Genomic DNA, 144,179 nt, shown 5'->3' on the forward strand with positions numbered 1-144,179 from the left:
AAAAGCAGATGAAGGGATTTTCTTGGGTTATTCGCATAATTCAGTCGCATATCGTGTGTTGAATAAAAGAACACGAAAAGTTGAAGAAACTTTTAATATTACATTTGATGATTACTACGTTAAACAAACAAAATCACAGTTTGAAAATCATCCAATTCTGAAAAACATACAAGATGAATCAGAACCCTCACAAACCTTAGATAATGATTATGATTTAATTTTTGGAATTTCAGATCATGCTGTTGATGCTGAAATAAATACAAGTGATAATCATATCTCTGAATTAACAAAACTTAATGATGCATCAACATCAAATTCTCCAGAGAAAGGCAAAAGTATGCAAAACAATCCAGTGGAGGGGGAGCACTTGGATTCGAATACATTAGATGACAACATGCATTCTTTCGAGGGGGAGAAAGAAAGAATAAATGATGATGTTGAGGGGGAGCATAATGTTGAGGGGGAGCATAATGTTGAGGGGGGGCATTCAGAAAATATTGAAGATAATAATGATTTTGATGATGCTTGTTCAATTGTAGGCTCAGAAAACGATGATATATACGAAGATGCACATTTGGAATTTGATCCAGCATATCCGCCAATGGAAAAGTGGAAAAAATATCATCCGAAGGATCAAGTAATTGGGAATCCACAAGAGGGAGTTTTAACAAGAGCTCAAATTCGTGCAAAGAATGAGGTATTGAATATTCATCAAGAATTTTGCATGTTCAATGTTTTCATCTCTAAAATTGAACCAAAAACAGTTAAGATAGCAATGGAACACTCAGATTGGGTTGTTGCAATGCAATCTGAATTGTCTGAATTTGAACGAAACAAGGTTTGGAGATTAATTCCTAAACCTGAAAATGTTTCGATTGTCGGGTTATAATGGATTTTCAAAAATAAAACCGACAAAGATGGAAATATTATTCGAAACAAAGCCAGACTTGTTGTTAAAGGATATTCACAACAAGAAGGAATCGACTATGAAGAAACTTTTGCCCCTGTCGCAAGACTCGAGGCGGTTCGTATATTTCTGGCTTATGCAGCTCACAAAGATTTTGATGTTTATCAAATGGACGTGAAGTGTACATTTCTAAATGGAGAGCTTGAAGAAACAGTTTATGTGGAACAACCCCCAGGTTTTATTAACGAAGAATTTCCAAATCATGTTTATATTTTAGATAAGGCAGTTTATGGTTTGAAACAAGCACCACGAGCATGGTATGCAACTCTTACCTCATTTTCGAAACAATCGAAATTTAAACAAGGATCAGTTGATCCCACATTATTTCGAAAGAAAGTGGGGAATCATCTAATGCTTGTTCAAATTTATGTTGATGATATTATTTTTGGCTCGACTGACCCTGCTTTGTCTAGAGAATTCGAAGATTTGATGAAAAGTAAGTTCGAAATGAGCATGATGGGAAAAATCAATAATTTTCTTGGTTTGAATATTCGTCAAAACAGAGAAGGAATTTTTATTAATCAAGAAAAATATACGAAGAATCTGTTGGAAAAGTTTGGATTGACGAATAGCACAAAGTTACGAGTTCCAATGGCAACGGGCATAAAACTAACACCATCGTTAGATAAACCTGCTGTTGACATAACTTTATATAGGAGCATGATTGGTTCATTAATTTATCTCACAGCTAGTAGACCTGATATCATGTTTTCTGTGTGTAATTGTGCTAGGTATCAATCTAATCCACGAGAACCACATCTCACTGCTGTAAAGAATATCTTTCATTATCTTAAAGGAACAATTTCGTTAGGATTGTGGTATCCTTCGAAAACTGGGTTCTTTGTACAAGCGTATTCGGATGCAGACTTGGGTGGTTGTAATATTGATCGAAAAAGCACAAGTGGAGGATGTCAATTTCTTGATGGCAAATTGGTGAGCTGGCAGTCCAAAAAACAAACATGCGTATCAATTTCAACAGTTGAAGCAGAATATGTGGCTGCTGCAGCTTGCACTTCACAAATAATATGGATCCAAAGTCAATTGCGTGATTATGCAATTAATATGAAAAAGATTCCATTATATTGTGATTTTCAAAGTGCGATAAGAATTTGTCATAATCCTGTGCAGCATTCGAAGACTAAACATATAGCTCTTCGTTATCATTTCATCAAAGATCACGTGGAAGATGGAAATATTGAAGTACATTTCGTGAAAACAACTGCTCAGTTAGCTGACATTTTCACGAAAGCTTTGGATGAAAAATCCCTTGTGAAGATTATAGAAGGACTTGGAATGATCGATGGAAATTCTGTTCCATGCGAAAAAGAAGAATGATGCATGATAAGGAATGATTCAGAGGCGCTGACTAAAAGATAATGCAAACTCATTCAGCATTCAGAGGTTAGTGTTCATAGTCAACGCTTCGACCCCTTCGAATTCGCATATTTGTTACTTATTTTAAGGGTTGATTCAGAGGTTACTGTTCATAGTCAACGCTTCGACCCCTTCGAATTCGTACATTTGTATCAAGTTTTATTTCAATTTTCGAAAATTCAAAATTCCAAAAAGATTTTCGTTTGTTTTGTTCTTCGAAAATTCAAAAATCCAAAAAGATTTTCGTTTGTTGTGTCATTTAATTTTCGAAAATTCAAAAATTCAAAAATCCAAAAAGATTTTCGTTTGTTTTGTCATTTAATTTTCGAAAATTCAAAAATTCAAAAAGATTATTGTTTGTTCTGCCTTTATTTTCGAAAAATCAAAACAACAAAAATATTTTGTTTCTTATTTATTTTTAGTATTTTGTTGCAGATTCTCATGAAGATACAGAGAAGATTATGCTTGCTGTACTAGGGTCAGGTACATTTTTCGTATAAATCGATAAATTTGTCATCATTCGAACTCGTTAGGTTGTCCCTAGAAGCATGCTGTTGTATGTTGACCAAAGCCTCCATGAATCAATGTGTGTGTACGAAAGCCTTAATGAAATTATTCATTCGAAGATTTCTTCCCAATCAGGCTTATATTCACATTAGTCTCGGAGCTACCTTACTCTTCTCAAAATGAGTTAAGAGTTTACTGTTTGGTCCAAACATAACAGAGGTACTTTTCGTGTCTTAAATCAATCTTTTTCATCCATAAAATTCTTACACGATCACACAAGAAGACATATGTCCGAGAGGTCTCTGATCAAACCCATCGAGACTTAGATATATCAAAACTCTGTGTTTATGATCTGACATCATGAGACCGTGATGAAAGTGAAACCCAATGTTCACTACCTTTTAAGTAATTGACGGGGAACTAAGTTCCAGATTTTCACGAAACTTTTGTTTCGGTACCTAAATTCGAAACTCCAAATCATATTCATTTCGAATGAGTGGTCTTGATCAAACATTCGAAACCCACGATGTTTGTTACCCAACAAGATCCAGCACACAATTTTTTTTCTTGAATATGATTTCCGTGTGAGTTTCATTCGAATGTCCTAGTCATTTCAAAAAATTTCAAAGCCAACTTGTCACTGACTACACTGGTCAAACAAGTAATTTCTGTTACAATTTCTCACCTTATGTTTAGGATGACATGTAACAAAATTTTGAACTGTCCACGAAGCATTATAAAAGAAGCCCTTTGATACTTATCAACAAGTATTCGATTGTAATTCACGGGAACCCACACAAGCTATTGATCATTTCTCTTAATGATTAATGAAGTAATCTTTGCCCGGGATTTCATCTGCTTTTGTGTCAATGGTTTGACATCACAATATCACATATTTTTCTTATATTTGTTTCTCGTCTCTATTCTTTGGAACACAGCACTCACGAAATCCTTGAGGTTCTGAGTAATACCAACTCAGGCTGATGATTTCGAACTTCTGGCGTATGACTTCGCTTTTGATCCCAAAAGTGAAAGAGCCTTGCTTCCATTCGAAGGGTTCTGACGGTTACAATTTTCTGGGAGATTATACGACAGGCTGTTTATAAATGACGTATGGTATTCTGTCTGTTTTTCAAGGCGATGTGACATCTACTTTTTGACGCATGGCTACTTTTACGCAGTAATGGTCCGATTTTCAAGGTGCCACGTCGGATATCATTAAATACATATCCCGCTTCAAATTCAAATTTAAGGGTTACATATAAAAGGGAATTCCAGGGGTTCATTGTCATTTTACGCGATCAAAAAGCAAATTTCCCAAAATTCTCTGTTCATCATCATCTTCAAACCCTAACAATGGCGACTTCTGCTCATGTTGATTCTCATACCACTGAAGATGCCTCTTCATTACCAATAATGAAGATTCAAGCAACAAACTACTACTTGGAGGGTGAAGTTTCTCAGTACCCGGAAGAATTAAAGATGCTCATAGTTGCTTTGAAGAACTCGGTTTTGGCCAAAGCGATGTTCAACTCTTTCTCTGTTCCATTGTCCTGGCTTTCTCAAGCAGGATCAACTGCGACATACAACAAAGCAACTGATACGATTACTTTTCATCTGGTGAACGACAAAAAGGTCAGGCTAACCAAGAAACTATTTTGCCAAATTCTTGTTATTCCGAATTCGCCTCCATATGTTTCATTTACTTTTCCACAAATCGTTCACATGTTTAATGAGATGGGATATCAGCCACCATTGTCCAAGATTAGTGATTTTAAGAAATCTGGTCTTCCACGAATCTGGAATTTCGTATTTGGTATTTTTCTACGATGTTTGACTGGGAGATCAGCTGGCCTTGATAAAGGAAGAATGGAGGTTTATGCCATGGTTGCTGGAATCTACTATGATCTTCAAGTAGATTATTCTACACAGTTGTGGAAGGAATTCCAAAAGGGTGTAGAACACACGAATGCTATTCATGGTATTTCGTGTCCAAGATACTGGAGTTTGATTTTGCAACACTTTTACAATAAAGAAGGGGTTTTGGTACCCACTGATGAAGACAAAGCAGTTTTTCAATCATACCACTATCCGAAGGAGGTTACAGAAAATGCTGATGTTTTTCCTACAGTTGCTCGTATTCCAGATGCGATGCTTAAAAGAGTTGATTCTTTGAACCCTGTATTGGTAGCCTATTTGACGACAATTGATTCTTCAATTAAAACTGGTGTTTTACTGGGAGGAGATGATAAGAAAACCAAGAAGTCGAGAAAGCATGAAACTGAGTCCAGATCTTCGAAATCTCCAAAGAAGAAGCCTGAAACAGTTGAAGTGACTGTTGCTGAGACTCCAGTAATTGAGCCAATTATTGAAGAAACACAAGAACATGTAGTCCTTCCTTCGAAGACTGGCATGTTTCGAAGATTTAAAATGAAGTCCACTCACAAAAGCAAGTCTCCAATGCACAAAGTGGTTCGAAAACCTCAAATAACTCATCAAGGGATTCTAATTAGAGAAGTGTCCGCACCTGTTTCTCCGGTGTCCAAGAAAAGAAGAGCTGAGGATATGGCAAAACATTTATCAAAGAAGAAGAAGAAGAATACAAGAAAGATGGTCATTTCTACTGAGTCAACTGAAGATGATGAAGAACGAATTCCTGAAACTCCTGAGAAGACAGTTGTCATACCACCCGAAGATTCGATTGCCAAATCAGTTCCTGAGGAGGTTCGAACTTCAGGCATCCCTGCACACGTATCTGATACGGATGCAAATGTCAATATGGGTGAAGGAGGTTCGAAAAATGAAGCTACAGGTCCATCTACTTCTACTCCTTTTGCAAGTATTGTTTCTTTACCATTATCTTCTACTCCTCTTACTTCAACAACAGATTCCCCAACATTCGAACACATTCTTGATCAACCCTTTACTTCTATTTTTTCTTCTCAATCTACTGAGCCACCCAAACCCACTTCACCTATTCAAGAAACTGTTTTTGTGGAGACAGAGACTGATAATGAGGGGTTTGGTGGTATGTTTGATGAATTGGAATTTCATGAAGACGAAGAACAGTTTCCTGATCATATGCTGCTGACCATGAAACAATTTAAAATCCTAAATCAGAAGTTGAATTCGATACTTCAATCCCAAGCTGATCTGGGGGGTGGTTCATCTGTTTCAAGTCTGGAGATTGATTCGATGTTGAAGATGTTCGAAGCCAGAGTTGTGAGCAAAGTCTCTGGAATGCTTACAGACTCTGAATCACGAATTTTGGAGAAAGTTGATCTCAATGATCAAAACAATGAAATTCGAATCAATTCTCAAAATTCGAAATTTGCTGGTGATCTGAGAGAGTTGAAGAATGTTGCAAAGGAAAGACATGTTCTTTTTATTCAAGATGTGAAGAAAGTTCGAGAGGATGTAAACTTGCAAATTCACGAACTTCGTGAAGATATGAAAAGAGAAATAGCAACTGTTCAACACGACTATGCATCATTGCATCAAAAGGTTAATATCATTTGTGACGCAGTCACTCGATTTGTTAAGTTGTATGAAAATTTGAGTCCTCAAATTACTCAACTTTCAACATCCGAAAGTGCAAGCTTTGAAGAAGTGCTTAAGTTGCTCAAGGAGTTAAAAGAGATTTCTGATAGGCCGGTTTCTTCTCCATTGATTACTCCTGAATTTTTATCTCAGAAGTTTATCCAATTCGAAGCCATTCTCAACAAGCAACTTGCTCCTCTCTTTCGCATATCAAGTCTTCTTCCAACTACAAATGCCCTACCTGTTTTCACAGGGGTGCAAGGGGGAGAAAGAAAAACTAGTGAGTCGAAGACTAGTGGAGAAGATGCGAAAGTTGTGGGAAAAGTCTTTTCTTCCAAAATCCCTACAACAAAACCAATAAATGTTTCTGCTGAACAGGTGACTTCAACAGTCGTAACAACAATGCCAATTGCAAGACCAATTTCGAAAGGAATTGTGATTGGTAAATCTTCGGAGACTGGTGGGAGTGGTTCAAAACCAAAAGAGACAACTGATAATCAAGCATTGAAAGATAAAGGGAAATCGATTGTTGTGGAAAAATCAAAAGAAGAAAAGAAGGCTGAAGCTGATGCTGAAATCGAAAAGCTCAGAATAGTTCAAAGCATTATGGCTCAGCGAGCAAATGATCCGAAGGGAATGGATAAAGGGGATCCAACTAAACACTATAACTACGAAACAATAGAGGCCAAGGTTGCATTCAATCACATGTATTCATTTGAGAAGAAACCAAAGCAGAGTTATTTGGTCACAAATACTGATGCAAGCCAGCTGGATTTTCCCATAAACGAAATGATGTTTATCATGCCTCAGTTCAAAGCAGAAGGGAATTTTAAAAAAAAAGATGAAGGTACACACATGAAAATTCGTTTTCATGCTGTTCTTGGTAAAGCCCCTGAGGAAGTTTGGTCTTTAATAAAAATCAATAAGGTCATAAGTATGAAAAATGATGTGGTTTTCGAAAACACAGTCCAAAATGTTAAGTATGTGGTTGCCAGGGCAAATGGAAATATTTGCGAATTCACTGTTGCAGATTTTCCATTAATCAACTTGTATGATCTTATACAAGTTGCATTACTTTTGAAAGACAAATCATTTTCATACCTTCAAAACACAGAACCAGATGAATTCAAGATTAGAGTAGCTCACATCAATATTTTTATCGAAAACTATTATGAGTGCTTGGCACTAACAGATGTTGAATTAGCTACTGCCAAAGGAATGGAAATTAAAGCTCCGATGGCTCCTACGAAGACTCGGGCGGATTTGAAGAAGTATGCTGATGGTGAAATTTGCCTGAAGCCTTTTGGAATTGTCTTCGCAGGAAAAGACAATGCTGGAAAGTCTAAACGGTTCTTATTCCAAGCAAGTGAAGTCGAGAGATATTCAACATCTCAATATACGAACTTGATTGTTCATATGAATCATTGCAAGAAGAACAATGAAGGTGACAAGAAAGAGCTGAAGAAGATTATCTCCTGGTACGCGGAGATTCGAAGAGTATTACTGTATTCCATCACACTTCTTACAAATTGAAGACTTCGACTATGATTACAAAGGGGGAGATTGTAAGGGTCGAATTGTTGTAATTAGTCGAAGTATGTTTTGGACTCTTCAAATGTTTTGTAATGTATTTTATTAGGGCGCTTTTATTCGAAGCTTTAGAGTCAATGCCTTAGTATATTTTTTGTATGCTTTCAGTTCCCTATAAATAGAGTTATTTACTAGAGTTAGAAAAGAACTTTTACAGACTTGTCTATTGCACTCTGTAAAGAATTCGAAAGCATAATAGAGCATAACAAGATCATATTTACATCGTGTGTTCAAATCTCATATTCTTACTTGAATTCATACTCTGATTAATTCATTACTCAATTCATTGTTTCATCATCTTTTCGTGCACTTTCAACTGTCGAGACGCATATGCTATCACCTTTTCTCTTTGGGTCAAAACACAACCCAACCCAACACCTGACGCATCGCTATATACAGCGAAGTCTTCGACTCCGTCGGGTAGAGAAAGAATCGGTGCTTCACATAGCTTCTTCTTTAGCAACTCGAATGATTCCTTATGCTTATCACTCCAAGCATAAGTAGCTCCTTTATGGGTCAAAGCTGTTAATGGACTAGCGATCGAAGAAAAGGCTTGGATAAACCTTCGGTAATATCCGGCTAATCCTAAAAAGCTTCGGATCTCCGTGGGACTTTTTGGTTGTTCCCACTTCATTACAGCCTCAATCTTTGTTGGATCAACCATTATCCCTTCTTGGTTGACCACGTGACCCAGGAATTGGACTTCTCGAATCCAAAAATCACATTTGGAGAACTTAGCATACAACTTCTCCTTCTTCAAGACTTCTAACACTTCTCGCAAGTGTCTGCCATGCTCCTCTTGGCTTTTCGAGTAAATCAGAATGTCATCTATGAACACTATCACAGATTTATCAAGGAATGGATTACAGACCCTGTTCATTAAATCCATGAACGTTGCTGGTGCATTGGTTATTCCAAACGACATAACCAAGAACTCGTAGTGTCCATATCTCATTCTGAAAGCAGTCTTCTCTATATCCTGCTCTCTTACTTTCAGCTGATGATATCCTGACCTTAGGTCGATCTTTGAAAAATAACTTGAACCTTGTAGTTGATCGAACAGGTCATCAATCCTCGGCAACGGATATCTATTCTTTATTGTTGCCTTGTTCAGCTCTCTGTAATCGATGCACATTCTCATACTTCCATCTTTCTTCTTCACGAATAACACCTGAGCTCCCCAGGGTGATGAACTAGGTCTAATGAAACCTTTGTCCAATAACTCCTAAAGTTGCATCATTAGCTCCTTCATCTCCGTCGGTGCTAGTCGGTACGGTGCTTTTGCTATTAGCATGGTTCCTGGTAACAAGTCTATTCTGAACTCCACTTGTCTATCAGGTGGTAATCTAGGAAGATCTTTGGGAAATACTTCCGGATAATCACATACCACTGGAATACTCTGCACCTCCTTCTTTTCCTTCTTAGCATCAATCACGAATGCTAGATACGATGTACATCCCTTGGCCAAACACTTTCTGGCTTTCATTAGCGAAATGATTCCAGAATTTACTCTGCGTTTGTCCCCATACACCATAAATGACTCTTTCCCTGGTGGGTTTACTTTTACTATCTTCTTCTTGCATAAAATCTCGACATCGTTGGCGCTAAGCCAATCCATTCCCAACACGATGTCGAAACCGTTAAGTTCGATAGGCAGTAATTCCTCGTGAAACTTAATCCTATTCAAGTCAATTAAGATGTTTTTCATACGATGGATAACAGGTACAAACTTGCCACTAGCAACTTCGACTAATAAAGCATTATCTAGTCTATCGACAGGCAAAGCTAGTTTTCTACCAAATTCATGCGATATAAAGGAGTAGTTGGCTCCAGAATCAAATAAAATTTGAGCAGGTAATTCGTTTACGAGAAAGGTACCTGAAGCGACATCAGCTTCATCCTTCGCAGCTTCCAGTGTCATCTGAAAGGCTCTCGCCTTCGGCTTTGGTGGAATGTTGGGCCTAGCTGCCTCCTTCTTCTTCGGACAGTCTTTCAAAATGTGCCCCTCTTCATTACAACCAAAACACATCCTTTTGTTGGACGGACACTCATTGGCAAGATGCCCAGTTTTTCCACACTTGTAGCAAGTTACATCCTCACTACATTTCCCAAAGTGATTTTTCTTACACTTATCACACCATTTCGCTTCGCCACCTTTTCCTCCAAACTTCTTCGAAGTAGACTTCGAAAATTTACTTTTCTTATTGGAACCTGAAGTTCCTTCAAACTTTCTCTTCTCGCCAACTTCAACCTTGCTGGCGGTTCTTCCCTTGATCATATCCTCAACAGACTTGGAACCCCAAATAGCTGCCTCTAGAGTAGGTGCCTGACGAACTGGCACTGCGTACTCCCATGGGAGTCCCTTTGCGTACCGGTCAACTTTAGTCAGCTCGTCTGGGACGATGCGCAAAGCAAACTCCATCTTGTCTGTGAAGTTATTAGTGTATTCATCAACTGACATGCTGCCTTCCGTCAATGTCAGAAACTTGTTTTCCAACTCCAATAGATTTTGAGCCGAGCAGAACTTGCGCTTGAACTGCACCAAAAATTCTGCCCAAGTCAATTGCAGTGGCTCGTTAGGGCTTAGGGTTTTCCCCAGAGTGTTCCACCAACGAACAACTCCACCTCTGAACTGACGTACAACGAACGTAGTCTGCAACTTGCCTCTGCAACCACATGTCATGAAGGCTAGCTCCATTTCCGATATCCAATCCATGACTCCGATCGGATCCTCCTTTCCAGTGAAGGTCGATGGTTTGCAAGTCAGAAAATCCTTATACTTGCATCCCATTCCATCATTCCTTCCATATTGGTTGTTCTGCCTAACTATCGGTGGGTTGGCTTGACCAACAGATCCACTGAAGTTTCCTCCTTCCGAGTGCCCTTCATTTAATTCGGGCTCTTCCACTTGAATTGATAGTTCTTCACGATTTTGTTGAAGCGACCGCCTAGTCTCCTCCATCTGACGATCCAACATTGTTTGAATCATCATTTGTACACCAGCCATCGTTATTGGCTCAGGTGCAGCAGCTACAACAGGTATTTGTTCAATCACTGGTGGTTGATTCCTGTTTTCATTTGCGTTTCCAACTCCGCTTCTAGTCCTTGCCATTCTTGATTTATACACCGAATAAGGTGAAATTTAGATCTTCATTCATGATAGATATTACAATCCTCCATATCACTCCGAAACATTTACATGCTAGTTCTAATATCGTAGACGTACGCTTAGAATCCTAAACACATAAGGTTGCCAGATCCGTTCGGCAACAGACCATAGATCCGAACAAATAATATCATATATGGCAAACATATAACATTTAGCACATCAAAGCATTTTAGGTAATTTTCCTAAAATAAACAAGTGCCCGTGTCCAAAATATAACAGACACACATCTCACAATTTCACTTAGCATTCTAAGTTTAAGTCTAGAAATCCTACAATTTCCTAGTTCGCTTAAACTAATGCTCTGATACCAACTGTGACATCCCCAAAATCACGGCCAGAAAAGACCGGTTTAATTTATGCTTTTAAAACAATTTCAGAGTAATCCTTTGATTTAAAAGAGTTGCGGAATTTGTTCCCAAAACGAAATATGATAAAATAAGATTTACCAAAGCATTTCATAAAGAAATGTATTTTCATTGTATAACAAAACTCGGGATGTCATGTTCCGATAAACAGACCAAAAGCATAAACATTACAATACAGACCTTACAACAGTTATATATATAACAGCAGGTCGATAATCCAAAAATAACTTGACAAGTCATCCAACTTATGCTCTGGTGTCACTACCTGTAATACAAAGAAAACTGAGTGGGTCAGGCTTGGGAGCCTGGTGAGCATATAGGGTTTTCAACCCACAATAAATAATTATATTTAATTCCACCAACCAACAATAACCAAATTACCCATTCCCGTTATTCTCACTTTACGTCCCTAAGACAACTAACATAAGGGACCTAGTCTAAGAATATTTCATCGGGGCGACAACACATGCATTCGGGGGTTTCCCAGCAATATATGTCAAATAAGGCAACCATGAGGGGGATGGAGTACAGCGAATGAACACCCAAGTTCATTAACACCTACAGGTGGCGAGCCTGCTAGCGTTCCACAGGACTGTCTAGAAAAGTCCGTGGTCGTCATCTAAACTCCGCTAGATGACTAAATCAAAAACATCGAGGCCTATCATCTTTTTATCACAAGACAACTATCTACCCATGTTCTACCCAACATTTTAGTAGATAAAATATACATTTTTATACATAATTTAAAACCTGCATAGTATGTTCATTCAAAACACGTTCCAGATAAAAGATGAGACACATAAACATAACACGTATTTCATAGAGAATAAATCATATCTGTGAGATTAGAAGATAACATCGATACACTCACATAACACATATACTTAGTACGTTAAATTGATACTTGTATAAAATCGTGCATTTGAAAGAGATTATGTACCCCCTTCAAATCAACACCAATATATAAACACATAACACGTATTTCATAGTAAATACTTCGTATTTATGTATTAGAAGAAAGTGACTACACACTCACTTGATCAGAAGATGATTGGACAACACTACGGCTTGTAGAAGTAGTATTCTTCGGTGAAACCGGGATCACTTCACACACCGGGCTTCTCGCGGGCAGAGCTTCGGCTCGGAAACTCTTTTCTTCTCGGGATCTTCGGGCTTCGGGACTTGCTTTGGGTCTCGAGATGAACACCGGGGCTTCGGGGGGTTAAAATAGGGCTTAGAGAGAGTATCGGGAGTGGGAGAGAAGAGATGGAGCAACCATAATCGGCTGACCCTTGATTTCTATTTATAGGCTGAGATTTCAGGGTTCACATCGTGAGTTTTAAGGGCTCACGTCGTGGGGCTTGATCGTCACTGCATGCGTCATCACAAGTGGGGTCTGACAAAGTCCAGGTGACGTTTTTCTGAGTTCACGTCGTGAACACAATGTTCACGTCGTGAGTTCTGACACAGGATCGGATTTCGTGCCCCGAACTTCAGAAATTCATATCTTTCGCATACGAACTCCGTTTTCGACGTTCTTTATATGCACGCGTAGGTGAGATTATGCTCTACAACTCTTGTTTAGACTCCGTCGGCTAATTTTGACTTTATTTTTATTATATTTTTATTATATTATTTTTAGTAGGCCGGGACAGGAAAACTCCGTTAGAAATTCATAATTTCTTCATCTGACGTCCTTTTTCGTCTGTCTTTTTACCGTTAGACTACTATCGATGAGATCTTTGATTCTCGTTTAGATTGTTTCGGCTATAAACCGCTCGATCTAAAATCGAGTATTCGGGCTGCATACCGCTAAGTCGAAACTTCGGAAAATCATAACTTCCTCATACGAAGTCAGATTTGGGCGTTCTTTTTATGCACGCTCTCGGTTTAACGAACTCTACAACTTCCGTTTAGATCACTAAGGCTAGATATCGCTCTATCTTAAATTCATATTTTACGTCATTCAGCGTCGTGTCGGTTCTGTCGCGAAACTTCGACAGGTCATAACTTCTTCGTTATAACTCGGATTTCGGCGTTCTTTATATCTCCGGAATCCTTGTTTCAACCACTACAACTTTATCTAAAGATATCAGGTTTATCTCACACTTTAATTTTGACGCTTATTTTATTCTTAATTCAATTAAGCCATACAATTAAGCATAAAACACATAATACTCAAATATTTCATCATTAATACTTCAAAAGAGTTACAAAGGTTAACTTAGACTTATTACATCAACAATAATGCCTACCCTGAAAACGCGGGCGTTACACATAACATAAATGCAAACTATAATAGGTATAGTTTGGGATTCAACACACGATTTTATCAAGTCCAGAGCTTATACATTAACAAACATATAAACTATGTTAGATATAGTTTATGACATACATTACTACTTTCTGGGAACAAGAGTACAATACTAAATAATTATTTAAGTATAATTATTTTACTCTACAAGTATACATACAGTTTCAAGTACAAGAGAACAATAAAATACTACACGTAAACTAGTTAATACAGGGTTGTGAGGCACTACTTCAATTGTACCCTCCGGGGTACGGAACTAAATCCTAACACAGTATAACCAGAGTCTCCTGGAGGGACAGCATGAGATTTGTGAATAGATCTATTCGGGACTGACAATCCCACACCTGAACTGCTAGCTACAGTTAGGCAGGCATGCCTGGGGTGACAAATGTCATAAAAATCCGACGCCTGAAGAACGTCGTAGAGGTCACTAGGTCATATCAAGCATGGTTATACCAAACTCACAACAGTATAAACTAACCATTTGTTTACGGGATTTCAATTCTTTAAATAGTTTTATTTTCATTAATAGAACTATCGTACACTACAACTGGAGGATTCCAAGGGATACAAATACATGGTTTTATTTTAAGTAATAAAACTACTATACGTACTGGTGGCAGCCAGGGTTTTCATACAAAGGTTTTCATACAGAACATACTATACATACTGGTAGTAGACAGGGTTTTCATACAAAACATACTATACATACTGGTGGTAGCCATGGTTTTCAGCCACAACATACTATACATACTCGTGGTAGCCAGGGTTTTTATACAGAACATACTAAATATACTGATGATAGCCAGGGTTTTCATACAAAGATTTTCGTACATAACACAACATACAATACAACTGGTGGTAACCAGGCATGCAGACTAACATTTTCATATACAACTACAGAATACAGTAACGAACATACATTTTGGTCTTAGGGATTAAGACTACTTTTCATTACTAAAGAAAATATTGGATTTTCTTGAGAACATGCAAACATTTTACAGATTTTCAGACAGGTTTTCGCTACAAAAACATACTTATGAACTCACCAGCTTTAATGTTGATACTCTTTCAAAACCGCTTGTATTCTCAGGGAACTGGTAGACAGGTACACCCGCAGACTTTTGAGAAGACGGAGCTTATAGTGTCTCGTCTTTTATACTTTTGGTTATACATTTTGCTGTATACAAATTATCGTAGCATGAGGAATCAATATCCATAACCACGTTTTGGCCATTCTTCACGTTGAGCATGATTACAGAGGCCGATTGATCAGCAAAAGAGACATGCTTAGATGAACCTGCCATAGTTGTGGTGAAGAAGATGATGAACAGTAGAGAGAATTCAGGGGTTTTTGCTGTAAGGGATTTGAGAATAATGTTTGCGGTGAGAGAAAACCGTTTAAATACCCCTTTTTATATGGTAAGTGATAAGTGGTGAGAGAAAAGCGTTGTTTGACGTTCCCATACCCCGTAAAAGTAGCGTTGAAAATTGTGACAACTCATCAATGGTGTCAGACGCCGTTGTAACCGAAATGTGTGATGTTAGGGAATTCAAAAATCGCGCCTGATTTGAAATCTTATCTCCAATAAACCGTCGTTTCGGATTTGACGATTTCGGAATCAGAAACCAATTCACCAACTTTAAGATCAAGACATGTTCTCAGAATGAAAGTAACCATTCGAAATTTAGAACTAGACTTGGAAAAATCACAAGGATTTTTGTGCAAGAGTGTGCCAAAGATAAAGAAATAAAGCAAATTAATTTTAGAGATTCTGTGATGTCAAATAAAATTGACATAAAAATCAGATGGATCCCAGGCAACGATCTCTTCCTTTTGAGTCAAGAGAGACTCTGAAGTGCTTGTGTGGTATCCCGTTGAATTACGATCACTAGTCTATTAAGAAAATGTGAAAGGCTTCTTTTAATAGGCTTCATGGGTGGCTAAGCTTCAACCATATTCCAAAACTTGACATAAGTCCGAAGATCTGAAAGAAGTACTTGTTCGACCAGTGTAGCCATAAGAACAAGTAAGCTTTGGATACTATTTAAGTGACTGGATATTATGGAAATCTCAAAAAAAACTAGATCTAGTTGGACAGAATTGTCTAGGGTCGAGAACATTTCATTAAGATCACTCAAAAAGAAAAATGAGATTTCATTCAAAAAGAGATCAATAGAACCGAACACACAACCTAAAATACTATAGGAGTATTTTATCTAGGGCCAAAAACATTGTACACATTTCATTCCAAGTGTTTGTATTGATTCTCTAGCGATTGTTTAATTGCATTAAGTAGACTTCCTCTGTAAATCGCTTGATAGAACACTATAACTGTTAGGATAAGATATACACTGTTCAATATCACCTGAATTCTGACAACTATAGAGGACTTACCTTCATTTTTCTCATAAATTATTTTAGAAAGATGTCTCCGAAGAAGAAGCCCAGCTGAAAGAACAACAATCCTCCTCCGCCGCCACCTTCTCAGTTCGACCCTGTTGTGTTTCGAGCAGCAGTTACGGCCGTTGTGGCTGCCGCAATGTCGCAGATCAATTCTAGCGGCACTAGAGGATCGAGTAGTGGTACCCATCCCCTCAACCTCGATGGTGGCCAGGGACACCCGAAGGAGTGTTGCTACAAAGACTTCATGAACGGGAAGCCCAAATCCTTTTACGGCAATGGTGGTGTCATTGCCCTAACTCGTTGGTTCGAGAAAATCGAATCATTCTTCAAAATTTGTGCATGTCGCGAGGCAAGAAAGGTGAAGTTTGCCGCCTGCACCTTCACTGATAGAGCACTGACCTGGTGGAAAAGCCGAGTCAAATCCCTAACTCTGCTGGTGGCCAATGCCATGAGTTGGAAGGATCTAAAAGAACTGATGCTTGCGGAGTACTGCCCGTGGGGCGAGATGCAAAAGCTGGAGCAAGAGCTCTGGAACCTGAAGATGAAGGGTTTTGACATTGTTGCGTACACTGCTAGGTTCAGCGACCTGTCCCTTCTGTGTACCGGGATGGTCACCCCGGAAAGCAAGAAAATTGAGAGGTTCATATGGAGATTGACACCCCCAACTCAGGGGAACGTTTTGGCTGCTAAACCTCTCACATTTGACAGCGCCAAGTGTCTGGCGCAGATCTTAATAGATCACGGGGATAGCCATGAACCCGTAGCAGCCGTTCCCAGACCACCTAAGGAGAGTGGTGGAAAGAAAAATTTCTGGAACAAGTGCAAGGGTCAATCTTCACAAGAGCCCTCTAAAGAAGCAACAAACAATGGCAGTCCACGCTGCTACCATTCCTGCTGCTGTTCCAACTGCTCAAGCACCTGCTAGTAGATATGCTGGTACCCTCCCAAGGTGCGATAAATGCAACTTTCATCATCACGGACCCTGCCATGATATGCAATGCAACAACTACGGAAAAAAAGCGCACACAACTCGTTTTTGCAAGACTCCAACACAACTCCAACCAACCAATCAGGCTCCTGGAGCGGGAGTAGGTCAAGCCTGCTATGGTTATGGAGAAACCGGGCACTTCAAGAGGAATTGCCCCAAAGCAACGACTGCTGGCAACACAGGGAAAGTGCTAGCAATGGGCCAGGAGGAGGCAGTCGTTGATCCCACCGTCGTTACGGGTACGTTCCTCCTCGACAACTCTTATACATGTATTCTCTTTGATAGCGGTGCGGAGAGAAGCTTTGTCAGTCATGCATTTAAAAACTTACTCAAACACAAATCCCAACCTTTAACCGAAACATTCACCGTCGAGATGGCTAACGGAAAGAAAGAGAGTACAAACGACGTTTTCGTAGGATGCACCCTCACCCTAAACGATTATTCCTTTCCAATTGACCTTATGCCGATTTCCATAAAAAGATTCGATGTCATCATAGGCATGGACTGGTTGAGCCCCAATCGTGCTGATATTCTCTGTTACGAAAAATCCATTCACCTCAACCTGTCATCTGGCGAAGCCCTCGTTATTTATAGAGACAAACTAAGTGCGAACCTTCGTATCATTTCGTGCATCAAAGCCCAAAAATACCTTCAAAAAGAGTGTCATGCATTCTTAGCCCATTTCGTAAACAAGAAGCAAGAAGTTAAAGACCTTGAGAGCATCCCCGAAGTCTGTAACTTTCCTGATATCTTTCCCAAGGATCTTCCCGGAGTTCCATCTGAGCGTCAAGTCGAGTTCTGAATCGACTTAATTCCTGGAGCTACCCCCGTAGCCAAATCCCCTTACCGTCTAGCTCCAGCGGAAATGCAAGAATTATCCAGCCAACTTAACGAACTGCTCAGCAAGGGATTCATTAGACCAAGCTTCTCACCCTAGGGAGTACCGGTCTTGTTCGTTAAGAAAAAGGATGGATCTTTCCGGATGTGCATAGATTATCGTGAGCTCAACAAACTTACTATCAAGAACCGCTATCCTCTTCCCAGAATCGACGACCTCTTCGATCAACTTCAACGAGCTAGCTACTTTTCAAAGATAGACCTGAGATCAGGGTACCATCAGCTACGAGTCTAGGAGAGTGATGTTCCGAAAACAGCTTTCCGAAGTCGATATGGTCACTACGAGTTTGTAGTGATGCCCTTCGGTCTAACCAACGCACCCGCCGTATTCATGGACCTGATGAATAGGGTGTGCCGTCCATTCCTAGACAAGTTTGTGATGGTATTCATAGACGACATACTTATCTATTCACGAAGCGAAGAAGAACACAGCCAGCACTTAAGACAAGTTCTAGAAACACTGAGAGCAGAAAAGATCTACGCGAAATTCTCTGAGTGTGAGTTTTGGATTAGAAAGGTAACTTTCTTGGGTCACGTGGTTAGCGAAGAAGGAATACATGTGGACCCTTCCAAAATTAAGGCAATAGAGAATTGGTCAGCACCAAAGACGCCCACAAAAATCCGTCAATTCTTGGGTCTTGTTGGCTACTATCGCAGATTCATCCAAAACTTCTCTAGGATTGCTAAGCCTCTTACTGCCCTGACTCAGAAAGGTGTAACCTTTAGTTGGGGAAAGCAACAAGACACTGTGTTCCAGACTCTGAAGCAAGCCCTGTGCAGTGCACCTATCTTGTTTCTTCCTGAAGGGACAGAAGACTTCGTAGTTTACTGCGATGCATCCAATCAAGGGCTAGGCTGTGTATTTATGCAGCGAGGAAAGGCTATTGCCTATGTATCGAGACAGCTAAAGACACACGAAGTCAATTATACTACTCACGATCTTGAGTTGGGAGCAATGGTCTTCGCGCTGAAAATCTAGATACATTACCTTTACGGTACCAAGTGCACCATCTTCACCGACCACAAAATCCTACAACATATCTTTGATCAGAAGGAGATCAACATGAGACAACGGCGATGGGTAGAGCTACTTAATGATTACGAGTGTGAAATTCGCTATCATCCGGGCAAAGCCAATGTAGTAGCAGACGCCCTTAGCCGGAAGGAATAATCAGGTCGTAAGGTGGAGGCACTAACCATGACAATCCATTCGTATCTGGCCACACAGATCAAAGAGGCTCAGCTAGAAGCCTTCAAGCCAGATAATGTGGCAAATGAATCCTTAACAGGAATGGAGAAGAAATTTGAAATCAAGGGTGAATGGGTTCGTTATTTCATGGACCGGATCTGGACACCAAGGTTCGGTGGCTATAGAGAGGTGGTCATGAATGAAGCCCATAAAACTCGATACTCCATTCAACCAGGTTCAGATAAGATGTATCTGGATCTCAAGAAACTATATTGGTGGCCAAACATGAAAGCAAAGATTTCTACCTACGTGGGAAAGTGCCTAACTTGCGCCAAAGTCAAGGTAGAATACCAAAAGCCCTCAGGTTTACTTCAACATCAATAGATACCTGAGTGGAAGTGGGAGCGGATCACAATGGATTTCATTACCAAGTTACCCAAGACTCCGGGTGGTCCTGACACCATTTGGGTAATCGTCGATAGATTAACCAAGTCCGCCTACTTCCTGCCAATCAAGGAAACATACAAAATGGAGAGACTGACCAGAACCTACATCCAAGAGATAGTACGACTACACGAGGTGCCTGTATCCATTATCTCGGACAGAGATAGCAGATTCACCTCGCGGTTTTGGCAGTCACTGCAGAAGGCTCTTGGAACGAAGTTGGACATGAGTACAACTTACCATCCTCAAACATACGCGCAGAGTGAGAGAACCATTCAAACCCTGGAAGACATGCTGAGAGCATGTGTTATCGACTTTGGAAATTCATGGGACACCCATTTGCTCCTGGTCGAGTTTTCCTACAACAACAGCTATCACACTAGTATAAAGGTTGCTTCATTCGAAGCCCTCTATGGCCATAAGTGCAGATCCCCTCTGTGCCGGGCTGAGGTGGGTGACACACAGCTAGCTAGAGGTCAAGTCCCTGATAGAACTCTCACTGGCCCAGAAGTCATCCGATAAACCACAGAAAATATCGTACAAATTCGAGAACGACTAAAAGCCTCGAGAGATAGACAAAAGAGCTACGCCGACAAAAGACGAAAACGCTTGGAATTCCAGGTTGGTGACCGTGTCATGTTGAAGGTCTCACACTGGAAGGGCATGATACGCTTCGGAAAGCGTGGAAAGCTGAATCCAATATACATTGGACCATTCAAGATCCTCGCAAGGATCGGTCCTGTAGCTTACAAACTTCGTTTACCACAAGAACTTAGAAACATTCATCCCGCCTTCCACGTGTCAAATCTAAAAAAGTGTCTATCCGACAAGACCCTTGTGATTCCGATAAATGAGAGTCTTAACTCGTGGAAGATCCAGTCGAAATCATGGATAGGGAAGTCAAACGAACGAAACAAAGTCGCATCCCGATAGTGAAGGTTCGCTGGAATGCCAAGCGGGGACCTGGATTTACTTGGGAGCGAGAAGACCAGATGCAACAGAAGTATCCGCATCTCTTTCCCTAGTCCATTATTGTATTCATTTTAGAAAGAATTTCGGGACGAAATTCCCTCTAACGGGGGGATGATGTGACGACCCGATACTTTCCAGTCACCAAAAGTCAATTCTGTTAAATAAAATTTCGAATTTTATTTATCCTGTTAAGCTCGTGAAGGTTAGAAAATAATTTAATATAGATAAATAAAATTTATATAATCCTTTGGAGCCAAAAACACTCGAAAAATCAAGTTTCCTTCGAAAAATCAGCAAAACTCGTTCCAGCCAAGTGTTTACGGCTGTAAACCCGTTTACAGCCGTAAACTCTTGGACCGCAAACCGTTTACCGCCGGGGACCCACCTCCGAATGTAAACCCAACCGATATATATATTTTTCCCGGAGAGATTCCTCATTTTTCATCTTTTTCACCCAAAAACTCTCTCAAATCTCTCCCAAGAACCTCCCAAGAACATTCATATCATCAAGATCGAATCTTCAAATCTTCAAGTTTTTCACCAAGAACAGCCTTCAAATCTTCAAAGGCTGCAAACCGTTCACGGTTGCAACCCGTTCACGACCGCAAACAGTTCATGGCTGCAAACAGCATTGAACCGTGAACCTTGGTTGAAAACCCTCTTATCCCACTTTAAACAAGTCTCGGTAACATTCCTAATCCAAAAACAAGTGTTTTCTAACACTATAATTAATGGTGTCGCTAATTTAAATGCAATTATGTGTTTAATTATCATTAGGATACCGTTAACTCCGCGTACTCCAACTCGAGGGTCATATTTCCGGTTTTGTTGACGAACACGTACACGTAACCAACGGTGAGTTCATACCCCTACACTTTTACTGTTTTTAAACGTTTTCAGGGGGGAATACAAGAAAAACACAAAGAAATTTTGTGTTCTTATATAAAGGATTTCAACAGAATCAAAACTTATGCAATTTGATACAACCAAGAGTTTACTACATTTTTATAAAATATTTAGATATTTTATCCCTTTTGTAACATGCTAAGCATGAGGGAAGTTTTTCAACATACAACCATAGTTGCAAAGTTTTCAGTACAATACATGAACCGAATACATAACATACATGCAAACTATAATAGGTATAGTTTGGGATTCAACACAAGATTTTATCAAGTCCAGAGCTTATACATTAACAAACATATAAACTATGTTAGATATAGTTTATGACATACATTACTACTTTATGAGAACAAGAGTATAATACTAAATAATTATTTAAGTATAATTATTTTACTCTACAAGTATACATACAGTTTCAAGTACAAGATAACAATACAATACTACATGTAAATTAGTTAATACAGGGTTGTGAGGCACTACTTCAATTGTACCCTCCGGGGTACGGAACTAAATCCTAACACAGTATAACCAGAGTCTCATGGAGGGAGAGCGTGAGATTTGTGAATAGATCTATTCGGGACTGACAATCCCACACCTGAACCGCTAGCTACAGTTAGGCAGGCATGCCTGGGGTGACAAATGTCAACACACGACGCGTGAAGAACGTCGTAGAGGTCACTAGGTCATATCAAGCATGGTTATACCAAACTCACTACAGTATAAAATAACCATTTGTTTACGGGATTTCAATTCTTCAAATAGTTTTATTTTCATTAATAGAACTATCGTACACTACAACTGGAGGATTCCAGGGGATACAAATACATGGTTTTATTTTAAGTAATAAAACTGCTATACGTACTAGTGGCAGCCAGGGTTTTCATACAAAGGTGTTCATACAGAACATACCATACATACTGGTAGTAGCCAGGGTTTTCATACAGAACATACTATACATATTGGTGGTAGCCAGGGTTTTCAAACAGAACATACTATACATACTGGTGGCAGCCAGGGTTTTCATACAGAACAAACTAAACATACTGGTGATAGCCAGGGTTTTCATACAAAGATTTTCATACAGAACACAACATACAATACAACTGGTTGTAACCAGGCATGCAGACTAACATTTTCATATACAACTACAGAATACAGTATCGAACATATATTTTGGTCTTAGGGTTTAAGACTACTTTTCATTACTAAAGAAAATATTGGATTTTCTGGAGAACATGCAAACACTTTACAGATTTTCAGACAGGTTTTCACTACAAAAACATACTTATGAACTCACCAGCTTTAATGATGATACTCTTTCAAAACCGCTTGTATTCTCAGGGAACTGGTAGACAGGTACACCCGCAGACATTTGAGAAGACGAAGCTTATAGTGTCTCGTCTTTTATACTTTTGGTTATACATTTTGCTGTATACAAACTATGTATCAAACAGATGTAAATATTCTATATTTTCAATGTAATGGTTGTGTTTACTTTGATTACTATGATGCAATTGTTGTGATACTGTACATGACGTCCTCCACCCCCGAACGTTTCCGTCGTTCCAGTTTGGGGTGTGACAGAGACTGTGCTTTGGATGAGTTGAGACCACATTATAGCACCATAATCCATATTGATTCCATGGTACAGGCCATAAATCAAAGTATAGAACAACCTACTTGCGTTTTCTGATCTTGCAACTCTTTCAGAAAAGCTTTTGAACAAGAGAGTGAACAACCCATTCCACATAGAAGGAAGAAAAGCGCTTCATGAACTTTGACAGTAAAGCTATGTCGCCAATATATCCCATCTGATAGAACATCTCGATGTGTGCAATTTTGGAAATCGATTCTGGATCCACAAGGGCTTCAGATGAAGTAAACCCTAAAAGTATGCAGAAGCGGGACTTAGTGATTGAGGTTTTGTGAGATGCAACCTTGAAGTGGATTATTTCGTCTGCCTCGGTGTACATGGCTGATGAGTAAGCCTTCGAAATATGAACAAGTGGAACGGATTCTGCCATTGTTAATGCCTGAGCCAGTGGCGAGAACTTGAGGCATTCGATTATGGGCCTGAGAACTTTATCGTAGTGCGAGGAATCAATATCAATAATCACGTTTTGTCCATTCTTCACGTTGAGCATGATTACAGAGGCCGATTGATCAGCAAAAGAGATATGCTTAGATGAACCTGCCATTGTTGTGGTGAAGAAGACGATGAAAAGTAGAGAGAATTCAGGGGTTTTTGCTGTAAGGGATTTGAGAATAATGTTTGCGGTGAGAGAAAACCGTTTAAATACCCCTTTTTATATGGTAAGTGATAAGTGGTGAGAGAAAAGCGTTGTTTGACGTTCCTGTACCCCGTAAAAGTAGCCTTGAAAATTGTGACAACTCATCAATGGTGTCAGACGTCGTTGTAACCGAAATGTGTGATGTTAGGGAATTCAAAAATCGCGCCTGATTTGAAATCTTATCTCCAATAAACCGTTGTTTCGGATTTGACGATTTCGGAATCAGAAACCAATTCACCAACTTTAAGATCAAGACCTGTTCTCAGAATGAAAGTAACCATTCGAAATTTAGAACCAGACTTGGAAAAATCACAAGGATTTTTGTGCAAGAGTGTGCCAAAGATAAAGAAATAAAGCAAATTAATTTTAGGGATTCTCTGATGTCAAATAAAATTGATATGAAAATCAGATGGATCCCGGGCAACGATCTCTTCCTTTTGAGTCAAGAGAGACTCCGAAGTGCTTGTGTGATATCCCGTTGAATTATGATCACTAGTCTATTAAGAAACTATGAAAGGCTTCTTTTAATAGGCTTCATGGGTGGCTAAGCTTCAACCATATTCCAAAACTTGACATAAGTCCGAATATCTGAAAGAAGTACTTGTTTGACCAGTGTAGCCATAAGAACAAGTAAGCTTTGGATACTATTTAAGTAACTGGATATTATGGAAATCTAAAAAAACAAGATCTAGTTGGACAGAAATGTCTAGGGTCGAGAACATTTCATTAAGATCACTCAAAAAGAAAAATGAGATTTCAAATTATAATGGTACAGACCAAAAAGGTGTTATTCGACAATTCCATGGTGAAAATATCCAGAACATTGAATTTTTCAGCGTCAATTCAGAAATGGGATTCGGAATTTTGGGTCTCACTCAAAATCGTGGTGATAATGATTTCAAGATCATAAACACAGATGTTGTGTAACCATCAACCTCAGTGGTAATTTATGAGAGTCTCAAGGGTTACGTTTATGAACATGATATTGATGGAGAAAATGTAGATTGGTTCCGAAGAAGAAAGTGTACCTCTGCTATAAATGAATGACAAAGCAGTCAACTCTTAACTCATTGTGAGAAGAGTAAAGTAGCTCAATGACTTATGTGAATGATAGCCTGATTGGGAAGAAACGATCGGACTGAAAGTTTCATTAAGGCTTCAAACATAGAGTCTAAGAGGCTTAGGACAACATGAAACAACATGCTTCTAGGGACACTTAGCTAGTACAAAGAGTCGGAATTATACCTTCCCCATTGTTCTGAATTGAGATTATAAAGAATGAGTACCTGAAAAGAAAATATTACCTTTACAAAAGCAATAAAAATATTTTTTTTATTTTTGATTTTCAAAAATAAAACAGAAATAAAGAAAAATGTTCTTGTAATTTTTTATTTTCTGAAAAAAAAAAGATAAAATGGAAATAAAGAAAAATGTTTTTGTAATTTTTGATTTTCTGAAAAAAAAAAAAGAAAAAACAAAAATAAAGAAAAATATTTTTGGAATTTATGATTTTCTGAAAAAAAAAAAGATAAAACAGAAATAAAGAAATATATTTTTGTAATTTTTGATTTTCTGAAAAAAAAAAAGATAAAACAGAAATAAAGAAAAATGTTTTGTAATTTTTGATTTTCTGAAAAAAAAAATATAAAACAGAAATAAAGAAAAATATTTTTGTTACAAAGAATTCCGAAATAGAAATGAACAGTAACTTCCTAATCATTCCGAAGCTCGGAACCAATCGTAAGAGACTTAGTGTACAAAGGATACAAAACATTCCGAAACTCCGATGAACAATAGATTCCGAAGCATTCTGAAGCTCGGAACAAATCAGAATTTGGAAAAATGAATTCTGAGACGTTCCGAAGCTCGGAACCATTCGGAACGTGAACAGTAAATTCTGATTGCGAAGAAGATTTTGGAACTGAGTCAACTTCCATCATTCCTATCCCTTGTAAAATCCGATTGAACGTAGGTTCAGGTAAGGCTTTTGTGAAGATGTCGGCAAACTAATCTGAAACCGAAATGAACTTCAAATTACCATCCTCAACATGATCCTTTATAAAATGATATCTCAGTGCAATGTGCTTTTTCTTTGAGTGTTGCACTGGAATATGGCAGATTCTAATTGCACTTTCGGAATCAAAATATAGAGGGATTCTCTTCATATTAATATCATAATCCCTAATTTGGTTCTAAATCCACACTACTTGTGATGTACATGATGTAGCAGCAATATATTCGGCTTCAGCGGTGGATAAGGAGACATAAGTTTGCTTCTTATATTTCCAATTTACAAGTTTTCCATCTAGAAAATGACATCCCCCTAATGTACTTTTCCGATCAAGTCCACATCCGCCTAAGTCAGCATCGGAATATGCTTGTATAAAAAATCCTGAATTCGACAGATATCATAGTCTGAGAGAAGTAGTTCGCTTCAGATACCGAAACATGTTCTTGACTGCCAACATGTGAGGTTCTCTAGGGTTGGCTTGAAATCTGGCACAATAGCAAACAACAGACATGATATCGAGACGACTGGAAGTTAAGTATAACAAAGATCCAATCATTTGACGATACAAAGTCATATCAGCTGCTAGTTTATCAAAAGAAGGTGTGAGTTTCGCTCCGAAAGCCATTGGAACTTTGAATTTAGAATCACCCACCATTCCGAATTTCGCCAATAAGGTCTTTGTAAAGGCTTTTTGATTGATGAAAATACCTTCTGAACTCTGTCTTATATTCAATCCAAGGAAAACGTTAATTTTACCCATTGAACTCATTTCAAATTTAGTTTCCATTAGCTTTCAGAATTCAGTTGTTAAGCTGGGATTAGTGGATCGGAAAATAATGTCATCAACATAAATTTGAACAATCATCAGAAGGTTTCCCTCCTTCTTATGAAAGAAGGTTGGATCAACAATACCTTGTTTAAATTTAGATTTCTTAAGAAATCGAGTCAGAGTTTCATAACATGCCCTTGGTGCTTGTTTGAGACCATATACCGCTTTATCCAGAACATAGCAATGATTCAGATATTTTTCATTCACAAAGTCAGGTGGTTGTTCAACATAGACGGTTTCTTCCCGTTCACCATTCAGAAATGCACACTTCACATCCATTTGATATACATCAAAGTTTTTGTGAGCTGCATAGGCGAGAAAAATCCGAACAGATTCCAGTCTAACCACCGGTGTGAATGTCTCATCATAGTCAATACCTTCTTCTTGACAGTATCCTTTAACGACCAGGCGTGCCTTGTTTCGGATTACATTTCCTTCGTTGTCCATCTTATTCCGAAACACCCATTTCATTCCGACAACAGAAGCATCCTTCGGAGTGGGAACCAATATCCACACTTTATTTCTCTCAAATTCATTTAGTTCCTCCTACATAGCTTGCACCCAATCTGCATGATCAAGAGCAATTTTCATAGTCTTAGGCTCAATTTTAGAAATGAAAGAGTTAAACATGATAAATTCCAATTTTGAAAATAATGTAGTTTGTTTTGCTTTTTATTGAGCCCGTGTAAGAACTCCTGAAGATGAGTCTCCTATCACTTGAGATTGTGGATCATCTTTGGTCCACTTAGTCATCGGAGGACAATTCGGATCAAGAGCTGGATCAATTTCAGCATAAACTTCTTCGAATTCCGATTGTACATCTGAGTCATTATTTTCATTCATCCCATGGAAGTTTGCATGTGACTCTACATTCGAAATCAAATCCTTCCCCTGGAATGAATCATCGGTTTTGGAATTCGAAGTGGAACCCTCCCCCTGGAATAGAGCATCAATAGGTTGTGTTGGATTTGAGAATTCAGAAGCATTCAAAATTGGTTGTTCTTGAGAAGTCTCGATATTTTAGCAGCTTCATCAACTATCTTATTTAATTCATCTTCTTTGTTGTCCTTGGCCTTCGATTATGAAGAAATGGCTTTTTCAGGCTCATCAAACAAATTTAGAAATTCCACATATAAATTCATGAGAGGAATTGTCATTGAATTTGATGATGGAATGATTTCCCCAGACTGACAATCTTCTTTCTGATATTTCTTCATATAGTTGTCATCGAAGGTGACATAGTAGGTTTCTTCAATCTTTCTTGATTTCTTATTCAGAACCCTATATGCCTTTGAATTTAAAGAATAACCCATAAAAATTCCTTCGTCTGCTTTCACATCGAATTTATTCCGATTTTCTTTAGAGTTGAGAAGAAATCACCTGGAACCAAACACATGAAAGAATTTGACGTTAGGTTTCTGATTGTTAAAGATATCATAAGGAGTAATCAGAAATCTTTTATTGATGAAGGAAGGATTCTGTGTGAAGAAAACAGTTGCAACAGCGTTAGCCCAGAAGTAAAGAGGAAGATTCGCAAATGATAACATCGTCCTTGCAGCTTCGCAAGGGAGCGGTTTCGTCTTTCAACTACACCGTTCTGCTGAGAGTGTAAGGAGAAGAAAAGTTGTGAGAGATCCCCTTTTCCAGTTAAGAATTCTTCAAATTCTTGATTCTGTAAATCCGAACCGTTGTCACTGCGAATTTTCCGAACAGGCTTTCGTAATTGTAGCACAACCTGCTTGATGAAATCTATGAGCTTCGGAGTTGGATCCGATTTTTTTCTAAGAAAGAACACCCAGGTAAATCTAGAAAAATCATCAACAATAACCAGAATATATATATTACCACCAATACTTTCGATGGCTGATCGACCACAAAGATCAATGTGCAACAATTCCAGTGACTCAATGATTTTGGTATTGATGATGGTTGAGTGACTCTTCTTGCTTTTTTTTCCGAGCTCACAAGCAGCACATAAATGTTCCTTCTCGAATTTTAGAAGGGGTAGTCCACGAACAACATCACCAATGATGAGCTTGTTTATATCATTAAAGTTCAGATGAGAAAGCCTTCTATGCCATAGCCAACTATCATCCGAAGATGCTTTCGTAAGCAAGAAAATAGATGGCTTCCCTTTGATTAGATTCAAATTCAGAGGATACATCTCTCCCTTTCTTTTGGACTTCAGAAGTACTGCCTTAGATTTCTTTTCAATAATCTTCGAACCTTCTTCATCAAACGAAACCTTCAGTCCTGTACCTACAACTAATTGTGAAACACTTATTAGATTGTGTTGCACGCCCTCGACATATGCTACCTTCCTAATCAAGAGTTCGCCATTCATAATCATTCCATAACCTTTTATTTCCCCAGTGGTGTTGTTTCCAAACTTCACTCTACCACCATCCTTTAAAGATCTAAACTCTCGAAATTCTTCTCTTCTCCCAGTCATGTGACGAGAACAGCCGCTGTCGATATACCATTCCGAATCGTATTGTTCGTCACGCATAACCTGCAAAAATTAGAGAGATTTAGGAACCCAAACCATCTTGGGTCCTTGTGAGGATTTCTTTTGAACAGGAAATATCTTTGTTTCATCAACCCAAAATGATTTTCTTTTCAAAACATGATTCTTCCCTTTTTCGATTTTGAAAACTTCCACTTTGTTATCACAAAGATTAATTTCAACAAAATTAGGAATCATTGTCGTGGATCAAATACTGCTTGAGAGATTGAACGAAAGAGAGTGAGGATCTTCGTGAGCCATCTTATCAAGAATTCACAGAAACAAAAATAGAACCAGATGTGTAAAACGTGAATCGAGTTCAAGGGTAAAACTTGAGATCTAGATTTAGAATCTACAACCGATTGAGATGATTGAGATAGCAAGAACAGATCTAAGTAAAACGAAAAACCCTAGCAAAACTCGACAGAAGAATAGCGAATTAATTACACTATCTCCTGCTCTGATACCAATTGTGAGAATAATAAATAAGATCGAAAGATTCTATAATAATGATGTGAATTAAATACAAGAACAATGAAGATCAAAAGTGTTCCTAATGCTTTGATTAATCGACTCTAGAAGAGTTCTCAAGAACTTCTCTGTTAGAGCGTACAAACGGAAATTAGGGTTTCAAGACGTTAACCCTAATGTTACATGCATGCACTATATATATAGTCTAACCTACAAAGCAGATATGATAATGGACAGGCCCAAACCGGAATAAAACAAACTATACTACCCAAAATATTTTCATTTCTTATCTTTTCTTTGGTCTAATTCTTTCAAATCCCTTCTAATAATTGTTTCTTATTCTATTCTTTTTGTCTAAAATTTAAAAACCGAAAAATACAAAATAATTTTTGTTATTTTTCCGGTTTTAATTTCTGAAAATCGCAAAAATCCAAAAAGAATTTATTTCATCATTTGTTCAAATTTGACGGGTTTTGAAGATCCATTTTGGCAAACTCGCTTCTTATGACATAGTAGGTTATACGCAGACTTACTCTTTGAGATATCGTAGGTTGTTGGTGTTGTGTCTAAGTCCATAACTTTATTTGGTATGTACTTGACCCGACCCGGCATGGTCCATTTGGGTTGCATGGCATTGCAATACTTGGATAGACTAAATGAGAGAATAAGGCACTTATGATTATTAATATATTATAAGTTCTAATATATTAATAATAGTATTATTTAATTAGTATTGATCAAGTATTAATCTAGGATTAATTTGGTGATCAAAGTGAGACTAATTAAATATATAGGGTTGATTATGACAATCATCAATTCTTTTATGGTGGATTAATGATCCATAGTTTATGGGTTATGGATGTAACCAAATGGAGCTCCATGGATGGTCCATGGGAGTTACAAATCCATGGGTCATGGGAAATCAAGAGTCATGACAATTAAGGGCATTCATGTGTAAACCCTAATTGTGACAACACTATAAAAGGAACCCTATAGCTAGCAAAAAGTGGAGCTAGTGGACATAGTGTTACTAGAGAGGGCATAACCAATTTTGAGTGCTAGAAGTATTCTCTCAAGTTATTCCAAGTCTTGTGGTGTTGTGTGAAGCATTTGAGGCACAACATTTGGGGTGCTAGGCTCACAAAGTCTTGAAGGAATCCAAGCAACAACAAGGTATGTGTTTCTACTAGTTTTATGTTTTATGTAATCCCCATGCCATGCTAGTTAGGAAATAACCTTGAAAAAGTAATTTGCATGTATATAGAGAAAACATAGATTCAAGGTTATTAGGGTTGCATGTACACTTAGGAAGTGTTAGAATGCTCAAAACCCATCAGTGGTATCAGAGCCAGGTTTGTTTTCTGTATACTTGATGCAAAACTGCTTAAAAATCGAAAATTCTGCATTCTGACGACTAGACTCGCCGAGTCCATGGGGAGGACTCGCCAAGTCCATGAACAAATTCATCCTACTCGGCGAGTAGAATAATGCACTCGGCGAGTAGGAGCGTGCTGGGCAGTTTTTTCGAGTTTTGTTGCTGGAAATGGATTAAGATCATTATCCCAATCTGTTTTGGACTTGTAAAATCTGTTTTTCAAAATGATAATGATTATGTTAACCCATTTTACATGGCTTTTATCAATTTTCAAGTATTGTATATAGTTATATGATTTCTTGAAATTGCTTAATATGAATTTGTGTTCTTATGAGTTTTTAGAAGATCATAGGAATTATGTGTAACCACCATGTGTGTTTAATTCATGATCTTAATGGCTATGATGGTGTCCATAACTTGTCCTCAAGTTATGGATAACCAAAAGTCACTTCTTTTAATTATGATTAAAGAACTAAAGAGGTTTCATAAAATGAAGAGTCTTCATTTTTATGAACCATTAAAACTCATAAGTTACAAATTGAAGAGACTTAGAATAGTTTCAAATCTTGCCCTCAAGTTTTGGAATTTGAAAAGTCTTATACTTTAATACTTTAATTCCAAATTAAACCTTAGATTTTTAAAAAGGTTTAAAAATCAACACTTATACTATTATTATAATTTTATTATATAGATATGTATAAGAATATGTCATTCTTACCGTTAGTAGGCCTCATTCACGAAGCCGGTCTATAAGGGGGGTATAAGGTTGTTGCCTATAAAATGGTGACTTAATGGGTGTCCACTCTCACCCACCGCTTCCTTGATCGGTGGAGGGTCGTTAGCCGAACGGGTAGGATACGACTTTAAATACTTGTTAAAAGTATAATGAATTATAAAGTAACTATACATTATAAATTCCCAATCTTAGTTACTTTAGGAAAATGTGAAATTGGTGCTAGCCCATAAAATTACACTTTGTACCTTACCAAGTCGTTAGTGGAGCGTGTGTGGTTAACCGGCACACTAACATGGACTAGTAAGAGTGGTAAAGGGTAACTTGACTTTATTATAGATCGGTGGAGCGTGTGTGGTTAACCGGCACATCGATTAGGTAATATTGTTGAGGGTACCAAGTCAATTTGTATGGTTATTCACACCTTGTTTGTGATCCTCGGCATCCCAGTCACAAACTTGAGAGGGCACAATCGAGATTCAAACATGCCATTGAAAAGTTCAATGTATCTCAAAAGATCTAGGAGTTTCAAAACCAATAAAACCTAATAATAAAATATTTCGTTCTTATGGTGGAAATTGGTAAATCGTCATTTACCTACCTTCAAATATTTTATAGTATGGATTACGGCATCCCTCTTCCAACTATAAATAGTTTGTTGGATCCTAGCCTTAATATTTCATTTGGGTGAATTATTAAGGATTCCTAATCTAATGAAACTTGTCTTTCTTTCCTTTCAGATGTCTTCCAACAATGCTTCTGGCTCAAACCCAACAGGCTCCTTTTCCCTTATGAACTTGTGTGGTAAGGTCATCTTTGATGGATCCAATTTCAATGAGTGGATCAGAAACATCAGAATGATTACCCGCTACGAGGACAAAGAATATGTCCTCGATAGGGAGCTTAAGGTTGTGAATGAAGCCACTGCTACTCCTGAAGAGTTTGCGGAGTTTGTTGCACATGAAAAGGATGCTACTAAAGTAGCATGCATCATGATGGCCACCATGACTCCTGAACTTCAAAAATCCTATGAAGATTTCTACCCCTATGAGATGCACCTGGATCTGATGGAAAGGTACCATCAGAGCGCGCGTCAGGAGAGGTATGAAATCATCTCCTCCATGATAACCGCAAGGATGAAGGATGGTGAACCCATCACCGGTCACTTGCAGAAGATGCAAAGGTTCGTTGACCGGTTGCTGAAGCTAAATGTTGACTTTCCTGAGGAAATGGCGATTGACATCATTCTCCATTCCTTACCTCCAAGTTATGATCAGTTTCGTATGACTTATCATATGAACAAGGAGGAAGTCACACTTAGCAAACTTCAAGGACTCTTAAGGACAGCTGAAAATGGCCTTAAGGGTAAAGCGGTTGCTACTTCTACTCCTTCAACAGCCCCTGTTCTGGCTATTGGGCAGGGAAAGGGTAAGAAAAGGAAAAACCCTTCGAAGGGTACCAAGGGTAAGACTCTTGATGGTTCCTCTTCAAGTGGGACAAAGAAAGGTCCCATTACTCCTTCTTCAAACCCAAAGGAAGCACAATGCTTCTATTGCCAGGATAAGGGACACTTCAAGCGAAGCTGCCCCAAATATCTGCAAGATCTAAAGGATGGGAAGGTTAAACCCACCCATGCAGGTATTTACACAATATTGTCTAACAACTCATCTAATGCTAATTCTTGGGTGCTTGATACAGGGTGTGGTATTCACATTTGTACTGATTTGCAGGCACTAAGAAGAAGTGAGCAAGTGGAGAACAGGAAGATAAACTTAGTCATGGGCAACAGGAAAGCATCACCTGTTACCAAGATAGGAGTTTATTCTTTATTGCTTAATAATGGGTTAATGTTAGATTTGAATAAGTGTTGTTACTCGCCCGAAATGGCGAGAAATATTATTTCCTTTCATGGCTTGTACAAACAAGGTTTTACATTTTCATTTGATAATAAAAATGGTGCTATTAATGTTTATTACAATGATGTATTTTACTTTAAAGCATTACCTTGTGATGGTGTATATGAAGCCGTGAATGTTGTAGACAATCTAGGAAATAATGTGTTGTATATTGATTCTTCAGATAGCTTGGATAAAGCATCCTTGTGGCATTGTCGTCTTGGACATGTTAACAAGAAGCGCATAGGCCAACTCCAAAAGGTTGGAGTCTTGGAATCATTTGACCTCAAGTCAGATGATAGTTGCGAGTCTTGTTTACTTGGAAAAATGACAAAGTCACCCTTCACAGGTACTTGTGATAGGGGTGAAGGTTTGTTGGACCTTGTACACACGGATGTGTGTGGGCCCTTCAGAGTTGCTACAAGGGATGCTAATCGCTATTATGTGACTTTTACTGATGATTACAGTAGATATGGATATATTTACTTAATCAAGCATAAGTCAGAAACCTTTGAAAAGTTCAAAGAGTTTAAGCAGGAAGTTGAGAATCAATTGGGCAGGAACATCAAGATGCTCCGATCCGATCGAGGAGGAGAGTATCTTAGCATTAAGTTCCTTGACTATCTTAAGGAATGTGGGATTGTCTCACAATTGACACCTCCCAGAACACCACAGTTGAATGGTGTAGCTGAGAGGCGCAATCGAACCTTGTTGGATATGGTTCGTTCCATGATGAGTCGAGCTTCATTACCAATCTCTTTCTGGGGGTATGCCTTAGAGACTGCTGCCCATATCCTTAATCTAGTCCCTACTAAAAAGGTTGCCAAAACACCTCACGAGATGTGGACTGGGAAAGTTCCCAATTTGGACCACATCAAGATTTGGGGTTGTGAAGCTTTCGTGAGGCGTGAGACTCATGATAAGCTTGAACCTCGAAGTGAGAGGTGTTTTTTCATCGGCTACCCACAGAGATCCTTTGGTTACCTCTTCTACAGACCTAGTGATAATGTGGTTTTTGTAGCAAGAAGAGGAGTCTTTCGTGAGAGAGAATTCATAAGCCAAGGGGACAGTGGGAGGCAAATTGACCTTGAAGAGCTTCAAGAGTCAAGTGGTGAAGGAACCTCTAATGCTATCGACCAACCTGAGGAGGAAACTCCTGTTGATCCGATAGATGAGTCTGTACCTCCAAGACGTTCCACTAGGGTGAGGAACACACCTGATTTTTATTATGGTTATCACATCACCACTGAAGGTGATACATTTATTAGTGATAGTACACTAATAGATTTGGATGAACCTAATAATTACAGGGAAGCCATGGCAGGCCCTGAGTCTGCTAAATGGAAGGAGGCTATGGACAGCGAGATTCAGTCCATGTATGACAATCAAGTTTGGAACTTGGTTAACAATGTACCAGGTCGTAAGACAGTTGGGTGCAAATGGATCTTCAAGAAGAAGACCGACATGGATGGGAAGGTACACACTTATAAAGCGCGACTGGTTGCGAAGGGCTTTACTCAAACTCCGGGAGTTGACTATGATGAGACCTTCTCACCAGTAGCTAAAATTAAGTCTATTAGAGTATTGTTAGCCATAGCTGCATTTCATGATTATGAAATATGGCAAATGGATGTCAAAACCGCTTTCCTTAATGGAAAGTTGGCTGAGGATGTTTACATGGCTCAACCAGAGGGTTTTGTCGATACAAGATACCCTAATAGAGTGTGTAAGCTTGATAAATCCATTTATGGATTGAAACAAGCATCTCGCAGATGGAATCTTTGCTTTGATGAGAAAGTCAAAGAGTTTGGCTTTTCTAGGAGTGAGGATGAGTCTTGTGTGTATGTCAGGGCTAGTGGGAGCATAGTTAGCTTCTTGGTGTTGTATGTGGATGACATACTTCTCATAGGAAACGACGTCCCAACCTTGCAGGAGGTTAAGTCCTGGCTTGGGAAATGTTTCGCTATGAAGGACCTTGGGGAAGCTGCCTATATCCTAGGGATAAGGATATTGAGAGATAGGAGTAAGAGACTAATTGGACTTAGTCAAAGTACTTATGTGGATAAGGTACTGAAGAGGTTCAGTATGCAAGATTCCAAGAAAGGAGAATTACCAATCCAGAGTAATGCCAAGCTGAGTAAGACTCAGAGTCCGAGTACAGAGGCTGAGATAGCTGAAATGAGTCATATACCATATGCTTCCGCTGTGGGCTCGATCATGTATGCTATGACTTGTACTCGCCCTGATGTGGCCTTTGCTTTGAGCATGGTCAGTAGATATCAAGGGAACCCTGGCAAGGCACACTGGACAGCGGTAAAGAACATTCTCAAGTATCTGCGGAGGACTAAGGATTGGGTCCTTACCCTCGGGGGCAGTGATGACTTGAGAGTGGAAGGATATAGCGATGCTAGCTTTCAGACTGATAGGGATAATTTCCGCTCTCAGTCGGGCTGGGTCTTTATCCTAAATAGAGGGGCAATTACTTGGAAAAGTTCCAAGCAGGAGACAGTAGCTGATTCTACTTGTGAATCAGAGTACATAGCAGCAAGTGAAGCAGCTAAGGAGGCGATATGGCTAAAGAACTTCATCGGAGACCTTGGAGTTGTACCAGCTATAAAAGAGCCAATGGAAATTTTCTGTGACAGCGAAAGTGCGGTTGCTTTGGCTAAGGAACCAAGAGATCACGAGAGATCTAGGCACATTGACAGAAAATACCATTTCATAAGACATCGAATAGAAGAAGGACTCCTCGTGGCTAAGAGGGTATCATCAGATGAGAACCCGGCAGATCCCCTCACGAAGGGACTGAGCAGGGTTAAGCATTTACAGCATGCGAGGCGCATTGGGCTGAAGGATGATATTAGTTTCAATAATTAGATTCCTGAAACTTGTAAAATGTAATTGACATTTGATGATAAATAAAAGTTGTTATTTATTTATGAGTAAGGTGTTACTATCTTATGTTGATTGTTTACTATGTTTCAATTTTGCATGTTTTTACTTCCAGAATAATTATGTTATTATTCAAACCATCCACAGTCAGTCAAACTTTGGAAGTAAGTATTGATTTAAGACTGTCATGAATTTGGCTTGTATGATTTGTCTAAAAGTGCTTTGGACAATGCAATGGTTGCTACAACATTCATGAGTACTCATAAGGGCTGAGTATTGGATCCAACCCACGCTCACTTGCATCACTTCATGGAATTTATCTCGAGTGATCGTGAGACGGTAATATCATATAAATCTTCAAACCTAGAGATATGAGTTGTTGACTATGAGTTGGTTATTCATTGATTGCACGAAAACGCATTGGTAACTCGATGTCATAAAACGTGCCTTTGTGAGTAATTCAACAAGTAGTTAGTACAAGCATATCAGTCGAAGTTTATCTGTTCCTTCTAGAAATAGAAGCGATATCTGGGCCCCTCGATGATTTGGTTTTGACCTATGTACCGGGCCCGGTCAGAACCTAATTGATGTGTTCAATTTAGTTCTATGTCGAAACAAATCAGAGATCGAGAAACAAATGCTGGACAATAAGTAAGACCATGTTCCATGTGTTTGTCCGGCTGATATCATGAGAACAGAGGATTATATGATCACTTATCTTAAATGGCGTATCATCATCATCTCAGTTCCGAGAGACTTTGAAAGAGCTACGATTGCTAGTCGGATTTTGAAGTCATATTCGCAAATATAGTTATTAGACTTATCCAAGTGGGAGACTGTTGGATATAGTGTCTAAGTCCATAACTTTATTTGGTATGTACTTGACCCGACCCGGCATGGTCCATTTGGGTTGCATGGCATTGCAATACTTGGATAGACTAAATGAGAGAATAAGGCACTTATGATTATTAATATATTATAAGTTCTAATATATTAATAATAGTATTATTTAATTAGTATTGATCAAGTATTAATCTAGGATTAATTTGGTGATCAAAGTGAGACTAATTAAATATATAGGGTTGATTATGACAATCATCAATTCTTTTATGGTGGATTAATGATCCATAGTTTATGGGTTATGGATGTAACCAAATGGAGCTCCATGGATGGTCCATGGGAGTTACAAATCCATGGGTCATGGGAAATCAAGAGTCATGACAATTAAGGGCATTCATGTGTAAACCCTAATTGTGACAACACTATAAAAGGAACCCTATAGCTAGCAAAAAGTGGAGCTAGTGGACATAGTGTTACTAGAGAGGGCATAACCAATTTTGAGTGCTAGAAGTATTCTCTCAAGTTATTCCAAGTCTTGTGGTGTTGTGTGAAGCATTTGAGGCACAACATTTGGGGTGCTAGGCTCACAAAGTCTTGAAGGAATCCAAGCAACAACAAGGTATGTGTTTCTACTAGTTTTATGTTTTATGTAATCCCCATGCCATGCTAGTTAGGAAATAACCTTGAAAAAGTAATTTGCATGTATATAGAGAAAACATAGATTCAAGGTTATTAGGGTTGCATGTACACTTAGGAAGTGTTAGAATGCTCAAAACCCATCAGTTGGTGATTCTTCTTAACTTTCTGGATTCTCTCCATGGTATTTGTTGAAGATTCAAGGGGGAGTGTTGATTATTCAAAGGGGGAGTTCGCATTTGGAAGATGATATTTGTTTCTCTTGCTTTGAAGACCCCATGTACCGATGAGTCTCGCAATTTAGGGGGAGAAATGCCAAGAATATCAAAAATCATGATCTTTATCAGTTTCAACATCTAGGGGAGATTGTTGAGTATTTTGAGATATTGAAACTGATTTGACATTTTTCGTTATTTAGGGAAGCCTTTTTAGGGTTTTGTATTTTTGGTAAATGTTTTATTTTCCCTATAAATAATCATTAGGTTAGCTTGTGATGTAAGCTTTTTCCCAGAAAAGGGTTCTCTGTACGTTCAAATCCAAATTATTGAGAATTAGAAACTTTGTCAGATTACTTGCACATTATGGTGATTGATTCATGATTGTTCTTCAGATTCTGCATTCGTCATCTCGTCTTTATTCCTAACAACTAGAGAATCCTTAGAACTCCACCTCAAACACGAACTTTCTCTCCCTTCCCGCCATCAAGCCCACATGGGGCTTACCACCTGCGAACATCAACCAAGTCCAATCAAAGCTTGAACTTCTCCTTGGGAAACAACCTTGTCACCATGTTTTCCAGATTCTCCTTGGCACCAAAATTTTAAATGCATAACCTATAATAGAACATGATAGGTTTCTCCATCTTCTAAAGAAGACTCTGAACGAGACAAACCACCAATGATCTTCTTATCTCGAGATCACTTTCTTGGTCCGAGTCTATCAATCCAACCAAGTATGTATATCATGCATTGACACCATACACTAGGAAAACATCAGGCCTTCCCTTCAAGTGTCGCAAAATCCACTTGACCACTTCCCAATGAGATTTAACCCGATTTCCTCGAACCGCCAAAGAAGTACCAACAAGTTTGGACCGATCATAATAGAATGACCGCAAGAATTTCTCAATGCAATGAGAAATGTATAACCATAATTCTCTTCCATCTCTCTGCATCTCCATCCCTGCTATCTTCTTTTTAGCTCCTGAATCGTTCATCACAAACTCATTCTCCAGAAGCTTCATCGAGTTGTCTTTCCTGGCAGCAGCAACACAAGACACTTCTTCCCTGGGTTGTTCAAGGGATTCCCCACATCTATGTTGTTCCATGCCATCCTGTTGTTCCTCATTTATCACAAAACTATGTGAGGTATTTGTTTCAAAATCCACCTTCTGGCTAGCACCCTGATCATTCCCTGCAACACTTATATCACCTCCTCTTTGTTTACACATAGCAGATTCAAAGGTCACATCTCTGCTAATAACAACTTTTGGAGTCTTTCCTTCTTTTGTACATCACAGACAATGGCCTTTCCCTCCATATGCATATCCTAGAAATATGCACTTCATTGTCCTCGACTTTAGTTTAACATCATTCACACGAACATAAGAAGGGCATCCAAACATTCGTAAACCAGAATTCTTATAGGGTTTCCTAGACCACACCTATTGAGGAGTCTTATAATCAATTTCAGTTAATGGAGATCAATTCACCAGATAACAAGCAGTGTTAGATGCTTCTGCCCAGAATTGCTCTAATAAATTAGAAGATAATCGCATGAACTGAGCATGCTTTACCGGTGTTTGGTTTATCTATTCTGCCACTCTGCTTTATTGTGGTGTTATTTGTATAATGTGATGCCTCACTGTACCTCATTTTTTTGCTGAAGTTTTCAAATGAAGTATTGCATAACTCCAACCCATTTTCTGTTTTGAGTGACCTGACATGGCTCAAACACTCTTTGAAATGCCCAAACACTTTATATTCTTCCTTTGTCTTCAAAAAGTACACGCATGTCTTCCTTGAGTAATCATCGATAAAAATCACAAACTATTGACATCCACCATGAGACTTCATGGGAGAGGGACCCCATAGATATGAGTGAATACACTCGAGGATCTCCTTGTTTGAGTGTTGAACCTAGCTGAACTTCACCCTGCATTGTATCTCTTGAACACAAGCTTAACCAGGTTTAGTATTTCCAGTTACATCTCCACCAAACAACCCTTTCTCGCTCATACATCCCAACTTATGATGCCCCAACTTTCTATCATCATCACATTGATCTAAGGATTGGGATACAATCACCGTTCCCTTAATCTTCCTGCCTTCTAGGATATAAATCCCATGAGTCATCTTCCCCTTCATAACCACAAGAGCACCCTTGGAGACTCTTACCCAGTCGCCCTTTCTAGATTACTTCATTCCATCATTTTCCAAAGTGCCAAAACAAATCAGATTCTTTCGAAGCTCCAGGACGAACCAAGAATCTCGTTTCCTGACCATACCATCGTGCATTTTGATCTGAACTATGTCACCGCCCTTGATACTGCTCACCCAATCATCACACATATTGATTGTGCCATTACACTATTTAAAGGATTCGAACCAATCATGATTACATGTCATATGATAGGATGCTCCAGAGTCCAAGACCCACGCATCAACAAAACTATTTGTGTATACAGTCAAAACTTAACCATCATCCCCTTCATCATAATTTCCTTGAACCACATCATTATTTTTGTTGCTTGATCCAACACCATTATTCCTTTTCTTCAGCAATGGGCAATCTCTTCTAAAGTGCCCCTTTTCCTTGCAGTTATAATATTTGATGTTGGCTTTAGATTCAAAACTGGAAACTTCTTCCCTAACTAAAACTTTTCTTTTCAGTTCCTTGGACATCAAAGAATCCTTCACATCATTCATAGCGTTCGTTTTCCTACCATACAACATGGTATACACGATTTTTTTCATAAGAATTTGGTAGTAAATGTAAGAGGATAAGTGCTTGGTCTTCTTCTTCAATCGTTACATTCACGCCTTGTAAATCAAATATGATCCTATTGAATTTATCCTGATGATCCTTCACTTGGGTGCTTTCTGACATCCGAAGAGTATACAAACATTGCTTCTGGTATAGCCTTTTCGTCAGAGAATTGTTCTGATACTTGTCACACAATCTCTCCCAAATCCCATCAACACTCGTTTGATCCACGAAATCTCTCAATACTTCATATATCAAACTCAACAAAATAGCACTATGCGCTCTTGTGAGAATATCCACCTTCCTTCCAGCCACCATGTCCTTTAGCAGTTTCGTTTATCCTTCCAGTGCCGCTGCACATCTTGTTGAACTAGAAGAGCCTTCATCTTCACCTTCCACAAAGTGAAGTCATTCTAACCATTGAACTTCTCCAAATCAAATTTTTGAGATGCCATCTTCAATCAACAGAACACAAACCGTAACTATGAAACCACTTGTTAGGGATAACAAAAGATACTTGTTAATACTCAGAACAAATCTAATGCCAGTTGCCAAGTGTTAATGACCCTTGTTTGGAAGTAATGTGGATACCACACTAAACCAAATGCACAAAAAGACACAATATTTACATGGTTCGGTCAGGGTGACCTACGTCCACGAGAAAGATGGGAATATTCTTTATTCACAGAGTTTTCAAACAAATATTACAAGTACAACCAACAAAGATTCGATCTATTCACTAAGGATACAAAGACAAATTAAATGACTTAGCATGCATCCCTATTTATACTGAAAGGATCAGACCTAAAACCCTAATAGGCCAAGCCCATTAGCCCACAGGCCTATGAATGGTGTCAACCAATCATAATCTACCATGTAGTAGCTTCTAGAACATTCATCCATGACATACAACACATGAGCATCAACAACGCACATGATGGAGCAACATGAGACATAATGGAGCACCATGATGCACATGTGGCATATCATGAACACTAGTGGCCCAACATCCATCATGGTGGCACAACATAGTGTATTCCTTGAGCATCACCAACTTTTGAGCATCCTTGAACAATCTTAAGCATCATAGAGGACTTCATAGTATAGGTGGCTCATTAGGGATACCATAGCTCATCAAGCCACCAAGATGACACACCTTGCACCAAGATGACACATCTTGCATGATGATGGCCCATCTTGTGCAAGGATGGCGCAACATTCTTCAAGCATGGCACAAATTCCTTGTAAGTGGCACAACATCTTCCAGGTTGGTGCAACTTCTTCCACTTTGGCGCAAATTTACCCGAGTGGGGCAACATGATCCAACGTGGCACAACATGTATGCTAATGGCACAACATGATTGCCTAATGGCGCAACATGCTTGCCAATTTACCTAACAGTTAATCAAATGGTGCAACTATGCATCACGTTGCTCCATTCCACTCCCCTAATGGCGCAACATGCTTGCCAATTTACCTAACAATAGAGAACATCCCTTAAATTGATAGTGTTGTGAATTGGTACTTCACCAATTTAAAATACTAGTAATGATTGACCATTTGGTAAAGAAACAGAGTGGCTTTGATAAAGACTTGTTAATTTTGAAAATAAGTCTTCATTTGATCAAATATGATCGATAACACTAAAATCGAAAATACATGTTGATTTTTCATCATTAGAAATGGATATGTTAAAAACATGTGATACATGATTTCTCAAGGAATCGATATACTTACCTGCCGAATCCATTACACCATCAGTAATAGCATAATTGATTTGAGTTGATCCATTCTTATTGCTTAGAAGTTGCATTAATTGCTTATATTGATATGGTAAAATGGATTGTGAGTTATCAACAACATGATTAGCCACAAACTATGTTTTCTATGATATAGTGAATTTGAAATCACTTGGGAAACCATTGAGACGATAACATTGTGCCTTCAGGTGACCCGATTTCTTGCAATGTCAACAACTCAATTTCTTCTTTTTAACATACATTTCCATGGCTTCAATAGCAACATTGGAACTGGATGAAATATCTCCTCTCATTTCTTCATGAATTATCAAAGAATAAACAGTGAAAATTGAAGGCAAGGGATTCATCATCAATATCTGACCTCTTATGGATTTGTAGGAGTCATTTAATCCCATGAGCCTCTGGATTAATCGTTGATCTTCAATGAATTTGTTGAGATATGTAGTTGATCCGTATGTACAAACAGGAACCTCTTGAATCATTCTTAATTCATCCCAAATCTTCTTGATCTTTCTAAAATAGGTTGAAAAATCTTCTGAACCTTGACTAACTGAGTATAACTGCTTTTGGATTTGATACACAAGTGAACCATTGGATTGAGAATATTGATCCTTCAATTCGTTTCAGATCTCTTTTGCAGTTTGAAGAAAAAGAACACTTTCGTCAATTTCTTTGCTCAAAGAGTTAAGAAGCCAAGAAATCACCATTGAGCTAACTTGATTCCAATTTGGAAGAAGCTCAGAATCAGATTCAGGTTGATTCACAGAGCCATCAACAAATCCGATCTTGTTCTTCGTTGATAAGGCTAATGTCATCAACCTTTTCCAAGCAGTGAATCTGGTTCCATCAAAAACCTTTGGAACAAGAATAATGTTGGGATTGTCTGAAGAACGAAGATAATAAGGACTATAAATTTCAATATTTTATCCATTTGTTTGAGTAGAATTTGGATCCATGATTTGTGAACAAAACAAAGCAAAAGGATGAAGTGAGAAACAAAAAATGGAACGAAGAAATCTGGAGCTTCCGTTTTGATATCATGATGAAGATGAGAGAAATAATTGGTTTTGAAAGAGATTTTCTCATTAACTCTACTAACTGATTACAAACTTCTATCATATACAATAATAATAGTCTAACTAACTCTAATCTAACATCTTGACAAACTTAATCCACGTGTAACATCTCTAACATAATTATTAACAGAAATAGCAACTAACTATTTATAGCTATGACAGTTGACTATATTTGACTTACTCTTATACATCAATATAATACACTTATATAAAAAATCTCATGTTTAAGTGTATTGTAAGTTTAGACTATTTTTTATGCTCCACTAAAATTTCTTCACCATTTTTTTTTTTGTCTTTTCAAACATAATTTCGTTACTTTAAATAAAAAGTTATCTTAGTGAGATAAATATTATTGATTTTTATGAAGTTAATATAGATGTAATTTTTTTTATTATGCTAATAGAAGTTAAAACTAATCGAATTAAAACACACTCAGGTTAACATAAACAAGTTTAACTGCAAATTACCTCTGAAGTTTTATGACAAATCTTATTTGATTAGTTGTCAAGATTTTGACGTTAACATATCAATAAACATTTCTAATCACATCCATCTTGTTAGTTTTGTAATTGGGCAACTAATTCCTTCATAAAGTTTTGGTTGCTTCATTTTCAATTTTGAGAGTAAAGAATAAGCAATTTATTAATGGCTATATTTATAGATTAGTTAGTAATTTATCTTATTTAAATAATTAAAATGTATTAAAATAACTTAAAGAATATTAAATATAAATCGTCTCCAAGCATCACGCAATAACATCACTAAGAATACATTAGTAGAATGATTTATGTCATATAAAAACCATTGAAACCTTAGGAATTTACTCACTTAGTCGCTCAATTTTAAGACGTGACTTGACGGTAATATTAAACATCAAACTTTTTCAAGCCGTGACAAGCCACGTTGTTTGTAATGCGTGATTTAAGGCGACAATTTTGTATACAATTAATATATATATATATATATATATATATATATATATATATATATATATATTATAATATTATTAATTTTTATATACATATATGACTTAAGACGATATTTTTTCAAAACTCAACGGCAAATAAAGCTTTGGAGCAATGACGATGCCATGAAAAACTTTTTAAAACATTGCTAAAACCACATTGCATATCCACACATCGTTCAAGTATGCAAATTTTGACAACAATTCCTATATTTATTTATTTTTTTTCTTTTCGCCTGTATGGATATATTTTGTTTAATTGTTATTTTAAACTTAAATTTTTATTTATTAGTTATATTTTATTTCAGACAAAAATGTAAATATAGTCTTCGTGTTTTGTATTTTTTCAGGGATCAAGTCTAAATCTATTAAAAGTTGTAAAAAAATAATTTTCAACAAGTTTCTTTTTGAATTTGGTCCTTTCCAACATTAAAATTCTATTTTACCTTTTTATTTTTTTTCTTTATAACTTTTAATGTTTTACCATTTTTATTAATAAAAAAATTAATTTTTATTAATAAAAAAACAAAATAAATCCCCACCAACCCCACACCACCCCTTCCCCTTTCACATCACCAATGTGAAGTTATCTATGTGGTGAGGGAAGAACTCTACAGGGTAAGATTATGTTGCGGAATATAAGTTAATCTCACTAGATATTTGATCAGCTCAACAATAAAGAAATATGCAGAATGTTATAACAATTATACGGAGATATAAGAACAACAGTTACAAAATAAACATAAAGCAAGTAAAGAAGTACTTAGTTGAATCTTAACCAAACTTGCTTGCAAGCTTGAAGTTAATAAATGATGAACAACATAAGTAAGAATGGATAAAAAAAGACTTGTAATTCAGATAAGATTTCGATTACAAGATAGGATACTGGACACACTTTTGAATATCACTAAAGCCCTCTATTTATAGGAAAGAAAAGTACAATATACAGACCAAACCATGCTAAGGTATGGCATACAAACGACCATTCTAACCACACTTTGACTGACACAATCTACTCCAAAGATATGGTCTGATAAAGTAAAAAAATGTATATCTTCTTCGGTACACAAAACGACAAGGGCGTGGGAACTTCGCATCATCTTCTCAACTAATCTACGCATCACCACATAACTTATTTTCACATAACTCAAAAACACTTAACCATTTTTCCTTAGCTGTCGAGGGTCACTTTACACTTCAACAGTATGAAAAAATTCAATTGAACACAAACACACACATACAGAGATTTCTAGAAAACTCAAATCTTGAGATCAATTTTATTTCTAGAAACAAAATGAACACAACTGAGATATACTAATGTTAAAGACACCATAAAGAAATAAACTGCCCAACTTCTTCTTTATGTGGGTATATGCATCATAAAAGAACTTCCCAACTTCTCCTTTTTGTACTCAAAGCTTCAAGTATGGGAGAAACAACAAAATACAACTCCTAGACTCTAGCCTCCAAAATAGACAACATAAAATGTCTTTTAAAAAGAGAGCATACCATTAGATGTGAGGAACAAACTTCGTGTTTTTATAAAATGAATACACTTGAATATATTCAATCTTGTTGGTATGCATTAGATTGAGTTTATCCTACTTGACCATTAATGTACTTGAGAGCCTCATGGTCCGTAAAAAGAACGTATGGGTTTGGGTTGAGTCAATGAGACCCATAATAACATAAATATGGCAAATGATTTATTTTCATAAGTGTTATAATTAGGCTTGGATCCATTGATATTCTTACTAGGATTGGCTACTAGTTTTTTTTTCTTGAACCAAGACAACCTAAATACCAACACCAACACAACTTGCAATACATAATATAAATAAGCATGTCAAAGTTTGATAAAACAAGTGTATGTATTGAACCAAGCCTCTACTTCAAAGATTCAAGTGTCTTATATTAAGAAATAGAACAAGCAAAGTCCTAATTTTAAGACAATCAGTAGTACGATCAATACATATAGATATATTTTTGATGGAACTTCTATTAAAAGAAGCTAAGCCATGAAAACTAATTGCCCCATGAATAAACATGGAATAGACCACGATTTAATTGCTTCCATATTGGATAAATACATAGAAATTCCTTGTAAAGAAACCAAATAACCAAGAAACACAATACTAGGTACCATGAAATCAAATTTCTCCATCCTCGATAGATAAAATACCCTTTTCAAATGTTCTAAATGTTGTTTTTCCGAGTTTAAGTACACGAGGATGTGATCAAAGTATAAAACTACATAACTCCTAATAAATGATCTCATGACTTTATTCACTAACCTCATGATACTAGGATCATTAAAAACAAATGACATACCAAGCCATTCGTAGAAACCATCCTTGATTTTAAATGTTGCTTTCCATTCACCCTCTTCTTTTATTCTAGTTTGATGGTACCTATTATGAATATCAACCTTATAAAACACTAAAGAACCATGAAATTTATCAAACATATCTTCTAATATTTCAATGTGGTATATTAGTTTAACGGTTATGTTGTTAATGACCATGATTTTAGCTAACATACACATAGAACCATCCGTCGCTAAAATTATGTTGCTATTGCTCTGTTTTGTAGTAGTGTGAACACGCAATTAACTTTAACCTAAAACTACAACATATTTTTCAATTTTGTACTTTAAGTCAACAACATACTTTTATTTTTTATCCGAAACTGCATGTCGAAAGAAAAACTAATCACCGCCGTAAAATATGTATCGAAAGAACTATTTGTCGCCGTTGCATCGCACGGGTACCCTACTAGTATATATATATATATATATATATATATATATATATATATATATATATATATATATATATATATATATATATATATATATATATATATATCAAGGTTGCAGAAAACGCTAGACGTTAGCTAGGCGGTGGACTGGGGTCTAGGGATTAATCGGTTAGACGGGGATTAATCGGGGACCATTAATTATTAAAAAAATATTTCAAAATTTTATAAATCTAACTTTAATACTAACAATATAAGTAAATAAGCATAAAAGTTCAATAATAACTTAATAAGTTTACCAAGAACAACCATTTATCATCCAAATTAAGCATAATCAGTTTAGAATGAGACTGTTCTTCAATCAGGAATGATATCGAGCACTATGGTCATTCTTGTGATTAACCCAGTATCATGCTCTCTCCATAATAATGGTATACCAAATAATTCAACACAAATCCTCCAAACAAACCAGTAAACCATGTGTTTAATCCATCTCTACCCCTCCCACCCCCACTGTTTATTAAGGATCAATTTCTTATTTCCAGTATCAATTTCTTATTTAGGCAATTCATCGAGCACATTGTATGCATGTTGATAAACACAAAATATAACACACAAGCATCAATTTCTTATTTCCAGTATACAAATAATTGTTTATTTCCAGTATACAACCAAATAGAATGAAACCCAAAGTGATTAGAGATTCACAAATTCACAAATTCACAACCAAGATATAACAATAAGGAGAATAAGGAACAACTCCAGTTTACTTGTTTCGTGGTCACGATGGCAGTTGATTGCTCCTCACGATGATTGAGAGCGAGAACAGGTGAGCGGGATTTCAATCGTTAACGAGATCATATGGCAGTTGATTTCAATCGCTAACGAGAGGGAGAAAGAGTCGAGCAGGTGAGCAGGATTAGGCTAACGAGATCATATGGCAGTTGATTTCAATTGCGACGAATTCAGATGAAGCGATTTCGAGCAGCAGGATTAGGCTTTTCCGATCAAACCGATGCTTGTTCTTCAGCCCTGTGAAAGAGTCGAGCAGGTGAGCGGATTAAAGAAAGAGTCGAACAGGTGAGTCGAGCAGGTGAGCGGATTAAAGAAAAGAAAACAATCAAATATCTTAACAAAATCATATGAAATCGGTGGAGTAGGCTTTTCCGATAAAACCAAGAATCCCAAACATCCTCTGAACATACGAACAAGAAAATAGAAGAAGAAGAAAGAGCGATAGCACGATAGCAGGGGTGTCGATGGCTAATGGCTAATGGTTACAATTTGCGATTCGGAGGGCGTCGTCACGTTTGCTTCAGGGTGTCGATGGCTAATGGTTAACGGTAGCAGGAGGAGAGGATTCAGACTTCAGAGTCGAGCAGGGTAGGAGTCGGACCATCAAGAAAAATGGGGAAGAACGTAAGGCAAAGGAAATAAATGGAAGTATAAAAGTTTGAGCATCCCACATCGAAGCTGGGAACAATCTATCAAAAAAATAAACTCTATAAAAGGGAATCCTTCGTATGTAAACAAATGCAGTTATGTTTTAGGCAAGCTGGCTCCTTTGAGTCAGTGGGTCCTTTAGAGTCAGCTGGACCGATTAGGAACGAGTTGGACCGATTTGGTCCGATTTGGGCCGGTTTTGACCGATATTGACCAAGGCCGCCTAGCCTAACCCTCTAGCACCTATTCGTAGGCGGTTGGAGGCCGCCAAGCATCTAGGCGCCGATTAATCGGCCGCCTAGACCGATTTTTACAACCATGATATATATATATATATATATATATATATATATATATATATATATATATATATATATATATATATATATATATATATATATATATATATATATATATATATAGGGGACGATTCATTTGAGATTAAAAAAAATAGATATCTTGAGATTCAACCTGAGCCATACATTTCTCATTTGCCGCTCTAACATTCCAGTATACCGACAACAGCAGTGTATGCGTAATCATAAATGATTATACATATATGTTTGTTCACAGACTGAGTAATCATATATGATTATGACAGTTGGTGACAGAAAAGGTGGTGGTGATAGAGGTGGCAATGATATAAGTGATGGAGGTGACAGTGATGGGGTTGGCTGGTGTCAGAGGTGGTGGTAGTGGTGGTGGCGATGGTGGCAGAGGAGAAAAGCACGGGCAACACTATATAATCATTTATGATTATAACAGGTCTGCCGCGCCGGTACACCAGAGAGTTAGAGCGGCAGACTTGAAATATGTGGCTGTGATTGAATCTCAAGATCTCTATTTTATTTTTAATCTCAACGGAACCTACCTCTCTCTCTATATATATATATATATATATATATATATATATATATATATATATATATATATATATATATATATATGTATATACTACCTTATAAAAGAAATCTTACTATTTCTATAAATAGAATCAATATAATAATAATATTTTTTTAAGACGTTCAAGTCTTTAAGCTTAAATTACAACCAACTATTAATATAAGAATATTATAATATATATCTTACAAATGATAATGTTAGGGATACAAATATTAAAAACACATTTAAATTAGTATTTCCTTATTTTTAGGGATTGAATTAGTATTTTCATCAATTTTGACCCAACTTGTACTCCTAAAATATCACTTCTCTGGTATCCGGTGCATTCAAAATCTGAAACACTTCTTTTCGACAGATCGTTTGAAATTTAAAAACTCATTCAAATTGGAGTTCCCTAATTTTTTTGCATAAAATATAGTTGAATGGAGACTAATTCAAATATTCATCTCCTTTTCCTCCATGGAATCCACCACCACAATATTTTTCGGTCTTTAAAACTCACTGCTCTCTCCCACCTCTCTTCTTTGTGAGTGTTCACCCGGTTCCTCTTTTATCTATGAAAGGTCACCATCTAGAAATGAGAAGAATCGTTCAAAAGGATCAAAGTTTTTTTTTCCGAGATTTTGTCTATGCGAGGCCACCACAGATCTCGATTTACAGATCTTCAAACTGACTCATGTTTTTAACCTTGCTCTTGCACCACTTCTATAGATGCCACCTCTCTCTCATGATCGACTTTAAAATAGATTAGCTTTTCCACTTCAGGTACGCTCTCTTCCTCTCTCTTTCGATTCCGCCTTTTTCCTCACCCTCCTTCCCCTCCTGTCTCTATCAACCTAGACGTTACTCCATCACCATTTTCATAACGATTTTGGATTTGAATGGGTTGCGATGTGTGGCAAATCGATGTTTAAATCTTTGTTTTTTTTATCAAAATAACAAATTATTGACTCAATGTTTTTTTTATCAAGAAAAACAACTAACAGTGCCCAGGAAGCACCAGGTGTTGGCAAGGTTAGTTTAGTCTTTGCTAAACTCTTATTTGACATTTCTTAAACACACATACACATTGTGCATAATAACTGAAAGATGTAAGATTTTATTTATGGTAATGTTGCTTCTTGTGGGTTATCTTTCAGGTCTTTCTAATATGACAGCTTCGATTTTATTGGGAACACCATCATCACTTCCAAAGGAATGACTGATATGCCAATTTTGGGTTCATCTTTCATGTCTTTTAGTGTGAAAACTTTGGTCAATTGGTTAAAGTTGGACCTCAAAAGAAGTCCAGAGATCCGTGCTTGCTGAGTTCTTCAGTCAGGTATTGTTTTCATAAATGATATAGTTATCATATTTAAATCATATATGGATCATGTGTATTCTAATGTTTTCAAGGTCAATCATGTCACGTTATAATATTCAATGTTGGTGTCTGTTTTTTGGTGGAATCAGCTGTGTAATCTGATCATGTTCATGTTTTTATTTTCAGATTAAAGAACTGGACAAACTAAGTTGGTCTTGAGGATCCTCATGATAATATTGTAGGTATTCTTTCCTTTATTAAACCGATTTAATATTTTCTTGGGTAATGTACCCGTCATCATGCTGTTAGACCTGTTAATACTAATTCACTTGCATTTTTTTTGTAAAATTTTTTATTTTAATATGATAGGTTGTGGTATTAAATATAACGACAAATGAAATCTATTTTTTATGACAAACATGATATTTGTAGATGACCATCATTTAGATTTTATGGATCCCCCTCACCGTTCTCCTTTGACGTAACTATAACTACTCTATTGCCCCTTCTCATTCCCCTTTTTGGTTCTGACTATCATTTATTCTGGTATCTATTTGATAGGATGCCCAAAGTGCAATAAGTGATTCGATTGGTGAGGATTTTGAGTGTGTTTACTTATTGTATATATTTGTTAATAGAAATTCATCCATAAAAACCCTTTTTGTATCGTTTTATCTTTTTTTAGGAAAGTTGGATAGGTTCATACCAAATAGATTAGCCCTGGATTTTGATTATGCTCATTACATGCTAACCGAAGCGAAAAAGGTAAGGAAAATCCAATGGCCAGCTCACCTTCTAGGGAAGCATTTGTCGAAGAGCTTTAACATGAACATAACAATAATTCTAGCTTTCAAGAACAACCTGTAATCAAAATGGCCAAGTTACATGATGATGGGATGTTGCATTGTTCCTGATTTTTGGGATATATCCAGCCATGAAGGTTGCTCGGTTGGCTAACAAAAGGGAAACCAGGTACCCATATATTAAGATTTCTTAAGCACTAAAGTGTTAGGTTTTCTTAATGTCAACTAGAAAAATCTTGGTTTTAGTTCTAATTTTGATATTATTACGTGTGCAGGTACTGTATCTTGAATTTAGGTTCATCAAGAGACTTGATGGTATATTTCTTTCTCAATGTAGTTTATTTGGTTATTATTTTTTTTTATTTCTGATTTATTGTGGAACTCAAACACGTTTAGTGCTAATAAAAGGGTCTGTTTCTGTAGGTCCTTGATGATAATTTAATATTCGAATAAGAGTGAACCTCCATGTTCTTCCTATCAATTCAATCAGACCTGATATCGCTGAAAAATCCCCAAAGTCCAGGTGAAACTTAGAATAGTCAGTCTCGGTCTCATCTTATCCAAGTTTAATTTACAAACAAGTAAATTCTAATTCTAATTCTAATCAACATTTGGATGTTGGTATATATTTTCAGCCTATTGGAGTCATTTATTCCATTTGGAGGGTTCTTCTCCATACCATTTGATATCAAGACTCCATTAAGGTTCCATTTTGGATATGTGTTACATTTGTGATGAAAAGTTAACGCTAGAAGTAAAATGTTGTTTCTAAAGGATGGTGTGTCAGTTTCAAACCATTATTTATCAACCTTACCTTCTTGATACATGGAGCCTAGATATGTCAGTTAGTCATTTGTTTGATAAACAGAACTGGTCCATCTTGATACATGAAAGCCTAGATCTAGGAAATAGTTAATTACTATTTATGTGAAAAAGTGATTTAAGAATGATAACATTTTAATTTTAACTTCTATTGTAATTTTTGTATTTTTTATGGTCGGGAACCATAGCCGTCAACAATACCACCACCATTGACTGTCATCACTGAAGTTGACACCACCATCAGTTGCCTCCATGGCCACCATTCGCAGTATCTTTCTCTCTCTCTCTCTCTCTCTCTCTACACATACACACATACACTCACATGGCCAATTCTCTTGGGACCTGATGTTATAATAAACTAACAGATGAAAGTACATTGTTATTTCATTTCTGTTTAACCCAATAAAAACACAATACAAGTTTATTTGGGAAAATGTTGTGGAAAAAGGCCATTGGTGCAATTAATTGCATGTTTAAAATATTAGGTTAAAGCAAGAAATGTCAATGTACTTTCATTGGGTTGTTGATAATAACATCCAACTATCATGTTTTCCCTTTTAACATTACAGGTGCAACACCTAAAATAAAAAATACAAAGTAAAAGCCAAACCTACAAATTTTGAGGTATTTTCATATAATACAACTAATTATTTCATTCTGTATTTGATGCTCATTTCTAAGGGGACTCTCCTTCCGAATCTAAATACCCTATATCATAGTAGATTGTAACGTTGCTCAACTATCCTAAAGATTTGCTTATACTTCACATGTCAAATTTCCTAAGTTTCTGTTATTATCTACCGAAATAAGTGATTGCAGGTCCAATAAATGTAAAGTAAATCGTTTATAAGAAACACTTTTTTACTAAATGTATGTGTAAACAATCAGCTTGCAGATAACCATAAGAGGCCAACAAGTGACCGGAAGCAAATATGGTGAAAAAAGAAAAAAAAAAGAAGAAAAATACAACGAAAGTAATATAAAGGCCTAAATGCAAGAACGACGATAAGTAAATATGGTGAAAAACGAAAGAAAATAGAAGAAAAATCACAACAAAAGTAATATAAATGCCTAAATGCAAGAATGCCAATGTAATTTCGTTAGTCTCTTATAACATCATACTTTTATTTTCTTTCTTTCAAAACATTGTAATTTATAATATTTCTTATTAACGCATACTTTCAAAAGTTCACATATTTATAGCATTGTACTTTTAATTTCGTTTTTATGAAAAAATAGTTAGCTAAACCTATGGAATTATAACAATGAAAAAATGCAATGTGTTGATATTAACTTCTTAAATAGTTAAAATTCAAACGCCTAAAGAATTTATTATTTGAGATTACATCTTCAAACAATGCCAATATATAAAAATATCGCTTCATTTTGAAACCTTTTCAGTCTTACTGTAGAAAAATTATTTCTCTTATTTGATCATTAAGACATTGATTTTTTTAGAAAATCATTACATATAACATTTATTCTATAAATTACAATGCAGTTTGGACATCTCAAACCACAAATATACACTCACTTATCATATTTGCAATTCAAATTCAAATACCATGAAACAATTACAATGTATTTTTAAAATCGATGTACAAATATTTAACAAAAAATGGCGACCAACTTCTTAATTTAACTCAAAAAGAAAATTTATTCCTATTTTTTAAACAAAACATCATATTTATATCTCCAACCAAAAAAAAGTTAAACGAAACAAGTTTAATCGCCAAAAGCAAACCCTTGCATAACCAGTTTTAACATTGCACTCTCAAATTTCTTGAACAACTAACCAATAATAGCATTGCATTTTCCTTTTTTTTCTGTAAAAAACTAACCATTTTTAAGTTTTCATAAAAACTAACCAGTTATTGTACTAATGTTCAATCTTTTTGAAAAACTAACCAGTTATAACAATACATTTTCATTTTTTTTAAACAACATTGCATTTTCATTTTCATTTTTTTTCTAAAGAGCTAATTGGTTTTGGCATTGCACTTTTTATTTTTGTGAAACCGATCGATAACAGTACAAGTGTTCTTAGAAATATAACATGTCTCCGAATGGAACTAATTGTTTGAAAGAGACTATTCGCCGCCGCCGCTTTGCGCGGGCAAACGACTAGTATGTATGTATATATATATATATATATATATATATATATATATATATATATATATATATATATATATATATATATATATATAGAGAGAGAGAGAGAGAGAGAGAGAGAGAGAGAGAGAGAGAGGATGTTCATGATAATATCATGTTTCATGACCCTGCAGTGACCCGTTAGCAAAACAACTTAGGCATATTTACTATAGAAAGTGAAACATAAGTTCAATCATGTTATAGTATCTGATTACAAGCCTAGACGCTTTCCATGATATACGTTCCATGAAATCCAAAGGTTTTGGAAAACCAACATTGATTTTTGATGTCAAAGTTAAAGAAACATGCGTAAAAGGATACATGAAACATGACCACCTTTCACTACAGTGATAACAAGTTTTTTTTTTTTTTTTTTTTTTTCTTCGATTGTGTGTCTAATTGCCGATGATGAATGAATAAGATGTTTATTTCATTCGAGTCATATGCTTAATCACTGATGATGAAGGAAGAAGACGTTTGTTTGTGATCTTCTTTTGATTTTGCTTGTTTTTATCGATTGTTCGCTCCCTTTATTTCAAAGTTAAAATGTCATTTGCCTATGGAAACTTTGAAGTAAACTTTGATTCATCAACACCCTTTGAAGCTGGAATCCCATCTACAAATGGATGTTTTACCTTCCCATTTTTCAAGTTTTATTTATTTATTTATTATTATTTCAAATATTCTTCATTTTCCATCTGTAATTGTCACATGATCGACTAAACAAGCGGAACAAAACTTATTAATTCGATTAACTTTCAGTTGGACAAATAAATGAGCTGATTTGAATTATATATTATTTTTAGTGGGTAAAACATTATAATTAAAAGATAAATTAACTTCAAGAAAACAGCTTATATAAAAAACCAGGCGCACCACTAGTGGATTGATGTCGGTTAGTTAAAATTCAACAACTTGTGCGGCTTTAATTTATTTATTTAATTTGAAGGAGTTAGAGCAACTTGGTTCGTGATTATGATTTTAAAAAAAAAAATGAACTGAATCCTTTACATTCGTACCTTAATTTACATTTTCCTTTAAGAATTGTGATCTATAAAGCAGTGATATTCATGAATAATAGACGTTTTTGGTGGGGTTTTATGAGGTTGCAGGGTCACATGCCAATACATGATGCGTCCTTGAATTAGACTCCATAAATTTACTGGTATCTCACCTAAAAACACAACCCGTCTAGATATTTTTATTTGAGGTACAATGGTAGATCTGATGTGGCTGAATAAACAGGTTGGGTTATTGGACTAGAAATAGGTTGATTAAGGTTGGCTTTGTTAGGATGGGGGGATTGTTTGGCTTAGCCAAACATCATTTTCTTGTTTGTAATGCCAAACAGAGGGAGCGGAAGAAAAAGACAAAGAAGAGAGAGTTTGGCCATCGAATTCGGCATACCGAGTTCGTGGCCCGGTGTTCACCGAGCCCACGTTGGATTTGCCGATCGATGCCGACTCACACTCCGTGAAGACTTAAAGACTATTGTGTATTTTTAGGGGTTTTATAAAAAAAAAACCCTTAAAAATCTTATAAAACCTTACCCATCATTTCATCTTGTCAAACCTCTAATCATTAATTTCTGTTTTTAATAAAAAATAATATAAATTAGATACAAAATTATTTTTATTTATTTAATCGTCTAAATTATTTAAAATCATATTATTATTTATTATTGATTGTTATAAATTATTTTTATTTTTATGATTTCAAAATCTTATATATATATTATTTTATGATAAAAATATATAATTTTTTTAGATATGAGTATATTGTATATCTACAACAAAAAGGTGTAGTTTGCGACATTAAAATGAAAAGTGGAAACCTGATTTTTCAAAAATTAAGATGTTATATAAAAGAAAATAGTTAAATATAATAAAACTAAATAAAAAGAACATAGTCAAATATAAAATTTGTAAAAATTAAAATAATTATGTATGTTATGTATTTTTGTTCATGTCTAGTTCACGAACATGTATGTTTTTCTTTTTCAGTCTCGTGTTTATAATATTGGACTTATAATTTACCGATTTAATAAATTTATTAGTAAATCTCCTTATAATTTTACTCATTATCAAAAGCGATTGTTTTGTTTTGACATTTTTCCAAAAAAAGGTCTGCACTTACTGTATATACCTCCATTAATATTTGACAAGTTTTCAACGTATATTGTAATTTGTAAATTTATTTCATGGATGAAAACCGGTTTGGAGATAACCGAAATCTGATAGCCTAAAAACCGGTTTTTATATTAAATGGATTTAGAGTAAATAGTCAATGACGTTAGAAAAAATAATAAATGAATAAAAAAAAAATCGTTCTATTAAAAAAAGTTAAATAAATAGTAAATGATCTATATATATATATATATATATATATATATATATATATATATATATATATATATATATATATATATATATATATATATATATATATATATATGGTTGAGATCGGTTGAGAACTCAAAGTTTTCCGAGAACCCGAGAACTAAAAGTGAAGCGTTGGATCAAAACTAATTCGTTAAGGACATGATTGTCATCTTACCAATCTCATTTAATGTTTAATTTTTTGTGTTATTTAATATATTAATATATATGTCTAAAAATTTATATCATAAATCAAATTTTCAATTTTTTTTTTTAAAATAATATTTTTCGTTTTTTTTAAAATGCAGATTTTTAAATTTTTATAGAAAACATGTATTTTTGAAAAAAAAATGAAAAAAAATATTTTTTTTTAAAAAAATGCATTTTTTTTTACAAAAAAACTGCAATTTTTTTAAAAAAAAACTGTATTTTTTTAAAAGAAACTGCATTTTTTTCAAAAAAAACAGCAATTTTTTTTAAAAAAAAAAAACTACATTTTTTAATAAAAAAACTGCAAATTTTTTAAAGAATTTACATTTTTTTCAAAAAAAAACTACATTTAAAAAAAACTGCATTTTTTTAAAAAAATAAAATAAAATTTTAGGTGCATATATTCATATTTTTTATACTATAATATTCGTAAGTAGATCATAAAAAAACTCATTTTATTTACCAATTTATAAACACAATAGAATAAGTATTTTATTCGATACAAAAAAGTATATTAAAAACAAAAAAAAATGTACAAAATTTCATAGCGTTTTTATGTCTCCGTGTCAATATTTCCATATTTTTCTTTAATTTATCATCTTCACCTCTTTAATATTCACCAAAATTTCTTCCAAATCTACAAAAAAAAAATTAAAAATTGATTGATGCAAAAACACTCACAAAAATACATATGTGATTAACATATGAATCACAGACGATTCACGTATGAATTACATATGATGTATGTGTGATTTACATGTGAATCTCATGTAATTCATATGTGAATTACATGTGAATCACATGTAGTTCATATGTGAATCACATGTAATTCATATGTGATTCATATGTGAATTACATGTGAATCACATGTAATTCATATGTGATTCATATGTGAATTACATATGAATCACATGTAATTCATATTTGAATTACATGTGAATTATATGTGATTTACATGGGAATTACATGTGATTTACGTGTGAATCACATGTAATTCATATGTGATTTACATGTAATTCGTATATGAATTACATGTGAATCACATGTAATTCATATGTGATTTACATGTGAATCAGTTGTAATTTACATGTGAATTACATATAATTCATATGTGAATTACATGTGATTTACATGTGAATCACATGTAATTCATATGTGAATTACATATGAATCACATGTAATTCATATTTGAATTACATGTGAATTATATGTGATTTACATATGAATTACATGTAATTCATATGTGATTTACATGTGAATCAGATGTAATTTAAATGTGAATTACATATAATTCATATGTGAATCACATGTAATTCATATGTGAATTACATAAGTCAGACCACACAAAAGTTAAAACACTTTGCAAATATAAGTAGTAATATGTAATATAAAGTCAAAGAGCAGAGTCTTTCATGTACCTTGGTTGGATACTGAAGCATCAGTGAAGCGAAAGGCGAATGTAAGGCCATCTTCTGTCTTATCCCTGTTAACAAAAGTATTATTATAAATAACAAAACAGAAAAATGAGTTATACAAAAGCTGAGATTGGAAAAGGTCAGAAAAAAAGAGAGTATATTTGCTTACCCCTTTTCTTTTGAAGGAGCCTTATTTGCAAGTCTAGCTGTTTGAACATCAGCATCAGCAGATGCAACAACGCAATATTGTTTATATCATAGATACACAACACAATGTTAATCCACATGTTAATGTGATGAACATTAAAAACTCAAGGATCATGATATGTGTACATGTGTCATTTCTTAATAAAATTCTTTCTGGTTTTTTTTTTTGACAGGGTATGTAAATAGATATTAGCTACACAAAGTTGTAGGAAAAAGTAAAACATGATACATAAGTAATAAATCATCTCAATATACATGTATGCAACATAAGAACTAATCAAAATATCACGCTTATAAATGATTACAGTAGGATTAAGATTATTTTCATTATTCAAATTTTAGACAAATTTTGTAACTAAGTTTAATTTTATTAATGTGTGATGATGTAATTGTAAATAAACAAACATGATACCTTATTCCAAAAGGTTTGAAAGTAATTTTGTTCCAGAATATTCATTACAAACTTGAACCTAAAGGAGCATAGATAACAACAAAAATCCGTTATTAATCCTAATAATAAAATATATGACTTAGAGTAGGAACCTTTATTTGACTATCATCGAAAATCAATACATCATCATGTTTGATGGAATTAAAGTGCAGAGAATAGTGGAATAGATGAGGACATGCGGCGACATAAGATAAAATAATAATAGATGTGAATATGTCGTACCATCGTGAAAATGATGGTAAAATTGAGATAAAAGAAAATTAAGGAAGATTATTTGAGATATGAGTTTTGAAATACATACTGATCATCAAACGTGTATGTATAAGAGACATCGTTCTTCTCATCGGCCTGACTTTAGGTCAACACAAACGAATCGTATCGCTTTTGTTCTGGAATCTTCGCCTCCGCCATAGACAATGATCGCTGATGTAATAAACATGATGATCGGCCTAACCAGAGCATCAACAACAAAGATCGGTAGAGGATTTTTCTCTAATTAGATATCCGATTGACAGAGAATCATCTTCTCAAATTGGATATTCGATCGGATCTATGATCGGCATGGGTCGACTTCTCCGTTCAGATCTTCAATCGATAAAGGAGGGCGAGATGAGGGCGGCGATGGCGGTGTTCTCCGGTGAATGGTGAACATACGATGCAGATATATAACGACGTGAGAGAGAGAGAGAGAGAGATGGAGAAAGAGATAGATCTGGTAAGGAATAGAGAGAGAACAAAGAGTCGATGGTCGGAGGCGGCATGGATTCCAGACGGTGGTGCTTTTGGGGGAAACAAATCGACGGAGGGAGAATGTGAGTAATCATCGGTGATATGCAATTGCGAAATTGGTTTTGGAGTAAAAAATAGATTCGACATATTTTAATGCCAATAACACCCCTGGATCCAAAAATCTAGATACCCCTGCGTCTCTTTTTTACCACTTATTTACAGAATTGCCATAAGAAATCTAAGCCCTCTATTTTTTTGATCTAAAGGTCTAAAATTAGTTCTCGGTTTCCCGGGAAACTATAGGTTCTCAAATGATCCTTCCTATATATATATATATATATATATATATATATATATATATATATATATATATATATATATATATATATATATATATATATATATATACACACCATGTGTAGTTTGATGAATGATGGGTAAGCCAATAAGGCTGAAGGGTGTGGGTGCGGTCCCAGACCGCACTTTGTGCCACGTAGACCAGGAACACCGCCCCCAGACCGCGGTCTGGTGCGGTCTTGGCCCCAGTGCGGCTAGGGAATACCGCGATTTTTGATTGGTCATTGGGTTTTGACTGCTTTTGACCGTTGAATGGTCTTTGTGGTTAATTTCTTTTTTTTTTAAACTTTACTACACACACACACACACACATATATATATATATATATATATATATATATATATATATATATATATATATATATATATATATATATTACCATTCTACACAACATTTTTACACAACCTTTTATCATATCTCTGCTCCTTTTCTCTATTTTTTTTTTTGAAAAATGTCATCTTCCAAAAACTCAGCAAAGAAAAAACACCAGTCAGAAATACCAACACCCCACTACCTTCATTTGATCAACCGATTTTCTCACCTCCGTATTACCACTACGGCGGTATGTTTCCGTATTTTCCACAACGACCAGCGCAACCACAACCACAAACACCACCACTACCACAACCCGACCCGGATTTTAATCCATTTGATTTTTTATCTCAACCCGAGTTTGTTCAACAAACACAAACACAACCAGAAACGGTCGTTTCTGATTCTGAACTGGAATTCGTTACAGAGACTCAGCCCACTCGAGCAACAACTAAAAGAAAAGAGAAGGCGGAGGCTAGATGTTGGGAACCTTTGGAAGCATTAGTGTTGGCACAATCTTGGATCGATATTTCAGAAGATGCGACGGTTGGAAAAGACCAAAAGCATGACCGCTTTTGGATTCGCGTTTTACACAGGTTCCATAAAGGAATGAACCGTGGAGAATACCGTTTAAAACATCAAGTGTACTCCAAATAGGGGAAGATGAACAAGGAAGTCATGTTGTTTAATGACTTGTGGAACAACATGAAACGTCAATGGAAAAGTGGAGAAAGCGATGAAGTGATTTTGAAGAAAGCGTTGAAAGTGTATCAAAAAGAAAATCTGAAGGCTTTCAAGTTTCTTGAAGTTTGGAATTTTTTGAAAGATAACAGGAAATGGCTGAGTAGCAAAACATCAGACGAGCATATCGACAGTGGGTCAAAACGCAGCAGAACATCTGAGTCCGACCACACTACATCAGATGCTCGTGTTCAATTTGATCTGAACGAAGATGAACCTGTTCCGGTTTCACCACCTTCCCGACCAATGGGAAGAGACAAATCAAAAAGCAAAGGCAAAGGCAAAGCGTCGGATTCAGATGATTTGAAAGAAATGGGATCCGACATGAAGGGTATAAAAGACAGAATGGACAAGATTTTGAAAATTACTTCTGAAAGAGAGCTTCGGAAACAAAGGGAGAGCGACATGCGAATACTAGCGATGGACACGTCGAATATGATCGGGGCCGAGCTTGAAGTGGTTTTGGCGATGAAGGAGGAAGTGAAAAATCGTTACATCAATCGTGGCTAATTTCTAGTTTTTTTTTTCAAATTTTTAATCGTTTCGTGTGTGTGTGTGTGTGTATGTTTTTTTTTTAAGTTGTAGGTTTTATGTTTCTACTTTGTTTTTCTAAATTTTTAGGTTTTTTTTTAAGTTAAGTAATGTATGGTATTTGTATTTTTAATTAATGAAATATTATCTTTTTTAAATTATGTTTTTTTTATTAAATAAATAAGTTTTATTAAATTAAAATAGTTAACAAAATAACAAAAAAAATAAAAAATAAAAGTGTGGCACCACCCCCTTGGTGTGGCAAGAAACCACACTTGTGTGGTATAATTTGACATGACGCTTATGTGGCGGGCGAGGGAGTGCGGTTTCGGTGACACCACTCCCTCCAGCCTCACATGGAAAAGGACATGCCGACATGGGTAGTAGCGATGGAATACAAACAAATTATTTGATGACTTTTTGGTCTGTATCCTCCTCACCTGTATAAATATTCCCTGGGTTCTTCGCACCAAACCAAAATCCACATGGGAGGCTCCTCCCATCCAGAAATACCATATTAGTGTGTGAGTGTAATGAGTCGATCTATTGACCTTGTTACTTTAAAACACCTTTTTTTTTCATTATTTTGTAAAATGTTAGTTTGTTTGTTAAATATTATCACGAATGCTATGTTTTCAGATAAGTTTCTACATTTTTTCATAAAACGAATTTGTTATATGCAATAAAATTAAACATGAAACGATTTTTGTTATAGATTTAGCTAGTTTATTTTACTATTACACATATTGGATAAAATATTTTTCATGTCAACCAAATTCATAATTTACTGACGCAAATCCAACCTCTATAATGTCTTTAATGGATTAACAAAATATAGGGAAAATGACAAATAATATCCTATTTGTAACTTTTTAGCGAGCGAAATTATTTTTGCCCGTTTTAGATAAAGAAACTTTCTAAAATCGTATTTTTTTAGTTCTTTTAATTGGGTGTCTTAGGTAATACAGGTTAAGGGCTCTAGCAGGTTAAAAGTGCTAAAATAAGACGATTTTGAAAAACTCATTACTTAAAATTGGACAAAAATATGTTGAGTGGTAAAAATGGATAAATGGAATTGTTGTTCATCATTTATAATATTTTTCCTGAAGTTTAACCATTATTACCTGTGATACCAGATTAAAAGGACTAAGAATGATTTTATAAAGTTCATTATCTAAGAAATAGATAATTAAAAAAAATTAGTGACGAAAAATGAACAAATAACCTAGTTTGTTGTTATTTTCAACACTTTTCTTAAAATATATGTAAGATTGAGGGTTAATACTTGGATACTAATAATTTTCACATGGAACCTGATGATCAATGATGAGTATCAATACAATTGTCTCTTTGTTGTCTTCTAGTCTATAATATATATATATATATATATATATATATATATATATATATATATATATATATATATATATATATAAAACCTAAAATATATTTAAAATCTGAGGCCATAAAAGTATAAAACTATTGATTTTTGTTTATTACTAATTATAGAGTTCAATTATGAATACCAAAAACAGCATCTTCGTTGCTGGAGTGATGTTCTTTCTAAAATCGATATTTTTATATTCATAATTAAGTTGCATGATTTATCGGACAAAAAAGTAACTGTATAACTTTGTATATGTTTATTAAGAATCACACTTCTTGAAAATGTTTTGTCTCATATCAAATATGAATAAATATTTTGCCTTGTTTTAGATAAAAAGAAGATATTTCAGATATTGTAATAATCTATCATATATGCATAAACAATTGAAAGTTTAAATATTTTATGATTATCAAGTTATAAAATAGTCAATAATTATTATCTTTACTTTTAGACCACCATCAATGCAGCTTATTGATATCACTTGATAATTAAACATTTATGATTTTATTCTAATAAAAAATGTCTCGCGTTCAAATTTTCTAGGCTTCAATTTGGAGTTGTATGTCAAATGTATCCTTGTCGTATTTGAGCGATGGTAGTCCTACAACAAGATCTTGACCCACCAATTTGTTTATGTTTTGAAAATTTAGATGTGATAATCTTCTACGGCCATAACCAACTTAATTTACAGAAGTTTTTGAAAAAAAGACAAATGTTAGGTTTACCAATGATAGAAACAATATCTAGACGATAAACATTTCCCTCTCCTTTGGATTCGGCCAACACTTTTTTATTTTCATCTAAAATGTAACTTTTTCTTTTGTCAAATTTCACTTTATATTCAATGTCACAAAGTTGTGCAACGATGATCAAATGGTGCATTAATCCTTCTGACATGAGTAACCTTTTTATTATAGATTTATCATTATTAAGAATATCTTGATTCATATCATTATTTCCAAAAATGATAGTTCTTCAATTTATCATTGGTTTGAAGTGTCTTAATAAATTCCTTCGACCTGAATAACTTTTTTATTATAGATTTATCATTATTAAGAATATCTTGATTCATGTCATCATTTTCAAAAATGATAGTTCTTCAATTTATCATTGGTTTGAAGTGTCTTAATAAATTCATGACATGTATTTGGAGCATTCACTATCAATGGGTAATTGGTCCTCATGATACTCCGCATTTAGTCTATTCCATCATAAATATTTTTTGAGTATCCAAATATGCCTAGGTCGTGATTTGTTAAATACTTAGATAGAACGTGACTTGGTCATTTATCGACAATATCTTATTTCAAAATTTTCACTTTCCAGACCTTATGAAGTTTTGGTTTAACAATAGATAAAATGTGTTGAAAATTGGGTAGGGTTTATAGTGGAGATCTGGATATCCCTTCGATCGTGTAAACATTTTTCGAACTTATATTTCTACCATATGTCCGGGTTACAAGAAACTCAACCTAGGATAATCCCAATGAGACACTTACGAATCTAGACATAGAAAACGTAAGCCAAATTGTTAGAAGATTCTTAGTTCATATGAATAAAAACGAGAGCTAAAAAAGGTGTCGCCCTTCAAAAAGGAGAGTCGTTTATATAATAAACGAAATGTAAGGTTTCAATTTTAGGGTCGGCCGTCATCGGTTTCTTTGGAAATAAATCAAAGGAATTCAAATTAATGAGGAAACAAATCAAGGGAATCTGAAATTAATGAGGAAATCAATGGTTTCCAAAACTGAAGAACTTAGTCAGTTTTACCATAATCGCCCCCAAGAATTCGATTTTTCCACTATGTACCCACTTGTAAAATCCAAAGAGTTTTTGGGGTGCTGCCCCATTACCAGGACCCCAGTCATGGGCTCTGCCATGTAGACCCCGCTAGGAGTGCTGTCCCTAAACCCCGCTAAAGGGGCGCTGCCCCTTTGGAAACCCCGGACCCAGGGGCGCTGCCCTCGGACCCCCGACTTGTCGTCGAATCGGCTTCTAATTCGATCTTATACATGCGTGCACTCTGCACATAGCCAAACATATATTATAGTACAAATTATAAAGCCCTTTACCTCATATGTAAGTTTCAATTACACAAAATGTCCTGGTAACACTAAAATTACCAACAATCATCCCTCATTTTAGTGTAACCCTTGAACAAACATAACATTATGAAAACAAAACCAAACCAGTACATAATGAAAATGTCGTAATTATTAAATTTCCACTTAGTATTATACTCTTACAAATACTCGAGAATCAGGGTGTTCTAAGAATTGAACTCATCAACCCATTTAAATACCATAAAGTAAAATACATACTAGTTTATTGAAATTTCTAGCAAAATACAACTTGACTCTATTATTAAGTCGCGTGTCCTAATTATCTCATGATTGTATCAAGGCCAAGTACATAACCTCTTGAAATGCGTCTACACTTCACAATCATGTAGGTAACTCCTTTCCATATATCTGCACATTGTAACACCCTATTCTGAAAGTATCCGTTTATGGATTTCAGAGGCCAAGGCTAGGGGCGTTTTGGTCTTTTATAGGTTTTGAGTTTTTATTCGAGAGATTTTGGGCCAGGGTGTGTCGCTGGAAGCGTAGGGCTTCTCGCCACCTTTTCGTGGATATAAAGTTCGTCGGAAACGGACTTAGGATGAAGAAGTTATAACACTTTGAAGTTATTGTCAATTTTAGTCCCTAATGGGGTTTTGTGACAAGGCAGTCCCATGCATGCATGAAGTGCACGCGTGTGTTTAGCTGGGTACACCCAGCGTACAAGGGTGAAATGGTCGCGGGTGCCTTAGGCGTACGCCCAACGTACTGGAAGTACGCCCAGCGTATGTCCAGAGTCCAGAAACCCTAATTTTAGGGCATGCCACTATATAAAGAACATAATGGCTCAAACCCTAGCCTCTTTATCTGTCCCCCAATCTCATAAAAACCCTAGAATGCCTCATCCCTTCATTCTTGTGAGGTCTTGACCTTGGGAAGCTCATTTTAGTGGTGTAAGCTTGGAATAGCAAAAGGAGAAGTTGGCAAGGAAGAACTTGGGGAGTTGGAGCTCATAGATCTGGAATACCATCAGCATTTGGAACACTTTTGAGGTATAAAGTTCATAACTTTACTTAAAAATGTTTAGATCTAGTGTAGTTTTGGAGTTATTTTGGTCCCAAGAATGGACCTTTATGATGAAATCTCGTTTGTGAGCATAGGGTTGCCACCCTCAGAGCTAAAAGGGTTCCATAAGCAGTAAAGTCTCCATCTTGAGTGTCTTAATGGGTTCATGCATGAGATATAGCCCTCTTTATGGAAGTAGATTATCTTTTTTGGAGTTTGGACTTGGTTGGGGCAAGTTAAGTCACCAAGTCAGTGACTTTATGGATTAAGACATGGAGATCTGTGTTTGTAGCTTCTAAATCCGTGTATTAAGCACTTTATGGAAAAAGGACTTAACAGGGGAGTATGCTGAGCGTGCGTGCAGGTACGCCCAGCGTAAGCATCCTTTGGCCTTTACGCTTAGCGTACATTGGAGTATGCCCAACGTACTCATCAGGTTTGGGCTTTGTGCATTTTGGGCCTCGGTTTGGGCCATGTAGTGGACTTTGGGTCTTTGGGCCTTAATGGGCCATCAGGAGTCAGATAATATAGGCCAAGGAAATAGTTGGGCTTAGAGTAAGGCCCAATAGAGGGATTGGGCCCAATTTAGAAAATTGGACCATTAGTGGGCCAATAGTGGGCTTGGGAAGCTTACATAGTGTTGGGCCTTAGTTTTGGGCCTTAGATATGGACCAAGTTGGTTTAGGGGTAGAATGGTCATTTTACCCCCGGAAGGGTTATTGTATTGGACTAAGTGATGTTTGGTATTGGTAGTCGGGAAGCCGAAGGGTCAGCAGTTCGGGAATTGCCAGTCAGCAGCCAGAGGAGTATCAACAGGGTTCAGCAGTGCGAGGTGAGTCTCCTCACTGTGTGCATGGGTCTACGGCCACAATGCCGGCCCATTATGTTTGTGTATAGTAGGAAGACTCGGGGGTTAGCCCTAGGCATTATTATGATATATGTTCCGGATTACGATCCGATGTCGGGCAAGGCCCGAGGAATGTTAGTATGCTAGTTATACTTGTTGTCTGTGTGATACTTGTTTATGCCTGGTAGGGAGGTGAGTGTGGGCGAGGTCTCGTATCTCATCACTATCCGAGTATGGACGGGGTTCCGTATCTCATTAGTAGCAGAGCAGGGGCAAGGCCCGAGTTAGGAGGGAGGTGAGTGTGGGTGGGGGTCGGTATCTCACTATCAGCAGGAGCGTGGACGGGGTTCCATGACTCATCAGTAACAGGACAGGGGCGAGGCCCAAGTTAGGCGAGGCCTTGGAACAGGAGTATAGTAGAGTATGTTTAGCTATTTGTTATGTGTTATGTTATATGTTTTTATGTGTTTAGCGGGCGAGGCCCAGAGACAGGCGGGGCCTAAAACAAACAGATCTATATACCGAGCGGGGCTCGATGCCAGGCGGGGCCTGATGCCGGGCGGGGCCCGATACCGGAGCTAGTCTGATGCCGGGAAAATCCCGATGCAACGGGCGGGGGCCCATTATGTGGTTATGTATGTGGTATGTGGTAGGTTGGGGAACTCACTAAGCTTCGTGCTTACGGTTTTCAGTTTTGGTTTCAGGTACTTCCGGTAGCGGAGGGAGGAGCTCGGGGTGATCGCATGGCACACACCATATTTGTTTAGCCTGGGTTGTTTTACTCTGATATAAAAAGAATATGTTTTGGGATTATACTCTGATTAGATATAACACTTTTGTTTATGAATGAAATGGTTGATAATTATGCCTTTTATTAATGATTTAAAATGAAATTTTCGGACCGTATTTTTAAGAATGTTACAAGTTGGTATCAGAGCATTGGTTTGAGGGATTCGGATACACTCTCGGGTGTGTCTGAACTCAAACTGAGGACTTGGTATGAAATTTTTCAAAGGAAAATCATTTTTTTGTAAAAGAGCTTTGAGAAAAAGAAAAAGGATTTTGAAAAGAGAAAAAGGATTTTGAAAAGAGAAAAGAACTTTGAAAAAGAGAAAAAGGGTGTGGTGCATGCAATCAGCCGAGCTCAAGTAAGTTCTCCCAAATTACCCATACAAGTTTATGTTATGCCATGTTTATTAGAACTACATGCTAGATTAGGACTAAGGATCTAGGAGGATGCCTTATGTGCCTGTTATATGTGTATGAGCTTTATGTGTTGCATGCTAGTACAGATTCCTGAGTAGGGAATAGAGTAGTATGATTGGATTATGTGGTTAGGTTTCCCTTTCGTCTGAATGCTACTTGCTTTGTGTTTTGTGGGACTCTGAGTGATGGGAGTTAGCCATTAGGTGAATACGTTAAGTCACATGTGATCAGGGTTGAATAATCTCAGAGTTCTAGATTTGGCCCTATCGCGCAGCTCTTGTTTGAGTCTAACCATTGTAGGGACGAGTCCTTTACTCGAAGGATTATCTGAGCCTCGTCACATGTGATGGTATTCAGGTAGTGGCTAATTGGCATTACGAGGATACCTTCAGTAGCTAAGGACTGAGTTCGGGTTGGAGGTTACCCTAGGGAAAGCCTAGGATGAGAATAGTGTTGGGAGCGGTAGTAGTAGTAGTAAGGGATTTGGTGGAGTCGAGGTAATCATTGAGGAAAGTACGGATAGATGTGGAAGGTAGTAGGGGCCCATACTACTGAAAGCAGAGGATCCGTACTCGATTCAAGAAGGGCCGAGATAAAACCAGGGAACTTGTAGTGCCTGTGTGGTCCCTCGGTATTGATGTGTATTCTGATGGTTGTTATTGCATGTTTTCAGAATGGTAACGTTGCGTGAACACCAGGGAACTTGTAGTGCCTGTGTGGGCGGATCAGGCGCCGGAGAGGGATCAGGCTCGGGTTCAGGAGCCAATCAGCTCGAGGAGCGGACGAGGGAGTTTATTTCAGCTGAGGTTACGCGCAGTGTTCTAGACCAGACTCCTGTGATCTTTGGTTCAGTCAAGGAGGGGATTTTGGAGCTTTTGGATAGTCGCCTCGAGGCCCTTCGGGCCGAGCTCGCTACGGGGAAATTAGGGGTTCCTCTGAGACCCAATGTTTATGGATCTCTGGGATCCCTCAGTAGGGAGGGTCCTATTTTCAGTTCTTGTCATTAGGGATCAGAGGTGGGTTACGTACCTTGTCTCCAAGAGAGTCCACTATACGATCGGATCGTTGTGGAGGTTTCGCAAGCCGTACGCGAGGAGTTACCCGACATTATTGAGCGTGTTACTGATAGGATAACCTCTAGGTTTCAGGGTCATTCAGGGGTTGTTCAGGCAGTTGAGGGTGTTGGATAAGGTGTCTAAGTCCGTAACTATATTTGGTATGAACTTGACCCGACCCGGCATGGTCCATTTGGGTTGCACTTCACCTAACAATATGTATGGATATACTTTTGAAAATAAGATGTTTATGATCTATTAATATATTATAAGTTATAATATATTAATATGAAATCATATTATTTAATTAGTATTGATCAAGAATTGATTTTGGAATTAATTTAAATATCAATAGAGGCTAATTAAATATGGACTGTTACATATATGTGGATTGGGCTAAGATTTATTTAGGATGGGCTAAGAGTATATGGAAGTCCATGGATAGTCCATGGAGCTCTTAACCCATGGATCCTAGGTAAATGAAGAGTCATGTGTATTAGGGTGTAACCTTAATCCTCCATACTATATAAAGAGGGCCTTGGCTCTAGACTTGGCACTAGTGTGTGTGAGAAACAAGGGTGGGCCGATTTTAGCAAGCATCATATTCTCTCAAGTATTTCCAAGTTGTTTTGGGTTATTTGTGACACCACTTGAGGCATCCACACTATTGGTGCTAGGATCTAAAACTCCAAGCAATCAACCACAAAAGAAAGGTATGTTATTCTATTTAAAGTTTTGTATTACAAGTACCCCATAACATGCTATTTAGGTTGTAAACCTTGGAAATCAAATTTGCATGAATTTAGAGAAAACATAGATCCAAGGTTTCTAGGGTTGCATGTACACCATAAGAGTGTTAGAATGCTCAAAACCCAACAGTGGTATCAGAGCCTAGGCTTGTTTTCTTGATACTTGATGCAAACTTGTTGAAAAAGCTCATAAATATGTTATCTGCAGCATGGACTCGCCGAGTCCATGGGGGGACTCGACGAGTCCATGTGATAATTCATCCTACTCGTCGAGTAGGTTCTTGCACTCGACGAGTAGGAGCCCCTGAATGCAGATTTTCGAGTTTTGCTGCTGGAAATGGACTAGAAACATTACCCTAAACTGTTTTGATGTTTTAAAACTTCTTTTAGTTGGTGTAATGCTTATGCTAATCCATTTACAATGGCTAATATCAAAATTCCATGTTTTATATGTGTTAATATGATTCTTGAAATTTTGATATGAATGTTCATGTTCTTATGGGTTATGGTTAGATCATAGGAATTATTTGTTGAATTGTTTGATGATTGATTCTTGATCTTAATGCCTAATGATGGAGTCCATAAGTTGTCCTCAAGTGATGGATAACCAAAAGTCACTTCTTTAAAAGTGTCATTAAAGAATAAGAGGTTACATAAAGTGAAGAGTCTTCACTTTAACGGACCATTAAACTCATAAGTTATGAAATGAAAAGTCTTGAATAGTTTCAATACTTGCCCTCAAGTTTGTAATTTGTAAAGTCTCACACATTAATACTTTAAATTCCAAATTGAACCTTAGAATTTTAAAAGTTTAAAATTCAACCCTTATACTTCTATAATATTAAAAGTTTAATTATTATATATATGTATAAGAATACGTCAGTCTTACCGTTAGTAGGCATCATTCACGAAGCCGGTCTATAAGGGGGTATAAGGTTGTTGCCTATAAAATGGTAGCTTAATGGGTGTCCACTCTCACCCACCGCTTCCTTGACTGGTGGAGGGTCGTTAGCCGAACGGGTAGGATAGGACCTTAATCCTCATAAAAAAGTATAATAAAATTATAAAGTAACTAAACCTTTTATTAATTCCCAATCTTAGTTAATTTAGGAAAATGTGAAATAGGTGCTAACCCATGAAATTACACTTTCTACCTTACCAAGTCGTTAGTGGAGCGTGTGTGGTTAATCGACACACTAATAAGGACTAGTAAGAGTGGCAAAGGGTGACTTAAGTTTTATCATAGATCGGTGGAGCGCGTGTGGTTAACCGGCACATCGATTAGGTGATGAAATTAAGGGTACCAAGTCAATTTGCATGGTTATTCACACCTTGTTTGTGATCCTCGACATCCCAGTCACAAACTTGAGAGGGCACAATCGAGATTCAAACATGCCATTGAAAGTTCAATGTATCTCAAAAGATCTAGGAGTTTCAAATCCAATTAAAACTTAATAATTTATTCTGTTTAAAATGGTGGAAATTGGTAAATCGTCATTTACCTACCTTCAAATATTTTATAGCTTGGATTACGGCATCCTTCTTCCAAGTTATGAAATAGTTTGTAGGATCCTAGCCTTAATATTTCATTTGGGTGACTTATTAAGGATTCTTTATCTAATTAAAACTTGTCTTTCTTTTCTTTCAGATTTCTTCCAACTCTACTACTGGCTCAAACCCTACAGGCTCTTTTTCCCTCATGAACTTGTGTGAGAAGGTCACCTTTGATGGTTCCAATTTCAATGAATGGATTAGGAACATCAGAATGATTACCCGCTATGAGGACAAGGAATATGTCCTTGACAAGGAGCTTAAGGTTATCAATGAGTCCACTGCTACTCGTGAGGAGATTGCGGAGTATGCTACACATGAGAGGGATGCTACTAAAGTGTCCTGCATTATGTTGGCTACTATGACTCCTGAACTCCAGAAATCCTATGAAGATTTCTATCCCTATGAGATGCACCTGGATCTGATGGAAAGGTACCATCAGAGCGCGCTTCAAGAGAGGTATGAAATCATCTCCTCCATGATAACAGCCAGGATGAAGGATGGTGAACCCATCACCGGTCACTTGCAGAAAATGCAAAGGTTTGTGGACTGGTTGCTGAAGATTAATGTGGACTTCCTTGAGGACATGACGATTGATATCATTCTCCATTCCTTACCTCCAAGTTATGATCAGTTTCGTATGACTTATCCTATGAACAAGGAGGAAGTCACACTTAGCAAACTTCAAGGAATTTTAAGGACCGCTGAAAGTGGCCTTAAAAGTAAATTGGTTGTTACTTCTACTCCTACTCCTACAACAGCCCCTGTTCTGGCAATTGGGGAGGGAAAGGGGAAGAAGAGGAAGACCCCTTCGAAGGGTACCAAGGGAAAGTCTCTTGATGGATCCTCTTTAAGTGGGACCAAGAAAGGTCCCATTCCTCCTTCCTCAAACCCAAAAGAAGCACAATGCTTCTACTGCCACGAAAAGGGGCACTGGAAGCGAAGCTGCCCTAAGTACTTGCAGGATGTAAAGGATGGGAAAGTTAAACCCACCCTTACAGGTATTTATACCATATTGTCTAAAAACTCATTACATACTAACTCTTGGGTGCTTGATACATGTTGTGAAATTCATATTTGTACTGATTTGCAAGGCCTAAGAAGTAGTGAAGAAGTGGAGCATGGGAAGATAAACTTAATCACGGGCAATAGGAAAACATTACCTGTGACCAAGATTGGAGTTTATTCTTTATTGCTTAATAATGGGTTAACTTTAGATTTGAATAAATGTTGTTACTCGTTAGAATTGGCGAAAAATATTATTTCCTTTCATAGTTTGTACAAGCAAGGATTCACATTTTCATTTGATAATAAAAATGGTGCTATTGATGCTTTTTATAATGATGTGTTTTATTTTAAAGCATTACCTTGTGATGGTGTATATGAAACTGTGTCGATTATAGACAACTTAGGAAATAATGTATTTCATATTGATTCTTCTATTACTTTGGATAAAGCATCCTTGTGGCATTGTCGTCTTGGACATGTCAACAAGAAGCGCATAGGCCAACTCCAAAAGGTTGGAGTTTTGGAATCATTTGACCTAAAATCAGATGATAGTTGTGAATCTTGTTTACTTGGGAAAATGACAAATTCACCCTTCACTGGTTCGTGTGAGAGGGGTGAAGGTTTGTTGGACCTCATACACACAGATGTGTGTGGACCCTTCAAAACCGCCACTAGGGATGCTAATCTCTACTATGTGACCTTTACTGATGATTATAGTAGATATGGATACATCTACTTAATCAAGCATAAGTCAGAAACCTTTGAAAAGTTCAAAGAGTTCAAGTAGGAAGTAGAGAATCAACTGGGCAGGAACATCAAGATGCTCCGATCCGATCGTGGAGGAGAGTATCTTAGTATTGAGTTCCTTGACTATCTTAAGGAATATGAGATTGTCTCACAATTGACACCTCCTAGAACACCACAGCTGAATGGTGTGGCTGAGAGGCGCAATCGAACCTTGTTGGACATGGTTCGTTCCATGATGAGTCGAGCTTCGTTACCAATCTCATTCTGGGGGTATGCCTTAGAGACTGCCGCCCATATCCTTAATCTAGTCCCTACCAAAAAGGTTGCCAAAACACCTCATGAGATGTGGACTGGGAAAGTTCCTAACTTAGACCACATCAAGGTTTGGGGTTGCGAGGCTTTCGTGAGGCGCGAGTCTCACGACAAGCTCGAACCTCGAAGTGAGAGGTGTATTTTCATCGGCTACCCACAGAAATCCTTTGGTTACCTATTCTACAGACCCAGTGAGAATGTGGTCTTTGTAGCTAGTAGAAGAGTCTTTCGTGAGAGAGAGTTCATAAGCCAAGGAGACAGTGGAAGGCAAATTGACCTTGAAGAAATTCAAGAGTCAAGTGGTGAAGGAACCTCAAACCCTAGTAATCAACCTGAGGAGGAAACTCCAGTTGATCCAACTGACGAGCCCATACCTCTAAGGCATTCCACGAGAGTTAGGAATGCACCTGAGCATTACTATGGTTTTCATATTACTGCGGAAGGTGATACGCTTATCAGTGATAGTACACTAGTAAGTCTGGATGAACCTAACAGCTACACGGAAGCCATGGCAGGCCCTGAGGCTGCTAAATGGAAAGAGGCTATGGACAGCGAGATACAGTCCATGTATGATAATCAAGTTTGGAACTTGGTTGACAATGTACCAAGTCGTAAGACAGTTGGGTGCAAATGGATCTTCAAGAAGAAGACCGACATGGATGGTAATGTACACACGTATAAGGCGCGACTGTTTGCAAAGGGATTTTCTCAAACTCCGGGAGTTGATTATGATGAGACCTTTTCACCAGTAGCAAAGATTAAGTCTATTAGGGTTATGCTAGCCATTGCTGCATTTCATGATTATGAAATATGGCAAATGGATGTCAAAACCGCTTTCCTTAATGGAAAGTTGACTGAGGATGTTTACATGAATCAGCCAGAGGGTTTTGTCGATACTAAATACCCTAATAGGGTGTGTAAGCTTGAGAAATCCATCTATGGATTGAAACAAGCACCTCGCAGATGGAATCTTTGCTTCGATGAGAAAGTCAAAGAGTTTGGCTTTTCGAGGAGTGAGGATGAGTCTTGTGTATATGTTAGGGCTAGTGGGAGTATAGTTAGCTTTTTGGTGTTGTATGTGGATGACATACTACTCATAGGAAATGACATCCCAACCTTACAGGAGGTTAAGTCCTGGCTTGGGAAGTGTTTCGCTATGAAGGACCTTGGAGAAGCTGCCTATATCCTAGGGATAAGGATATTGAGAGACAGGAGTAAAAGACTAATTGGACTTAGTCAGAGTACCTACTTGGATAAAGTGTTGAAGAAGTTCAACATGGAGAATTCCAAGAAATGGGAGTTGCCGATCCAGCACAATGCCAGACTAAGTAATACTCAGAGTCCGAGTACAGAGGCTGAGATAGCTGAGATGAGTCGATTACCATATGCTTCCGTTGTTGGCTCGATCATGTATGCTATAACTTGTACTCGTCCTGATGTGGCCTTTGCCTTGAGCATGGTCAGCAAATATCAAGGAAACCCTAGCAAGGCTCACTGGACTGCGGTAAAGAATATTCTCAAGTACATACGCAGGACTAAGGACTGGGTTCTTATCCTCGGTGGGAGTAATGACTTGAGAGTAGTAGGGTATATCGATGCTAGTTTTCTGACTGATAGGGATAATTTCCGCTCTCAGTCAGGCTGGGTCTTTACCCTAAATGGAGGAGCAATTTCTTGGAAAAGTTCCAAGCAGGAGACAGTAGCTGATTCTACTTGTGAATCAGAGTACATAGCAGCAAGTGAAGCAGCAAAGGAGGCAATATAGCTGAAGAACTTCATTGGAGACCTTGGAGTTGTACCAGCTATACAGGAGCCTATGGAGATATTCTGTGACAGTAATAGTGTGGTTGCCTTAGCCAAGGAACCAAGAGATCATGGCAGATCCAGACACATTGACAGAAAATATCACTTCATAAGACACAAGATAGAAGAAGGACTCCTCGTGGCAAAGAGGGTATCGTCAGAAGAGAATCCTGCAGATCCCCTCACGAAGGGACTGACTAGGGTTAAACATTTGCAGCATGCGAGGAGCATTGGGCTAAGAGACGATATTAGTTTTAATAATTAGATAGTTTTGAAAATTGTAAAATGTAATTGACATTTGATGATTAAATAAAAGTTGTTATTTATTTATGAGTAAAGTGTTACTATCCTATGTTAATCGTTTACTATTGTTTCAATTTTGCATGTTTTGACTTCCAGGATAATTATTTTATTCAAAACTCTCCATAGTCGGTCATACATTGGAAGTAGGTATTGAATTAAGACTGTCATGAATTTGGCTTGTATGATTTGTCTAAGGTGCATTATACATTGCAATGGTTGCTACAACATTCATGAGTACTCATAAGGTCTGAGTATTGGATTTAACCCACGCTCACTTGTATCACTTCATGGAATTTATCTCGAGTGATCGTGAGACGGTAATGTCATATATATCTTCAAACCTAGAGATATGAGTTGTTGACTATCAGTTGGTTGTCCATTGATTGTACGAAAACGCATCAGTAACATGATGTCATAAAACGTGCTTTTGTGCATAATTCAACTAGTAGTTAGTACAAGCATATGAGTCGAAGTTTATCTGTTCCTTCTAGCAATAGAAGCGATATCTGGGCCCCTCGATGATTTGGTTTTGACTGATGTGTCGGGCCTGGTCAGAACCTAATTGATGTGTTCAATTTAGTTCTATGTCAAACAAATCAGAGATCGAGAAACAATTGTTGGACAATAAGTATGACATTGTTCCATGTATTTGTCCGGTTGATATCTTGAGAACAGATGATTATATGATCACTTATCTAAAATGGTGCTTCATAGTTCAACAGAGTTTTAAAGAGCTACGATTGCTGGTTGGTTCCTGAAGTTATACTTGCAACTATAGTTATCAGACTTATCCAAGTGGGAGACTGTTGGATAAGGTGTCTAAGTCCGTAACTATATTTGGTATGAACTTGACCCGACCCGGCATGGTCCATTTTGGTTGCACTTCACCTAACAATATGTATGGATATACTTTTGAGAATAAGATGTTTATGATCTATTAATATATTATAAGTTATAATATATTAATATGAAATCATATTATTTAATTAGTATTGATCAAGAATTGATTTTGGAATTAATTTAAAGATCAATAGAGGCTAATTAAATATGGACTCTTACATATATGTGGATTGGGCTAAGATTTATTTAGGATGGGCTAAGAGTATATGGAAGTCCATGGATAGTCCATGGAGCTCTTAACCCATGGATCCTAGGTAAATGAAGAGTCATGGGTATTAGGGTGTAACCCTAATCCTCCATACTATATAAAGAGGGCCTTGGCTCTAGAATTGGCACTAGTGTGTGTGAGAAACAAGGTGGGCCGATTTTAGCAAGCATCATATTCTCTCAAGTATTTCCAAGTTGTTTTGGGTGATTTGTGACACCACTTGAGGCATCCACACTATTGGAGCTAGGCTCTAAAACTCCAAGCAATCAACCACAAAAGAAAGGTATGTTATTCTACTTAAAGTTTTGTATTACAAGTACCCCATAACATGCTAGTTAGGTTGTAAACCTTGGAAATCAAATTTGCATGTATTTTAGAGAAAACATAGATCCAAGGTTTCTAGGGTTGCATGTATACCATAGGAGTGTTAGAATGCTCAAAACCCAACAGAGGGGGTAGTCGGGGTAACTTGGGAGCAAGAGTTTGGTTCGGATGTGCAGTTAGGGAAGAGGAAGCGGACTTCTAGTCAGGCTCAACAATCTGTGCAGTTGGACGCTGCCATAGCTGACGCCAAAGACCCGAGTGGTCGTAGTGGATGTGCAAGGGGTAAAGGGGTACATGAGAATGTGCACAGCAGATCACAGTGCGGTAGGTGTAGACGGAACGGTCATATCCGCCGAGAATGCACATCGAATGAAGAATTGTGTCTCAGTTGCCATCAGCCTGGTCATTTCAGAGCAAATTGCCCCCGTATAGAGGTTAAGGAAGTTCAGGTTTCATCACAGATACTTCGTCAGAGAGAGGGAGTTCAAGTTCCAACGCCCATGGTTCCGCAGGAAGTCAAGATCGAGCCGCAATAGATCACTGGTATGTATTTCAAATTCAGCTTCTGTTTATGATTTTATTGTTATGGTACTGCATCGATATCGGTAAGGTTATTTCAGAAATTTGTGACTTGGTTGTGATTGAGTTATATGCCATCTGCATACCATGGATGTTAGAGTAGTAGTTCGAAGATGTCTCCCTTTCGAACAGGTCCTCAGGATGCAGCCACTGTAGCAAGTGTGAGTGGGGCTCGGGAAGTGTTTTGTCAGTTTTCAAGAGTGGTTCGGATCTGGTATTGGTTAGTATTGAAGCACTAGCAATGGTAAGCATTGGTTGTCAGCAGATCGACCATTAGATAGAGAGAAGGATTGGGAATCCTTTCCAAGCTGTGAGATGTAAGGAGTTAGTCAGATCGAAGTGGGGGAGAAACCTACATATAGTCAGGAACAAAAGTAAGTGCGAAGCTGGGATGAGTTCGCAACCTTGTTGAGAAGGAGAGCAGCCCAAGTGGCTAATGGATAAAGGAACGAGTGAGTTGGGAGTTTGGGAAACCTCCCAACATTGAGTCCGTGTATTCATAATAATTGGTAACTGTTTGGGAACCAGGTTGGAGATTTCCTCGACAGGACGCGAGTTTAGTCAGGATGTAAGACGACGGGGTCGTCGTAGCAATCTCCACCAATTAGACAGAGCAGGAAGAGTGGTAAGACTGCGGGATAGCCGCAACATTTGTTAGTAGCCAGTTAGAGGAGTGTGGGCGAGGGCCCGTATCTCCTAGTTAGCGGAGTGCGGGCGAGGCCCGTATCTCCTAGTCAGCCTAATAGAGATCAAGAAAGGATAGTATGTTGAGGATTCTGGATGGTTTAGGACCCATGTAGCCCTAGATAGGTGAGACCGGGGGCAGGATCGCTCAGTAGTATGGTTTGGATGGGACCCGTGGGGGAGGCCCTTGCGATAGTAGCAAGACAAGTGAGACTTGAGGGAGAGACCGCTCTAAGATATAGTTTGGGTGAGACCCGTAGGCGAGGCCCGTATGATTATAGCAGCACAGGTGGGACCTGGTAGAGACCGTAGGGTCGAGGTAGGGGATCGAGGATCCTAGGGCTTAGAGAGCCAGAGTGGCAAGGTAGATAGAGCAGTTTTAGATGGCTGAAGTTCCTTCAGAAGTCGCTAGGAGCAACTGAGAGACGGAGCTTGAGTGTAGTAACCTGTGGGAGTCCGGTAACCCAGTTAATAGCAGATTAGATGGGACCAGGGCGGTCTCGGTTCATCCGAATAGCGGATAAGAGACAGCAGAATCTTCGGACAGGGACATCAATAAGAGGATTCGTACGTGGAAGTAGTTAGTTGACTGAGAGCTGCTAAAGCCACTAACAGCAGAACTAAATAATCTCAGGGTGAGTGATTTGACTCTGTTGCGCAGCTCTCGTATGAGTCTAACCGTTGCAGGGATGAGTCTTTTACTCGAAGGATTATCTTATCCATTCACTGGGAGGGGTTTTCAGCATCAGGATATAGAAAGAGAAAGCATTCAGTAGGTATCAGTGAAGTGACCAGCACAGGGAGTGGCTGGAAATGTAGATTCAGCGAAGGGTATGTCCTTCACATAGAAAGGAAAGGTTGTTGTTTTTGGGAAATTCGCCTTGGGAAGGCCAGTGAACGCGCAAAAGAAATGGGTGAAACCCTAAGATGTTCAACATAAGCACTCGGGGAGTACCGTAAGGATCGTCATTCAAGTAAGAGTCGTGTTCTCAGGATTGTTGGTGAATAGAGTGCTCTTGAGGTTCTTATCTTCAAGGATTAGTTTGGCTGAGTGATCGACCGAAAGGTCGACAGAAGTGGTCCTTTGAGGATCAGACCCAACAGGTGATGTATGCATCGGGCATGAATGTTGTGAGTAGATTGCAGGATAGCTGGCCATAGCAGACTTCGAGGACGAAGTCTAGTTTAAGTGGGGGAGAGTTGTAACACCCTATTCTGAAAGTATCCGTTTATGGATTTCAGAGGCCAAGGCTAGGGGCGTTTTGGTCTTTTATAGGTTTTGAGTTTTTATTCGAGAGATTTTGGGCCAGGGTGTGGCACTGGAAGCATAGGGCTTCTCGCCATCTTTTCGTGGATATAAAGTTCATCGGAAGCGGACTTAGGATGAAGGAGTTATAGCATTTTGAAGTTATTGTCAATTTTAGTCCCTAATGGGGTTTTGTGACAAGGCAGTCCCATGCATGCATGAAGTGCACGCGTGTGTTTAGCTGAGTACACCCAGCGTAAATTTGGGTTACGCCCAGCGTACAACGGGGAAATGGTCGTGGGTGCCTTAGGCGTACGCCCAGCGTACAGGAAGTACGCCCAGCGTACGTCCAGAGTCCAGAAACCCTAATTTTAGGGCATGCCACTATATAAAGAACATAATGGCTCAAACCCTAGCCTCCTTATCTGTCCCCCAATCTCAGAAAAACCCTAGAACGCCTCATCCCTTCATTCTTGTGAGGTCTTGACCTTGGGAAGCTCATTTTGGTGGTGTAAGCTTGGAATAGCAAAAGGAGAAGTTGGCAAGGAAGAACTTGGGGAATTGGAGCTCATAGATCTAGAATACCATCAGCATTTGGAACACTTTTGAGGTATAAAGTTCATAACGTTACTTAAGAATGTTTAGATCTAGTGTAGTGTAGTTTTGGAGTTATTTTGGTCCCAAGAATGGACCTTTATGATGAAATCTCGTTTGTGAGCTTAGGGTTGCCACCCTCAGAGCTAAAAGGGTTCCATAAGCAGTAAAGTCTCCATCTTGAGTGTCTTAATGGGTTTATGCATGAGATATAGCCCTCTTTATGGAAGTAGATTATCTTTTTTGGAGTTTGGACTTGTTTGGGGCAAGTTAAGTCACCAAATCAGTGACTTTATGGATTAAGACATGGAAAAGGACCTGGATATGTGTTTGTAGCTTCTAAATCCATGTATTAAGCACTTTATGGAAAAAGGACTTGACAAGGGAGTACGCTGAGTGTACGTGCAGGTACGCCCAGCGTAAGCATCCTTTGGCCTTTACGCTTAGCGTACATTGGAGTACGCCCAGCGTACTCATCAGGTGTGGGCTTTGTGCATTTTTGGCCTCGGTTTGGGCCATGTAGTGGACTTTGGGTCTTTGGGCCTTAATGGGCAATCAGGAGTCAGATAATATAGGCCAAGGAAATAGTTGGGCTTAGAGTAAGGCCTAATAGAGGGATTGGGCCCAATTTAGCAAATTGGGCCATTAGTGGGCCACTAGTGGGCTTGGGAAGCTTACATAGTGTTGGGCCTTAGATGTGGACCAAGTTGGTTTAGGGGTAGAATGGTCATTTTACCCCTGGAAGGGTTATTGTATTGGACTAAGTGATGTTTGGTATTGGTAGTCGGGAAGTCGAAGGGTTAGCAGTTCGGGAATTGCCAGTCAGCAGCCAGAGGAGTATCAGTAGGGTTCAGCAGTGCGAGGTGAGTCTCCTCACTGTGTGCATGGGTCTACGGCCACAATGCCGGCCCATTTTGTTTGTGTATAGTAGGAAGACCCGGGGGTTAGCCCTAGGCATTATTATGATATATGTTCCAGATTACGATCCGATGCCGGGCGAGGCCCGAGGAATGTTAGTATGCTAGTTATACTTGTTGTCTGTGTGATACTTGTATATTCCTGGTAGGGAGGTGAGTGTGGGCGAGGTCCCGTATCTCATCACTATCCGACTATGGATGGGGTTCTGTATCTCATTAGTAGCAGAGAAGAGGTGAGGCCCGAGTTAGGAGGGAGGTCAGTGTGGGCGGGGGCCCGTATCTCACTATCAGCAGGAGCATGGACGGTGTTCCATGACTCATCAATAACAGGACAGGGGTGAGACCCAAGTTAGGTGAGGCCTTGGAACAGGAGCATAGTAGAGTATGTTTAGCTATTTGTTATGTGTTATGTTATATGTTTGTATGTGTTTAGCGGGCGAGGCCCAGAGACAGGCGGGGCCTAGGAGAAACAGATCTGTATACCGAGTGGGGCTCGATGCCAGGCGGGGCCTGATGACGGGCGGGGCCCGATGCCGGGAATCCCGATGCAGCGGGCGGGGGCCCAGTATGTGGTTATGTATGTGGTATGTGGTAGGTTGGGGAACTCACTAAGCTTCGTGCTTATAGTTTTTAGTTTTGGTTTCAGGTACTTCCGGTAGCGGAGGGAGGAGCTCGGGGTGATAACATGGCACACACCATATTTGTTTAGCCTGGGATGTTTTACTCTGATATAAAAAGAATATGTTTTGGGATTATACTCTGATTGGATATAAGACTTTTGTTTATGAATGAAATGGTTGATAATTATGCCTTTTATTAATGATTTTAAATGAAATTTTCGGACTGTATTTTTAAGGATGTTACACACATACATTTAATAAAGGAATAATTAAGAAGTTAAACTTCAACCTGGTCAACTGCAGAACCGAACACATTACCTGGGATGTATACTTCATGTGTTCCAATCTAGAAGTGTGAGCTTTCCCCATTGAATTCAGCTCATAATGTTATATTAGAAGGGAATTGGGTGTCTCACCATTATGGATTTTATATGGACTTTAATGTCATCCCAATCACAAACTTGTGCATTAAATCTCTTGACAAACCCTTAGTCAAACGATCTGTCAAATTATGTTGCGATTTCACAAACTCAATCAAAATTACATCATTCATGATTAGTTCTCTGACCATACTATGTCGGACACCTAAGTGTCGACACTTGTCATTACATACTTGAGTATAGGCATTGCCTAAAACGGAAGTGTTATCACAACTGATAGAAATAGGTGCTATCGGTTTAGACCACAAATGAGTCATAGAATAAGTTCCTTAGCCATTTAGCCTCTTTACCAGTAGAATGTAATGCAACAAATTCAGATTCCATTGATGAGTTTGTAATGCAAGTTTTCTTCTTGGAAGCCTAGGAAATGGCACCTCCCCCAAGCAAGAATACCCAGTCAGTCATTGAGGAATGATCCTCTAGGTTGGTTATCCAACTTTCATCCGAATGTCCTTCCAAAACCGAAGGATATCCCAAGTAACTCAAGCCATAATACATGGTACCCTTGAGATACTTAAACACTCCATTCACTGCTTGCCAATATTGAGCATTCGGATTTTTAGTGTACCTGCTCAATTTTCCTACAGCAAATGCAATAGCAGGTCTGTTACTTGTCATTGAATACATCAAACTACCAATGACTTTAGAGTATTCCAATTATGAAATAGCAGTTCCTGTGTTGTCCATCAATTCACACTTGGATCTATAGGAGTGCTCACATGAGAACAATCGGTTAAATTAAACCGCTTGAGAATTTTCTCAATATAATGACTTTGAGTCATTACCAGGACTTTGTTCATCCTTTTAATTCTTATTCCAAGAAGCATCTCCTAAATCTTTCATGGAAAATTTAGATGATAACAATTTCTTTGTTTCATCTACTTGATTTTGGTCGGTACTGAAAATCAGCATGTCATCTATATATAAGCAAATGATCACTCCAGCATTAGTAGAATCATCAATTCTACTATAAACACATTTTTCACATTGGTTAATCTTGAAACCAGAGGATAAAATAACCTCATAAAACTTTTGATGCCATTGTTTAGGCGCTTGTTTCAGCCCATACAAAGATTTGACAAGTTTACAAACCATATGCTCTTTACTGGGCATAACAAAATCTTCTGGTTGTTTCATGTAAACTTCCTCGTCAATTTCACCATTCAAAAAATGTTTTTTCACATCCATTTTATGTATAACCAGATTGTGGACACTTTCCAAGGCAATCAACAATCTTATGGTAGAAATACGTGCAACCGGAGCATACGTATCAAAATAGTCAACACCGGGTTTTTGACTAAAACCTTGAATGACTAACCGGGATTTGAACTTGTCAATAGTCCCATTAAAATTCATTTTGTTTTTGAATATCAATTTGCAAACAACTGTTTTAGTAGTTGGAGGCAAATCAGTCAACATCCAAGTGTTATTTTCAAGATCGATGACATTTCATCATCAATTGCTTCTTTCCAAAATATTACATCTCGAGACTGCACGACCTCTTTATATGTATTTAGATCATCCTCAATATTGTAACAATAATAGTATTAAAGACCCTCCTCATCCCTTGTGCCTTCCACCAAGTACATTTGGAAATCATAACCGAAATTTTTCGGAATTTGGTCTCTTTTTTTTCGATGCTCTTGTGTTTCTGGTTCAGTAACACCATCTGAACTTTCTGGATTTTGCACTTTATTAGTCCCAAAAGTCAGATCCTTAGGCCTTTGAATAGATGCAAAGCGCATCTCATCAAAAATTGCATCTTATGATCCAATAACGGTGTTAAACGATACCGAATCATTAGGTTCAATTACGTAGAACCTATACGCCTTGGAATGTTCAGCATATCCAATGAATATGAAATCTATTCCTCGTTCTCCCAAAGTTGTCCTTTTAGGCTCGGTTATTTTTACAACTTCCCGACATCCCCAAATCTGAAAATGGATTAAATTCGGCTTTTTCTTGAACCAAAGTTCATATGGGACGATTTTCCTCTTTTTATTTGGAACCCTATTTAATAAATAGCAGGGCGATAACATAGCCTCTCCCAAAAATCCATCACTTAATCCCGAGTATGACAGCATCGAGTTTACCATTTCCTTTAAAATTCGATTTTTGTGTTTAGCAATTCCATTCTGTTGGTGCGAGTAAGGTTTCGTGGTCTCATGAATGATACCCACTAATTGGAAGTATATGGGATCCATATATTCACCTCGTCTATCAGTCCTGAGACATTTAACCGGATTGCCCAATTGCAATGCCACCTCGGTTTTGTATATTTTAAATTTATCTAAGGCTTGGTCCTTAGAATGTAACAAATACACATAGCAAAATCGAGTGTAGACATCAATGAAGGTGACTACATACTTTTTATTTCCCAAGGGAAGGAGTGGAGTGAAAATCACACAGGTCGCTGTGTATAAGTTCCAAAATAGCCAAATTTCTAGTGACACTAGGAAAAGGGTTGTTTTGTCACTTTTGTAATCAAAAGTCATGTAAAAGGCTGGAATTAATCCATCTTTTTACATCTCATGCATCCTTCTACAATTGACATGACCTAATCTTACATGCCAAAGCATAGATTTATCAACATTAGAAATAGCAAATACAAATGCAGAATTTTGAACAGGTAATGATTTGTCAACAATACTCAAACAAAACATTCTATTATTTAAATATCCAAAACCAATAAACATTCCACCTCGAGATAAGATGAACTTATTCGACTCAATAACTTGTTTAAAACCATCAGAATTCAAACAACTAGAACTAACAAGATTCTTTTGAATCTTAGGAACAAACAAAACATCAAAAGGCCTACTAGTCTTTCCAGAAGTAAATTCAAGACTCATGTAACACCCCGACTCCCAGGTATAATTTTTGAAAGCTTTATATTCATTTTTCTGAGGGAACTCGATGCGTTGGAGGCCCCAACTCGTCGTGTCAAACCTAGTTGGCCCGCGTGGTTTATGATTCCTACTCGATGAGTCGGAGGACCCTGACTCGACGAGTAGAGTATGTGCATGGAAACCCTAATTTTTAGGGTTTACACCCTATTTAAAGGACCTTAAGTCCTTTCCGCCAACCCCTTACTGATGGTTTTTGAGCATTCTAACACACCTAAGGTGTACATGCAACCCTAAATACCTTGGATCTATGTTTTCTCTATTATACATGCAAACTTGAACTTTCCAGGGTATTACCCTAACTAGCATACAAAACATTGATACTTGGGTAATAAAACAAGTTAGACAACATACCTTTTCTTGTAGTTGGAAACCTTGTACCTTTAAGAACTTAGTGCCCCAAGTGTTGCACCTCAAATGGAATCACACAACACCACCAACAATTGGAATAACTTGAGAGAAGAACACTTGCTTCACGAATCGGCTAGCCCTCACTTCTTGTCCCTTTTAAAAGGTACCATTTCATGAACTATGAGGCTTCTTATATAGTGTGCACATTAGGGTTGCACCATGTAACTCATGACTTTCCACATTCCTCATGATCCATGGGTTTTAACCTCCTTGGAGTATCCATGGGTCACCACATGGGTTTAGCCCAAGATGAAGAACTATGGATCATAAGCCCACTTTATAAGAATGAATGATTTAACAAATCAATCCCTATTTATTTAATTAGTCTCTTTTGATCAAAAAATTAATTCCAAACTAATTCTTGATCAATACTAATTAAATAATATGATTTCATATTAATATATTAGAAATTATAATATATTAATAAATCATAAATATTCTCTTCTCACAAAAGTCTATCCAAATTGTTCCGATACCATGCAACCCAAATGGACCATGCTACTCTCGGTTCAAGTACATACCAATAATAGTTATGGGCTTAGACACCTAATCCAACAGTCTCCCACTTGGATAAGTCTAATAACTATTATTGCAAGCATGACTCCAACCCGACTAGCAATCGTAGCTCTTAAAAGCTGTTGTCGAACTCTGACCTAGTCAATGACGTGTCCATTAGATAAGGGATCATATATTCCTCCCTTCTAGATATCATATGGACTGAGACATGGATTATAATCATTCTCTCTGTCCATTTGTTGTTTCCCGATTTCCGATTTATGACGACTGACTAATTGAACAAATCAAATCAGTCCAGGCCTGATGTCATCACTAAATCATCGAGGGGCCCACAAATATCGCTTTTATCCACATGGGGTAAAAGGAACGGATAAACTTCGACCCAAATGCTCGCTTGTACTTACTCATCAAATTACACACAACGATATGTTTTATAACAACCAAGTTACTGGTGCGTTTACATATGTCAATGTGCAACCAACTCGCAACTACAACTTACACGTTTTGGTTTCAAGAATATAAGATGTTATCGTCTCATGATCACTCGTGATAAAATCCATGAAGTGATTCAAATGAATGTGGGTTGAATCCAATACTCGAATCTTATTCCAGGAGCACTCATGAACACTGCAGTCTCTTTGTCCTAGACAAACTATAGACCCATTCATGACAGTCTTGCCTCAATACCTACTTCCAAAGTATGATCGACTGTGGATGGTTTGAATAACCTAGTTATTCGGGAAGTCAAAACATGCAAAGTGAAACACAAGAATAATATTAATCCTATATGGCCCAAAACTTTTGAGTCCCATATTGATTACTCATTATTCATTGTATAATGTTTCTTTTAATCAACTTAATACTTGAATTAAAACAATAGTTATGCCATGCTCCAATCATGCACACTATGTTTGTCTAAACAATAGTTATGGCATGCACCAAGCATACATACTATGTTTGTCCATGGTCCTTACTTTGTGAAATAGATCAATTGAAAAATATTTCAGTTATCCTCATTTCAAAACTCCAAATCCTTATTGCAAGTGTAAGAATTCCAAATTCTTGTCACTGCTAGAAAGTGTTAGATTCTAAACTATCATGCAATGATTCTTTTGTAATGTCTAAGTGCCAAAAGTCATAGAGACTTGACCAACGATATTACAAAATATTCCTTTGGAGATTGTTACAAGACAATTCCATGGAAATGAAGTCTCAAATTCAAAGTACATTCCTTTGAACATCCTTCTTGCATAAAAGTTTCTAACTTTTCCATCTATTCTTCAACTCCCAATATGGAAACATTCCATATTTGTCATACAACAACTCATTATTAACAGACTCATGTCTATTCATTATAGTGTCAATATGGTCCATCCATTACTATACTTCGAACTGTGCTTAAGCGACCAATCCTTGGCGAACCTTAGATTGTCCTTAACGGTTGTTTAACCACTTTTGTCATATCCAGTTCTTTTCCTTTTTCCCTCTTAATTCCCTAGGCATTTGGAAAATTAGAACACGAGAATATTATAGCATATGTAATCGATCCTATACCCAAAGCATATAGGATACAATTCATAATGTCTAACATAAAGACATGATACTTAATTAGTCTTTTGCTATAATATTTATATTTGCCATGTTCTCATAATTTAGATTATGAAGAGGAATGTCGTAATCATAATCAAATTTTGAGAACACAATTAACATTTCCATATATAGAATTTCCTTATGTTGAACCATTCCAACATAACATTCATATATATTTGACTAAATTTGAATAAAATCTCAATCTAAGCTTTTAGATTTGAAATGAAGTACAAATTCCCCTCCTTTAATTATAGAAAAACAACTTTTCAAACCCTACGACTTTGCGACTTGAAATTTTTTGTTTTCTATAATTAACATTGCCAACTTGCAACTCTTTCCATAATAATTATGCTCCCACTAGCATAATAATTATTATTAGCTTAACACTTATGCTCCCACTAGCTTTGACATGTATTCAGAAATCAGCTGGACTTTTAGAAATCAATACTTATTGACTTTCATTACCAAAGTTCATATTTCTGATACGAGATGCTTCGATAAGACTTTATGTAGGCTTCTCAAAATCATACACCTTTCCTTAGATAGCTCACATGTGTGTCTTAACAATTTTAGAACTTACAGCCATAAGTCTGAAACGTTTAGACCTTTGCCATTTCTCACTATTCGAATTATGAAAAGGGACGCCGTAATCATAATCAAATTTGAGAATGCAAATATCACAACTGCTATCTCCTTAAAATCTACTTAGTGAAAGCGTTTCCTCACCATCATTTTCATGAATCGGAGAGAAACCTTATGACACTTAGATTTTATGGTATATGTGTTCCTATCCATGTGAATTTGTCATAACCATAATCACAAGACATGGTTAGTGACAAATCCAAACTCATATGGACTGAACTTGTTTAATCTTAATTTCTTGCCACCTTGTAGCACAAGGGCCTACCATTGCTTCCAATTTGTTATGCAACCAATTGAGAACTCATAGAACTCACATGCATAGTCAACTTTAACTGGAATGGGAACAGAAATAAGAAAATGTCAACACGATAGGTTACAAACCTCAAGTCGTGTGCTAGTGTCTAACAACAGGTTTATTCTTGATTAGTTCTTGAAACTCGTCAAAATCTTTAAGAATCCCACTGACCTCTTGACATATATGATTCACTTTGTCAAGGAACATTACTTGACAAACCAATATTCAAGAGTTAGTGCTGATTCTAATCAAGACAAACACTTCACACAATTGGCCTTAGTTGGTCTTTGTTTTATCCAAAACATCACAACTTACCAATTTCAAATGTACAAGAGTAGAAAACTTTTACTCTACATTTGATAAGTGTTTTAAACCTTTCTTAAGATTATGTCACTCCAGGTTACAATCTTGGAGTATTATTCTAAGACTTTTTTTGGGAATGAAGTATGACTCATCTTCTTGATTTCAACTATTTCAACTATTTCAACAATTCACGATTCCTCTTCTTAGCCATACAAATTCACTAAGATGTCTTTAGAGGATCAATTGTGATATGGTTTTTCCATAAACATTAAGATGATCATAAAACACGATACTAAAGTACTCTCCCATCTTTTTTGATTGGAAAAACTTTTATCTTTCTGCCTACTTTGATTCTTCTCATTCGTTCTGACATACATTGAACCTTTTGCCAATGTTTCAGAATTATACTTAAACTTGTAAGCATAACCATGTTTACTAAACTTTAGTAGATCATGATAATTAGTCTTAATGATCTTTGTGGTGCATCTTGACCAGCGCACACCCAGTGTACCCGATCCCCTAGTCCTTCACTTGACTCACATATACATGTGAACAAGGAATTAGTCTTAATTTACCAAAGATGAAAATTCTCATTGATAACACAATACAACTTGCATGATTCCAAGTTTCTGTTCAATTGAAAATTGGGTGATGAGAATCTTTCCTTATTTGGCAAATACTCGACACTACCACAAACGAAAGAATCAAATTCATATTGTTAACATAGAAACATACAAACATCAATTTTCACAAATGCCATTGCAAGGAGATATAATAAAATAAAAACAAAATTTTATTTATTTATAAAATGCGGAAAAAACTTTTCCTTACAATGCAATTACGAATGAAAACTATGTTATTACATATTTCCTAGCAATCTATCATAACTCCTAAGCAGCAGCTCAAAAATCCGATCTTCGAACCATGCGATTGAAATCCATCTTCGCGATCAGATTCATCATACTCTTCCTTTAAGCTTCCTTCCCTTTGCATGATCCTACAAAACATCAAAATGCAACCTTGTCACATCATGTATTAAGAATCAACAATTAGGAACTTAATTGAGTTAGACAGTAAACTTACCTGAAGCAGAGTCAAACTTTTCGATTCTACCTTTGCTTAGATCTTTCAGGTAGTCAGGGAAGCTTCGCAACCAATGCCCCTTCTCTTGGCAACAGAAACATATAGAGTCATTGGGAATGGTACACGAGACAATCTCATACTTAGCCTTTCTGTTTCCCTTGGAAAGAGAAATCTTTTCTGGACTTCCAATGTTTCCATTGTCAATGTCCATGGAAGTTTGGAGAGTAGATCTTCCAATCAAATTTTTTTTCCAGTGCGCCAAATCATTGATGATTCAGCAGCAACAAGCAAATAGGTAAGATCAACAAGGGTCATGTCGTAGTCTGTCACATAGTAGTCCTTAATGAACTCACTATATGACTCGGGAAGTTATTGAAGAACCCAGTGAACCGCCAACTTCCTCGAGACAACGACACCCAATACTCTCAGCATGTCAATATGTGACTTCATCTCTAAGACGCGAGTACACACAGGCCTTCCATCTTGATGTTTCATTGAAAGTAGGGCTTGAGTGACCTTGAATTTTTCAAGTCTTTGAACTTGTAGGTTAGGGAGAATTATTGGAGGAGATGGAGGAAGTGAAGTATGACTTCCACGATCCAACCGCAGGACATCATCTTCAAGAGGAAAGCTTGCTTCGAAAGATATGGGAAGACCATAGTTGTCTGAACTAGACATCTACAATGGGAGAAATTCAAGTTAGTAGATTTAAGTCCTTAATATAACACCCAAATGAAATATTAAGGCTAGGAACCAACACAATATTTTACAATATGGAAGAGGGATTCTGTAATCCAAATCGCAAAGTATTTGAAGGTAGGTAAATGACGATTTACTAATTTCCACCACGAAAAACGAAAAATAATTTTAGGTTTTAAGTTAATTGAAATTCCTAGATCCTTTGAGATACATCGAACAATTCAATGACATGTTTAAATCTCGATTGTGCCCTTCAAGTTTGTGACTGGGATGCCAAGGATCACAAACAAGGTGTGAATAACCATGCAAGTTAGCTTGGTACACCCAATGTTACAACCACCTAATCAATGTGCCGATTAACCACACACGCTCCATTGATCTATGATTAACATTAAGCTACCCTTTTCCACTCACTGTCATCAATGAGAGATTCCACATTTCTCAAGTCATAGATGATTTCTACCACAAATGCGAACAATTTGTGTTTGTGAATAACCATTATCCAAGTTTAACAATCCTTGTTAAAAACTAGTGCCAACTATTACTACATAAGGTTATGGTTCTTGAGCTGCTTCAAGTTCCATGTACCTCCCACTCGCTTTGTCATTAGAAGCTTGCTTTCTACTAACTTAGCTTTCACAAGAATAAGAGAACTTATCCTTGGTGGTTTTTCATATAATAATCTAAGCCTCTTTTAGAGTATTATACAAAGATGTATTTAGTAGATATTGGGTTTAGAAGCTTTAGTCCAACATAGGCTTTAAATCCATAAAACATTTAATAAGATAAGGATGGAGCCTTTCCATACTAAATCTTATAAAGTGTTTAATCTACTTATTAGTTGGTATTTGTACTCAAGGTATAATTAATAGTGATATATGTGTTATCCCAAGAAATAAAAAGGAGGATATTCCTGTTGGATTAATGTCTAAGTCCATAACTATATTTGGTATGTACTTGACCCGACCCGGCATGGTCCATTTGGGTTGCACTTCACCGGCACAATTTATATGGATAGTCTTTTGAGAATAGTATATTTATGATTTATATTAATATATTATAAGTTCTAATATATTAATATGGAATCATATTATTTAATTAGTATTGATCAAGAATTAATTTAGAATTAATTAAGTGATCAAAAAGAACTAATTAAATATGGACTCTTATATATATGGAATGAGCCAAGTTCATTTAGGTTGGGCTAAGCTTTCATGGATGGTCCATGGAGCTTTTAACCCATGGATCCTATGTAAATGAAAGGTCATGGGTATTAGGGTTTACATGAATGTAACCCTAATCCTCCATAATATATAAAGGGGTCCTTGGCTCACAAAATTGGCACAAGTGTGTGAAAATAAGAGTGGGCCGATTTTAGTGTGCATACATATTCTCTCAAGTTCTTCCAAGGTGTTTTGGTGATTTGTGATTCCATTTGAGGCTTCCACACTATTGGGGCTAAGCTCTTAAAGCTTGAAGAAATCAAGCACCAACAAAGAGGTATGTAATTCTACTAGATTTTATATTACATGTACTTTATATTATGCTAGTTAGAACAATACCTTGGAAAATTGATATTTGCATGTATAATAGAGAAAACATAGATCCAAGGTATTTAGGGTTGTATGTACACCATAGGTGTGTTAGAATGCTTAAAACCCAACAGTGGTGTCAGAGCCAGGTTGTTTTCTATTATATTTGATGCAAATGTATTTTTAGTTTGTCATATTTTAAGATAATTACTTGATTTTTTGAAAAACTAATTATTTTTAAAATTTGAGTCACTTTACTATATGAGTTGAATTAGGTCAAATTTAGTAAAAAATAAAATGATATGATTATTTTATTAGTTTTAAAAGTTTGATCTAAAGAGTTTTTTGAAACCTCCATAAGTTATGGAACATGAAAAGTTTTTTTGTGTTACCTTGTTTTATGAGTTAATTTAGATTGATGAAAAATATTATTTGTTAAGTTGCTTTCAATCCATATTAATCTAAAAGAAGTTCATAAAAGGTGTTTTTGTAACTTTTCTTCAAGTCACATTTATGAATCTTAAAACTCATAAAAGTGTCATAGGTTACACAAAAATGAAGGGTTTTTTTTTTCATTAAACTATTTTATGACTCCATAACTTGTCCTCAAGTTATGGATGTTTAAGAGTCACTTCTTTAAAAGTGTTATTAAAGAATAAGAGGTTACATAAAAATGAAGAGTCTTCATTTTAATGAACCATTAAACTCATAAGTTATGAAATGAAAGGTTTTGAATAGTTTCAAAACTTGCCCTCAAGTTTTGGAATTTGTAAAGTCTCACACACATTAATGCTTTAATTACAAACTTTACAATTTTAAAAGTTAAAATTCAAACTTTATGGACTTCATTAAATTAGTTAAAGTGTTTAATTAAAAGAGTTAATAATTCCATAAAGACATGGTTTAAGTTTAATTAAATTAAGAGTATAGTTTAATTAATAGATTAAACCACCAAGTATTTTAAATGTTTAAAATACACCCTTATACTATTATTATAATTTTAATTATATAGATATGTATAAGATAAAGTCAATCTTACCGTTAGTAGGTCTCATTCACGAAGCCGGTCTATAAGGGGGGTATAAGGTTGTTGCCTATAAAATGGCAGCTTAATGGGTGTCCACTCTCACCCACCGCTTCCTTGACTGGTGGAGGGTCGTTAGCCGAACGGGTAGGACAAGGACTATAATTCTCCCTTCATTAAAAGTATTAATGATAAATACTAAGTAACTAAACACTTATAAATTCCCAATCTTAGTTACTTAGGAAAATGTGAATTTGGTGCTAACCCATGAAATTACACTTTGCACTTTGTTTAAGTCGGTTAGTGGAGCGTGTGTGGTTAACCGGCACACTAACTCGTATTTAACAAGGTAGGCAATGGGTAACTTAATGTTTATCATAGTATCGATGGAGCGTGTGTGGTTAACCGGCACATCGATTGAGGGGTAAACACTTAAGGGTACCAAGTATATTTGCATGGTTATTCACACCTTGTTTTGTGATCCTCGGCATCCCAGTCACAAAACCTGAAGGGCACACTCGAGATTGAAACATGCCATTGAACAGTTCAATGAATCTCAAAAGAATCTAGGAGTTTCAAAACCAATTAAAACCTAATAATACATTTCGTTTATCTTGGTGGAAATTGGTGAATTGTCATTCACCTACCTTCAAATATTTTATAGCTTGGATTACGACATCCCTCTTCCAAGTTATAAAAGTATTGTGTTGGGTCCTAGCCTTAATATTTCATATTGGGTGTTATATTAAGGACTTTAAATCAACTATCTTGAATATCTCCCATTGTTGATGTCTGGTTTAGACAACAATGATCTTCCCAAACCAAGCTTTCCTAATGAATATGACTTCCCGAGTTTGGCTCATGGGAGTCATACTTCTCTTCCTCCACCTCCTCCAATTATTCTCACTAACCCACAAGTTCAAGGTCACTCAAGCCCTATTGGCAAGCAAAGGTCTATGTGTGATCACATCTTGGAGATGTAGTCACATATTGACAAGTCGGGAGAGTTGGGTGTCAAAGTCTAGAGGAAGCTGATGATCAATCACTTTCTAAGTCACATAGTGAGTTCCTTTGGGACTCCTATGAAACAGACTATGACAAGACCCTTAATGATCTTATCTATTTGCTAAGATCAACTTCCTAAAACTTTATGGACATTGACAATGATGACATTGGATATCCAGTAAAGCTCTCTCTTCCCAATGGAAAGGGATCGGCCATAGTCAACTCGGTTGACCAAATGGTAAAGAGAAAGGCTAAGTCTGAGATAGTCCTATTATCAAGAGCCCATAGGTATCTATTGCCAAAGGAAGGGGCATTGGTTGCGAAGCTGCCAAATTTACCTAAGGATGTTAAAGTCAATAAGTTTGACTCTACTTCAGGTAAAGTCCATTGTCTAACTCTGTTAAGATCCTATTTGGAGATTCTATTACATAATGTGACTGGGTCACATGGTGATGTTATAAGAATCAAAGAAAAGAGAGAAAGCTTAAAGGAAGTATATACTGCTTCTGATCGCGAAGATGGATTTCGATCGCATCAGAATTTTGAAGTTGTTACTTAGGAGTTATGACACATTGCTTAGGAATAGATAACAACAAGGTTTTCATATGGATGGTAAGGATAAGTCTTTCCGCAAAGTTTTAAAATAAAAGGAAATTTTTGATTTTATTTATTTTAAGTATCCTTACAATGGCATTTGTGAAAATTGTTGTTTGTATGATTCCATTGCTAGCAAAATTGGAAAGTGAATTTGATTCTTTCATTTGTGGTAATGTCTAAATTTACCAAATAAGGAAAGATTCTCATCACCCAAGTTTCAGTTGGATAGAAACTTGGAATCATGCAACTTGTATAGCATGATGAATGAGAACTTTCAAGCATTGGAAAAATTAAGACTAACTACTGGTTCTCATGGATGTGTGAGTCAAGTAAAGGACTAAGGGATCGAGTACACATTCTTGTGCACTAGTTAAGTCCACCACAAAAGATCGATAAGACTATTCGTCATAATTTACTATAGCTCAGTAAATATGGTTATACTTACAAGCTTAAGTGTAATTCTGAGACATTGGAAAAGGTTCCAATGTATGGCAGAGCGAATAAGAAGAATCAACTTAGGCAGAAAGATAAAAGTTTCTCAAATCTAAAAAGATGGGAGAGTACTTTAGTATCATGTTTTAAGACCATCTTAATGATTTTGAGACCTTATCACAATTCATCCTCTAAGTGCATTCTGATAGTTAAGAAGAGGAGTTATGAATTGTTGAAGTGGTTAAATCAAGAAGATGATTCATACTTCGTTCCAAAACAATTCTTAGAGTCATACTCCAAGATTGTAACTTGAGTGACATATCTTAAAGAAAGGTTTAAAACACTTGTCAAATGTAAGAGTAAAAGTGTCCTACTCTTGTACATTTGAAGTTGGTAAGTTGTGATGTTTTGGATTAAACAAAGACCATCTAAGGCCAATTGTGTGAAGTGTTTGTCTTGATAAAGAATCCGTACTATCCCTTGAATATTTGACAAGAGAGTCTTATATGTCAAGAGGACAGTGGGAGTCTTAAAGGTCTTGAAAGTCTCAAGAACTAATCAAGAGTAAAACATGAGGTTCTTCACTAGCACACGACTTGAGGTTTATAACCTATCGTGTTGACATACTTCTATTTCTGTGCCCATTCCAGTTAAAGTTGGTTTTGCATATGAGTTCTTAGAGTTCTCAATTGGTTGCATAACAACTTGGAAGCAATGGCAGGCTCTTGTACTGTCTGGTGGCAAGAAATTAAGATTTAGTTCAGTCCATATGAGTTTGGATTTGTCACTAACCTTGTCTTGTGATTATGGTTTTGACAGATTCACATGGATAAGAACACATACACCATAAAATCTAAGGGTCATAAGGTTTCTCTCTGATTCATGAAAATGATGGTGAGGAAACACTTCCACCAAGTAGATTTGAAGCAGATGACAAAAGGTCTAAACAATTGAGACTATGATTACGGCATCCCTTTTCATAGTTCTGAAATTGTTTAGACACACATGCATGCTATCTAAGGAAAGGTGTATGATTTTGATAAAGTTTTATCAAAGCATCTCGTATCAGAAATCTGAACTTTGGTAAGAAAGTCAATAAAGTATTGATTTCTAGAAGTCCAGCTGATTTCTAAGTACATGTCAAAGCTAGTGGGAGCATAAGTGTTATGCTAATAATCATCATGTTAGTGGGAGCATGATAATTATTGTTAGTTTTGCAAGTTAGCAATGTTAATTATAGAAAACAAAAGTTTCAATTCGTGAGGCTGTAGGGATTGAAAAAGTTGTTTTGCTATAATTAAGGGAGAGGATATACTTCATTTCAGTTCTAAAGGCTTAGATTGAGACCTTAATCATCTTTAGTCAAGAATATATATATATGAATTTCATGTTGGATTGGTTCAACTTAAGGAAATTCTATATATTGCGTTCTCAAAATTCGATTATGATTACGGCATCCCTCTTCATAGTCAAATTTTGAAAACATGGCAAATAAAAATATTGTAGCAAAAGACTGGTCTAGAATCATGTCTTTATGTGAGACATCATGAATCGTGTACCATTTGCTTTGGGTACGGGATCGATTGCATGTGCTATAATATTTGTCATTTCTAATTTTTTCCAAATGCCCAGAGGCATTAAGAAGGGAAAAGGTCTATAATTGGATATGACTAAAATGATTAAGCAATTGTCGAGGACAATCTGAGGTTTACCAAAGATTGGTTGCTCAGGGACAGTTGGAAGTATAGTGCTAATTTTGGAAGGACCATATTGACATATTCTAAAAAGAAGCATCTCTTATTCAGAAGTGATAGTCAAAATGAGAATATGGAGTTGTCTCCATAGGTGGAAGTTATCTGTGTAAGATTAGAAAACTTAATGCAAGAAGCATGTCCAAAGCAATGTACTTTGAATATGAGACTTAGTTTCCATGGAGTTGATCTCCATTGGAATACCTTATAATGACTGTTGACAAGTCTTTGTGACTTTGTACATATTCATTACAGGAGGGTCAGTGCATATAAGTTTAAAATCTAAACAGATTTCGATAAATGATAGGAATTTGAAATTCTCACATTTTTCGATAAGGATTTGGGAGTGTGAAATTAGAATCGTTGAAATTATGTTCAATTGGTTTATTTCACAAAGTAAGGATCATAGACAAACATAGAGTGCATACTTGGTGTATGGCAAAACTATTGTTGAAGAAAAACATAGTGTACATGCTTGGAGCATGGGACAACTAGTTTTTTTAATTCAAGTATAAAGTTGATAAAACCGAAACAATGAATAATGAGTAATCAGTATGGTGATAAATAAAAGTGTTTATTTATATTCATAGGGTTTGATACCATATTTGATTCATTTATTCTTGTGTTTCACTTTGCATGTTTTGACTTCCAGAATAACTAAGTCGCTCTTCCTGAATGATTAAGTTATTCAAACCATCCACAGTCGGTCATATGTTGGAAGTAGATATGAATCAAGACTGTCATGGGTTGGTTTGTAGAGGTCCAAGTTGGTGGACAAAGTGGTGCTACAACACTCATGAGTGCTCATAAGTTCTGAGTATTGGATTCAACACGCGCTCATTTGAATCACTTCATGGATTTTATCACGAGTGATCATGAGACGATAATATCTTATATTCTTCAAACTTAGAGATATGAGTTGTTACTATGAGTTGGTTATACATTAATTGCACGAAAACGCATTTGGTAACTCGATGTTAATAAAACGTGCCTTTGTGTATGATTCAACAAGTAGTAGAACAAGCCATATGAGTCAAAGTTTATCCATTCCTTTTACCTTCGGGATAAAAGCGATATCTGTGGGCCCCTCGATGATTTAGCGATGACACATGTGAGTGCTTGGCCAAGCTAGGACTGATTTGATTTGTTCAATCAGTAAGTCATCATAAATCGAAAATCGGGAAACAACAAATGGACAGAGAGAATGATTATAATCCATGTCTCAGTCCATATGATATCTAGAATGGAGGAATATATGATCCCTTATCTAATGGACACGTCATTGACAAGGTCAGAGTTCGACAGCGGCTTTAAGAGCTACGATTGCCAGTTAGGTTTTGAAGTCATACTCAATAATAGTTTTAGACTTATCCAAGTGGGAGACTGTTGGATTAATGTCTAAGTCCATAACTATATTTGGTATGTACTTGACCCGACCCGGCATGGTCCATTTGGGTTGCACTTCACCGGCACAATTTATATGGATAGTCTTTTGAGAATAGTATATTTATGATTTATATTAATATATTATATGTTCTAATATATTAATATGGAATCATATTATTTAATTAGTATTGATCAAGAATTAATTTAGAATTAATTAAGTGATCAAAAAGAACTAATTAAATATGGACTCTTATATATATGGAATGGGCCAAGTTCATTTAGGTTGGGCTAAGCTTTCATGGATGGTCCATGGAGCTTTTAACCCATTGATCCTATGTAAATGAAAGGTCATGGGTATTAGGGTTTACATGGATGTAACCCTAATCCTCCATAATATATAAAGGGGTCCTTGGCTCACAAAATTGGCACAAGTGTGTGAAAATAAGAGTGGGCCGATTTTAGTGTGCATACATATTCTCTCAAGTTCTTCCAAGGTGTTTTGGTGATTTGTGATTCCATTTGAGGCTTCCACACTATTGGGGCTAAGCTCTTAAAGCTTGAAGAAATCAAGCACCAACAAAGAGGTATGTAATTCTACTAGATTTTATATTACATGTACTTTATATTATGCTAGTTAGAACAATACCTTGGAAAATTGATATTTGCATGTATAATAGAGAAAACATAGATCCAAGGTATTTAGGGTTGCATGTACACCATAGGTGTGTTAGAATGCTCAAAACCCAACAATTCCTACCGATTAGAAAGTAAATCACATCAAGTAAGATTTAATTCATCCTTTATTATCATTAAGGCCTTAGATGATTCTTACCGGTTTGTATCTTAACTTTTGAATCCTTCAAAAAAGATTTCACAATTATGCTTTACCACGTAAAATATAATTAAAACTACTATAGTTGTTAATAAAGTTGATTTTGTATCTTGTGCTTAATCTCAGACATTCATTAGAAAGGAAGTCATACAGCAAAGTGTATAGTTCCTTAATTATTTTCTCTACACTTTAGTGAAAATATCATTAGGAATCCTTTACATATAAATAAGATTCACATATGTCAAATAAACTACATTATTTGCCTTCATGGATCCATTTCTTGAAGTTGGAATATGTGAATGCCATTTATATAATAAAGATAACAATGTCAAAGATGAGCTTGATTTAAAACAAGTTTAAGTCAAAAGTGCTCATATATAGAACTTGATTTTATTTATAAAATGTTGATATTTACTTTATAATTCTATTAAGAGATCTAGTCTCAAAAATAGAAGTTAATCATTTCAGAATATGAATATTATCGTTATGAAAAACGATTGAGTAAATTATCAAACATTTGAATAAAATAACTGAGACATAAACTTAGACATGCTAAATTAAAACATACATTATTCCAAAATAAATATTGTTTTACATTACAAGTACTTTATGTTCTAAGCATAAATAATAAACTAAACTCCGAGAGTGTACTTCCAACTTTGTTGTGCTCAGCTGGTTACTCTTCAATAAATATCTGCAAGCCATTTACAAATATTAGATTAACATTTAAGTACCAAGTACCTAAGTGTTATATGAAAAGTATGAGTGCTATCTAGTAGATACTATAAGGACTAGTCTCTTCCAGACTTTCTTTCCAAATAAGAGGAGTAAATCCTCTTCCAGTGTCCAGTTTCTTCACAAAAGAAACAAGATCCATCTATGTGGGCTTTAGTAGATTTCTTGGGATTAAAGGTGTTCAGTCCATATAAAATGGGCCTCCTGAATCACACTAGGTGACTCTTTTAGCCTTGCATTATTCCAATGTTTAAAGTAGCTTTAATAAAATATCACTATATTTATTGGAATATTGATTGACATGTTATATAATCAGATATATGTTTAAATTATCCAAGATTTCCTAAAAGTCATGAGTAACTATTCCTAGCTTAATGTTAGAAACATCTTTAGCATCACAGTGATGCCTTTACTAGGTATCATGTTCAGGTTTATTTCTCAAAGAAATATAGTTCAGGACTAGGATCTTTAAGTGTATACAATTTCATATCTCTCACGATATTTTCTCTTAAGACATGAACCTATTCATTGAAGTTGTATCTATTGAATGTTATTGTTTCATTAAGTCATTAAAGAAAATGACAATTCATGATAATGAGAATGGATTATTTAACTACAAAATTTTAACAAAATTCATTTAGTATTTTCAATATTTAATCTTCAATAATTAATACCCTTTTAGTTTCCAAAAACATTAATTATCAAAGTCTAGGATCCAAGCTGAAAAACAAATAAATTGTTAGGCATCCTTCATCCCATTCATTTGAATCCAACCCGGTAGATATCGATTATCAAATATATCTTGCTATATAATTCCTAGATTTATGGGATCTCTAATAACAATTTAATTAGACATGATTGATCCCATCTATGCCTCGGATTTCTTTTGCTTGGGTATCCTTTATCACAAAAGATTTCTGATCAAATTATCCAATTTGAAAAGCTTGTGTAGTCGGCCTATAACTTCATTATAGAAATCGCGAATACACCCCGGCCATCTAAAGATAACACTAAGCGGTTAGGTACCCTTTATCCTGCTAATGCATCAAGAGATGTGTGAGTGCCTTCAAAACGATTACATAGATTTGAGGTGTAGAAGGGGTCTTTTATATGTTTTATAATTCTAGTTTAAAAACATATGACATCATGGTTATTACATGCATATAATAAACCATGGTATCAATATTCAAAAGAAAATCATCTTTAAAGGTTCTATATAAAAAACTAGTTTTCTTTATATAATTTGACGCAATTCAATTTTAATAACCGGTATTAAGTTTGAGTGCATTTGAACCTTTTATTCTTTAATAAACTTCATTTTATTAACTTCATTTTTGTATAAGTTACAAAAATCATCATTTTAAACTTATAACTGAGTATTTCAAGATTTGCCATTATTAACGTTTTATAAAATCGGTTTTTATTTTAAAATAATAACTTGTTACATCTTATGTATAATTTTGAAAACCAAACTCCATGTGATGTTTATTTTGTCCAAAATTATTTTAGCATGTGAAAAATTAATTTATCGACCACATAAAATAATACATAAAATAAACAACACAAAACATGCATAAAAAGATATGTGCATAAACATAACCAACTAATGACATTTTTGTGAGCCAACACAAAAGATGCCAAGTTCATTCCTAAAAGGACATTTAAGGGGACCAAAAATATTTTTGTAATGTTGTTGTAGAAGCTCCCACTTGAGTAAACACTCATTGCTTGCAAAGGATTGGAAAATCTTCTTTAAAGGAAAAATTCAGCCACATGCAACACTTTTCAAAAAAGTGTTGCAGAAAGTGTTGCATTAGGTCAACAACCCTTTAAAGAAAAGGCTACTGTTGACAACATTCATGACACATTTCAGAAATTGTCATCTTTCTACCCAACACTTATGTAGACACGAAAATTGTCCTTTTATCTTCAAAAAATGGCTCCAACTTCATTTCTATTTACATCTTTGTACAAATAAATTATTTCTAAAAACTAATCTATTACTTTACAAAAATAACCAAGAAAACTAATCTATTTAATTATTACATACCATATGAATAAATAACTTATTACAACCATTTTTATAACAAAAACAACAAACACAACAACACAACAATCATAATGGTCCTTGGCTAGTTTATGCATATTATACATATCAACATACACATAAAACAACTTTTGTTTTTCTAAGACAACTTTAAATGAAAAAAGATACATGAAACTTTTGTCACATATAAAAAAATAACAATTATAAAGTTGTCATAGAAAATACGTATGAACTTATTTTTATACAAAAAAACAAGTTATCCATATTCTTCAAAAACTAAGATTTCCAAAAATCAAAATCTAACCAAAGTTACAAGGTGGCTCTTGATACCAATTTTTGGGTTTTTATTCAAAAATTAGTTTCAAAAACATAAAATTTAGCAACGGAAGACTTGATAATTTGAATAACATAAAACAAGTTTATAACCCACCAATGATCTTCTTGCAAAGTTTGGAAAGAAAAAAGACCAACCAAAGAAGAGATGAAGAAATAACAACCTTTGTTGTTCTTTGGGTCCCCTTGGGAGGCTTGGAAGTTGATGAATAATGTGGAACCTTTGAGACACCAACATGAAGCCAAATTAATCTAGATGCTAGTCAAAACTGTTAAGCTTAAGTCCATATCCAAATATGACTTAAAAAGAGCAAAATGTAACATCCCAAAAATTCAAGCCAATTTAAAACTTTTTAAAACATTTAAAACCATTAAGTTATTACAGTTTACTTTCAAAATAATTTAAACATCAGAGTATCCTCAGAATCAATCATGAAAATGTAAGGAGGTGCACGATCACGCCTTCGCCTTCCCGCGATCATCAGAATACCTGAAACAATAATCGATAAATGTAAGCTCGAAGGCTTAGTGAGTTACCCCCAAAATAGCAACCCCATACAGATATAACCATATCATATAAACATATAAGCAAACAATACAGCATGCGTAATGAGCCATCAGTATGACTGGACCGAATCCCAGTCCTCAGTCTATCTGGACCGCTCTCCGAGCCCTCGGCACGTCTGGACCGCCCTCCTCGGGGCCTTCAGCCTATCTGGACCGCTCGCTGGGCCTTCGGCCTGACTAGATTTGCCCGGCCCGGGCCTGCAGTCTACCCGGTCCGCCCAGGGTGTCTTGGCCTACTGCACACAGCAGGACCTGCCTCAACCCTTTCCCCAAACCAACAAACATGTGCACATAGATATAAACAAGTAAACATGCAGATCTAACAGATCACTAACATGGCAACCATCCTATAACCAGGATACCGATCTAACCGATCTCTAGCATAGCAACCATCCTAACTAGGATGAAATCTAACATAGCAACCATCCTAAACCAGGATGAAATCTAGCATAGCAATAACATAGCAACCATCCTAAACCAGGATGTAATATAACATAACAACCATCCTAAACCAGGATGAAATCTAACATAGCAGTAACATAGCGACCATCCTAACCCAGGATGTAAATCATAAAGGGCCGGCCTTGGTGCCGTAGACCCTGTTGATATAGTGAGTATAACTCACCTGGCACTGCTGAAGTCCCGCAGATAAAACTCCAGCTGCTGGTTGACAGATTCCCGAACTGTCAACATCAAACAATACCTAATTAATAATTGGGTTCCAAGCCCAAGGTCCAACTCACACTACAAAAGCCCAAAAGTCAAGTAATGGGGCAAAGCCCAATATATGGCCCCATTTTACAAATTGGGCCCAGACCTCTACATGATCTTTCCTTAAGGCCCATTCAATTATTCTAGTCCAATCTCTTGGTGTTCCCATGGCCCATTATCACGTAATTATAAAGGCTCAATTATGGCCCATCAATGGCCTAATTTTCCAAATTGGGCCCAAGACTCTCACATGGGCCTTATCCTAAAACCCATATAATTTTTAGTCCATTTGCTTATTCTTGGAAGCCCATTAATAGTCCAATTACCAACCCAGTGGAAAGGTCCAGTTCAAGGCCCAAGTGAGATTAGGGTTTTCACATGAAATGATGATTAGGGTTAAGTATTTCTTACTTAACCCCTTAGGGACTTAATCCATTAAGTCCAATATTGCCTTAGGTTAATTTTTCAATGATTATTAATTAATATTTTAACTCTACTAAATAGCTCCCGTGCGTGTCCCGATAAATCCCCAAAATTAGGGTTCTAAGCCATTAGGGTTTTCCAAACCCTAATTAGGGTTTCCTACCCAATACTAGCCCATTAGTCAATTGGTTGGGCTTTAAGGTCACATTGGGCCTTATTGGCCCATTAGGGTTCCATTGGGCCCACTAGGGTTTCCTTGGGCCCATTAGGGTTTCATTGGTCCCACATAGTCCAAACATCCCCCAAACGAGGTCCAAACGCAATCAAAGCACACCGCTACCCGACACAGCGGTCGGTGGCGGCAGGAGGCCGCAGCCACCACCTCACGGTGGTGGTTTGAGTTTTTTTTTCATTATTCGCATCTTTGATTACATGTTACAATGCTTAAATCAAGAAATAACACACACACACTCACCTAAAATACACACACTAATTACACACACAGTCGTACTGTGGCGGCGGGTGCTGGTAGAGAATGGGAGCCACCACCGTACGGTGGTGGTGGTGGTGGTCCTCTTGCGATTCCGGCCAAGACACCACACACACACATGACACACTTAGTCGGAAAAATAACCCAACCACCCACCTGGTGGTTCCGGCAACAGCAACACTCGATCACTGCGACGGTTGACGGCGGAAACAGCTGCAGCGACGGCGTTGGCGACGGCTGGATAGAAGGGTCGGAGAAGGTGCGTCCGAGAGTGGCATATCACAGCCCCGACGTCGTCTTCAGCGGATTTGTCCTTGACAGAAGCACCAGCGGCGACCATGGCTGGTGGTTTACGGCCTCTACAATGGTAGTGGAGGCGGCAACGGACGTCGATTGATGCAGTGACCTTGTTCTCCGGCAAACGCGTAGTCTCGAGCCATCCTTGGTCTCGTCGGAACAAGGCCAGCAGCGGCGGCGACAGAGCGGGGTTTGCTCGACGGTGAATTTTCCTTCAACGGAAGCGGCATCGGCTGGAAGAGGAGAAGGAGAAAGTTAGCGTCAGCGGAGGTGGGTAGCGGTGCTCGTCGGTTGTCTGTCGGCCGGAGAATGGAGTGAAAGGGTGGTGGCGGCTGAAGGGGGTGCAAGGTGACGGCTGCATCATAACCGGGTAGGGTTAGGGTTTGACGGGTGCTAAGGTTATATACCAGCTCCCCTTGAAAATTTGAACCATGATGACAGAATTAGTCCCTCCCCCCACCACATTCTTCCAAAACAAGTCCTTAATTTCCCTTTTTAGCTCCTGTCTTCAAAACTCTTTACAAATTGAGTCCGAATTTTACCATTTAGCCCTTAGCTTCCAACATCTCTTCATATTAAGTCCCAATAATTACCCAATAGTCCCTGCCTTCATAATTATTTACGAAACCAATCCGAAATTCACACTTTTAACCCTCGAAAATCAAAAGTATATCATTTGGCACCCCGAAGCCAACACTCCACTAATTATTATCTGATTTTGGACTATAATAACATATATTAATAATAATAATAATAATAATAATAATAATCGCTTCTCGGGGTTCCGGGTTTATTATTATTATATTTTAAATGGGATGTTACACAGAATGTAAGCAAGTAATCTTCTAACACTTCTTTGCAAGAGGGAATATGAAAGAGTATAAGGGAGCTACAGTTTTGGTGAGTAAAAATGAAGGGATGAAAGCCTTCATAAAGCTAAATCATTACCCAAGGGTTCTTAAAACTTTATATCCTAAAGCCTACATGTCCCCCATTCCTTTTAAGCCATGCTTACTTTCTCTTATTATATTCAAAAGGGCATGTCTTGTTTCCTTGAAACTAGCACATCTTTTTTTGTATAAATAAAAGAGAAGAGAAGTTTATAAAATTCGTATAACTCTTTATAAGATATAAACTTTAACTTTTAGCTAAAAGACAAAAGAGTCTTTCTAGTCCAAAATAATGTACATGACTTAATGAATCATACCATATGATATATATTATGTTACTTGCTAATGAAAATTAATATTTCCATTAAATAAATAATTTCCAATTAATTATAATATTTTATTGAATATTTATTAAAATCAATTTCTAATAAATAATCAATTGAATCAAGTTGTTGTTAGTGTGCACATTAGTATCATATGTTAATTAGCAATATCACTTTAATATGATTCTTGATCATACTAGATCTTTCAACTCTCTCTCTCTCTCTCTCTCTCTTTCTTTCTCACTCTCACTCTCTTTCAGTCTCTCTCTCTCTCTCTCTCTCTCTCTCTCTCTCTCTCTCTCTCTCTCTCTCTCTTTTTCTCATAATTCAATACAAATCATCATCTCTCAACTAATGAGAGAGGCTAGTATAAATACTAGTCTAAACCTAGGAGATAATAATTATGCAGATTCTCTAGATCTTCTAATTAAATCGAATCCCTTATTTCGGGGATTGAATCTTCAATCATAAATGCAGATCTGGTATTTATGGAACAAATCAGATAAGATCTTTAGAATACTACTTCACCAAGTACTTCTGATCTGCTTCAAATTCAGACATCAGCACCGGCACGACATTCGCTGATCAGGGCATCAGCGCCAGCGTCATGAAGTCATCTGTTGATCAGCTTCAGCTTCAGCAATAGTAGCTTCAGCTTTAGCATATAAAGTATAACCATCAGATGCGTATCAGGTCTTCAACATATCATATCATCAGTGTAAGAGCTTCAGCGTATGGACACACAGATTAGTCATCAATATCGGCAGATCAAGTCTTCAGTGAATGATGCTCTTGTTGGGTTTTGAGCATTCTAACACTCCTATGGTGTACATACAACCCTATATACCTTGGATCTATGTTTTCTCTATTATACATGCAAATATCAATTTTTCCAAGGTATCATCCTAACTAGCATATTATGGAGTATATACAATATGAAATATAGTTGAATGACATACCTTTTGTTGTAGCTTGATTCCTTGTACCTTTAAAGAGTTTATTGCCCCAAGTGTTTCACCTCAAATGGTTCACACAACACCACCAAAAATTGGAATAACTTGAGAGAAGATCATTTACACTCAAAATCGGCTAGCCCTCATGTGTCTATCACTAGTCATCACTTAAGTGCCAATTTCATGAGTTATGAGGCTTCTTATATAGTGTTCACATTAGGGTTACACCATGTAACTCATGACTTTCCATATTCCTCATGATCCATGGGTTTTAACCTCCATGGAGTATCCATGGGTTACCACATGGGTTTAGCCCAACATGAAGAACTATGGATCATAAGCCCACTTTATAAGAATGAATGATTTACCAAATCAATCCTCATTTATTTAATTAGTCCCTTTTGATCACAAAATTCATTCCAAAGTAATTCTTGATCAATACTAATTAAATAATATTAATATATTAGAACTTATAATATATTAATAAATCATAAATATCCTCTTCTCACAAAAGTCTATCCAAATTGTTCTGATGCCATGCAACCCAAATGGACCATGGTACTCTCGAGTCAAGTACATACTAATAGTTATGGGCTTAGACACCGAATCCAACAGTCTCCCACTTGGATAAGTCTAATAACTATTATTGCAAGAATGACTCCAACCCGACTAGCAATTGTAGCTCTTAAAAGCCGCTATCGAACTCTGATCTAGTCAATGACGTGTCCATTAGATAAGGGATCATATATTCCTCCATTCTAGATATCATATGGATTGAGAAATGGATTAAAATCATTCTCTCTGTCCATCTGTTGTTTCCCGATTTCCGATTTATGACGACCGACTAATTAAACAAATCAAATCAGTCAAGCTTGGCTAAGCACTTAGGAGTGTCATCACTAAATCATCGAGGGGCCCACAGATATCGCTTTTATCCACATGGGGTAAAAGGAACGGATAAACTTCGACCCAAATGCTCGCTTGTACTTACTCATCAAATTACACACAACAATATGTTTTATAAAAACCAAGTTACTGGTGTGTTTACATATGTCAATGTGCAACCGACTTGCAACTACAACTCACATGTCTCCGTTTGAAGAATATAAGATATTATCGTCTCATGATCACTCGTGATAATATCCATGAAGTGATTCAAATGAGCGTGGGTTGAATCCAATACTCGAATCTTATTCCAGGAGCACTCATGAACACTGTAGCAAACTTGTGCTATGACCAAAACACACCTCTACTGACCCATTCATGATAGTCTTGCCTCAATACCTACTTCCAAAGTATGATCGACTGTGGATGGTTTAAATAACCTAGTTATTCGGGAAGTCCAAACATGCAAAGTGAAACACAAGAATAATATTAATCCGATATGGTCCCAAACCTTTTGAGTCCCATATTGATTACTCATTATTCATTGTATAATGTTTCTTTTAATCAACTTAATACTTGAATTAAAACAATAGTTATGCCATGCTCCAAGCATGCACACTATGTTTGTCTAAACAATAGTTATGCCATGCACCAAGCATACATACTATGTTTGTCCATGGTCCTTACTTTGTGAAATAGATCAATTGAAAAACATTTCAATGATGCTCATTTCACAATTTCAAATCCTTATTGTAAGTGTAAGAATTCCAAATTCTTGTCACTGCTAGAAAGTGTTACATTCTAAACTATCATGTATTGATTCTTTTGTAACGTCTAGGTACCAAAAGTCACAGAGACTTGACCAATGATATTACAAAATATTCCTTTGGAGATTGTTACAGGACAATTCCATGGAAATGAAGTCTCAAATTGAAAGTACATTCCTTTGAACATCCTTCTTGCATAAAAGTTTCTAACTTTCTCATCCATTCTTCAACTCCCAATATGGAAACATTCCATATTGACATACAACAATTCATTATTAATAGACTCATGTCTATTCATAATAATGCCAATATGGTCCTTCCATTACTATACTTCCAACTGTCCTTAAGCGACCAATCCTTGGCGAACCTTAGATTGTCCTTAACAGTTGTTTAACCACTTTAGTCATATCCGGTTCTATTCCTTTTTCCCTCTAAACGCCCTAGGCATTCGGAAAATTAGAACACGAGAATATTATAGCCTATGAATTGATCCTATACCTGAAGCATATGGGACACGATTCATAATGTCTAACATAAAGACATGATGCTCAATCAGTCTTTTGCTATAATATTTCTATTTGCCATGTTCTCATAAATTTTGATTATGAAAAGGTATGTCATAATCATAATCAAATTTTGAGAACGCAATTAACATTTCCATATATAGAATTTCCTTATGTTGAACCATTCCAACATAACATTCATATATATTTGACTAAAATTGATTAAAAACTCAATCTAAGTTTTTAGAATTGAAATGAAGTATGAATTCCTCTCCCTTAATTATGGCAAAACAACTTTTCAAACCCTGCAACTTGCGATTTGAAACTTTTGTTTTCTATAACTAACAACACTTTCCATAATAATTATGCTCCCACTAGCATAAAAATTATTATTAGCATAACACTTATGCTCCCACTAGCTTTGACATGTATTCTGAAATCAGCTGGACTTCTAGAAATCAATACTTATTGACTTTCATTACCAAAGTTCAGATTTCTGATACGAGATGCTTTGATAAGACTTTATCTAGGCTTCTCAAACTCATACACCTTCCCTTAGATATCACACATGTGTGTCTAAACAATTTAAGAACTTACAGCAATAAGTCTCAAATGTTTAGACCTTTTTGCCATTTCTCACAATTTGAATTATGAAAAGGGATGTCGTAATCATAATCGAATTTGAGAATGCAAATATCACAATTCTATCTCCTTAAAATCTACTTAGTGAAAGTGTTTCCTCACCATCATTTTCATGAATCGGAGAGAAACCTTAGGACACTTAGATTTTTATGGTGTATGTGTTCCTATCCATGTGAATTTGTCAAAACCATAATCACAAGACGAGGTTAGTGACAAATCCAAACTCATATGGACTGAACTTGTTCATTCTTAATTTCTTGCCACCTGGCAGCACAAGGGCCTACCATTGCTTCCAGATAGTTATGCAACCAATTGAGAACTCTCAGAACTCATATGCATAGTCAACTTTAACTGGAATGGGCATATAAACAAGAATATGTCAACACGATAGGTCACAAACCTCAAGTCGTGTGCTAGTGTTTAACAATAGGTTTATTCTTGATTAGTTCTTGAAACTTGTCAACATCTTTAAGACTCCCACTGACCTCTTGACATATATGATTCACTTTGTCAAGGAACATTACTTGACAAAACAATATTCAAGAGTTAGTGCAGATTCTAATCAAGACACACACTTCACACAATTGGCCTTAGTTGGTCTTTGTTTTATCTAAAACATCACAACTTACCAATTTCAAATGTACAAGAGTAGAAAACATTTTACTCTACATTTGATAAGTGTTATAAACCTTTCTTAAGATTATGTCACTCGAGGTTACAATCTTGGAGTATGACTCTAAGACTTGTTTTGGGAACGAAGTATGACTCATCTTCTCGATTTAACCATTTCAACAATTCACGATTCCTCTTCTTAGCCATACAAATGCACTAAGATATCCTTAGAGGATCAATTGTGATATGGTTTTTCCATGAACATTAAGATGATCATGATACACGATACTAAAGTACTCTCCCATCTTTTTAGATTGGAGAAACTTTTATCTTTCTGCCTAATTTGATTCTTCTCATTCATTCTGCCATACATTGAACCTTTTCCAATGTTTCAGAATTACTTAAACTTGTAAGCATAACCATCATGACGAATAGTCTTATCAATCCTTGTGGTGGATCTTGACTAGCGCACCCCCAGTGTACCCAATCCCCTAGTCCTTCACTTGACTCACATATACATGTGAACAAGGAATTAGTCTTAATTTCCCAAAGATGAAAATTCTCAGGCATCATATAATACAACTTGCATGATTCCAAGTTGCTGTCCAATTGAAACATGGGTGATGAGAATCTTTCCTTATTTGGAAAATACTCGACACTACCACAAACGAAAGAATTAAATCCATATTGCTAACAATAGAAACACAAAAACATCAATTTTTCATAAATGCCACTGTAAGGAGATATACGATAAGATAAAACCAAAAAAAAATTTATTTATTTATAAAATGCGGAAAAAACTTTTTCTTACAATGTAATTACAAATGAAAACTACGTTATTACATATTTCCTAGCAATCTATCATAACTCCTAAGCAGCAGCTCAAAAATCTGATCTTCGAACCAGGCGATTGAAATCCATCTCCGCGATCAGATTCATCATACTCTTCCTTTAAGCTTCCTTCCCTTTGCATGATCCTACAAAACATCAAATTGCAACCTTGTCACATCATGTATTAAGAATCAACAATTAGGAACTTAATTGAGTTAGACAATAGACTTACCTGAAGCAGAGTCAAACTTTTCGATTCTACCTTTGCTTAGATCTTTCAGGTAGTCAGGGAAGCTTTGCAACCAATGCCCCTTCTCTTGGCAACAGAAACATATAGACTCTTTGGGAATGGTACACGAGACAATCTCATACTTAGCCTTTCTGTTTCCCTTGGAAAGAGAAATATTTTCTGGACTTCCAATGTTTCCATTGTCAATGTCCATGGAAGTTTGGAGAGTAGATCTTCCAATCAAATTTGCTTTTCCAGTGCACCAAATCATTTATGATTCAACAGCAACAAGCAAATAAGTAAGATCAACAAGGGTCATGTCGTGGTCTGTCACATAGTAGTCCTTAATGAACTCACTATATGACTCGGGAAGTGATTGAAGAACCCAGTCAACCGCCAACTTCCTCGAGACAACGACACCCAATACTCTCAGCATGTCAATATGTGACTTCATCTCCAAGACGTGAGTACACACAGGCCTTCCATCTTGATGTTTCATTGCAAGTAGGGCTTGAGTGACCTTGAATTTTTCAAGTCTTTGAACTTCTGGGTTAGGGAGAATTATTGGAGGAGATGGAGGAAGTGAAGTATGACTTCCACGATCCAACCACAGGACATCATCTTCAAGAGGAAAGCTTGCTTCAAAAGATATGGGAAGACCATAGTTGTCTGAACTAGACATCTACAATGAGAGAAATTCATGTTAGTTGATTTAAGTCCTTAATATAACACCCAAATGAAATATTAAGGCTAGGAACCAACACAATATTTTACAATCTGGAAGAGGGATTCTGTAATCCAAATCGCAAAGTATTTGAAGGTAGGTAAATGACGATTTACTAATTTCCACCACGAAAAACCAAAAATAATTTTAGGTTTTAAGTTAATTGAAATTCCTAGATCCTTTGAGATTCATCGAACAATTCAATGACATGTTTAAATCTCGATTGTGCCCTTCAAGTTTGTGACTGGGATGCCAAGGATCACAAACAAGGTGTGAATAAGCATGAAAGTTAGCTTGGTACACCCAATGTTACAACCACCTAATCAATGTGCCGGTTAACCACACACGCTCCATTGATCTATGATTAACATTAAGCTACCCTTTTCCACGCACTGTCATCAATGAGAGATTCCACATTTCTCAAGTCATAGATGATTTCTACCACAAATGCGAACAATTTGTGTTTGTGAATAACCATTATCCAAGTTTAACAATCCTTGTTAAAAACTAGTGCCAACTATTACTATATAAGGTTATGGTTCTTGAGCTGCTTCAAGTTCCATGTACCTCCCACTCGCTTTGTCATTAGAAGCTTGCTTTCTACTAACTTAGCTTTCACAAGAATAAGAGAACTTATTCTTGGTGGTTTTTCATATAATAATATAAGCCGCTTTTAGAGTATTATACAAAGATGTATTTAGTAGATTTTGGGTTTAGAAGCTTTAGTCTAACATAGGCTTTAAATCCATAAAACATTTAATAAGATAAGGATGGAGCCTTTCCATACTAAATCTTATAAAGTGTTTAATCCACTTATTAGTTGGTATTTGTACTCAAGGTATAATTAATAGTGATATATGTGTTATCCCAAGAAAATAAAAGGAGGATATTCCTACCGATTAGAAAGTAAATCACATCAAGTAAGATTTAATTCATCCTTTATTATCATTAAGGCCTTAGATGATTCTTACCGGTTTGTATCTTAACTTTTGAATCCTTCAAAAAAGATTTCACAATTATGCTTTACCACGTAAAATATAATTAAAACTACTATAGTTGTTAATAAAGTTGATTTTGTATCTTGTGCTTAATCTCAGACATTCATTAGAAAAGAAGTCATACAGCAAAGTGTATAGTTCCTTAATTATTTTCTCTACACTTTAGTGAAAATATCATTAGGAATCCTTTACATATAAATAAGATTCACATATGTCAAATAAACTACATTATTTGCCTTCATGGATCCATTTCTTGAAGTTGGAATATGTGAATGCCATTTATATAATAAAGATAACAATGTCAAAGATGAGCTTGATTTAAAACAAGTTTAAGTCAAAAGTGCTTATATATAGAACTTGATTTTATTTATAAAATGTTGATATTTACTTTATAATTCTATTAAGAGATCTAGTCTCATAAATAGAAGTTAATCATTTCAGAATATGAATATTATCGTTATGAAAAACGATTGAGTAAATTATCAAACATTTGAATAAAATAACTGAGACATAAACTTAGACATGCTAAATTAAAACATACATTATTCCAAAACAAATATTGTTTTACATTACAAGTACTTTATGTTCTAAGCATAAATAATAAACTAAACTCCGAGAGTGTACTTCCAACTTTGTTGTGCTCAACTGGTTACTCTTCAATATGTGACTTCATCTCCAAGACGTGAGTACACACATACCTTCCATCTTGATGTTTCAATGCAAGTAGGGCTTGAGTGACCTTGAATTTTTCAAGTCTTTAAACTTGTGGGTTAGGGAGGATTATCGGAGGAGGTGGAGGAAGTGAAGTATGACTTCCACGACCCAACCTCGGGACATCATCTTCAAGAGGAAAGCTTGTTCCAAAGGATTTAGGAAGACCATAGTTGTCTGAACTAGACATCTACAATGGGAGAAATTCAAGTAGTTGATTTAAGTCCTTAATATAACACCCAAATGAAATATTAAGGCTAGGACCCAACACAATATTTTACAATTTGGAAGAGGGATGTCGTAATCCAAACTTCAAAATATTTGAAGGTAGGTAAATGACGATTTACCAATTTCCACCACGAAAAACGAAAAAGAATTTTAGGTTTGAAGTGAATTGAAACTCCTAGATCCTTCTCGAGTGTGCCCTTCAAGTTTGTGATTGGGATGCCGAGGATCACAAACAAGGTGTGAATAACCATGCAAATTAACTTGGCACTCTTAATTTTATCACCTAATCGATGTGTCGGTTAACCACACGCGCTCCACCGATCTATGATAAACCTTAAGCCACCCTTTGCTATGCATTGTCAGTCCCGATTAGTGTGTCGGTTAACCACACACGCTCCACTAACGGCTTAACAAGCTGCAAAGTGCAATTTCAAGGGTTAGCCCATATTCACATTTTCCTAAGTAACTAAGATATGGGAATTTATAAGTGTTTCGTTACTTTATATTTATCATTATACTTTTAATGAAGGGAGAATTAGAGTCCTATCCTACCCGTTTGGCTAACGACCCTCCACCAGTCAATGAAGCGGTGGGTGAGAGTGGACACCCATTAAACTGCCATTTTATAGGCAGTAACCTTATACCCCCCTTATAGACCGGCTTCGTGAATGAGGCCTACTAACGGTAATACTGACTTTGTTCTTATACATATATATAAATATTAAACCTATAATATTATATTAGTATAAGGGTAGAATTTTAAACTTTAAAATTCTAGGGTTTGGAATTAAATGTTTCAAAAGTTAGACTTTTACATTTACAAATTCCAAAACTTGAGGGCAAGTTTTGAACAATACAAAAAACTTTTGGAATCCATAACATATGAGTTTAATATAGGTTTTAAGAAAAGACTTTTGACATTCCATAACTTGAGGACAAGTTATGGAGTTCATAAAACCATTTATGGGAAAAAGACTCTTCAAGTTCATAACCTATGGCTTTAATAACTTTTTAAAGGAAAAACTTTTGGTTTTCCATAACTTGAGGACAAGTTATGGAATCCATTAAAGTCCATTTAAATCACCAAATAAACTAACAAACATATCTAGCAATATTCATGATCTAGATTAAACTCATATGAACAAGACAATTCAAATCAAACAATTTTCATGTAATTAGCCTAACCATTAAACTAATACAAAACATGAAACTTTGACAATTATCTTTTTAATTGGATTAGCATGATCATTACCACATCAAAAACAAGTTTATAAGTTCAAAAACAGCTTAGGGTAATGATCCTAGACCAATTCCAGCCTTAAAACTCGAAAATATGTTGTCAGGGGCTCCAACTCGTCGAGTGTAAGAACAAACTCGGCGAGTTGGATGAGTTTGTACTTGGACTCGGCGAGTCCATCAGTGGACTCGGCGAGTCCATCAGTGGACTCGGCGAGTCCACTGTCCAGAGCAACAAAAAATCGATTTTTTAAGCATTTCCAAGCAAGTAGCATCAAGTATAATTGAAAACAAGCCTAGGCTCTGATACCACTGTTGGGTTTTGAGCATTCTAACACTCCTATGGTTTACATGCAACCCTATATACCTTGGATCTATGTTTTCTCTATTATACATGAAAATATCAATTTTTCCAAGGTATCATCCTAACTAGAATATTATGGAGTATATACAATATGATATATAGTTGAATGACATACCTTTTGTTGTAGCTTGATTCCTTGTAACTTTAAAGAGCTTAGTGCCCCAAGTGTTGCACCTCAAAGGGTTCACACAACACCACCAACAATTGGAATAACTTGAGAGAAGATGAATTACTCTCAAAATCGGCTAGCCTTCATGTGTCTATCACTAGTCACCACTTAAGTGCCAATTTCATGAGCTATGAGGCTTCTTATATAGTATGCACATTATGGCTACACCATGTAACTCATCACTTTCCCTATTCCTCATGATCCATGGTTTTAACCTCCATGGAGTATCCATGGGTTACCACATGGGTTTAGCCCAACATGAAGAACTATGGATCATAAGCCCACTTTATAAGAATGAATGATTTACCAAATCAATCCCCATTTATTTAATTAGTCCCTTTTGATCACAAAATTAATTCCAAACTCATTCTTGATCAATACTAATTAAATAATATTAATATATTAGAACTTATAATGTATTAATAAATCATAAATATCAACTTCTCACAAAAGTCTATCCAAATTGTTCTGATGCCATGCAACCCAAATGGACCATGCTACTCTCGGGCCAAGTACATACTAATAATAGTTATGGGCTTAGACACCTAATACAACAACTCTTTATGCTAATAATACTTTCAGTGCCTTTGGTGCTGATAGTGCCTTTGGTATATTTTGGTCATTAGGGGATGATCTTTAGAAGTACCAAAACTTTAGAGATTAGTTCCAGATATGATCAACTAAGGCAGCTTAGATCTGGTCTTCAGTCTCTGACATTTGAACTTCAGTGGATGATAGAGTAGTACTAAATACCTTTAATATCAGTCTTCAGAATCATCAGCATACCTTCAGATTAACTAAATGAACAAACTCTGACAGATCAGTTTGTCTAAGTTGTATTATTTACACTTTCTTAGACATGACTGACTTTCTACAATGAGCATATAAACTATAAGTATAATGTATATTTTTTGCATCATCAAATCTATACAAATATGTTCCCAATAACCTTCTATCTGTGAAAGCTTTAGCTATTTCAGCTAAAATTCTTTTCAAATTCTATCCTACACACTGTGTTTTGTAGGACCTTCTAACCGCTAAAACATTGGCTTATGGGAAATTTATATGTCCTTGACAATGATAGTATTGTTTCAAGTCTAATTGATTCTGTTTCAAATTCTTGTATTTCTCATTCAGACATTACCTTTCAATTATGTAATGTTGTTAAAGCCACAAATAAGGATAGTTTTACTATATGGCATAAAAGACTTGGACACTCTTATGAAGTTGTGATGAAACACTTGAAATTTCTTCGTATTAATAATGTTGATGATAATTCTCTTTGTATTCCTTTTCATCTATCAAAACAACAAAGGATCTCATTTCCAAATAGTGAATCGGCTACAGATTTTATTTTTAAAATCATTCATGTTGAGCTTTGGGGACCATACAAAATCAAAACTATTACAGGGGCATTTTTCTTCCTCACCATTGTTGATGACTATTCTAGGTTAACATGGACCTTTCTTTTAAATGATAAAACCAAAGTTTTTCAAACTTTATCAAAAATTTCATTCATGTGACAAATCAGTATGAAACCTTTGTCAAGATTATAAGATCTGAAAATGGAAGTGAATTTATCAATCATAATTGTCATAATCTTTTTTCTTCTTTAGGAATAATTCACCAAAAGATTGTTCCTTATTCTCCTCAACAAAATGGAAGAGTTTAAAGAAAACATCAACATCTCTTACAAGTTGCTAGAGCCTTGTTAGTTCAATCAAGATTACCAACTAAATTTTAGGGATATGCCATTTTGATGGCAACATATGTCATTAATCTTCTTCCTTCACAAGTTTTAAAGTGGGAAACCCATTTTGAAAATCTTTTACATCAAACCTTCTTCTTATTCAAATCTAAAAGTCTTTGGGTGTTTATGTTTTGCCACAAACACTCTTCCGCATAAAACTAAGTTTGAGTCTAGAGCTATTATGTGTTGCTTTATTGGTTATAATCCAGGAAAAAAAAGAATACAAGTTGTATGCCTTACAAGAGAAGAAAATCATTATGTCCATAGATTTCATATTCTTTGAATCTCTTTGTCCATTAAAAAATGTTTAGGAGAACTTATCTGCAGAGAATTTTGTTATCCCAAACATAGTCAATGTTCAGGAATCTCCTTTTGAAGTCAATATTGAGGATTTCATACCATCTGACAACTACAATTCAGATAATATTGATTTCATTAATGAAAATGAAGAATTTTCTGAGCCACATTAACGACAATTTGATTCTTCTGGCTTACAAGAAATTACAACAAGTCAAAGTACTACAAATCAAAATGCATATCTCATAACCAATACTAGATCAAAGAGAACTCCTTCTTGGCATGATGACTATGTGATGCATACCAATAATTTACCATCTGATTCTAGTTCTAATACAAAGAAATCCACCTCAACACACTATCCACCCACTTTTACTTTCATTCATCTTTTTGACACAAACCCATAAAAGCTTCTTAACATCAGTTTTACAGATACAAGAACCAAGAATATATGATCAAGCATGTAATAAAAATGAATGGGTCAAATCAATGGATAAAGAACTGCAAGCTTTGGAAGATAATAATACTTGGATCATTATGCCCTTACCCCAAACAAGAAACCAATTGGCTCTAAATGGGTTTATAAAGCGAAATTACATCATATGGTACAATTGAAAGGTACAAAGCATGATTGGAGGCAAAAGGTTACAACCAAGTGTATGGAATAGAATATCTCAATAACTTCTCTCCAGTTGCAATAGTGGTCACTATCAGAATTCTATTGGCTTTCTCTACATCAAATAATTGGTTTCTACACCAATTATATATCAATAATGTGTTTTTTCATGGATATCTTGAAGAGGAAGTTTATTTGTTGCCTCCACAAGGATATAAAAAGATAATGCAGGGAGAAGTATGCAAACATAAGAAGTCATTATATGGACTAAAATAAGCAAGCAGACAATGCCATATAGAGTTTTGTAACAAATTTATGGAATTTGGTTTTCAACAATCTCCACATGACTATTGTCTATTTACAAAAGGAAAAGGAAACAGGTTTGTGCCACTTCTAGTATATGTTGATGATGTACTAATTACATGCCCTAATGAAAGAATCATTACTGAAATGAAAGCTTATTTGCATAAAGTATATACAATTAAAGATCTTGGAGACACATATTATTTTCTTGGAATTGAGTTACTTAAAACAGAAAAAGGGTTGTATATAAATCAAAGAAAATATTTTAAGGACATATATCAGAAGTTGGTTTAACTGGAGCCAAACTATCATCAAGTCCTGTTATGAAAAATATGCAATTGTGTTTAGAAAGAGGAAGATTTTTGAATGATCCAGACAAGTATAGAAAAGTAATTGAAAAATTACTTTATCTCAATTTCTCAAGACCTGATATTAGCTATGTAGTCCAACAACTTAGTCAATATTTATACTCTCCAACTGATTTACATTGGAAATCTGCATTACGTGTACTAAAATACTTAAAAGGATGTCCATCAAAAGGTTTATTATATGAGAAAAACTCAAAAGTTATGAACATAACTGCATATAATGACTCTGATTGAGCCACTTGTCGTGATACTAGAAGGTCCTTAATAGGATATTGCATCTTTATAGGATCATATTTGATATCATGGAAGACAAAGAAGCATAAAACTATGTCCAAATCATCCTATGAAGCAGAATATAGAAGCCTAGTTGCTATTGTATGTGAGTTGCTGTGAATTAGTTACATCTTAAAAGATTTAAAAATAAAAATGAAGATTCCAGTTGACTTGTAGTGTGATAATAAGGCAGCTATACATATCATTCCAATATTTCTTGAAAGAACAAAACATTTGGATATATATTGTCATCTGGTAAGGGATTAGTATAAATTGGGATTGTTCAACAAAAGCATGTTTCGACCAAACAACAAATTACATATTTGTTTACAAAAGCACTATGTGGCCCATAATTTCAAAATCTTATGTCCAAGTTGAACCTTCAAGATATTCACAATGGTTCAACTTGAGGGGAGAATGTTAAGTTTTCACACGTGTAAATAGTTAGTTAGATTATGTTATTTATTGTTAGAAGCTAGTTTACTAATTTTAGCAATGTACTTTAGAGTATAAATGTGATAGTTCTATTCGATTAGAGAATAACAAAAATTATTTTACTCTCAAACATTATGTCTTCCTCTATTCTCTCTATTCATAATCTTGTAAAGACTGGGTGTTTCAGCTAATGTTGTTGGAGTAATGAGATGAAGACGACATTTTGTTGTTGCACTTATCCGATTTGGGGCTCGATGGACGGAAATTTTACAACTTAGAAGTGAGGTGACCTTTGTTTGTCACGCCAATGCTTAAATGCACATACTTATTTAATTAGAAACCAGTAGAACCGGGTAAATAGAAGGTCCTTCCCTCTTTTAGCAGGTAAATACCGAGTTTAAGCACATATACTACAAAAAGTTCATCAGAGACCTTCTAAAACCAAAGTGTACACTTTGTTGGGCGATAATGAAGTTATCACTAATTAGAAGCACAATAAGTTGTTTACACACTATACAATATCTCAAACATTATGTCATGAATAAATATAAGCCCGGGGGTTCCATTGGAAAGACTTCTGTAGTAGACAAAGCATTGACATCTTGTTCCATGTATATTTAGGGTATACATACCAAATTTAATTGTCCTGCCATTATCGAGAATATGTTCATTCTAAAAATGCATTTGCCCGTTGTTGAATCACAATGTCGACTTGTTGATGGACTAGAGAGAAAGGGGTCATATTTCTTGAAGAATCCGATCAAAAAGCTGCCGACTGGTTTGTACTCAACAACTACTAAATTCCAATATATGTGGAGTCGGTATCTCTAACTTGAACCTTCCTTCATCAAATTAGTTTTAATTCTGATGTCTTGAATAAATCTCCAAAAGTACTTTGTTTCATAGTTTTATATGAAGATAATCACATATTGCAAACTTATCATAGTTAATTGTTTTCTAAATGTGTCTTTAGCGAGAAGTTGGGTCTCCCGAGTGTACTACTAAACTATATACTGTATTTTGGAACATGGTTCATATTTCAACACAAATTAATAAATTATTACACTTTGTGTATTCAATGGTGTGAGATTTGTAATATACACTCATGACATCCGAAAACAACTCAAAACAACAATGTTGCAGTAATCATGGGAATAAATTATTCTACATTTTATGCTCAGCTGGAGGATAATGTTATGTTGTTTTGATGTAAGTAACTTTGTTTTGATGTAGAGACTAGAGTTCTAGCTTCCTAAATTGGTTATAGAAAACTGATTAATTGGCCCATAAATAACCAAGTAATCATAAGAACAACGTTACCCGAACACTAAGAAATGGCTACATATGATATGAAATCGTAATTAATTTGATAATCATATTTAAAATACGCATCCAAATGTTCATGAGATAGTTTATATCAATTTTGACGTTTTTATGTTAGGAATCAAATGAATAATGTAAATTTAATAAAAAAAAGTTTCAACGGATGGCCCGTATATTTGATAGTTTTAGAAAAACACCCGAAAATATAAAAACCTACTTTGAAACGAAATCAAAGGGCTCTAAAAGTGAGCCCAAAATATCTTTTTAGTCCAAATGTTGCTTAAAAATAACAATTTTTAGTCCAAGTTTAGCCCAAAAAATGTCTTCTAGTTAATTTCGTTACGAGTTTTCATTCACCGAATAGACTACACTTTTTTTTCCTCAAAATACATAGTTTTCGTAATTTAATAAAAATGTTTAATAAGTCTAATCAAATCTATATTAATATTATCCGACTGTTTTTAATTTTTAACTTTTGTAATATCTATACTTTTATCTTTTTCTTTCCAAAATAAATACAGCAGAACTTCAGTTATACAAAAAGTAAAATAATAATTTTATTTAATCAAAGGGCTCTAAAAGGAAATTAATAAATATGTAACTAAATTTTGTTTTTAACCAACGTTGTATTTGATACTCATTATTTGATTTAAACTAAGAAAAAAAACGGAGTGTAGATAAAACATATAAGTTTTAAAACACGGTCGGTTGTAAGTTCCAACCATGTACCCCTAAAATCCAAACAAATCCAAACAAAAGTCCATGTTGACACGAGATGGAATTCAACATATTTAATTTATGGAATATGTTTGAAAGGTACGTTTATTTATTTTATATTTATGAGGACGGAAGAACAAGAAAAATGAAAAGAAACCCTATAGTAGTTGGGCTCCGAGTGGTGTTGATTGGGAGACTACTAGGTAGTTTTTAGTTTTTTTAACATCTAGAATTTATTAAAAGAGGAAGCAAGAAGCTACGGAAAAAAAAAACTGAAATTACATCATGAAAGTTAAACATGGACTTTTAATCCACGCTACCCAAGTAAATGAAACTTTAGAATTTCTATGGATAAACCAATTAAAAGTAACATCAATGATGTTATCAAACATCGTATCAGGTCATGGTAATTTATCCCCAAATATCAATTTGTGTCGAATCTCCAAATAAACCCCAACGTGACAAAGACAATCGCCTCAAAAACTTCCTTCCTCGACGTAGGACCCGGGTTTGAACCAACCCATTCGTAAATCTCCTCCTTAGTCTTCCAATTATGAAACCAAATATCCATCCACTTGAACACTTTTCTCCATCCACTTGAACACTACCAGCTCGTCACATGCCAACACCTAATCAACAAATACCAAGTTCCTCAGAACCTCTCATAATTCACTGATAGTTACCTTCTGTGACCATTTGTCACCAAACTCATTAAACTCCATAAAACAATCACAACATGCTTAACCCGTAAGTCATTAGCTAAATCTATTATAACGGGAAACTCCAATAAATTCTGGTTTATAACCTCACAATCCCAACTAAGTATTTCACTGTAAAATTTATTTACAAATCTTACCAACGGGTTCGTAACAACACCATATCACGAATTTTCGTAAAGCATATACATGTCTAACAAATATTCACAGTTATCACATATCGTAATCACACAATAATGGGGTGAAATATACCTCAACGAATCCCGTAACTCGACCCCGTATCTTCTGTATAATGGTATAACTCTCCCATTACAAGCTCCCGAGAACGCCTCCTGAACAACACATCCGATCGTGTGTGCTAAAATCTCCTAAATAACACAAAAATTCACACACACACACACACACACACACATATATATATATATATATATATATATATATATATATATATATATACACACACACACACACACACACACACACACGTCGCATCGCGGTGTTATACGCGTCGCACCTCGGTGATGGTGTATTGCCCGGTTTCACCACATGTCACACTCTTCCGCAACGTGTCTTAATGACTACTCAATTGTCGTGCCATGGTGAACTTGACATTGCGCCGCGGTAGCCACAACTTGACCGTTTGACTTTGACTTATGTTGACTTTCCCGAAATAACAACATTTTTTCATCTCAACTTCAAACGGTCATAACTTTCTCATACGAACTCCGTTTTTGAAAAACTTTATATCCATGGAATCGTCTTCACAAGAACTACAACATTCGTCAACTATATTTTGCTAGATAGCAATACATAATTTTAAGCAATTCCATGCTCATTTACATACATGTCTTATCACAAATTTACACCCGTCAGATTACGGAAAATATGTATTACAAATTCTCCCCTTCTTCAAACGATTCTATCTTGGGAATCTTTTGTAAACTCATATCACAAATTTGGGGTATGTTAACCCTTTGCATGTATTATATTCCATCATATTCTTCCCAAGAAGAACTATAAAATCACATTATCCACTATACTCGTTATTTCCCTCTATCTTGCATGATATGAACCACCATGTATTATATTTATCACAACTCACGATCATATTCTCAATATAAGCACTCTATACAATTGCGATATAAACACACATATCAACCATAACACCTTAGTCATTAATACTGTTTTACCACTAAAATGGTTATGGATTACCACTCACATTCACAAATTCATATTTCGCCTTTAATTTTCCTTTTGATCACTAACACTTTTCTCAAGTATTATGGTTAAGCAACATCTCTTTGTGAAAATTCACAATACAAGAGATCATACATAGTGAATTATAGAAACACATATACTATCCTTAAATAATTTCAGATAATAATAACGCACTTACTATTATTCAAAATCTTAATCGTCTCTTTTGTAATAAGCAGTATTTCACTCACTACTATTCAAAGTCGGCTCTTTCTCTTAGCCTTTCTCATCTACCATCTGGCACTCGGCTTACGACTCATTCTTAAGTCACAAATATATTACTAACACCAAATAATATTTATTCATAATCACATAATTGGGTGTTATCACTCGCAATTCACATAGCAGTTATTAATCATCACCAACAATTTACACTAATATATCAACTCGATACGCTACAATCCTCGTATCTCACTATTTCCACTATGGTTCTTAGCACCAAGAATATATGGACTAAACACTCAGCTAGTTCTTCACAAGGGATATCGACTAGACACTCAGCAATTTGGACCATTGTAAATCATATCCAAATACAAACACTCGTTTCTCGATAACTTCACACCAAGAAATATCTCATTTGGGAATGTTGTCACACCTCCAAACCAGAACGGCGGAAACGTTTGGGGGTGGATGACTTTCATGTACAGTATCATAACAATTGAATAGTAGCGATCAAAGCATTACAACCATTGCATTGAATATGTAACACCCAAAAATTCAAGCCAATTTAAAACTTTTTAAACAATCCTAAAAAACCATTAGTTATTACAAAACTTGTTTTCAAAAGGTATAATATCATAGTATCCCAGAAACATAAACATAAATATGAGGAGTTGTAAGATCACGCCTTCGCCTTGCCGCGATCCCCTGATGTACCTGAAACAATAAACTAAAACTGTAAGCCCGAGGCTTAGTGAGTTCCCCAAGATACTGATACACTACACATAATACATATACAAATAACAACATGTACTGGGTCCACAGCTTTACAGACTGGAATATCCCTGGGCCCACAGTGTGAGTCTGGATTGCCTACCGGGCCCACAGCTCACATCTGGATTGCCATCGAGCCCACAGTACGAGTCTGGATTGCCTACTGGGCCCACATCTCGTATCTGGAATGCTCCTAGGGTTTGTTGGCCACCGTACGAATCGGTACATCCTCAACCCATCCCACATAACATAAAAACATATAACATAACTACTGAGCATGCAGATAATCATATAACAACACAGGTAGTCCTACAGATCTACCTAACTGGCATAACCACTAGCATGCAACACTAACTCATACTCAACTTCTAACACTACTAGGATAACATATCCAATGGGCCGGCCTTGGTGCCTTAGACCCCTTAGTATAGTGAGGTAACTCACCTCGCACTGTCGACTCGAAGATAAACTCAAGCTCTTGGATTTCCGGTACAACTCCACCACCTGAATGCACCGTAGAACCATGCTTGTAAATTTTAAATTCCCAAAATACCCCAGAAGTCCAATAGTCAACCATTGGTCAAAGTCAAAGTCAACTGTCAAGCTCAACAGTCCATGTTGACCTCAACTAGTCGAGTACCACCAACCACTCGCCGAGTTCCTTACATAGCTCGCTAACTCGCCGAGTCACTTGAGCGACTCGTCGAGTTCCTAACGTCAGTGGCCGCAAACTCCTTGGCCAACTCGTCGAGTTTCCCCTTTACAACTCGTCGGGTTCATACGTGTCCAAAGGTTGGGAAAACTCTAACCGACTCGCCGAGTCATTCCGCTGACTCGTCGGGTCTACGACAATCTTCAACGGACTCGCCGAGTTGTTCATCCAACTCGTCGAGTACAGGACCATCTTCATGTGGCTCGCCAAGTTGACTATGCAACTCGCCGAGTCCCTTCAGACCTTCATTCATACAGGTACTTTTTAATCCATGCAACGACTCCTTATTGTAGATTCAAGCTTCTAAGGCATGTTTATCACGTAAAGTTGCAAACTTTATGTGCATGCAAGGCCCTAGAGACTCTAAATGACCAATCTAAGCTTCTAATGGAGCTTTACACCTTAGGAGAGTCTCATTCTTGCAAAAGATGGGAAACTTTATGGACTTAGAGACCCAAAAGAGTCCAGATCTGAGGTTGCAACCTCAGATCTGAGCTCAAACACAAGAAAGGCTTCCTAATAAGCTAGAAAAGCCCTAAAATCCACCCAAAAGAGATCTAGAATGAAATGGGGTTAAGATAACAGCTTAAGACCTTCTCAAAAGATGCCAACTGAAGTAGATCTTGATTCCCACGAGTTCCTTGCTTCAATCCACTTGTTCTCCCCAAGCTCTTCTCCTCAAGAATCCTCTTCCAAAGCTTAAAACACACAATGGAGCACACACACACACACGTATTAGGGTTTTGCTGAGCTCTCAAGGGACTGTAAAGAGGCTGAAGGAGGCTTATGATTCTTTAAATAGGATGCAAAACCCCGGAAATTAGGGTTTCACCCTCCAGCTCCAACTCATCGAGTCACTCTTCCGACTCGGCGAGTTGGTCACTTAAACACGTGCCCCAAACCCGCTACTACTCGACGAGTTAGGGCATCCAACTCGTCGAGTAGACCTTGAAACTTGAAAATTAAAGCCATAATATTAATACCTGAGAATCGGGGCGTTACAGAATATTTAATAAGTTTACATTGTACTAAAAACATTATCTACATTATATCAAATGCATATGACAAAAATAAATAATGGTGATGCGACGATGCCCCATCCTCCAAAAACTCTTTGATTACCTGTTTACTGATTTCCTGAGAATACAAGTGATTTTGAAAAGTGTCAACAATTAAGTTGGTGAGTTCATAAGCGTTTGGTATGAGAAGGATTTGTAATTGTTTCGTGTAAAATGATAGTGTATACTTCCAGAAAATACGATATTTTCTTTAAAAACGAGCTGTAAGTCTTATACCTAAGACTAAAAATGTAAGTAATGTTGTACTGGAAAATAGTGTTATGAAGTTTTATCTTTATATAAAACTACTTGAACGTATGTTAACCCATAAACGAAATGTTTTGTTAATACTCCATGTGAGTTATTATAACCAAACTAATGTGACTAGTGGCCTGAACGACGTGCTTCGGGCGTCGGAATTGTTACGACATTTTTCACCCTAGACCTGCCGGTCTAACTGTAGCTAACAGTTTAGGTGCGGGGTTGTCAATCCCGTATAGATCTATACACAAGTGTCACGCTCTCCCTACAAGAGACTCTGGTTATAATTCAGGACTTTAATGTGTACTCTGGTAGGTACGGTGAAACCAAATGTCTCACAAAACTATATCAACCGGTTTAGGTGAACTGAAAACCCCTTTTTCTTGTAAATGAAATAATTATACCTTTAAATAATTATACACACACACACACACACACATATATATATATATATATATATATATATATATATATATATATATATATATATATATATATATATATATATATCAGTGTTGTAAATATCGGCCTAGGCGGCGCCTAGGCGCTAGGAGGTCTGCAACTGATTACGATTAGGGTGCTTGGCGGAAATTGGTCAATATCGGTCAAACTCAGGCTAGGCGCTCCTCGGCGGTCCTTGGCGCTCCTCGGCGGACTTTGGCGGGAAGATTTTAAAAAATTCAAATTTTCAAATTTTCAAATATTACACCAAATTTTACAAAACTTCAAAATTTTAAAATTTAAATATTCAAAAATTCAAATATTATACCAAATATTTCAAAATTTCAAAATTTCAAAATTTAAATTTTCAAATACTATTTTTTTAAGATATATTAAGTTTTAAAATAGTTTTATTAGTAATTTATGGTCCCCGATTAATCCCCGCCAAACCGATTAATCGCTTGACCCCAGTCGACCGCCGAGCAACCGCCGAGCGATTTTTACAACCTTGATATATATATATATATATATATATATATATATATATATATATATATATATATATATATATATATATATATATATATATATATATATATATATATATCTTTTGAAATGATAGTGTAGTGTTTGTGACTCTCAAACTATACCAATTATAGTTTATCTTGTTTGTTTGTTGAAACTATTTATATAATCATTTTTATAAATACATAGTAGTTATCTTGTCTAGTGTCAAAATGTAAGGTCAAAACATCATATTTTTGGGTTGTAACCCACAAAATGGTGAAATAACTAGAATGTAACCCTTTTTGTTAGAAAAAAACTATATTTTGGTAAAAAGCTTCAAAAACCTTGTAGATTTACAAATCATAATTTTTCTTATGATTTTATAGCATAGATTATGTTTTGTTTTTATTAGTTTTGCATTTCAAATCTATTGTATCACAAATAATTGTCCCAAAGCTAATGATAATCATATTTCATGCAAATAATGTCTTATTCTTAACATAAAGATGAAACATTGCAAGTAATTATGTGGTAAACCAAGTTTTACTTGTATCCCCCCCCCCCCAAACATGAAAAACTTGAAAATGTGGGGGTATGAACTCACCTTGAGTGGGTTTGTGGGTTGTTTGAAGAGATGATGTGAAGATTTCCAAGCCTAACACTTGAATGGGGTTGATGAACTTCCTTGGAAATGATATTATCCTAAGAGTTTTAACACATAATAATGTGTATAAATAAGATGAAACTAGTGTAAAAGTGTGTAAAAACACTAGATAATCAAGAAGAACTTACCAAAACTCTAAGAACAAACTTGGAGAATTAACTCTTTGAAAAATCTTGCACTTGTTCTTTGAGAGAAAGGATGAAGGGAAATAAAAGAAGTTGAAGAATAAGATATGGTGGGGTTTGTGGGTGCTTTCTGTCGTGTATAAAGAGGAAAAGGATGAGGTGATGTTTGCCTAGTTATTTGTTGGATATTAGCATTGATACATGCTGGGTCAACTTGGTATTGGAAAAGATGAACTATCAAGTCACAAAGTCAAACTTCTTTCCCCTTTATTCCCACCGAAATCCCCCTAAAACTACCAAAATCACAAGTGATTTCAGCCTTGTACCAACCGAGATCACCATGTGATTTCGGTCATGTACTTAACCGAGATCACATAGTGATTTCGGTCTAGGCACAAACTGAAATCACAAGGTTTTGGTGTTCTAGGCCTAAAACTCCAAAACAATGTTTGATTTATGATTTTTGTTCTAACTTGTTGACTTTCAAAGGTTCATTATGAACATGATTTTCAAAGTATATATATATTTACTTATACAAATGATGTCCTTTTGCTTTCAAGGATTTATTGCAACAAAGTTATGATGTGGTTTTACTTATACATAGATACATTTTAGACCTTACTTGACCCAAAATTTGCCAGTTGTCACAAATGTTTTCATATTTACCAATTTCCGCACATTGGTATAATAAAAGAATTTACACGCAGCTCAATTTTCGCACAACACTTGAGTCACTACTCAATAATCTCTACAAAAATCATATTGTTCTCATCATAAAGATCTTTCTATTATATTCTCAACCTATGACATTATCACTCGAGTTCATTCCCACTATAAAGAACATTTTATCATAATGTTAATTTTTAGACGTCTTTTCATGCATCTTTTAGGGTAGTTTTTATTAGCATTTTGCACCATATTTAATGCTTTTTCATATTCATTAGTTCAATTAATGTTTAGCTCATGTTTATCGCTAGAATTCATGTACAACTCATATTTTTATATCGTTTTTAGATTATTCAAGTGGAGCGGTACTTTGGGAGCAGCTTTTGATGCATTATAGGAGCTTAATGGAGCTAAAACACCTAAGGAAGTTAGAAGTTGGGTTGGATTTGCTGAAACTGAAGAGTTCGCGTCCAAAATGCTTATTTTCGAGTTTACATGACCGTGTTTTTCTTCACGCGATCGTGTTTTTGGCCGTGCTTCTCTTACGCAACTTTTCCAGGCCAAAAGTCAACTTTCAAGACTCCGTAGCACAAAGACGATCGTGCTTTCCCATGAAACACGATCGTGTTTTTGAGTTTTATATCCGATATAGCAACATACTTCATTAAACGGAGAATTCGGGACTTAGGAGAAAAAATACTATCAAAACGATCATGTTTTTTACTTTTTCGCGTTTTTTTTGCTAGCTCGTATATAAATACCTCTTATCTGATTAGTTTAAACCCTAGACGTTCCCAGACGACGAAAAACCATTTGCAGACGATTTTTAGGCGATTTCTGCATGTTTTCATCAGTTTCTGAAGATCTGAAGGTTGTGGATCATCTCGGTCAGTTAGATTAGTAAGAATTAGTAGTTTAACGTCTATTTTCATTAGTTTTTATCGGATTTTAGCCATGTCTGGCTAAACCCTATATTTCAGTTTTGCACAGATTAGTACTTTTCATGTAATCAATCATTAGACCTGGTTTTTGATTTGTGATTCTATCTAGATTTTTCAGTTTTGTGCTTAATCAATGCTTGATTTTGATTCTTTTTAGCTTGATCCCCTAGTATATGATTAAATCAATCTAGTTAATCAGTTAATGGAATCCGTGATTGTTCTAATCAACTGCTAATAAGCAACAAGTACCAGATTGGTTCCATGTTGGGATTTAACTATGATATAAACTGAAATTTCATATTGTTACGCTTCTGAGCTTGTGAAAAGTATTGAATATTGTTGGGAATTTTACACATATTATAATGTTGCTTTTCTGATTTGATTCAGAGGTTGTTTAATTAAATCAGTAAAAAGTTAGGATTAACTGAAGAGCTTGTTTTGGTTAATTAACTAGGTAAAAGAGAACTTACTAGAGCTTGTTAGTAGTTTTCAGTACCAACTTAAATAGAACACATTTTAAATAAGTAGGTCAATGTTGATCGCATGATTAGGAAAGTCGTAGTAGAACTGAATTCGCTTTTTATTATTGAACTTTATTTACTTTATTTCACTACAATTTCTAGTATTAGTTTATAATCAAAATCCCTCTTTTTATATTTATATGTTTTTGACTAGTATGTTCCTTACGCAAAGAGGCATTGACTTTTAGACTGTGTCCCTAAGGATTTGATCCTGCTTCCATGTTCTATCCTTTTAGTGCATTTTAGCAATGAAATTATGATTTGCTTAAGACGCCCGCGACAACATGTTAACATTAACCCATGACAGTACAAGAATATTACGTCAACCCATGACGTCACAAAGAGCATCATATCAACCTATGTCGCCACAAGGAGCATCGTGTCAACTCGTGACACCACAAGGAGCACCGTGTCAGCCCATGACACTACAAATAACACTGTGTCAGCCCGCGACACAACAAATAACATTGTGTCAGCCCGTGACACTACAAGTAACACTGTGTGAGCCTGTGACACCACAAATAACACTGTGTCAGCCCGTGACACTACAAGTAACACTGTGTGAGCCTGTGACACCACAAATAACACTATGTCAGCCCGTGACACTACAAATAACACTGTGTCAACCTGTGACACCACAAATAACACTGTGTCAACCCATGACGCCACAAATAACACTGTGTCAGCCCATGACACTACAAATAACACTGTGTCAGCCCGTGACACCACAAATAGTATTGTGTCAACCCGTAACACCAAAATTACACGATGTCAGTCCGTGACACCATAAATAGCACCGCGTCAACCCGTAACACCAAAATAACATGATGTCAGTCCGTGACACCACAAATAGCACTGGGTCAACCCGTGGCACCACAAGGATCATTATGCCAGCCTGTGACGTATCAAAGAGTATTTAATCGCCTACATTTCACTATTTTATTCCAAAAGTATCACTCATATTCACTACTTTCCACCTGAAACATTACTCATATTAATTACTTCCACTGGAAGTATTATTTACATTCACGATCGATAGCTAACACATCAATAAAATAAACTTCATATAACAATCCCTTATACTAGGAGCCACTTGTTCCCTAAAGCTTCTTATTTCACATTTTCATATACACACCAGCCAACCCGTGACTTAATAATATCCAACATTGTTTTGACTGAGGAGTAGTAACATCACCCTTATTCACACCCTTGTATTCTATGTTCTCTTGGAATTTCTCCATTTTTATGCCTTTCAATTTACATTGTGCACATTATAACATCCCGATCTACTTTCCACCAAGTACCGCACCGTGGTACTTTCTGAAATGTGTCGCGGTTCACTTATATCTCGTCACCCCAAGTCTTCACAACTAATATAAGGCATTATAATTTCAATTTTCATCGCGGAAAACTCATGTCATGCCGCGATAGCCCAAAGTACGTTGCCTTTATTATTCGCTATGTATAACCACATTGTGGTCTTATCCCAGCCACACCGCGCTCTTGATCCAACCACGTCGCGTTCTCCATATCTCAACTATAGCATTCTACTTTATCTTCGGGTCGTGGAGACTCCTTGTCCGCACCATGATTAGTAAACTGCATTAATATTTATTTTCCAGCTATGCCACACACCTCTAATTATCGCGTCACACATTTTGATGTAAATTTTAAACTTCTCCACACTACAAGGATCTCACAACATACACTGCATTGCCACAACATCACATATTGTAATAATGTTCACCAACGTGTGCATCGTAACTTCCATCACGACGTTAATTATATATATATATATATATATATATATATATATATATATATATATATATATATATATATATATATCGTACACCGCATCTTGCGTCGCGCCACTTATTGCAACATTCGTCACTACATGCAACGCAACTTCCTCCGCAATGTGCGTCACGCCATTATTTGTAGGGAATTAGATATACTCATATATACATCACAAACCCCTAATTATCCGACAATTGACTAATTTATATCTACCAAGCATAGTCAAATAACATTTTCAACTTTACGATTTAAGATTAGGCATTTACTACAAGAACTTAATTCACTTACACCACAACACTAATACCAACTTTTAACACCTAGTTTTTTACACCAGGTACACCCCAAAACAAATTTCTCAATAATAACGTTTCAAACATTTTTGTGTACACTGGTACTTTGGATCACAAGAAGCTATCACCAGGGATCGTACTGGCCATATGTATAGGATCCGAGTCGGACACTTTAATCTCTAACCTAAAAAAGAATAAAAAACAAAACATCGTAAGCCTCACGGCTTAGTCAATAACAGCTACATTAACATATAACACATATACCACACATATGTCACACATATATCAAACAATTCAGTATCACAGATAAATTTCATCTATTGTTATATTCACGAATCTCCCTTATGAGATCTAACAAAATATATCCTCAATATTCTATGCAACTCTTTGAATTATTGCTCAATAACTACCTCAAAGATCACCATCTCAGTCCGTACACTACAAATATCACAATGTCAACCCATGACACCAAAATATCACTATGTTACCACAAATATCATCGTCATGATATCTAGTCATTTCTACCACTATGTAACACACGTATAGTGCAACACATATATCAATAACAATGGGTGTTAGACTATTGTTACTCACTTGATTTGTTGGAAGACTAATTTCAACTTTGGTCCCCGACCTATGCTTCCTTCTAGTTTGGTCCCCGACCATTTGTCGCCAAACTCATTAAACTACATAAAAGAATCACAATAGGCTTGACCTGTAAGTCATTAGCTAAATCTATTATAATGGGAAACTCCAGTAAATTAGGGTTTATAACCCTCACCATCCCAACGAAATATTAACCGTAATATTTATTTACAAATCTTACTAAGTGGTTCGTAACAACACCATATCACAAATTCTCATAACGCATATACATGTCAAACAAATCTCAACCGTTATCGCATATCGTGATTACACAATAAACAGAGTAAAAGACACCTTAACGAATCTCGTAACTCAACCCCGTATCTCCCATAACAGTATAACTCTCTCGTTACAAGCTCCCAATAATGCCTCCCGAGCAGCACCTCTGATTGTGACTGCCAAAATCTCCCACATAACACAAAACTCACACACACACACACACACACACACACACACATATATATATATATATATATATATATATATATATATATATATATATATATATATGTTGGACACGCTCGTCGTGCTGATGGTACATTGGTCGATTTCGCCTAGTGTCGAACTTCTAACATCCCAAAAACCATAGTAAAAATTTTCATTTTCTAAAGGCATTTTTAGAAAACCATAAGTCATCCAATTCATTGTTCAAAACATAATCATAAAATCAAAGTATGAAATAACATCTCCCAAACATAAATCCACGGGATGATGTGTATAATCACGCCTTTTCCTTGCCCCAATCTTCAGAAGTACCTGGAACATTTAAATCCACAAATATAAGCCAAAGCTTAGTAAGTTCCCTCAAAATACCCCATGCAACAATACAGATACAGTGCATGAACACATTATCCTCCAGTCTGACTAAACCGCCTCGTAGTGCCTACAATACACATGGACCGCTCTCCTGAGACTACAACATATAGTTGGACCGATCTTATAAGAAAATAACACGGGACTAGAGCACTCTCCGTGGGCCTACAGTATGAACTGGACTGGTCGGGTATCGTGGCCTACATCACAGAGCAGGACCGCCTCAACCTAACCTCAATATGTTGACATATGCAAACAAATAAACAATAACCGGCAAACACAGGTAATCATAACAGATTTTTTGTACTAAAACATCACTACAGCATAGCAACATTTTATACACAAGGATATATACTACAATACAAAGTATACTGAGAAAACTCACCTCGCAGGAAAGGAAAAAACAACATAGCTTTCACGCAGCGAAGACAGGTGCTACAAGCTGCTATACAACAATCAGAGGTATATCCTCGATCTACAGCCTAACTCCCTTAGGTTGACCAAAAGTCAAGTTTGTCAAAAAGTCAACGGTCAACGGTCAAAGTCAACAGTCAAAACCAACTCATGTGGCCACCATGCCGTGGCTAAGTATCTGCCACGACGTGGCAGTCTCAGGACAAAACAGTCGCGAGAAACGCTAATCGCCATAACGTGGTGAGCATATCGCCACGTTGTTGGAACTGTTCCTGGACAGCTTAATGGATTGAGCCTTTAATCCATTAAGCCATACACTCATATCTTCCAAAAGGCTTTCTTACACCCATACACCTCATAAAATCCTTGCTTTCTAAGCATGCATGTCAAATGCATGTCTTGAACGCTAGCTACGTCAAGAATGGTAAAAATAAGGTCAAAGCCTCATCCATGGAATCAAACATCTATAATACTTCATATCTGGAACAAGAAACTACAAAAGGGCCTCAAGGATCTATAAAGTTGCAAACTTTATGAAGGGTTTTGAGCATTCTAACACTCCTATGGTGTACATGCAACCCTAGAAACCTTGGATCTATGTTTTACTATGATACATGCAAATTTGATTTTCCAAGGTTCTTAACCTATCTAGCATAGCATGGGGAACTTCTAAACATCAGTGCTAAAAGAAGAACATACCTTTTGTAGTCTGGATTCCTTGAGAACCTTGTGAGCCTAGCACCTCAAGTGTGATGCCTCAACTATCTCACACACCACTACAACACTTGGAATAACCTTGAGAGAAGTTTCACTAAACCTCAAAATCGGATTGCCCTCTATCTTGTATAAGTAGTACCGATTTTGCTAGACTAGGGGTCTTTATATAGTTGTTACACAAGTAGGGTTACACCATGTAAACCCTAATTGTCATGGCTTTCCATATTCCATGATCCATGGGTTTGTAACCTCCATGGACTATCCATGGAGCACCTTGTGGGTTTTAACCCAATCCATACAAACCATGGATCATTAACCCACTATACAAGAATAGATGATTTACACAATCAACCCCATATATTTAATTAGTCTCTTTTTGATCACATAATTAATTCCAAATTAATTCTTTGATCAATACTAATTAATTAATATTATTAATATGTTAGAACTTATAATATATTAATAAACCTTAAGTGTCCTTTCTCTCAATTTGGTCTATCCAAGTGTTGCAATGCCATGCAACCCAAATGGACCATGCCAACCGGGTCAAATACATACCAGAAATAGTTATGGACTTAGACACCTTATCCAACAGTGTCCCACTTGGATAAGTCTAATAACTATAACTGCAAGTATGACTTTAGGAACCGATCAACAATCGTAGCTCTTTCAAGGTCTTGCGGAACTGAGATGATGATGATACGTCATTTAAGATAAGTGATCATATAATCCTATGTTCTAGATATCAACCGGACAAATACATGGAACAATGTCTTAATTATTGTCCAACAGTTTGTTTCCTGATTTCCGATTTGTTTGACATAGAACTTAATTGAACACATCAACTTAATTCTGATCGGGCCCGGTACATGGGTCAACACAAAATCATCGAGGGGACCAGATATCACTTCTAATCCAAGAAGGAACAGATAAACTTCGACTCATATGCTTGTTCTACTACTTGTTAAATTATACACAAAGGCACGTTTTATAACATCGAGTTACCAATGCGTTTTCGTACAATCAATGTATAACCAACTCATAGGTAACAAGTCATATCTCTAGGTTTGAAGACTTATATGATATTACCGTCTCGCGATCACTCGAGATAAATTCCATGAAGTGATACCAACGAGCGTGGGCTGAATCCAATACTCAGAACTTATGAACACTCATGAGTGTTGTAGCAACACTTTGCTATGTCCAGTACCTTGGACATCTACAAGCCAACTCATGACAGCCTTGATTCATATCTACTTCCTACATATGACCGACTGTGGAGAATTTGAATAATATGAGATACAATAACATAATTATTCTGGAAGTCAAAACAAGGAAAATGAAACGATAGTAAACGATTGATAAAAGATAGCAACACTTTACTCATAAATAAACACAACTTTTATTCAGCATCAAATGTCAATTACACTTTACACATTTCAAAGCTATCTAACTACTAAAACTAATATAATCCTTCAGCCCTATGTGCCTCGCATGCTGGAGATGCTTAACCCTGCTCAGTCCCTTCGTGAGGGGATCTGTCGGGTTCTCATCCGATGATACCCTCTTTTCCACGAGGAGTCCTTCTTCTATTCGATGTCTGATGAAATGGTATTTTCTGTCGATGTGTCTGGATCTCCCGTAATCCCTTGGTTCCTTGGCTAAGGCAACATCACTTTCACTATCACAAAAAATCTCCATAGGCTCCTTTATAGCTGGTACAACCCCAAGGTCTCCAATGAAGTTCTTTAACCATATATCCTCCTTTGGTGCCTCGTTTGCCGTTATATACTCTGATTCGCAAGTTGAATCAGCCACTGTCTCCTGCTTGGAACTTTTCCAAGAAATTGCTCCTCCGTTTAAGGTAAAGACCCAGCCTGACTGAGAGCGGAAATTATCCCTATCAGTCTGAAAGCTACCATCACTATACCCTACTACTCTCAAGTCATCACTCCCTCCGAGGGTAAGGACCCAGTCCTTAGTCCTCCGCAGGTACTTGAGAATGTTCTTTACCGCGGTCCAGTGATCCTTGCCAGGGTTCCCCTGATATCTGCTGACCATGCTCAATGCAAAGGCCACATCAGGACGAGTACAAGTCATAGCATACATGATCGAGCCTACACCGGAAGCATACGGTACTCGACTCATCTCAGCTATCTCAACCTCTGTACTCGGGCTCTGAGTCTTACTCAATCTGGCGTTACTCTGGATCGGTAACTCTCCTTTCTTGGAATTCTGCATGCTGAACCTATTCAGCACCTTATCCAAGTAGGTACTCTGACTAAGTCCAATTAGTCTTTTACTCATGTCTCTCAAAATCCTTATCCCTAGGATATAGGCAGCTTCACCAAGGTCCTTCATAGTGAAACACTTCCCAAGCCAGGACTTCACTTCCTGCAGAGTTGGGATGTCATTTCCTATGAGTAGTATGTCATCCACATACAATACCAAAAAGTTGACTATACTCCCACTAGCATTGACATATACACAAGACTCTTTTTCACTCCTCGAAAATCCAAACTCTTTGACTTTCTCATCGAAACAAAGATTCCATCTACGAGGGGCTTGTTTCAATCCATAGATAGATTTCTCAAGCTTACACACTCTATTAGGGTACTCTGCACTGACAAAACCCTCTGGCTGACTCATGTAAACATCCTCAGCCAACTTTCCATTAAGGAAAGCAGTTTTGACATCCATTTTCCATATTTCATAGTCATGAAATGCAACAATGGCTAGCATAACCCTAATAGACTTAATCTTTTCTACTGGTGAAAAGGTCTCATCATAATCAACTCCCGGAGTTTGAGAAAATCCATTTGCAACCAGTCGCGCCTTATAAGTGTGTACATTACCATCCATGTCGGTCTTCTTCTTGAAGATCCATTTGCACCCGACTGTCTTGCGACCTGGTACATTGTCAACCAAGTTCCAAACTTGATTGTCATACATGGACTGTATCTCGCTGTCCATACCCTTTTTCCATTTAGCAGCCTCAGGGCCTGCCATGGCTTCCGTGTAGCAGTTAGGTTCATCCAGACTTACCAATGTGTTATCACTGATAAGTGTATCACCTTCTGCAGTAATATGGAAACCATAATAATGCTCAGGTGCATTCCTAACTATCATGGAACGCCTCAGAGGTACAGACTCTTCTGTCGGATCAACATGAGTTTCCTCCTCAGGTTGATTGCTAGGGTTTGAGGTACCTTCACCACTTGACTCTTGAATTTATTCAAGGTCAATTTACCTCCCACTGTTTCCTTGGCTTATGAACTCTCTCTCTCGCGAAAGACTCTTCTCCTTACTACAAAGACCACATTACCACTGGGTCTGTAGAAGAGGTAACCAAAGGATCTCTGTGGGTAGCAGATGAAAATACACCTCTCACTTCGAGTTTCGAGCTTATCATGAGTCTCACGCCTCACGAAAGCCTCGCAACCCCAAATCTTGATGTGGTCTAGATTGGGAACTTTTCCAGTCCACATCTCATGAGGTGTTTTGGCAACCTTTTTGGTAGGGACTAGATTAAGGATATGGGCGACAGTCTCTAACGCATACCCTCAAAATGAGATTGGTAGCGAAGCTCGACTCATCATGGAATGAACCATATCCAACAAGGTTTGATTGAACCTTTTAGCCACACCATTCAACTGTGGTGTCCTGGGAGGTGTCAATTGTGAGACAATCGCACATTCCTTAAGATAGTCAAGGAACTTTGTACTAAGAAACTCACCACCTCGATCGGATCGAAGCATCTTAATGTTCCTGCCCAACTGATTCTCCACTTCCTGTTTATACTCTTTGAACTTTTCAAAGGTTTCTGACTTATGCTTGATTAAGTAGACATATCCATATCTACTAAAATCATCAGTAAAAGTCACATAGAAGTGGTTAGCATCCCTTGTGGCGGTTCTGAAGGGTCCACACACATCAGTGTGTACAAGATCCAACAAACCTTCACCCCTAGCACAAGTACCAGTGAAGGGTGACTTTGTCATTTTCATAAGCAAACAAGATTCACAACTATCATCTGACTTTAGATCAAATGACTCCAAGACTCCATCCTTTTGGAGTTGGCCTATGCGTTTCTTGCTTACATGTCCAAGTCGACAATGCCATAATGATGCTTTGTCCAAGCTAGAGGAAGAATCGATACACAATACATTATTTCCTAGGTTATCTACAACCGACACAGTTTCATACACACCATCACAAGGTAATGCTTTAAAATAAAGAACATTATTAAAGAAAGCATTAATACCACCACTATCATTATCAAATGAAAAGGTAAAACCTTGTTTGTACAAATCATGAAAGGAAATAATATTTCTTGCCATTTCAGGCGAATAACAACATTTATTCAAATCTAATGTTAACCCACTACTTAGCAATAAAGAATAAACTCTAATCTTGGTGACATGTGTAACTTTCCTATTTCCCATGATCAAGTTTATATTCCCATGCTCCACATTCTCACTTCTTCTTAGTCCCTGCAAATCACAACATATGTGAATACCACAACCTGTATCAAGGACCCAAGAATTATAATAGGGTGAGTTATTAGACAATATAGTGTAAATACCTATACGGTTGGGTTTTACTTTCCTATCCTTAACATCTTGCTGGTACTTTGGGCAGTTTCGCTTCCAGTGCGACTTTTCATGGCAATAGAAGCATTCAGCCTCTTTAGGGTTAGCAGAAGGAGTGATGAAACCTTTCTTGGTTCCACTTGAAGAGGAGACATCAAGGGACTTTCCCTTGGTACCATTCGAAGGGCTCTTCCTCTTCTTTCCTTTGCCTTGCCCGATTGCCAAGACAGGGGTCGCGGTAGGAGTAGGAGTAGTAACAACCGACTTACATTTAAGACCACTTTCTGCCGTCTTCAATAGTCCTTGAAGTTTGCTGAGTGTAACTTCCTCCTTGTTCATGTGGTATGCCATGCAGAATTGATCATAACACGAAGGTAAGGAGTGAAAAATGATATCAATTGCCAACTCCTCTGGGAAGTTCACATTTAGTTTCAGCAAACGGTCCACATACCTTTTCATTTTCTGCATGTGGCCCGTGATGGGTTCACCATCCTTCATCCTGGTTGTTATCATGGAGGAGATGATTTCATACCGCTCTTGACGAGCACTCTGATGGTAGCGGTCCATCAAGTCCTGGTGCATCTCAAAAGGGTAGAAGTCCTCATAGGACTTTTGGAGCTCGGCTGTCATTGTGGCCAACATGATACAAGCCACTTTGGTGGCATCTCTCTCATGTGCCTGATATTCAGCGATCTCCTCAGGAGTAGCAGATGACTTATCGAGTTCCTTAAGCTCCTTGTCGAGGACATATTCCTTGTCCTCATAACGAGTGACCATCATGATGTTCCTGATCCAATCCATAAAGTTGGATCCATCAAAGATGACTCTCCCACAAAGGTTCATGAGAGAGAAGGAGCCAGTAGGGTTTGAGCCAGCAGCAACATTGTTGGAAGACATCTGAAAAGAAGAAAGACAAGTTTAGATTAGATATAAAGATAGTCCTTAATAAGACACCCAAATGTAATATTAAGGCTAGGGCCCAACACAATATTTTATTACTTAGAAGAGGGATGCCGTAATCCAAGCCATAAAATATTTGAAGGTATGTGAATGACGATTCACCAATTTCCACCATGAAAAATGAAATAAATTATTAGGTTTTAGATGGTTTTGAAACTCCTAGATTCTTTGAGATTCATTGAACTTTTCAATGGCATGTTTCAATCTCGAGTGTGCCCTTCAAGTTTTGTGACTGGGATGCCGAGGATCACAAAACAAGGTGTGAAGTAACCATGCAAATTACTTGGTACCCTTAATATTTACCCCTCAATCGATGTGCCGGTTAACCACACACGCTCCATCGATACTATGATAGACATTAAGTTACCCTTTGCCTACCTTGTTAAGTCCATGTTAGTGTGCCGGTTAACCACACACGCTCCACTAACGACTTAATCAAAGTGCAAAGTGTAATTTCATTGGTTAGCACCTTATTCACATTTTCCTAAAGTAACTAAGATTGGGAATTTTATAAAACATTTAGTTACTTTATATTCCTCATACTTTTAATGAGAATTTAAAGTCCTTGTCTTACCCGTTCGGCTAACGACCCTCCACCAGTCAAGGTAGCGGTGGGTGAGAGTGGAGACCCATTAAGCTGCCATTTTATAGGCAACAACCTTATACCCCCCTTATAGACCGACTTCGTGAATGAGGTATACTAACGGTAAAATGACTTGTTCTTATACATATATAATTATTATTAAACTTATAATATTATAAAGTATAAAGGTTGAATTTTAACTTTTAAAATTCTAGGGGTTGGAACTAAAGTTTTTAAAGTGTCTTTACATGTTCCAAAACTTAAGGGCAGGTTTTGTAACTTTCAAAACTTTTCATCTTTCATAACTTATGAGTTAATGGATTAATAAAATGAGAGACTTTTCATTTTATGTAACCTATGTGTTTAATAATGGACTTTAAAAGAGTGACTTTTGGTAATCCATAACTTGAAGACAAATTATGGATTCCATTAAAACACATCAAGATCAAGAATTAAACTAACAAGCAAGTTACAAATAATTCCTATGATCTTCTAAACTCATAAGTTCATGAATGTTCATATCAACAATTTCAAGAATCATAAATAAACCATATAAAACTTGATAATTTGATAATAGCCATTGAAAATGGATTAGCATAACCATTACACCATCTAAAACAAGTTTTATAACACCAAAACAGTTTAGGGTAATGTTTCTAGTCCATTTCCAGCAGCAAAACTCGAAAATATGCATTCAGGGTCTCCTACTCGTCGAGTGCAAGAACCTACTCGACGAGTAGGATACATTATCACATGGACTCGTCGAGTCCCCCCATGGACTCGGCGAGTTCATGTCGCAGAATGCAAAAAGCTTGAGTTTTTTCAACAATTTGCATCCAGTATCAAGAAAACAAGCCTAGGCTCTGATACCACTGAAGGGTTTTGAGCATTTTAACACTCCTCTGGTGTACATGCAACCCTAGAAACCTTGGATCTATGTTTTACTATGATACATGCAAATTTTATTTTCCAAGGTTCTTAACCTATCTAGCATAGCATGGGGAACTTTTAAACATAAGTGCTAGAAGAAGAACATACCTTTTGTAGTTTGGATTCCTTGAGAACCTTGTGAGCCTAGCACCTCAAGTGTGATGCCTCAAATGTCTCACACAACACTACAACACTTGGAATAACCTTGAGAGAAGTTTCACTAAACCTCAAAATCGGATTGCCCTATATCTTGTACAAGTAGTGCCGATTTTGCTAGACTAGGGGTCTTTATATAGTTGTGACACAAGTAGGGTTACACCATGTAAACCCTAATTGTCATGGCTTTCCATATTCCATGATCCATGAGTTTGTAACCTCCATGGACTATCCATGGAGCACCTTATGGGTTTTAACCCAATCCATACAAACCATGGATCATTAGCCCACTATACAAGAATAGATGATTTACACAATCAACCCCATATATTTAATTAGTCTCTTTTTGATCACTTAATTAATTCTTTGATCAATACTAATTAAATAATATTATTAATATATTAGAACTTATAATATATTAATAAACCTTAAGTGTCCTTTCTCTCAATTTGGTCTATCCAAGTGTTGCAATGCCATGCAACCCAAATGGACCATGCCAACCGGGTCAAGTACATACCAGAAATAGTTATGGACTTAGACACCTTATCCAACACTTTATGGACTCCATTCACTCAAACCACCTTATCTAGGATGAAAAGTGAATAAAATCTTACATTTAGAAGGATAACATAAAAAAGTAGAATCTTGAGGACTTACAAAGGTCTAGTATGTATGCAACAAGGAGAGGAGGATATTGCTTACTGGATCTAA

General features: G+C 36.5%; 1 long non-coding RNA gene across 1 annotated transcript; it reads right to left on the bottom strand.

Annotated features, from left to right (window-relative positions):
- Nucleotides 1-58,208: 58,208 nt before the first annotated feature.
- LOC145107461 (uncharacterized) lies at nucleotides 58,209-59,355 on the bottom strand. The gene is made up of 3 exons (XR_013707865.1): nucleotides 59,248-59,355; nucleotides 59,082-59,146; nucleotides 58,209-58,300 (listed from the first exon to the last, which is right to left on the bottom strand). It is a non-coding gene; the product is annotated as an uncharacterized LOC145107461 (long non-coding RNA).
- Between the last annotated feature and the right edge of the window lie 84,824 nt (nucleotides 59,356-144,179).

The sequence above is a fragment of the Lactuca virosa genome, chromosome 4, assembly GCF_052849685.1.
Source record: "Lactuca virosa cultivar CGN04683 chromosome 4, Lactuca_virosa_CGN04683_v6, whole genome shotgun sequence".
NCBI classification, from domain to species: Eukaryota; Viridiplantae; Streptophyta; class Magnoliopsida; order Asterales; family Asteraceae; genus Lactuca; species Lactuca virosa.